At 32.2% G+C, this 144,179-nt stretch overlaps 7 protein-coding genes across 22 annotated transcripts; 2 read left to right on the top strand and 5 right to left on the bottom strand.

Annotated features, from left to right (window-relative positions):
- Nucleotides 1-48,875: 48,875 nt before the first annotated feature.
- Nucleotides 48,876-49,706, bottom strand: LOC148599699 (uncharacterized). The gene is made up of 2 exons (XM_088559826.1): nucleotides 49,612-49,706; nucleotides 48,876-49,237 (listed from the first exon to the last, which is right to left on the bottom strand). Exons 1-2 carry the CDS (start codon nucleotides 49,659-49,661, stop codon nucleotides 48,880-48,882), a joined length of 408 nt encoding a protein of 135 aa, XP_088415952.1. The 5' UTR covers nucleotides 49,662-49,706; the 3' UTR covers nucleotides 48,876-48,879.
- A 3,599-nt stretch (nucleotides 49,707-53,305) lies between these two features.
- On the top strand, nucleotides 53,306-56,294 carry LOC148599698 (uncharacterized). The gene is made up of 3 exons (XM_088559296.1): nucleotides 53,306-53,332; nucleotides 54,014-54,423; nucleotides 55,452-56,294. The coding sequence occupies exons 2-3, from the start codon at nucleotides 54,015-54,017 to the stop codon at nucleotides 55,457-55,459; spliced, it is 417 nt and encodes a 138-aa protein (XP_088415422.1). The 5' UTR covers nucleotides 53,306-53,332; nucleotide 54,014; the 3' UTR covers nucleotides 55,460-56,294.
- Nucleotides 56,295-64,502: 8,208 nt separating this feature from the next.
- On the bottom strand, nucleotides 64,503-74,134 carry LOC148599697 (uncharacterized). Of its 8 annotated transcripts, none has more exons than XM_088557278.1 (9): nucleotides 73,958-74,134; nucleotides 70,190-70,435; nucleotides 69,319-69,624; nucleotides 68,698-69,036; nucleotides 68,134-68,235; nucleotides 67,454-67,481; nucleotides 67,005-67,033; nucleotides 66,453-66,523; nucleotides 64,503-64,911 (listed from the first exon to the last, which is right to left on the bottom strand). In XM_088557278.1, exons 1-9 carry the CDS (start codon nucleotides 74,019-74,021, stop codon nucleotides 64,801-64,803), a joined length of 1,296 nt encoding a protein of 431 aa, XP_088413404.1. In that variant the 5' UTR covers nucleotides 74,022-74,134; the 3' UTR covers nucleotides 64,503-64,800. The 8 variants fall into 8 exon arrangements, 7 of the variants coding, with proteins under 7 accessions (XP_088413404.1, XP_088413407.1, XP_088413403.1 ...); XM_088557281.1 differs by having other exon boundaries at nucleotides 70,385-70,435; XM_088557277.1 differs by having other exon boundaries at nucleotides 70,172-70,435; nucleotides 73,958-74,133.
- Nucleotides 74,135-82,139: 8,005 nt separating this feature from the next.
- Nucleotides 82,140-91,087, bottom strand: LOC148599696 (uncharacterized). Its single transcript, XM_088559505.1, has 5 exons — nucleotides 87,520-91,087; nucleotides 85,956-86,056; nucleotides 85,016-85,306; nucleotides 83,116-83,207; nucleotides 82,140-82,484 (listed from the first exon to the last, which is right to left on the bottom strand). The coding sequence occupies exons 2-5, from the start codon at nucleotides 86,035-86,037 to the stop codon at nucleotides 82,374-82,376; spliced, it is 576 nt and encodes a 191-aa protein (XP_088415631.1). The 5' UTR covers nucleotides 86,038-86,056; nucleotides 87,520-91,087; the 3' UTR covers nucleotides 82,140-82,373.
- A 149-nt stretch (nucleotides 91,088-91,236) lies between these two features.
- On the bottom strand, nucleotides 91,237-94,336 carry LOC148599695 (uncharacterized). Its single transcript, XM_088559506.1, has 2 exons — nucleotides 93,949-94,336; nucleotides 91,237-91,608 (listed from the first exon to the last, which is right to left on the bottom strand). Exons 1-2 carry the CDS (start codon nucleotides 94,076-94,078, stop codon nucleotides 91,412-91,414), a joined length of 327 nt encoding a protein of 108 aa, XP_088415632.1. The 5' UTR covers nucleotides 94,079-94,336; the 3' UTR covers nucleotides 91,237-91,411.
- Nucleotides 94,337-95,612: 1,276 nt separating this feature from the next.
- On the bottom strand, nucleotides 95,613-128,521 carry LOC148599694 (glycerol-3-phosphate dehydrogenase, mitochondrial-like). 5 transcript variants are annotated; one of them, XM_088559500.1, is made up of 18 exons: nucleotides 128,357-128,510; nucleotides 126,562-126,711; nucleotides 125,407-125,578; nucleotides 124,860-124,984; nucleotides 123,616-123,713; nucleotides 122,603-122,772; nucleotides 121,573-121,734; nucleotides 120,500-120,644; nucleotides 119,349-119,434; nucleotides 117,214-117,321; nucleotides 113,364-113,498; nucleotides 112,808-112,986; nucleotides 112,198-112,329; nucleotides 110,393-110,551; nucleotides 109,445-109,630; nucleotides 108,310-108,408; nucleotides 107,367-107,464; nucleotides 95,613-100,659 (listed from the first exon to the last, which is right to left on the bottom strand). In XM_088559500.1, exons 1-17 carry the CDS (start codon nucleotides 128,480-128,482, stop codon nucleotides 107,369-107,371), a joined length of 2,328 nt encoding a protein of 775 aa, XP_088415626.1. In that variant the 5' UTR covers nucleotides 128,483-128,510; the 3' UTR covers nucleotides 95,613-100,659; nucleotides 107,367-107,368. The 5 variants fall into 5 exon arrangements, with proteins under 5 accessions (XP_088415626.1, XP_088415627.1, XP_088415625.1 ...); XM_088559501.1 differs by lacking the exon at nucleotides 107,367-107,464 and having other exon boundaries at nucleotides 128,425-128,521; XM_088559499.1 differs by lacking the exon at nucleotides 107,367-107,464 and having other exon boundaries at nucleotides 128,357-128,509.
- Nucleotides 128,522-128,779: 258 nt separating this feature from the next.
- LOC148599693 (uncharacterized) lies at nucleotides 128,780-132,544 on the top strand. Of its 5 annotated transcripts, none has more exons than XM_088559495.1 (3): nucleotides 128,780-128,853; nucleotides 129,230-129,295; nucleotides 131,597-132,544. In XM_088559495.1, exon 3 carries the CDS (start codon nucleotides 131,597-131,599, stop codon nucleotides 132,521-132,523), a length of 927 nt encoding a protein of 308 aa, XP_088415621.1. In that variant the 5' UTR covers nucleotides 128,780-128,853; nucleotides 129,230-129,295; the 3' UTR covers nucleotides 132,524-132,544. The 5 variants fall into 5 exon arrangements, with proteins under 5 accessions (XP_088415621.1, XP_088415620.1, XP_088415622.1 ...); XM_088559496.1 differs by having other exon boundaries at nucleotides 128,786-128,853; nucleotides 129,230-129,310; XM_088559494.1 differs by lacking the exon at nucleotides 129,230-129,295 and having other exon boundaries at nucleotides 128,782-128,853.
- The last annotated feature ends 11,635 nt before the right edge of the window (nucleotides 132,545-144,179 follow it).

Below are 144,179 nucleotides of genomic sequence, written 5' to 3'. Positions count from 1 at the left end.
CTCAATCCATTCACCCTTAAAAAAACTCTCCGCACCGCCCACAAACACACGTACAACTGAATACCACACAACATTTACCAGTATTTTACAAAACATTTTCTCGGAAAAGGTAGGCGACATCAATCCCAGAAACCACCACCGACGCGAGAATTATCTTGTAGATGTTTTTTTTTGCACTTTTTATGTGTATAAGATTTATAAACACTTCAACTCTACGAAAAAGAATCATGATGGATTTATTGCATTTTACTGACTGTCAAAATCGGATGTATACATTTATAAACACGTTACATAAATATTTAACTAATACAAATTCAAAAAAAAATATGCGATTCATGTTTTTCTCTCCCTCCGTTTTACTTCACACAGCTTTGTCCAGCAAAATAGAAATATAGATCTAAATTTTAAAATATTGTCCTATGTGTTCTATATGTATTGAATATATTTCTGTAAAAATGACCAAATTGAGAAAAATAATATTCCACCAATTACCTACCAAAAATGGTGATTTAATCTTGAACAATGCCTTTAACTTATATCATTTTTCAGACAAGATAAAATTGAAGACATTGATAATACTTGGTATTATTGATATATATATATATATATATATTCGAATCTGAGAGAAACAAGTGCAGGATGTGTGATCGTTATTCGATTTCTAGTTGTTTCGGTAATTTTCGATGTTTTTAGTGTTTAAACTAATTTCGCGGTAATAATTTTGCGCAGTTTTCCTGTCAACCACGAAAATACAGAACTCTGTGAAAATTAGTAGGTTTACAGTATTTATCAAGAAAACTAATTAGGAAGGGATAGAAATTAAAACTAAAACGGAAAAAGATCTAATTATTTAGACTTCAAAAGCAAAAACATATTTCGCCAGTTGAAAGCAAAAATGTAGAAGCATATTATTCCATTTATTCAGCATATTTTCATTAATGAAGAAATTGTTAACGATCTAGTAGCATTATTAAACACAATTAAATGCACGTAAAACAAATCAATTACGATATGATTTTAGCATTTACCGTTTTTACAAGCAAACATCAGTTTTAGCATAATGCATTTATTAATGCAATACTATTTCTTTGAGTTTTAATGGTCTTCATTATCAATAAATGTTTTCTTTTAGATCATATAGGGCCAATTGAAAATGTCATTTATCACACAGCCGGTGACATTGGACACCAAAACCAAAACGAGGTCGTACAGTCATTACTATTTACATATTACAAGAAAACTTGAATTAAAATTGATAACGAAAAACCCAACTAATTGGGTTATACATAGTATATGTACATGTATCTGCATTGATTTAATGTGTACGTAATAAGATGATTGATGAATAATTGTGTTATTCTGCCTGTTTCTATGCCGCCCGTGAATGCTTCTATGAAGCACAAACTTCGTATTCGAGGAATCGAAACAATTTTATCTGGCAATGTTAATTTAAGAAGGGGAAAGATACTTACAATTACATTTTTGTTTCTAAGAAATAATTCCAAATCATCTTCCAAATATCCAGAAAAAGATGTTTACAAAACGCTGGAATTTTTAATCGACAACATATTTGTCCAGTGTTGTGGACGTGTTCTTCCATAAACGGCCGTCATTCCAATGGGAACAAATTGTGCTCCTTTATTTGCCGACCTTTTCCTTCGCTCTTATGAGACTGACTTTATAGATAATCTGATCCGAAAGAAAGAATATCGTTTGGCTAGATCCTTTAATCTCAGTTTCCACTATATAGATGACGTATTATCTTTAAACAATCCTAATTTTGGGGATTTGATACATCGCATCTACCACAAAGAACTTACGATAAAGAATACCACAGACACTTTGAAGTCAGCCTCATATCCTGACCTACACTTAGAAATAGATGATAACGGAAAAAAATTGACCAGACTTTACGACAAACGTGGTGACTTTTCATTCAGAATTGTCAACTTTCCTTTCATCTGTGGCAACATCCCTTCTGCACCTGCATATGGAATGTTCGTATCACGTTATGCCAGAGCCTGCCGAAACCTATCGCGCTAGAACTCTAACAAATAGGCGTCTGGAACAGCGTTATGTTGCTACAAGATTGAAGTCATCATTACAGAAGTTTTATGCTCGTCATTATGAACTCTTGGATCGTTATGGTGTATCCATCTGCACCATGAAAACTGATTTATTCAACGGGTCATAGTTTTCCTTTCCTCGTTTCCTCGATTGTCTACCGCGGACTTGACTTTTTATGAGCAACTCGGCGGGTGTTTCTAGAAAAGCAGAGAACGCTTACGCTACTGGTGCATCTGGTCTATGCTTCCAGTTTTTAGAGGGGTCCGAGTTGCTCATTTCCTTTTGTTATTTTTATATATGATTTTAGTGCCACCCCCTTCTCTGGATCCGCCACTCTCAAACGTGCACCATAAGAACAAATGATATTGTTTATAGACGTATGGATAACTAGACAAGTTTTTCTTTTATAAGAATTTTGGCGGACAAAGAATCACTTCCGCTGTTTCGTGTGCATTACTGTACTATATTGGTTCCTTATATACGTCATTGTATAAGTATTGCTTTTTTCTTTTGGTGTATTTGTTGTGTAAACCGTCCAATTTTGCTTTGTTTCCACGCCTTGTATATATATTCTGTCTGTGACACCTTTGAATTTGAATAATATGAATAAGTCGGTATTATCATCCAATACCTAAAATATGGCATACAGTCTACATTATGTACAGTGACACCTGTTAAACTTGACCCTGAATTAACCGAAAACATGCCCATCACCAGAACATTTTTTTAAGTCTTACTGTGTCAGTTGAAATGTATTTTGAACTTGGATAAACCGTACATCAGTCCAAACCAACCAAATTCTACAGATGTAAAAGGGTTTAGTTTTGAGAGGTTTTACTGTACATAATGCAAAAGCTAAATATTAAATTGTTAATGAAACATACACGTCCTTGGTGAAGTTATTCAACCCACGTTACCTAAAATATGGCATACAGTCTACATTATGTGCAGTGAAACCTGTTAAACTGAACCCTGAATTAACCGAAAACATGCCCATCACCAGAACATTTTTTAAGTCTTACTGTGTCAGTTGAAATGTATTTTGAACTTGGATAAACCGTACATCAGTCCAAACCAACCAAATTCTACAGATGTAAAAGGGTTTAGTTTTGAGAGGTTTTACTGTACATAATGCAAAAGCTAAATATTAAATTGTTAATGAAACATACACGTCCTTGGTGAAGTTATTCAACCCACGTTACATTTGTGCTAACCTACAGTTTTGTAGGAACAAATAACCCTTAGATACCCACAATTGATAGGCAGTGAGCCGATATACACATAAATCCATCAATTTAACATGCAATTGTATGATATATGACCTCGTTATGAATATTGAATGCGACATGTCAATCGTCTTAAATGACCTTCAAGAAAAAAGTGGATAATTTAAATATGATTAATGATTTATATTTATAAATGAATGTGACATGGAATGTGTTTCCTCTTTCGTTTGCACGTCCCTTTGTCTTGTATTCTTTATTCAATATATGCATTAAACTTATTTGTCCTCAAGCACGATACATCGTCAAATGGTATCCTTAAATACAGTTTTGTTTACTATTATTAGTAAGTAAATCCCTGTCTGTCAGTTCACGCCTACGGATATTCAACATTTTAAGAAGGCAAAACAACGTAACTGTTTTGACTTTTGTACCGCACAAGAATTCTAACAATGAGGCCTGAAAAAAAATTTTACAAGATGAAAATCATGTCTATTAACAATTCGGTTTGTCATCATGAACTTGTCGTTATGATGTTTCCATCTGCTCCCGTCTGCACCATGAAAACCGATTTGTTTAGCCTGTCATAGTTTGCCTTTCTTCTTACGTCTACCCTCGATCCTGACATTGTATGCGCGACTCTGCTCGTGTCTTTAGAGAAGCTTAGAACGCTTACCCTACCTGTGTATATTATCCATGCTCCAATATTTTGGTGGAGTCCGGGTTATTACTGTGAACGTTTTTTAGTTCGTTGATACCAATTTTCGTGGATTAAAGTAGAAGCGGAACTTCGTGGATTCTTGAATTCGTGGTTTTGAGGTTTTCAGTATATACATTAAATGAAATATCCTTTTCGTTGGGAACCAAATATTGTAGTTTCGCCTACCCACGAAAACCACGAATATTGGTACCCACGAACAACAGTACTCTCACATAAATTTATTTTTGTTTATCTGTACGTGTTATTTTCGGTTATTTTTCTTAATACAAGTAATACTTAAATTACAACAATTGATAGGCAGTAATCTTTGAGACGATATACACATAAATACATCAACTTAACATGAACTTGTACTACGATATATAAACTTGTTACAAATAAAAACTGCTTTATGTCAATCTTCTGTAATGACCTTCAAGAAAAAAATGGATTAGTTAAATTTAAAAAAAATATTTATATTTATATATGTATGTCACATGTATGGGATGTGCTTCATCAATAGTTCTCAAGACTTTTCGTCGTGTATTCTTAATTCTAAGTAAAGCAACCTGTATTTAACCGATTATAAATAAAGCATGACACTCATCGTCAATGTTTTCCCTTTATTCTTTATATGTACTTGCTATTTATTTATATCATTTTCCGTCGCTATCATGTCATACAATTACTTAAAAATACTAATTAATGGAATGTTAGCTAAATCTAAAAATACCACATGACATACACAGTTATCCGTTCTATCATTCATGATTATTACTTTTATTATCATGGTTTGTATATGATATTTCTTCTACATTGTGCTAATTAAAGTATTAACTTAAATTCAACCGAATAAAAAGTGCATATACTTGTTTTGTTAAAAAGAAGCAAATATTTTCCTGCGAAAATATATGGCAATGTACATCTTATCTAAAAGCTAAACGAACAAAGACAAACATTTTATGTGGAATCATCTTGGTTGTACATAAAATTAATGCAATTTTCAATAAAAAAAATCACTATACATAGCTTTCACATAGAATTTAACCTGTAACAGTAATTTCACATCAAATTATCACATTGATAGACCGCGAAACATGTTTGTGATGTGATATTTACATATAAAGGATAATATCACATTACCGAATTTGATAAAATAGTCCACATTAAATAAATGATTTTGGTTCATTTCCTTAACATATTTCAGATAGCGAGCATCATTTTCCTTTATAAATACCAAATTACCGATAAAAAGAATAAATGATATTTTGTTTTAGATAGTGTATTCATCATGGTTAATATCAGGGCCCACCCTTGCAGGATCACCTGATATTAATCGAGATAAAGTCACTAACAAAAACAAAATGCCCTTTTCTCCCATAATAAAAATAAACTGGAATAGATGAAAACGAAGGCACTTACCAGTTAAATATGAACATACCATCACTAAACTTATTTTCAAGGATGATCTAGTTAAATGTTTAAAGACGCGTAGAGAAGCACCAACGTTTTTTTTTTTTTCATTAAGCTTCATCTTTTGTTTATGTGCTATTATGTAAAAGCTGTTCATTTCCCCTAAGAAGTTGCTAATTTACCGTTATTGTTTGTTTGTTCGTTATATTTTAGTTATTTGATATTCTTTGTTTTGTGCGTGTGTGTCTGTGCTTCACCTGACTGAAGTACACATAACCCTTAACTTACCACAGTTGATGTGCAGTTATTATTTGAGATGATATAGAATATATATATATATCAACTTTACATGCATGTGTATTAAGACATATGAACAAATTATGAAAAATAAAAAAAACAACAAAACAGTCAAAAACAAAGAAACAAAGACAAAAAACACAAAGTAAACAAAAAAAAACACAAAAAAAAATTAAACGAAAAACAAAAAAAAAAGAAAAAAACAAATATTAAAAAAAAACAAAAACAATAAAATGGAATGAAACAAAACAAAACAAAGCAGTCGAACAAACAAACATATTAACAAACATAATATGAAGCTCTGTCTGTTATGCACAATGGAGATAGAACAGAACTGCGACAGGAAAAAAATAATTTGTCCTTTCCTAAGTAGTGGATTGATATCACAAACACATTAAACTACAACTTCCTGACATTGGCCATGTTGTTTGAATCAATTGTAAAATCTTAGTATATCATCTATTTAATTGTAAAATGTTTGTATGATTATCTATTTAATTGTATGATTGTATACCTTGTATACATGTATACTTGTATACATTGTCCTTTTACCACCTCAGAATATATATATTAGACAGGAAGTAATATATCAGTAAATTCATGATTGTATATCATATCTAATTAAAATTCTTGCACATCTACAGTGCAAATAAATAACGATACAACTTACAAATAACTTCTTGGTTGTTTTTCAATAACAATTTAGTAAAATTGAATGTATTTTGTTATATATATACGCATATCCAAAATATATTTCAAGGATTTCGTATTGGTTCTGATCATCAGCCCCACTCCCACACGAGTACATAGTGAAAGTGTATTTTAATTACGTAATTACATTTATAATGTAAAAGATGCATATGCAAATAATGTATATACAGGTGATTATTTTATCTTTAGCATGATCAAATATGCTATTGAATATATTGATAGTTTAATTGTTCATGATAGACTCGTGTTATTAAGGTTTGACCAGGTTTTAAGGCTACGATAGGTGGTTGTCCAAATAGTTTTTCATTCAGGGTCATCAATTATATAAGACCAGTGCTTTCGTAACAAATACGAAATTATGTGTAATATTGGATGGCATTTTGTTACAAATGTTAATAAGTTTTATTTGTTTTATTGATGTTAAGTCGGAAAGCCCACAATCTGCTATTGGGCATAGCTAGCTGCACATTTTGCTCAATTTCAGAAGTCGAGTAGGATTGTTGGGATTATGCATTACGCATTAGACTTCTAATAAGTTCTAAGTGTCGTAAGGCTACACCTTTAATGAGACCTTTCAGGGTGGTTCCAGTTTAGTGTGCGCTTTTTCTATGCAGGTATTGTAAACTTTCAGTTTTCTAGTAGGTCGGTTGCTTTAAAACTTTCACACTTGTAAATTGTTAAATCTAAGAAATTTACAGAGGAATTATAGAATGTATAAATATTTAATTTCTTCATGTTCTTTATTTGAATTCTGTCAAAAAACAGCATTAAAGAAAATAAAGCCATCATCTCGGAACTTTTCATGCAAAATTATGTTGTGCTTGTTTGGGAACTTCATTAGTATTAAGAATCAATTCTAATATTACAAGTAAATTGTCTTTGGTAGAAAGTGGAATAGCAGCCTTCTTTTTTCAGGTCAAAGTAGACGTTTTCAGTCGCCTTACATTGTAATTACTTCATGAAATGAAATGAAAATGTCTGTAAACAGTATTGTTATATCAAAGAACCAGGAAATGTGTAGTCATTAAGAAATGTTCAGAGCTTTCGCGTATATATGTTCATTGGATGTTTACCTGTAGGTAGCAGAAAATATTCCAGAAGTCTACCGAAGTATTTTGTTAGAGAACCACACTGAGAAATTATCGGACGGCCTGGTAATCTTATCTCTGCTCTGTTGGTGTTGGTTATGATATTTTGTGGTGGAGTAATCAAGATTCTAGGGGAAATCCAGAAGCTTGATTGTACGTAATCTAGCGCGGACAAAAAGTCTGCGTAGTTACGGCAAGCTATGACATCACGCATGAGTTGTGATAAGAAAACTCCGTACGCAGATGCTGAAGGAATGTTGCCTCAAGTGAAAGGAAAGTAGACGATACGAAAAATCATCATGTTTGTAGTATAGTTTGGTCAATAGTTTTCCTTTACCGTCGATCTCTAAGTGTAGGTCAAGATACGGGGCTGACTTTATAGTGTCTGTAGTATCCTTTATCTCAGGGTCTTTGGATTAGATATGATGTTTAACTCCCCGAATCTAGGGTAGATGAGATGTATCAAATCCCCAAAATTAGGATTGTTTAAAGATAATACGTCATCTATATAGCAGAAACTGAGATCAAAGGATCTAGCTAACTGATGTTCTTTCCTTTGGATCAGATCAGCTGTAAAGAAGACCTCGTAAGAGTGACGGAACTAGGTCAGTCATTAGAGGAGCACACTTAGTTCTTGTATTTTGGTAGAAATACATTCTATCATTTTATATTCGTACACCCCTGTTAAAGCCCTGTTTTAACTTTTCGTAAATGATACAACTCATACGTTATGCCAGTGCTTACCGAAACTACGCAGACTTTTTGTATCGCGCTAGAACTTTTACAAATAGGTTTCTGGAACAGGGTTATGTTACTACAAGATTGAAGTCATCACTACAGAAGTTTTGTGGTCGTCATCATGAACTCGTCGATTGTTATGGTGTATCCATCAGCACCATGAAAACTGATTTATTCAACAGGTCATTGTTTTCCTTTCCTCGTTTGTCTACCCCGGACTTGACTTTATATGAGCAACTCGGCGAGTGTTTCTAGAAAAGCAGAGAACGCTTACGCTACCGGTGCATCTGGTCCATGCTCCCAGTTTTTAGTGGAGTCCGAGTTGCTCATTTACTTTTGTTACTTTGTATGTATGATTTTATTTACTTTATGTTCTTTGTTGTGTATGTCTGTTTTCCATGTCTAGTCTTTGTCCCTGGATTTCATTCTTATGATTACCGCTATAACCTTGGTTCTCTCGATTACTTTTTTTGGCCTTTTCTTTATTATTCTGATCTTTTGTCTAATGGGTGTTAAATTTGAGCATCCTCCTAATAGTTCATACCTCTTCATACATAGTTTAACATGTTGAATGGTAGTCAATGACACATTCACTATTTGTACACGCCATGCCATTCCTCTCCTTTTCTTTTTTTTTTTTCTTTTCTTATAATATTTTCCACCTTAACATTTTATTTTAAAGAAATCAGAATACCAAATTATTATTTTTTTAAAGCATTTTCGATTTTTCTCTCAAAAATATCCCATCCCCCATCCCATATAAAAATGATCTGTGCCTAAGAAATACTCCCAATAAGAATTATGCAAAATGTGATTCATGGATTAATATAGCCTATACGCAAAGTAGTCACGGTACTTTCGTTGAGGTTTCTACAAGGGGGAGATAACATTGCCTTCGCTTCATTTCTAGCGAGAAGAAAATTACAAAATTACGTTACAGAACGTAATGTTACGGCTTTTTCAATGTAACAACGTATGAAGTGATAGCTACAGGTAATGTCTATTAACTTTATCCGTCGATATTCTATAATTTTTGATCATACACATAAAATTTTGCCTTTCCGTGGTCCAAAAACGATGACCCGACGTTGTACACAATCTTGACATGCTTTTTAATATTCAATATCAAGGTTTGCCAATAGAGTCGAGATTGATTATAAACATGCATATCTTTGTAGTGTATAGCCAAAGTCATTTCCACCTTCGAAGTTATCACAGAAGTATAGGATAACATGTATGACACACAAATATGCATATCCATGTATCATGCTACATTCTGATCTGTTCTCTTTGACCATTACTTATGTACAATTCATCACTAATCTATAATAGTAATCTTTGACTTTGGTGTTTGGTCTGCTACTAATCTGATACATACATGGAAACATCCAGACTAAAAACTCTTTAGTATGGAAACCCTTAATCATAATTACAGGATATTGCCTGTGAAATTGAAATCACTGTACCAATATTAATAGTTTTGAAACTTTGGGAAAATTCTTACAATATTTTGCATTTGAAATGCGTATAATTTCATTCTGCACTGAACAGCAGTTTAGGTTAGACGGGGAATTTAGTATTACATGTATGTGTAGGAATTCGGGAATAAATACAATTAAGAGCAATATGTTTGCTTGATTTTTACCAAAATATAACTGTTGTGAACACAAGATAATACTATGACAACCCATTTTATACATCTCTTTGTTATTTATCAGCAATTTGTATAATCAGTTTACAAATATAAATTTTAAAGAAACACATGGGACTCAATTTGCATTTATAATTTAAGGACCCTCTCTTCTTACTACCTGAACAGTTTGAACAAGGATTATATACATACACATAAATGTATGTATGTATGTATTATCTAAGTGATGTTGAAGATGACCAAATATGAAAGACATTTTCCAATACAACCAGGTGATTTAATATATTTCATACATAAAAGTGCATTTTAAATGTACACTGACACACACCAGTGCATATGGATGATGATGAATTGTAGCACCCTCTATTAATAGTTCAATGATATCATCTTTTTAATAAATGTATCTAAGTACCAGTAATGAATGATACTACAGCTAACATGTACAATGTACATATTACCTGATGAAGAAATATGCAATGGATTTTTTCTTATTTTTTTTAGGTGTGCCTTCAATTGTTTCAGTTTTAATTTTAGCAAATCTGTAAATAATGTGATGTACTGACTACCACATTTATAATGCATGTACCCTTCTTACAAATATACAAGCACAATCACAATCATCTTGTCTGTCTAGTAATAGTGTTGCTTGTAATTTTTAAGCTACATATTTGGTCCATAGTTATAACATGATGTATTTGGTATTTTTCCGTGTTCTTAGAGAGCCCTTACATTAGGTGTATAATTATAAGCTGTATATAAGATGCCATCCCAATCAAAACAATAATCCAGTACAGTAAAAATATGGTATAGATGCATAACTATATTGTACATTTTTATATATTTCAGAATGCAACAAAGTAAATTGTTGAGATCAAGCTGATACCTCCAACCATTTATTATGTCATGACATGATGTTGGATAAATCAATAAAATAATGATTTGCTTATATTGACTCTGGAGAGCTGTATTGGCCACATGAAATAATATGGTATTAGGAATATATATGCAAACACGTACATATACAAAAATCAATGTAACAAATGATGCTAGATATTTTAAGTGTTGTTTGTTGATGAACAGGAAGTGCAATGTTCATGTTTGATAATAGAAAAAAAAAGTATGAGGGAGAATGAAGCTTAAAGAGGCACATTAATGTCTAATTATCAAAAAAAAAAAGAACAGAATGTGTGTCTTACTACTTACTATATGGCAAAGAAATATTTACTAGAGGTCAACAAGTACAGGAAAGATTTTCAGAAGTAATATGTTCATTGCATACTCATTTATCATAAACATATTCATACATTTTAGTGCTAGCTAGGGCGGGTGTTTCTAGAAAGGCAGAGGACGCTTACCCTGCCAGTGCACCTGGTCCATGCTCGTAGTTTTTAGTGGAGTCCGAGTTGCTCATTTACTTTTGTTACTCTGTATGTATGATTTTGGTTGCTTAATGTTCTTTGTTGTGTGTGTCTGTTTTCCATGTCTTGTCTTTGTCCCTGGAATGCATTCTTTTGATTGCCTCTATAACCTTGGTTCCCTTGATTACTCTTTAAACAATTAAGTAGTTAACTTTGCACTTGTGCAGAAAAAAGAAAGAAAAACAAAAACAAAAAACAAAAAAACAAAAACAAAAAAAAAAAACACAGAAGTTTTTTATTATAGTACTTTGTACTTCTTTATTAAGTTGTATAGGTATGATTCCTTTATATACATGTATAACTAATCTATAATTGTGAACTAATTTATTCTAATTTTTTATGTATGACCTTTTTTGTATACTTGTTGAATCACTATTATCACTACAAATTAATAAATCTGTTTTCTTCAAAAGTTACAAAGTTTTCTCACAAAATGTATAATTGTTAAATGTTCAAGGAAGGCATGTAATGGTAACTGGTTGGTATAATAGTTACACACATGTATGTAAATGTAAAAGGGAACAGTAGTTAGAGTAACTGTGCAAACTATAAATGTTACTAGTTAAGCGTGCCATCAGTGCCCTGCAAAAATGGGATACACAAGTTCATAATACTTCATGAATGTTTCTAATTAACTAAAGATATGGTTCATACAGATTCTGAAGAAATCAAACTTAGTCCTAATTTTTTGTTTTTTGCAGTATATGATCATGTACAGTACACATGTAACTCTTAATAGAAATATCTTAACAAATATGTACATATGAATGTGAATACATTTGTAAGTTTTTGTAGATTAAAATTCAACTATTTTGAAAAAACACCTAACCCATGAAACATATCTCTTGGAGTTGTTTTTTTTTTTTATTAATTCAGGTAGTGGTGAGTAGCTGTCAGATCTAGAACCCCACCCTTATGATAATGTTCGATTATAAAAAAATATCTCGTTTTACGAGAAAACTTTAATTTTTCGCTAAGTTTACTACAAAAGATATCTACATTGGACCCGCTCTAAAACAATATTTCAAAAATTTAACCTAAAGAACTTTTAACTGTGGCCCTACCCCCCAAAATAAAAAAAGAACCTGGATCCACCCATGGAATGGCATATTATTTGGTTTGAATTAATAAGATTTCAATTAAAAGCATTTGATGTCTCACCTCTTATCTGCACCAGTTGTTCATTTCTATCTGCATGTATTTACATGACTACATCAGTCGTTTACATTCGACATTCAAGTTGTCTACAAATGTTGGACGTATACAAAGCCATTTGATGTTTGGCTAGGCAAAGAATCCCTATTAGATTGCACAATTTCACTAGTCCTAAAGGGAAACATGGTGACTAAAGAATGATACTGTACAACAATCGAATGAGGTTTCTTCACATTTCATGCGGAAGTTTATTCAAATCTTGACAAAAAGAAGGTTGTGATCCAACAAAGACAGGGGTTTCATTTGCTCTTTTTTTTACAAAATTCTACACAAGCGTATAAATAAAAGTGTGACCCGAAGCCATCACAGTTTCTTAAATTAATAAATTAAAGACTAAATTAGTGTCATTTATGCTGAGTACCATGGTGAAATTTAATCATAATTTAAGGGTTTAATGTTAATAAATTAATACAACAAATTTGTGTTTTGGTGCGTTGATCCCTGTTTATTGTGTATATCTTATTCCCTTTTTATTCTAAAGTAAATTTTCGAACAAGCGACACGAATTCATTCATTACATGAGTACTTTGATTTCAGTAAGAACCTAATTATTACCCATTTCTGCCTTCGTGTTTTAATAAGCTTGTATTAAAAATTAGGTATTTAAAAAAATGAACATTTATTTCAACATATTGAAGAAATACGCCGGATATGCTACTATGTCGTATATCGTAGTTATTCCATATCGAGGACCGATATTAGAAACTGATCACCTGTGCGCTTGGCAAAATATGGAAGGACGACTTTGGCCACCTTGATGAATAAAAGTAAAAAGTACTGGGTAACAAGACCTACCGCTTAACTTCAACAATTCTCGATAATATGGCAATTAAAAAAGAAAACTGCTATGCCTACGGATATTAACCAAGTATAAAGTTTGCAGAGCGAATTAAACAGCGGGAGAGTCAAAATGTTAGATTTTTTCAATGAATTTTATCAAAAATAAGGTATTAAAACTTGTTAATAATCGTAGGCATAGCACTTTTCTAAAACTCCTTTTAACGCCGCATTTCTTAAGGTATTGGTTATATAGATATGTTGGGATTATCATGCAGGACTTTTCAGTTTTATGTGAAGTTCGTCCATTGGCTTTAAATGTCATTTTATATGCTAACTTTCGATTCTAAATATAGAAACAATAAATAGAGTAATTATTATCGCTTGTTTTTTTTAAATCATAACTTTTAATGAAACATATTTATCACATGGAAGAAATAAGAGAGGTTTAAAGTAATCCGTAAATTCCATTAATTTTTTTTTTCCGAATTTTTCCCGAAAATACCTTAACTACCCAGTGCATATATTTAGTTTTGATATTTTGTTTAAAATTTTATAGAAAACAGAAATTAACATGCGGCTTTTCATATAACCCTTATTCTTAGGAGCTAACAATTATATAGAATGCATAGTAGAATTAAAAATTAAGGGAGAACACACTGTAAGTGACACTAGAATACAATAGAAACTGGTTGTAATTATCAATATGAATTATATCCTAATAGCATGCGGATTGGAATGTATAAGTATCATTTCACCGAATAAACAAATAAATCTACTTAATAACAAACATAAAAATGTGTAGCCTTTTTTAGTGCATAACATATTTCAGAATTTGCTTGATTCTTACAAAGATTGCAACTTAATAAACAAAAATAAATAAATCAATAAATAAAAACAATAAAAACATTAAGACATGTTTATCATAAATAATCATGCGGAATTCATATGTATATGTTTCAATACACGTGCTTCTCATTACCGGCATCTTATAAACTGATAACATAAATCAAGTATAAAGTCGTAATGATTTATTATATACATGTACAAAAAAAAGCAGCGACCTCACATTTGCCATCCAAATCTTTCTAATATGCTGAAAAAGATAATATAAAAATAAAAGGTTGTGCCATAAAAAATATTGAGTATAACGTTTATTATCCGATAGAATCATAAACTATCACATTTATGTGATATCAATGATCTATTTAGATGTTATGAAACACTACAAAAAAATGTAGTTCTCTAAATTCTTTCTGGAATAGTCTAATAGGTTAATATATAAGTATTCATTTACCTTGGTTTCTAAATCAATAACCGCCATTTCTGCCATAACGTATCCACCACCAATAAGGGCACTACCGTCATAACCTCCGATAGCTCCACCATAACCTCCTCCAATACCTCCGCCGTATCCCCCGGCCAAAAGATCTAAGGCACCTGATAAACTATGTGTGAGACCAGGAGCAGCAACACCGTAACCCCTTGAACCGTATCCCCTGAATCCATAACCAGCACCTGCTAAACCACCAGCTCCTGCATATCCACCAGCTCTCTAACCATACCCCTTTGTCGTTGAAAGTAGGTTACTATATAAGCCTGTTTTATATCATCAAACTTAACTACTGAGAGCTACTCATATTAACATTTAAGATCGTCCTTTTAGTCATAAGGTTTCTGACTTTTGACCAAAACCCTTACTGGCTCGTTATTATTTAGGGCGTCACTTTATTATATGTCGAGTGGATTAGTAACATTGGTGTTTTATAGAATAATGTACAATAAAGGTTAACAACAGCATTAAGAAGCAAAAAAAAAAAAGCCAAGAAGAATAACAAACATCAGTTTCCATATAACAAATGGAGACATCAAGGAAACGACTGCAATGGTCCTGACATTGCATAAGCTTTTCTGATTGAAACAGTCAGTTAAACAGTTTTGTAGCGCACTAACCCATCTCCACTTTCAGTACTCTAAATTGTTTCTCGAATGATCTAATTAAAAGAAATCATGTTTGACTTACATCTCCTAATGGCAAAAAGGAAATGGTTCATTTTGTTGCTGTATTGCAGTCAACTTTCATTATGCTGTAGTCAAAATGTATTTGTACCACATCAGGGCTAATCTTTGTTTGTGATATTGAGAAACATTATATAGGTTTAAGTAAATTTACAGTATTCATTTACCTTGGTTTTTAAATCCATAACCGCCATTTCTGCCATAACGTATCCACCACCAATAAGGGCACTACCGCCATAACCTCCGATAGCTCCACCATAACCTCCTCCAATACCTCCGCCGTATCCCCCGGCCAACAGATCTAAGGCACCTGATAAACTATGTGTGAGACCAGGAGCAGCAACACCGTAACCCCTTGAACCGTATCCCCCGAATCCATAACCAGCACCTGCTAAACCACTAGCTCCTGCATATCCACCAGCTCTCTAACCATACCCCTTTTGTCATTGAAAGTAGTTATGGAGGACGTTCGCTGGAATGTATCCCGTTTTTCCATATTCGGCGGCAACGAAACCGAAAACAACGGCAATGAAAACAAGGGCGGTCTTCATACTACAATAGAGACTTCCTCATCATCATATTTGTAAAAAAAATGGTAATATGATAAGATGCGACTGATTCGGGATTTTAGGGTCGGTCAAAGCCTTAACATCACGACAGAGGAAAACGTTTTGATTGATTGCTCAATTTGACTTCAGTTTCAACTCTACACGTGAATTTTGTACAATCGCATTGCAATCAAGCAACTTCTTATATAGTATAAACAAAGAAACTATAAAAAAAAGAAGAAAAAAAAAAGAAAAAAACATATCGACAGAAACTGCAGGTATTACATCACATAATATATATATATATCAAACAGCACTTAATATTACATTGAAATATGTAGACGGCGCACGTATTTTATGGAACATTTTCGAATGCTGTAAAAGCTCTTTGTCAAAGGGAACCCAGATATTGTTTAATAAAAACAATAATAAACAAACAAACAAACATAGAGTGATTGAATTTGTGGGACATTTATAAATTGTGGGTGAGAGGACGTCCAGAAGTTTGTGTTACAGCTCTCAGTGTTATTTTTTGAAACTGTAAAGGAAGGAATCAAAAGAAAAAAATGGGGGAGTAAAATCTGGCAGATGAGTACTTGATCAAAACGCTAAAAAACACGTAACCGGGTACTATCTTTTTTGTTCGCGTTGTAAATAGAGTGTTATAATTACTTTATAACTTGCACGGTGTTAAAAGAATATATCTCTGACATATATCATTAATACTGTGTTTTTATTTTTCATAATGGCCGAGGTTAATTGTTTACCGGTTAATGCACAAAATAGTTGTTTTATTATGTAACGTAAATAAGAAGTCATATCAACAATACATTTTCATATTTCTTTAGATATATACATATATTTATATTTTTTGCTCGAAAAAAAAAATCGCTCGTATCAGTGGTGACTATTATAGTACCTGTGTATAGGTTTGTGTCGATTGTCACAATTAGTTAAATAGTAGTAATTTCAATGTTATATTTCACGATTTTTGCATTAATACAGTAAATAGTTTTGATAGGTATAAGTTCAGTGTCCAAGATTTCATATATTGAAATGGATCCTTTTGAATATATTTTATAATTCATATATGTTTAACTTCACTGTACGATTTTACAGTTTTATAGTCCCCGTTTTACTTTCATAAGTGTATTAGTAAGAATGGAATGACAATTCTTTTTTTCGAACATGCTGATGATCCGGCAATGAATATATGTTTGCATAATAACGTCTTATTCTTATTCAAACATTTTTACGTTTAAAAAACAAACAGTCAAATTTTGGTATTGGGAAAAAATATGTGTATTTGTATTTTAATTCTGTTCGACGAAATCGTGGTTGTAATATCATGATGTAACAAAAGGTTTCAAATGTTGATCTGGTTACAATTAAAGAAGTGAAATGTAACCACGGGATTGCCTTAAACCTTAAATTAAACCCATATACAGTGTTGTCCTGAAATATGTCCAAAACCCAGATATACGCGTTGTACGTGCATGAAGTTATAATTTACTACAAGAATGCATGAAAAATGTTTACATATTGGGGAATTTGTTTCCATGCTTTCAGCCAGCAGAAAAGGTAAACATTTTCAGTATCTTTTATTCAAGTCAGTTTTGATGAAAAAAATACTAGAAACGTAGTGCCATTAGAATAGTGATATTGAAATTATTATACAATGTATTCCAAGGTTGGCAATATTTTGGATCTTTCAGAAAATTTGCAATTTCTGTTTATAATAATTAAAGTATTTGAAAAAGTGGTTTGTGAGACCATAATGGTATAATCACAGCAAATCTGCATAATGCAACAGATATAGTTTATTGCATATCAAAATAAAAAACAGCAACCCGTCTTCCGTCTTTATAGTTCTAATAACCTGAAAAGAATCAAAGGAATATGACTCACTCTATAAATCTGAACATGAAATAAAAAGGACAATTTGTCAGCCAAAAGTAGTTGTGAAAACTAAAGATAACAGCAACAGATAATTCAATTTTCTTTAGCAGTCAATATACAGGACATTGTACATTTACTCAATTGATAAATTCATCTTGCTTTTGTTTTGTTTTGTTTTGTTTTGCTTGTTTGTTTGTTTGTTTTTTTTTTTTTTGTTTTTTTTTTTTTTGTTTTGTGTTTTTTTTTTGTTTTTTGTTTTTTTTGTTTTTTTTTTGTTTTGTGTTTTGTTTTGTTTTTTTTTTTGTTATGTTTTGTTATTTTTGTAATTTTGTTGTTTTTTATTTTATATTTGTCTGCGGATTTTTTCATTCCAGGTATTTAGTTCAAATATTTAGCATTGTTCTCATATTTACCTCTTAAATTACTTTTGAATATCATGGTATGTTTAAAAAATGGCCACTTACGTGATTTGTCGTATTCACCGTATCCATAACCAGCTCCGCCAACGAGAGCACTGCCACCATATCATCCAAGACCACCGGCAGCAACGCCATCACCATATCCGAGACCTCCAGCTAGTCCATATCCCCCACCTAGTCCATACCCACCACTCAATCCCTATCCTCCACCAAGCCCGTATTTACCGCCTAGTCCAAGACCATATCCTCCGAATGCTTGGCTCTCTAGCCATTTTGAAAACTGTTGTCTTTGGAAATAGTTACGGAGAACGTAGGCTGGAGTGTATCCCTGCTCTCCATACTCTGCCGCGGCAAACAACGAGGAAAATCAGTGCGGTTGAAAAATATATACATCAGAATGACGACACAAAATTACGATTAAAAATGTGCCAATCAACAAATTGTGGGTATACTTCAACAAAATTAAAAACGACATAAATGCTTAAAAATCGATACACTGTAAAAGACTAATAATGCATCTATGCCATGTGATTTATGCTTTTTTGTTTAACTTTTCATAATTAAAAAAAAAGATAAACATACTTTATCTAGGGTTGTCGTGCATTGAATTTCCCTTTAATACCCAAGACCAAATTAAAGACTGAAAGCCGCTACATAACGCAGACCTACCTATCAATAAATGAGAATATCAGTTTAAATTACGAAAGTCAATCACACTCAAATTTCAAAGAAGAAAAAAAAAACATTTTTCAGTTTGTTTAACGTTAACTGTTTCATTGTTAAACTTACTTGTTATTTTCCTTAATTAAACCTTTTGCTACAATGATTTGACATGGTTATATTTATACCAATGCATAGTATCAACATGATGGATTGGAAAGGATGCCATCAATCTTATACTCTTATGTAACAAACAAAATGAAGAAAAAAATATGATAATCCATAAAATATGTTCCATTACAAAATATTGTGATCAATTCAAACGAATTTTATAGGGCCTCCTTCAAATGAACTGTTGACTTCATGAGTTCATAAATGTTTGCGGATAATTTGGCTTTTGTATTCGCATCATCATTAGAATGATACAAGTTGTACATGAAACTTACAGAATATTCTGGTCAACTATACTATGTCGTTTGCAACAATGAAAACTTGGGTACATTTTTACAAAACAATTTTGATTTATATTTCTGTTTGGTTTTGAAATAGTAGAATTTTCATTTATATAAATGAAACAATATTTCTATTGTTGGGAGCGTGATTTTAATTTGTTTATGTTTTTTTATCTTATTTTTCTTTATACCACACATTCTAGACATGGGATTTCACTAAGGATCAACATCGATAAATCTCGCTCTCCATCGAGTGTTCACTCAACAAAGCTTCGACTAGGGAGATCCTGTTTGTTAGTTTTCATAATCATGAGTAAAAATATTTTTTTATTAATTACTATGCAATTTTCACATAATTTTCATATTGGATTTAAAGACTAGTTAATCGGTATATTGTGAGGTTATTGTATAGTTCATAATTGACATGATGGTCCTGTGGGAGACAGTGCCTTTATCAAAGGTACACATAAGCAAATGATAAGGAATCTGAATGAAAATAAGAAAGAGGGTGTTTTTTTTATAAAAAATTAAAAATGAATTAACCGTGGAAAACAATTAAGAACCGTCAGAATATAGTAGTACGGCGTATTGATGTAAAGCATGTAGTGCTGTACCAGCCTTAGACCAAGACATAAAAACGAATCATATTTCTTGTTTATTCCATCTGGAGAAGGTCATTGTTATTTTTTCATCCAAATCTTTACCAAGACATTCTTTCACATTTTGACCAGTTTTTATTATGTACTATGATCGTAAGAACAATGTTGTGGAGATCCTCCTGAGTGTGTACGGCAGATCTAAGAGGGAAGTGTGGTTTACATTTGTAGTCACTGAGATGACCATGCATGCGCCTGTTGAAAGTAATCAAAGGAACCAAGGTTATAACGGTAATCAAAAGAATGTTATCCAAGAACAAAGACCAGACATGGAAAACAGACATACACAACAAAGAACATAAAGTAACTAAAATTATACATACAAAGTAACACAAGCAAATGAGCAACTACTCCACTAAAAACTGGGAGCATGGACAACATGGACCAGATGCACGCGTAAGGTAAGCGTCCTCAGTTTTTTTCTAGAAACACCCGCCGAGTTGCCCATAAAAAAGTCAAGTCCGGTGTAGACAAACGAGGAATGGAAAAATATGACCCGTTAAATAAATCAATTTTCATGGTGCAGATGGATAAACCATAACATCATTGAAAGATTGTTATGTTTTGCCAAGATACTACATACCAAATCGGCACTGGAAAATGTATATGTTTTTTTTTTGTTTGTTTTGCAAGTCACATCGGAAAAAAATCTTTTTAAACGTTTTGGCATGCAGTATCTGGGTACAGGTCTTAGATCTTTTATCTCTACATTGTCGACACTGTCCATTGGTACTTTGTTTGGGTTGAGATGAAACCTCTGCTCTTACTAGGGCATCTCTTAGACTTGTAGGTCTACGAAATGCCAAGACCGGGCCCCAGGGAAAAGTTTGGAGAGCTTAGGCTGTTTTTGAATGGCGTCCCAATTCGAATGAGAACTACATTCCTTACTAAAAATATTCTTATGTTTTATTTACAGTCCGGTAGATGTTTCTAGAAAAGCAGAGGACGCTTACCCTACCAGAATTTCTGGTCCAGGTTTTCGTGGAGTCCTTATTAAATATGATTTATACCACAATATATAGCCTCTTTGCAAACTTTATTTGAATTGTTTCATGTAATATCAAACAAGAGGTAACTTATATGAAATTGAAAAAGATTATATTACCATGTTTAAAGATCAGTCAAGTAGTGGGCAAGAAACTCCCTAAGTGTATTCAGACCTTCAAACATGTTTATACCCAGCTACACAATGTGGAGTTTGCAATCTGAATCTTGTCAGGAGATATATACAGAGACTTAATACATGTACAAGGGTAATATGCATGTTTACAGGAAATTTCCAATCAATATCTCATTTTCAAATTGAAATCCAAGATAAACTTTAAACCATAAAATGATTGAAAAGCGCACTTTTTTTCTCCATTTCTTAGTTTGTAACTGTAAAGATGAATTATCTAGCAATAATATGTATTATTAAACAGTAAAGAATATTTCATGTGATAATTTGTATCTAAGTTCTAGTATCATTTCATATAAAATTCATACACTGTCTGTGGTAGAGGTTATTCGTGGTGTAGAAAACCCACAGAACAAACAATGCTTTTTTATTCTACGAATGCTATGTTTGAACGTACTAATAATCCTTACTGTGTTAAGATCTGTAGTTTTTAAGAAAAACTATACATTTATCTCCCACTAGAATGAACACAATTCAAGAACAGTAACCCTTGCAAATTCTAAATTTTCATTAAAAGGTACTACAATCGAATGGCATACTAAGACTGGTTATGTGGTCTGTAACTCTGTCAGGTGTAGAATTTAAAAACACTGGTTTATTTTGACACGCATAAGTCGCCTTTTGTCTTCTTTTGATATGGACCCGCATTCTTTTGTTTGTCATGTTTTGTTACTTAAGGTGATATGACCTTACTGTTTTACAGATTTGAGGCCAAAAAGAGAACAGAAATAGTTGTTTTACATTCCCTTAACTTTGTATAAATTTGTACTCCTTCCGAATTCTGTCTAATTGCAAACCAAAATTTCTTTGATTACTGTGTCCTGCATAAAAGCATAAACTATATTCAAAGCTACACCAAGCTTATGTGGTCTTCATAGTTGTCCTAGCTATTTCAACCCTAGCATGCTTTGTTAAAGCTGTATTCTGCGAAGCAGAAAATGTGGGAGGTCATGGGTTTTTTCTCCGCCAAGTTTTACTAACGACGGTTACTTTTCTTTTACCAAAACAATGTCCAAGTATGATGTTATAGATTCTTGCCGACTGTTGCTTCAAACTAACACAATAAAGCTCCGACACATCGTATATGAAAAGCACAAAGCATGGTCTATTATATTGGTCAACCAAGTTCGTCTTATAATACCTGAAATATGAACTTGCAATTGAAAGTTAATATAAAACTATTTTTACACTCATTCATCATAAGCAACGCCAGGTTTGTTGTATAATATGCATTATGGAGTATTTCAATCTTTTTTCCACTGTTTAAATTATTATGACTGAACATGCCATCTTTAAAAATACATCAATCTTATACTTGTTATAACTTTAAATCTATTCATATTTCATACTTTCATTTAGAAAAAGAAAAACAGGTCGTCATGAACATTGAATACGCTAAGAAAAAGGTCGTTGGAATCACAATTGCCAGTTTAACTATATTAAAACTGTAACAAAGTTAGTCTTTAGTTTGATTGGAATAGAGATAATGTCCTCATTTTCAAACATTCCTTCCATTCTAAACATAACAATTTTGGATCAAACTTTCAAGTGAATATAATTGCGGGTTACAAATTTTGCGGTATTTAAATTTATCAGCGCTTATATAACGTTAAAATCAATTTCGAATGCTCCACTTTATACCACCGCAAAAAAGTTTTTGGTATCACATTGTAGTCCTCGTCGGCGTCGTCGTTTACATTCGTTTCTTTGCATTAACTTAAATAAAACTAATCTGATCGTCTTCAAAATTTGAATTGACATTTGTTTTTTTATTGGATCCCTTTTGAAAATCTCTCCTAGGGACTTCCAATTAGATGTCAGATATATCATACGGTTTTCGAGTTATAAATGAAACTAAGGGTAACAACAAAATGGCTGAACACTAATCAGATCCATAATCAAAGCCAAGTCCAAATTTGATTTGACAGCATAAATATCACACCGCCGGAATAGCTGTTACCTCCATGGTCCTAACTGGGTACAAGCATTTGAAACGAAATGGTGGGTTACATTTTGGTCGCACTAACCACTTCAAATGTTTACATTACTTTACATGTTGAAAAGGTAATTTTAAAAGTTTTACTATGAATTCCCGCGACAAATTTCATCTTAAAATATATACCATTTCGAAGCATGGTTTTCCAAATCATTATACTAATGGTACGATGACCGTAGAAATTCTACACCAAATTTACTTGAATAAATAATACTGAAAATCTACATGTTATCTTTTCTGATCAATGCCAATATGGAGGCAAATTACTCACACATGTAAACAATATTCATACATTTTTGTAGTAAATTACAAATTTGATTTTAAGATACACATCTGCAGCTTCAGTTGACTACCTTTGTTTAAAAAAAAAAAAAAAAACAAATAATGCAATTGCAATGCATAGATCTATGGTACTACATAGGGGGTGGCCTTTTGACCTGGAATGGGTTAGTGGTAACCTAGGTTTTACTGTGATGACTAAATAGCATTTGCATGCTGTAGTGTCATAATCGGTAAACCAATGATCACACAAGCAAAAGGAATTATAAACAAAAGGCAATCATTTCTTATTGTCTCAAAAGATACTGGGTATTTTTCAACCAAACACGGATATCTGAAAAAGAATGTGTTACGAGATCGTTTAAGACGTTTTCCCTATTACCCCTGATTTATGATTAGTTAGTAATTGCTGTAGCGTAGCGGATCAATAGACACACCATGTACAAGGGATGGAGATATACAGCTGTACAAGTGAGGAACTTGTTTCTTTAAGACAAAATTCGTATCTTTATCAGTGCATCGCAATACTCTGATGACCTTTGTCGAGATGTAGGACCAAACAATGGACTGTTAATGGGTAATACATCATCACCATATCTGTATCAGACCAAAGAGGTCGACCTAGAAATCTTTTTGGGGTGTTTACTGTGTTCCTCAGAAATTAGTATACTGGACAAGTTTAGATATATATAATTCACCATAATTGCTCATTCATATATAACATAGATGTATACACTAAAAAAGACATTGAGTACGCAGTCGTACACAACAATTTCGTTAAGCATGCAGAGAATTCGCACAAATTTCATATATATCACGGGAATACCTTGTAATTGAAACTGTGTTTGTGTCAATGTAAGATAGATGTTCCATTCATCATTTTGTTTTGAGCTTAATATGAATTTGTTGATAACGTTTCCTGTTACGTTCTGAGTAGAGTATTATGCGTCTATCTTTGTAAAATAATACTTTCCTTAGTAACCTTGATCTTAATATTCGAAAACCTTCCTTTCTAAATGTAGATTTTGAAGACATCCTAAATATTAGGATGACTCAAAAAGTCCAATTTAAATGTAGGCCACACCTGTGTATACCAAAGCAAGCCAGGGGTTGCGTATAGACAATTGTCATTAAAGTAAATGTATTTCTTCTATAATTTAATTTCAGAAGTAAGACGGTTTCTGATTTGATCATAAATTCTGTTTATCATCTCATAGACCAAATGAGTAATCGGTAATGAATATGACATCCTTAAACTCTTTTAATTATTTTTTGTTAAATTTTGGTACTTAAATTAAATTATAAAGAATAACTGTTACATTTTAAAGCCTCATTACCCGAGGTACACACTTTTAAATAATTAATCAACTTATTTGGTGGGCAGCAAGTGATTAAGGTTATTTCTTCATAGACCGAAAAAAAAGAAAACAGTCATTTCTTAAGTAATTAAGATGATGATTGTAAACAAGCTAATAAACAAAAACATACATAAATCAATGAAAAAAGATGTCCTTGACTTATTACAGGCATTTAAAAGTAAAATAGTGAGATAAATCAGGTTGTATGGCTAGGAACCGTTTCCATGGTGACCATACAAGATCCAATGTAGATTTGTGTGGATTACGTCGAAATTAGTTAAGTATTAGTCATCTCAATTTTCGATATACGTGTAAGAACTTATGTAGAGTTAAACACAACAATATGTTGTATTGAGTAGAAAATGTTTTGATAGGTATAACTTCATTGACCGAGATTTGATTGAAAAATAAGCTTTGAAATTTATTTTCGAATTTACATACGGTAAATATCACCGTTCAAGTATAGAATTTCGCAAACCCTGTTTCACTTTCTTAGTTAAGAGGAGTGACGATTCTTTTTTTGAACACATTGATCATCTGATTGCATAATTACGTCTTTCTCATCTGGAAACTGTTCTAAGTTTTTATTAAGGACATATAGCAACCCATTTTCCGAACAAAAATATGCAATTTAAGTCATATCATTGGGAAAAAAATGTATTTGTATTTTGAATCTATTAAAAAAGTTCACTCGTGACAAAACGAAAGGTTTCAAATGATTATCTGGCTGTAAAATTAGAAGTGACGTGTCACAGTGGAATTTTGTTTTTGTTTTTTGTGTTTTTTGTTTTGTTTTGTTTTTTTGTTTTGTTTTGTTTTTTGTTTTTTTGTTTTTTGGTCTAACTTACACCTCTGTACAGTGTTATATGAAACTATACACTGAACCTAGCCATGTGCATTTTATGTTCATAGTATGTGTATATCTTGGTCTATTTAAGAAAGAAAAAATTGTGTTCAAATATCATATTGAATATGTACTACAAAAGTATATGGATATCGTTTACAAATTGAGGATTTTGCCTACATGCTCTAAGCTAGCAGAAAAGGTTAACATTTTAGTATCATTATTCCAGGTTGAAAATAAAACAAACATACTGCCATTAGAATACTCATTTTGAAATTCTTACATTCAAAGGTTTGCGATAATATTGACATTTCAGAAAATTCGAAAATTCTGGTTTTAGCATTTCAAGTAATGAAAATAAGTGGTTAATGATACCTTAATGGTACAAACGCAATAAATATTAATACTGCAACAGATATAGTTTATTACATATCAAATTAAATAACAGCAACCCGTTTTCCGTCTTTGTATGTTTAATAACCTGAAATGAATCAAAGGAATATGACTCACTGTACAAATCTGAACATGAAATGAAAAAAAGACAATTTGTCAGTTACGATTAATTGTGAAAATTAAAAATAGCAGCAACAGACATTACCGTCTTTACAAGTCAATATGTAGACATTTTACATTCACTCAATTTATAAATCCATCCGTTTTTTTTTATATATTATTTAATAACAGGAAATTATTTTGAATTAATTTTGAATATTTTGGAATGTTACAAAAATGGCTACTAACGTGATTTTCCGTATCCACCGTATCCGTAACCAGCTCCACCAACGAGAGCATCACCACCATATCCTCCAAGGCCTCCGGCGGCAACGCCATAACCATATCCGAGACCTCCACCTAGTCCATATCCTACTCCTAGTCCATATCCCCCACCAAATCCATACCCTCCACCAAGCCCGTATTTACCGCCTAATCCTAGACCTCTTCCAAGACCATATCCTCCGAACGCTTGGTTCTCTAGCCATTTGGAAAACTGTTGTCTTTGGAAATAGTTACGGAGAACGTAAGCAGGAGTGTATCCCTGCTCACCATACTCTGCCACGCTAAAACCGATTATAACAACGAGCAAAACCAGTGCGGTCTTCATACTAGAATAATACATATACTTCAGAATAAAGAAAAAACACAAAATTACGATTAAAAATGTGTCAATTAGCAAACTGTGTAGTAGTTAAACAAAAATTAAAAATGACAATGCTTTAAAGTAGATAAAAGATTCATCAATTTTGTGTGATTACGTCCTTCCTTTTTTAACCTTAAGCATACTTTATCTAGGTTTGTCGCGCATTGACTTTCATTTTAATACCCAAAACCGAATTGAAAACTGAAAACTGCTATATTCTCTGACCTACATATCAATAAAAGAGAATTTCACTTTGAAATGCAAAATACACAAGCAGTAACTCAAACACAATCAAATTTCAAAGAAGAAAAAAAAAAAAGTTTTTAAGCTTGATTAATTTTAACTGTTTAAAAACTTAAAAAAAAGACAAAAAGAGGAAAGCAATACTTACTTGTTATTTTCCTTAAGCTTGATGAACCTTTCCTCAAATGAATTGACATTGTTATATTTATACCAATGAAAAGTATCAGAATGATGGATTGAAAAGGCCGCCATCAATTTTATACCCTTACGCAACAAACAAAATGAAGAAAAAAAATTATGATCATCCATAAAATATGGTCTATAATTAAGATGTCATGATGAATTGAAACGAATTGTCCAGGACCTCCTTCATATGACCTTTTGGCCAACCAGTTTATAAATGTTAGTAAATAATTTGACTTTTGTGTTTATTTTCATAATTCAAAAGATAAAAGATTTCTATGAGTCTAAAAGTTCTCCAGATAAATTATACTATGCAGTTTGTACCTATGGAAACTTGGGTACATTTTTATCTAGAACCTTGTCTCCCTGCACGAAAAAGGCATATGTTTATTAGATATGATTTATACCATGATATATAGCCTCGTTGGCAATACTTGAGTTTCAAACTTCATTTGATTTGTTTAATGTAATATCAAACAATAGCTATCTGAAAAGAAAATGATTATATTACCATATTTAAAAAAGAGTCTGGTAAAGGTTGGGGGTAAAAAAACTCCCAATATATACTTAGGCCTTCCAATCATTTTCACATCCAGCCAGACAATGTGGTGTTTATAATCTGAATCTTGTCAGGATATCTATATAGAGACCTTATTCATGTATAACGGTAAAATACATGTTTACAGGAATTTTCCAATCAATATCTCATTTTTAAATTGAAATCCAATATAAATCTTCAACCATGAAATAATTGAAATGTACACATAATTTTTTTTCTTGATTTTTTAATTTGTAACTGTAATGGTGGATTATCTAGCAATATGATGTATTATTTTAACAGTAAAGAATATTTCATGTGATAATACGAATCTAAGTGCTAATATCAGTTTATATAAATTTCACACACACCCTGTGGCAGAGGTTATTCGTGATGTAGAAAACCCACTGAAAAAAAAACGATGCTTTTTGTTCTACGCTTGCTATGTTCCAACGTAATAATAATTCTTTCTGTGTTATGACTTATAGTTTCGAGGAAAACCATACTTTTATCTCCAAATAAAATGAACACAATTGAAGAACAGTAACCCTTGCAAATTCAAAATTTTCATTCAAACGTACAACAACCGATGACATACTAAGACTAGTAATGTAGTCTGTAACTCCTTCTGATGAAGAATTTAAAAACACTGGTTGATTTTGACACGCATAAGTCGTCTTCTGTCTGCTTTTGATATGGACATGCATTCTTTTGTTTGCATGTTTGTTAATTAAGGGGATACGATCTTACTGTTTTAAAGATTTGAGGCCAAAATAGAAATAGCTGTTGTACATTCCCTTATCTTTGTATAACTTTGTATTCTTTCCGAATCCTGTCTAATTGCAAACCAAAGTTTCTTTGATTACTGCGTCCTGTATAAAAGCATAAACTATATTCAAAGCTACACCAGACTTATGTGGTCTTCAAACCTGTCCTAGCTATTTCAGCCTTTGTTAAAGTTTATGTGGGGGGTAATGGTTTTTTTTCCGCCAAGTTATACTAACGACTTGGTTATTTTTCTTTTTCCAAAAACAATGATGTCTCCAAAACAGGTGTATATGAAATGCACAAAGCATGGTCTATTATATTGATCAACTATGTTCGTCTTGTAACACTTGAAATATGAAATTGCAATTGAAAATTAAACCGTAAGAACCAAATCAATATAAAACAATGTTTACACTCATTCATCATGAGCTCGACAGGTTTGTGGTATAACATTCACTATGGAATATTTCAATCATTTTTTTCATTATTTAAATCATTATGACTGAACATGTCTTCTTAAAAAATGCATCAAACTCATGCTTGTTATAACTTTAAATCTATTCACGTTTTATTCTTTTATTTAGAAAAAAGAAAAACAGATCATGAACATTGAATAAACTTAGAACAAGGTCGTTAGAATTACAATTGCTAGTATAACCGTACTATAACCGTAACAAAGTCTTCAGTTTGTTTGGAATACAGAAATTATTCTCATTCTCGTCGTCTTCGTTTGCCTTCGTTTCTTTGAATTAACTTAAATAAACTAGTCTGATCTCCTTCAAAATTTGAATTGAGATTTGTGTTTTTTAGATCCCTTGTGATAATCTCCCAAGCGTTTTTCAATTGAATATCAAATATATCATACGGTTTTCGAGTTATAAGTGGAACTAAGGGTAACATCAAAATGACTCAAAAAACACTAATCAGATCCATAATCAAAGGCAAGTCCAAATTTGATTTGACAACATAATTATCACACCACCAGAGTAGCTGGTACCTCAATGGTCCAAACTTGGTACAATCATTTCAAACGAAATGGTGGGTTAAATTTTGGTCTCACTAACAACTTCAAACGTTTACATTACTTTACATTTTAAAAAGGTAGTTTTAAAAGTTTTACTGTGAATTCCCGCGACAAATGGCATCTTAAAAATACATACCATTTCGACGCATGGCTTTCCAAATCATTATACTTAGGTACGATGACCGTAGAAATTCTTCACCAAATGTATTTGAATAAATAATTCTGAAAATCCACATTTTATGTTTTCTGATAACTGACAGCATGGAGGCAAATCACGCACACATGTAAACAATATTTATACACTTTTGTAGTACATTATAAATTTGATTTAAAAGTACACATCACCAGCTTTGTTTGATTACTTCTGATCACAATACACTCAAGTAATGGAATTACAATGCATAGATCTATGATCAGTGTGCTTTTGGTACTACATAGTGGGTGGCCTTTTGATGCGGTAGTGTCAAATCTGTAAACTAGTGATCACACCAGGAAAAGGAATTATTAACAAAAGGCAATCATTACTTATTGTCTCAAAAGATACTGGGTATTTTTTCAACCAAACACGGATATCTGAAAAAGAATGTGTTACGAGATCTTTTAAGACGTTTTTCCTATTACCCCTGATTTATGATTAGTTAGTACTTGCTGTAGCGTAGCGAATCGATAGACACACCATGTACAAGAGATGGAGATATACAGCTGCACAAGTAAGGAACTTTTTAAAATGAACCCAGTTCAAGAACAGTAACCCTTGCAAATTCAAAATTTTCATTCAAACGTACAACAACCGAATGACATACTAAGACTGGTTATGTGGTCTGTAACTCTTTCTGATGTAGAATTAAAAAAAAAAAACACTGGTTGATTTCGACACGCATAAGTCACCTTCAGTCTGCTTTTGATATGGACCCGCATTTTTTTTTTTTTTTTTTTTTTTGTCATGTTCTGTTCATTAATGTGACATGACCAAACTGTTTTAAAGATTTGAGGCCAACAATAGGACGGAAGAAGCTGTTGTACATTCCCGTAACTTTGTATAAATTTGTATTCCTTCCGAATCCTGTCTAAACACAATAAATCTCCGACACATCGTATATGAAACGCACAAAGCATGGTATATTATATTGGTCAACCATGTTCGACTTGTAACACCTGAAATATGAACTTGCAATTGAAAATTAAACCGTAAGAAACAAATCAATATAAAACAACGTTTACACTCATTCATCATGAGCAATGACAGGTTTGTTGTTAACATGCATTATGAAATATTTCAATCATTTTTTCCACTGTTTAAATCATTATGACTGAATATGTCTTCTTAAAAATACATCAAACTCATGCTTCTGATAACTTTAAATCTAACAGGTCATGGACATTAAATAAACTTAGAACAAGGTCGTTAGAATCACAATTGCCAGTGTAACCATATTTTACCTATAACAAAGTTATTTGTTTGATTGGAATAAAGACAATATTCTCATTTTCAAACATTCCTTCCATTCTAAAACACTGTAAAGGTAACAGGTTTGAATGAAACTTTCAAGTGAATATAATCGCGGGTTACAAATTTGGCAGTATTTAAATTTATCAGCGCTTATAAAACATTAAAAATCAATTTCGAATGTTCTACTTTATACGATCGCAAAAAAAGTTTTTGGTATCAGATTGTAGTCCTCGTTGGCGTCGTCGTTTACCTTCGTTTCTTTGCATTGACTTAAATAAAATAATCTGATCTCCTTCAAAATTTGACTTGAGATTTGTTTTTATTAGATCCCTTTTGAAAATCTCTCCAAGCGTTTTTCAATTAGATATCAGTATATCATACGGTTTTCGAGTTATAAGTGTAACTAAGGGTAACAGCAAAATGACTGAACACTAATCAGATCCATAATCAAAGCCAAGTCCAAATTTGATTTGACAACAAAAATATTACACCATCGGAGTAGTTGGTACCCCAATGGTCCAAACTTGTTACAAATATTTCAAACGAAATGGTGGGTTCAATTTAGGTCTCACTAACAACTTCAAACGTTTACATTACTTTACATTTTAAAAAAAGGTAGTTTTAGAAGTTTTACTGTGAATTCCCACGACAAATGGCATCTTACAAATACATACCATTTCGACGCATGGCTTTCCAAATCATTATACTTAGGTACGATGACCGTAGAAATTCTTCACCAAATGTACTGAAATAATAATAAATAATACTGAAAATCCTCATTTTATGTCTTCTAGTAACTGACAGTATGGAGGCAAATTACTCACACATGTAAACAATATTTATACACTTTTGTAGTAAATTACAAATTTGATTTTGAAGTACACATTATCAGTTTTGTTTTCTGATCACAATACACACAAGTAATGGAATTACAACGCATAGATCTATGATCAGTGTGCTTTTGGTACTACATAGGGGGTGGCCTTTTGATGCGGTAGTGTCAAATCTGTAAACTAGTGATCACACCAGGAAAAGGAATTATTAACAAAAGGCAATCATTACTTATTGTCTCAAAAGATACTGGGTATTTTTTCAACCAAACACGGATATCTGAAAAAGAATGTGTTACGAGATCTTTTAAGACGTTTTTCCTATTACCCCTGATTTATGATTAGTTAGTACTTGCTGTAGCGTAGCGAATCGATAGACACACCATGTACAAGAGATGGAGATATACAGCTGCACAAGTAAGGAACTTTTTAAAATGAACCCAGTTCAAGAACAGTAACCCTTGCAAATTCAAAATTTTCATTCAAACGTACAACAACCGAATGACATACTAAGACTGGTTATGTGGTCTGTAACTCTTTCTGATGTAGAATTAAAAAAAAAAACACTGGTTGATTTCGACACGCATAAGTCACCTTCAGTCTGCTTTTGATATGGACCCGCATTTTTTTTTTTTTTTTTTTTTTTTGTCATGTTCTGTTCATTAATGTGACATGACCAAACTGTTTTAAAGATTTGAGGCCAACAATAGGACGGAAGAAGCTGTTGTACATTCCCGTAACTTTGTATAAATTTGTATTCCTTCCGAATCCTGTCTAAACACAATAAATCTCCGACACATCGTATATGAAACGCACAAAGCATGGTATATTATATTGGTCAACCATGTTCGACTTGTAACACCTGAAATATGAACTTGCAATTGAAAATTAAACCGTAAGAAACAAATCAATATAAAACAACGTTTACACTCATTCATCATGAGCAATGACAGGTTTGTTGTTAACATGCATTATGAAATATTTCAATCATTTTTTCCACTGTTTAAATCATTATGACTGAATATGTCTTCTTAAAAATACATCAAACTCATGCTTCTGATAACTTTAAATCTAACAGGTCATGGACATTAAATAAACTTAGAACAAGGTCGTTAGAATCACAATTGCCAGTGTAACCATATTTTACCTATAACAAAGTTATTTGTTTGATTGGAATAAAGACAATATTCTCATTTTCAAACATTCCTTCCATTCTAAAACACTGTAAAGGTAACAGGTTTGAATGAAACTTTCAAGTGAATATAATCGCGGGTTACAAATTTGGCAGTATTTAAATTTATCAGCGCTTATAAAACATTAAAAATCAATTTCGAATGTTCTACTTTATACGATCGCAAAAAAAGTTTTTGGTATCAGATTGTAGTCCTCGTTGGCGTCGTCGTTTACCTTCGTTTCTTTGCATTGACTTAAATAAAATAATCTGATCTCCTTCAAAATTTGACTTGAGATTTGTTTTTATTAGATCCCTTTTGAAAATCTCTCCAAGCGTTTTTCAATTAGATATCAGTATATCATACGGTTTTCGAGTTATAAGTGTAACTAAGGGTAACAGCAAAATGACTGAACACTAATCAGATCCATAATCAAAGCCAAGTCCAAATTTGATTTGACAACAAAAATATTACACCATCGGAGTAGTTGGTACCCCAATGGTCCAAACTTGTTACAAATATTTCAAACGAAATGGTGGGTTCAATTTAGGTCTCACTAACAACTTCAAACGTTTACATTACTTTACATTTTAAAAAAAGGTAGTTTTAGAAGTTTTACTGTGAATTCCCACGACAAATGGCATCTTACAAATACATACCATTTCGACGCATGGCTTTCCAAATCATTATACTTAGGTACGATGACCGTAGAAATTCTTCACCAAATGTACTGAAATAATAATAAATAATACTGAAAATCCTCATTTTATGTCTTCTAGTAACTGACAGTATGGAGGCAAATTACTCACACATGTAAACAATATTTATACACTTTTGTAGTAAATTACAAATTTGATTTTGAAGTACACATTATAAGTTTTGTTTGACTTCTTCTGATCACAATACACACAAGTAATGGAATTACAATGCATAGATCTATGGTCAGTGTGCTTTTGGTACTACATAGGGGGTGGCCTTTTGATCGGTAGTGTCAAATCTGTAAACCATTGATCACACCAGGAAAAGGAATTATTAACAAAAGGCAATCATTACTTATTGTCTCAAAAGATACTGGGTATTTTTCAACCAAAAACGGATATCTGAAAAAGAATGTGTTACGAGATCTTTTAAGACGCTTTTCCTATTACCCCTGATTTATGATTAGTTAGTACTTGCTGTAGCGTAGCGATTCAAAATACACACCATGTACAAGAGATGGAGATATACAGCTGCACAAGTAAGGAACTTTGTTTTTTTTTAATTTTAAGACAAAAGTCGTATCTTTATCAGTGAATCGCAGTACTCTGATGACCTTTGTCGAGATGTAGGACCAAACAATGGCCTGTTAATGGGTAATACATCATCACCATATCTGTATCAGACCAAAAAGTTCCACCTTAAAATCTTTTTTGGGGGGTTTACTGTGTTCTTCAGAAATTAGTACAGCGAACAGGTTAAGATATATATAATTCACCATAATTGCTCATTCATATATGACATAGATGTATATACTACGAAGACATTGAGTACGCAGCCGTACACAACAACCTCTTTTAGCATGCAGACCACTCACACAAGTTTCATTTATATCACGGGAATACCTTGTAATATAACTGTGTTTGTGTCAATTTATGATAGATGTTCCATGCATCGTTTTGTTTTGAGATTAATATGTATTGTTGATAACTTTCTTGTTACATTCTGAGTAGAATATTATGCGTCTATCTTTGATAAATAGTGCTTTCCTTAAAAGCCTTGATCTCAATTTTCGAAAACCTTGCATTCTAAATGTAAATTTTGAAGACAACCTAGATTTAAGGATGACTTAAAGAGTAATCAAGGGAACCAAGGTTATAGCGATAATCGAAAGAATGTAATCCAGGGACAAAGACCAGACATGGAAAACAGACACACACAACAAAGAACATAAAGTAACTAAAATCATACATTCAAAGTAACAAAAGTAAATGAGCAACTCGGACTAAAAATTTGGACCATGGACCAGGTGCACCGGTAGGGTAAGTGTCCTCTGTTTTTTTAAAAACTTACAAAGTTTATTTTAAATGTAGGTCACACCTGTTTATACCCAACCAATGGTATAGACAAGTTTCATTGCGGTATATTCCTTTGTAATTTAATTTCAGAAGTAACATGGTTTCTGGCTGGATCAGAAATTCTGTGTATCATCTCATAGACCTAATGAGTAATTTGTAATGACTGTGATGTCATCAAATATTTAATTTTTTTTAACTAAGGTGCTAAAATTAAATTATCAGGAATGACCGTTATATTTTTTTGGTCTATTTGACATAGCCCGTGGTTTACACTTTAGAATAACAAGTTAAATACGCAAGTTATTTAGTGTGCACTACGTGATTAAAGTTTTTTTTTCGTCATAGACCGAAAAAGTATATCAGTCATTCCTTAAATTATTAAGATGATGATAACAAATAAAGCTAAAAAATAATAAACAAAAAATAATAATGACAAAGTCAAGGAAAATACAAAAAGTGTTCTTGACTTATTACAGGCATTTCAAAGTGAAATAGAGAGTTAAATCAGGTTTTATGGCTGGGAACCGTTTCCATGGTGACAATCCCAGATCAAATATAGATTTGTGTTGTTTACGCGAAAGTCGAAATTAGTTCAGCACTAGTCATCTCAGTGTTCGACATACGTGTAAGAGTTAAACACAACTAAATGTTGTATTAAGTAGAAAAGTCAGAGGTTTTGATAGGTACAACTTCAATGACCGAGATTTCATTGAAAAATGTGCTTTGAAATTGATCTTAAAATGTATATATGGTTAATATCACCGTTCATGTATACAATTTAGCAGCCACTCTTTCACGTTCTTAGTTAAGAGGAGTTACGATTCCTTTGTCGAAAATGTTGATGATTGGGCAACGTACCTCAAATTGCAAAATTGCGTCTTCTCATATGAAAACAGTTCTAATTTGAAAAGATATATAACAACCTTTTTTCCCAAAAATATGCAAGTTAAGTCGTATCATTGGAAAAAAATTATTTGTATTTCGTTAATGTTCAAAAATTCATGGCCGTTATCTCGTGAAAAAACAAAAGGTTTCAAATGTGTATCTGGCTGTAGAATAAGAAGTGATGTGTTGCAGTGGGATTGCTGTTTAGTATTTTGTTTTTTGGTTTTTTTTTTCGGTTTTGTTTTGTTTGTTTTTTTTTTTTTGTTGTTTTTGTTTTGTTTCTTTTTGTTTTTTTGGGGTTTTTTTTTTTTTTTGTATAACTTACACTTTTGTACAGTGTTTTCTAAAACTATATACGAAACCTAACTATTTGCATTTGAAATGCATTGTATGTGTATATCTTGGTCAATGAATTGTATTCGAATATCATATTGATAATGTGCTACAAAAGTATATTATCAATATGATGGATATTGTTTACAAGTGAGGAAATTGCCTCCATACTCTTAGCTAGCAGAAAAGGTAAACATTTTAGTATCATTTACCCAGGTCAATTTTGTAAAGAAAAATAATACAAACATATTGCCATAAGAATACTGATTTTGAAATTCTTATATTCAAAGGTTTGTGATAATTTGGACCTGTCAGAAAATTATAAATTTCTGGTTTTAGCATTTCAAGTAATACAAATAAGTGGTTCATGATACCTTAATGTTATAAACACAATAAATATAATTACTGCAACAGATATAGTTTATTACATATCAAAATAAATAACAGCGACCCGTTTTCCGTCTTTGTACTTCTAATAACCTGAAATGAATCAAAGGAATATGATTCACTGTACAAATCTGAACATGAAATGAAAAAAGACAATTTGTCAGTTAAGATTAATTGTGAAAATTAAAGATAACCACAACAGACATTTCTGTCTTCTTTACCAGTCAATATATAGGACATTTTACATTCACTCAATTTATCAATTCGTCTAGTTTTTTTTGTTTTGTTTTGTTTCTTCTTTTTTGTTTTTTTGCTTTTGTTTTTGTTTTTGTTTTTTTTTTTTTTCTCTTTTTTTGTTTGTTGTTTTCTAATTTATATTTGTCGAATGGTTCTTTTCAATCAAAGTACTTAAATCATTTCCCTTAGACATAATGTTATTATTTTATTTATAAACAGGGAATTTTTTTGAATTAATTTTGAATATTTTGGAATGTTACAAAAATGGCTACTAACGTGATTTCCCGTATCCACCGTATCCGTAACCAGCTCCACCAACGAGAGCACCACCACCATATCCTCCAAGACCTCCGGCGGCAACGCCATAACCATATCCGAGACCTCCACCTAGTCCATATACTGCTCCTAGTCCATATCCTCCACCCAATCCATACCCTCCACCAAGCCCGTATTTACCGCCTAATCCAAGACCTCCTCCAAGACCATATCCTCCGAATGCTTGGCTCTCTAGCCATTTAGAAAACTGTTGTCTTTGGAAATAGTTACGGAGAACGTAGGCAGGAGTGTATCCCTGCTCACCATACTCTGCCGCGGCAAAACCGATTATAACAACGAGCAAAACCAGTGCGGTCTTCATACTAGAATAAAAAATATACTTCATGAAGAGAAATAATACAAAATTAAGATTAAAAATGTGTCAATTAGCAAACTGTGTACGTAGTTCAACAAAAATTAAAAATGTTGTAATGCTTTAAAAAGACAAAATAATTCATCAATGTTTTGTGATTAATTCCTTCATGTTTAACCTTTCGTAATCTTAACAACGAATAAGCATATTTTATCTAGGGTTGTTGCGCACTGACTTTCCTTTTAATATCTACAACCGAATTGAAAACTAAAAACTTCTATATTATCAGACCTACACATCAATAAAAGGAAATATCATTTTGAAATACAAAATACACATCCAATAAGTCAATCACAATCAAATTTCAAAGAAGAAGAAAAAACGTTTTTAGGTTGGATTATTTTTAACTGCTTAAAAAATTTAGAGATAGAAAATAAAGACAAAACGAGGAAAGCAATACTTACTTGTTAATTTCCTTAAGCTTGGTGTACCTCCTCCTTAAATGAATTGACATTGTTATATTTATACCAATGCATAGTATCAAAATGATGGATTTAAAAGGCCGCCATCAATCTTATACCCTTATGCAACAAACAAAATGAAGAAAAAAATTATGATCATCCATAAAATATTGTCTATAATTAAGATGTCATGATGAATTGAAACGAATTTTCCAGGACCTCCTTCAAATGTTAGTGGATAATTTGACTTTCCTATTTGTTTTCATAATTCAAATGATGAAAGTTTTCTATGAACATAAAAAAAACTTCAGATACAGTACACTGTGTACCAATGGAAACTTGGATACATTTTAATCTAGAATTTTGGTTCCCTCCACGGAAAATGCGTATCCTTATTAGATATGATTTATAACGCTATATATAGCCTTTTTGGAAATACTTGAGTTTTAAACTTGATTTCAATTCTTTTATGTAATATCAAACAAGAGCTACATGTTAAGAAATTGAAACAGATTACATTACCATATTACCATCTTTAAAAATCAGTCTGGTAAGGTGAGAGGGGCAATAAACTCCCTAATTGTATTTAGGCCTTTCAAACATTTTTATACCCAGCCACACAATGTGGTGTTTGTAATCTGATTCTTGTCAGAATATCTATATAGAGACTTAATTCATGTATAATGGTAATATGCATGTTTTCAGGAATTTTCAAATCAATATTTCATTTTCAAATTGAAATCCAATATAAACTTTAAACCATGAAATAACTGAAAAGTACACATAGTTTTCTTTCTTGATTTCTTAATTTGTAACTGTAAAGGTGGATTATCTAGCAATATGATGTATTATTAAACAGTAAAGAATATTTCATGTGATAATGTGTATTGAAGTGCTAGTATCAGTTTATATAAAATTCACACACTGCCTGCGGTAGAGGTTATTCGTGGGCTAGAAAAGCCACAGAACAAACGATGCTTTTTTGTTCTACGAATGCTGTTTTAAGGTAATAATAATCCTTTCTGTATTAAAATAGGTAGTTTTGAGGAAAACCATACTTTTTTTCTCCCACTAAAATGAACCCAATTCAAGAACAGTAACCCTTGCAAATTCAAAATTTTCATTCAAACGTACAACAACCGAATGACATACTAAGACTGGTTATGTGGTCTGTAACTCTTTCTGATGTAGAATTAAGAAAAAACACTGGTTGATTTTGACACGCATAAGTCGCCTTCAGTCTGCGTTTGATATGGACCCGCATTTCTTTTTTTTTTTTTTTTTTTTCGTTTTTGTTTTTGTTTGTCATGTTCTGTTTATTAAGGTGATATGACCATACTGTTTAAAGATTTGAGGCCAACAATAGGACAGAAATAGCTGCTGTACATCTCCTTAACTTTGTATAAATTTGTATTCCTTCCAAATCCTGTCTAATTGCAAACCAAAATTTCTCTGATAACTGTGCCTGCATAAAAGCATAAACTATATTCAAAGCTACATCAGGCTTATGTTGTCTTCATATTTGTCCTAGCTATTTCAACGTTTGTTAAAGCTGTAGCGAAGCCGAGTATGTTGGAAGTCATGTTTTTTTTTTCTCCGCCAAGTTATACTAACGACTTGGTTATTTTTCTTTTACCAAAAACAATGATGTGTCCAAAAAGGTGTTATAGACTATTGCAGAATGTTGCTTCAAACAAACATAATAAGGCTCCGACACATCGTATATGAAAAGCGCAAAGCATGGTTTATTATATTGGTCAACCATGTTCGTCTTGTAACACCTGAAATATGTACTTGCAATTGGAAATTAAGCCGTAAGAAACAAACCAATGTAACACAATGTTTACACTCATTCATCATGAGCAACACCAGGTTTGTTGTATAACATGCATTATGGAATATTTCAATCCTTTTTTTCCACTGTTTAGATCATTATGACTGAATATGTCTTCTTAAAAAATGCATCAATCGCATGCTTGTTATAACTTTAAATATATTCATATTTCATACTTTTATTTAGAAAAACAGGTCATGAACATTGAATAAACTTCGAACAAGGTCGCTAGAATTACAATTGCCAGTGTAACCGTAGTATAACCGTAATAAAGTCGTTAGATTGATTGGAATAAAGAAAATATTCTCATTTTCAAACATTCCTTCCATTCTAAAACACTGTAAAGGTAACAGGTTTGAATGAAACTTTCAAGTGAATATAATCGCGGGTTACAAATTTGGCAGTATTTAAATTTATTAGCGCTTATATGTTAAAAATCAATTTTGAATGTTCTACTTTCAACGACCGCAAAAAAGTTTTTGCTATCACATTGTAGTCCTCGTCGGCGTCGTCGTCGTCGTCGTCGTCGTCGTCGTCGTTTACCTTTGTTTCTTTGCATTAACTTAAATAAAACTAATCTGATCTCCTTCAAAATTTGAATTGAGATTTGTTTTTATTGCATCCTTTTTGAAATCTCCCCAGCGATTTTCAATTAAATATCAGTATATCATACGGTTTTCGAGTTATAAGTGTAACTAAGGGTAACAGCAAAATGACTGAACACTAATCAGATCCATAATCAAAGTCAAGTCCGAATTTAATTTGACAACATAAATATTACACCACCGGCGTAGCTGGTATCTCAATGGTCCTAACATGGGACAAGCATTTCAAACAAAATGGTAGGTTAAATTTAGGTCTCACTAACCACTTGAAACGTTCCCATTACTTTACATATTAAAAAGGCAATTTCCAAACTTTCTGAATTCCCTTGACAAATGTCATCTTACAAATGTGTACCATTGCAAAGCATGGCTTTCCAAATCATTATGCTAATGGTACGATGACCGTAGAAATTCATGACCAAATTTACTTGAATAAATGATACTGAAAATCCACATTTTACCTTTCCTGCTAACTGACAGCATGGAATCAAATTACTCACACATGTAAACAATATTTATACACTTTTTTAGTAAAATATGATTTTAAAGTACACATTTGCAACTTTAGTTGACAACTTTTGATCAGAATATACACACAAAATGCAATTACAATGTATAGATACGTAGGTTCATTGTGCGTTTGGTACTACGAAGGGGGTGGCCTTTTGATCCGGAATTGGTTAGCGAGACGCTAGGTTTTACTGTGATGATGACTAAATTACATCTGCATGTTATAGTGTCATAATCGGCAAACCAGTGAACACATTAGCAAAAAGAATCATTTACATAACACAATCATTACTTATTGTTCTAAAAAATAATAGGTATTTTTTAACCAAAGACGTTGAAAAAAAAATAACGAGATCGTTTAAGGCGCTTTTCTTATCACCCCTGATTCAGGATTAGTTAGTACTTGCCCTAATCAATAGACACACCATGCACAAGAGATGATGATATGTAGCTGCTCTAGTAAGGAATTTTATTTTTATTATTATTATTATTATTATTATTATTATTATTATTATAGCCTGTATAGCCTCCTTCATTTCGAGTAATACAAGGAACCAAGACAGGGATTCAGTATAGACAAGTTTCATTGTAGTATATTCCTTTGTAATTTAATTTCAGAAGTAACACGGTTTCTGATTGGATCAGAAATTCTGTTTATCATCTCATATACCTAATGAGTAATTTGTAAATTAAATGAGAAGGAATGACTGTTATATTTTTTTGGTCTGTTTGAAATAGCCCGTGGCGTACACTTTAAAATTACTACGCAAGTTATTTCGTGTGCACTACGTGATTAAATGTTATTGCGTCATAGACCGAAAAAGTATAACAGTCATTCCTTACGTAATTATGATGATGAGTACAAAAAAGCTAATAAATAATAAACAAACAACATAATAGTCACAAAGTCAGGAAATATAAAAACAAATGTTCTTGACTTATTGCAGGCATGTCAAAGTGAAATAGAGAGTTAAGTCAGGTTTCATGGCTAGTAAGTGTTTCCATGTTGACCATACGAGATCAAATGTAGATCTGTGTTGTTTACGCGAAAATCGAAATTAGTTCAGCATAAGTCATCTCAGTGTGCGACATACGTGTAAGAACTTATGTAGAGTTAAACAGAACTATATGTTTTATTAAGTAGCTGTCTTTGTAAGAATCATGCAAAATCTGAAAATTGTGATACACCCCAAAAAAGGCTACATATTTTTATTTTTGTAATTAAGTTCTGTGATGGGTCTATACTATGAAATGTGTAATTATTCATTCACATCTGCCTGCTCTTAGGAGTTAATCGACATTGAAAATATAGTAAATTCCATTTATTTGAGTGCCATTTACAAAGTTATCTTCCTTATTTTTGAAATCTACAGTGCATTCTATATAATGTTTATCTCCTAAGAGCACGGGTTATATGACAAACCACATGTTTATTTCTGTTTACTATGACATTTCAAACAAAATATCAAAAACAAAAATATATAGTTTTTTTATCCGTGATTCACATTTTGCATGATCCTTAGCTTAAGTAAAAAAATCAAGGGTTTTCATAGGTACAACTTCAATGACCGAGACTGCAATGAAAATATGCTTTGAAATTTATCTTAAAATTTACATACGGTTAATAGCACCGTTCATGTATACAATATGGCAGCCACTCTTTCACGTTCTTAGTTAAGAGGAGTGACGATTCCTTTGTCGAACATGTTGATGATCGGGCAATGTACCTCAAATTGCAAAATTACGTCTTCTCATATGAAAACAGTTCTAATTTTAAAGGACACATAGAAACACTTTTTTTCCGAAAAAAAAATATGTTAAGTCATAACATTGGGAAAAAGGTTTATTTGAAGGTTATTTCTGTTAAAAAAATCACGCTCCTTCTCTCGTCACAAAACAAAAGGTTTCAAATGTTTATATGGTTGTAAAATAAGAAGTTACGTGTCACAGTGGGCTTGCCGTTGTTATGTACTACATATGTATACGCATATTGTTTACAAATTGAGAAATTTGCCCCCATGCTCTAAGCTAGCAGAAAAGGTAAACATTTTAGCATCATTTCTCCGGGTCAATTTTGAAAAAAAAAATACTACGAACACATTGCCATTAGAATGCTGACTGAAATTCTTATATTTAAAGGTTTGCAATAATTTGGACCTTTCAGAAAATTCGAAACGTCTGTTGAAGTAATGGAAATAAGTGGTTAATGAGACCTTAATGGTATAAACACAATAAATATAATTACTGCAAAAGAGTTAGTTTATTACATATCGAAATAAATAACAGCAACCCGTTGTCCGTCTTTGTAGTTTTAATGACCTGAAAGGAACCAAAGGCATATGACTCATTGTAAATGTCTGAACATGAAATGAAAAAAGACAATTTCATTTTTTTTTTTTTGATTTCCTTATATTGTTTTCTATTTAACATTTTTTTGAGGTTTTTGTTTCCAATCAAGGTTCGCCAATTTTATTTGTCATTTAAATTTTACAAATATGATTTTATTTTCCGGAGCAAATATTGATTAATATAACCTATTTCAAACATGGAATTATTTTGAATTGCTTTTAGAGTGTTTTAAAAATGGTTACTTACGTGATTTTCCGTATCCACCTTACCTGTAACCAGATCCACTAACGACAGAACTACCACCATATCCTCCAAGACCACCGGCAGCTACGCCATAAGCATATCCGAGACCTCCACTAAGTCCATATCCCCCATGTAGTCCGTATCCCCCTCCTAATCCGTAACCTCCACTAACCCCGTATTTACCACCGATCCCAAGTCCTCCCCCAAGGCCATATCCTCCGAATGCGTGGCACTCAAGCCACTTTGAAAACTGTTGTCTTTGGAAATAGTTACGGAGAACATAGGCTGGAGTGTATCCCTGCTCTCCATACTCTGCCACGGCAAAACCGATAACAACAACGAGGAAAACGAGTGCGGTCTTCATACTGGACAAAAAATGATATGTCATAGAATGGAGAAAAAACATGACAAATATTTGAATATAAAAGGGCCAATTTACAAATGCAGTACATACTTCAACAAAATAAGCATGTCACAAATGCTTTCAACAAATAAAAAAAGATAAAATAATTCATTTACTTGTTCTTTTTTTTACCTTTTTAACCTTTCAGATAACAACAAATCAGCATACTTTATCTAAAGTTGTCGTGCATTTAATTTCTTAACAATACCAGAAACCACATTAAAAAAACTGCTATATTTATGCAGACCTACTTATCAATGATAACGATTATTTGGAAATTGGAAATACTCATTCAATCACGTCAATATACAAATGTTCGTTTATTGGCTTTATCTTAAATATTTTGAAACTTTAAAGAATAGACCAAAAGAGAGAAAGAAAAAAAACTTCCTCGTTATTTTAGCTTGTTGGAACCTTTTCCTGCATTAAACTGATACGGTCATATTTATACCAACGCGTTGTATTAAAATTATTGATTAAAAAGTCTGCCATCAATCTACTACACTTATGCAACAAACAAAATCAAGAAAAAAATATGATCATCCATAAGATATGCTCTATTATTAAGATGTCACTATGAATTGAAACGTATTTTCCAGGATCTCCTTCAAATAAGTTCAAAAATGTGTGCGGATGATTTGATTTTTGTGATCGTATTAGGTAAGGGATACAACTCTTGGAATTTTTGTAATCAGAATTTGCATCAATCTTATGTAGGCATCATATTAACTTAGACTTATTTCATTTTGTTTCATATGAAAACTTGACAGGCTTTTTTTAAATTTGAATTATGATACAAACATATTACTGATTTCAAAAGTTATGTCCTTTACCATAGGTCTACCTCCTTAAAATGTGTGTGGTTTTACAGGCTTTCGAGTACTTCAAGTATTGGTTAAAACAGGTTTAACTATACCATGCAACAAGACAACTAGACAAAAACAAATTTGCAAACAAAATTTAAAGTTTATTCTTTTTTTCATGAGGTGTATACCGGATTCAATAGAAATTAATAAAAAAAATGTTCGCACTCATACCCGATCAACGTGTCTGCGGTAGAGTTATGAAGTGCAAAAGCCTTCCACCTAGCTCTACATTACATGTAATATAACACTCTGCGAATATATCAAAGAGAAGTCAGCCCCCAGCGGAATAAAAAAATGTCTGCTAAAGGCCACCTAAGGCAGACTGCAGCTGGCTCTAATACAACATTATTACACAGGTACAGCGAAATTATTGCCCTTATATAATCCAGCAACATAAAAATAAGCGAAAATGTAACAAGACATACAGAAAATCCTTACTTGAACAAGCATAACTAATGCGGTAGGGTTAAAGTACTTTGAATGACCACAGCCCTCTAATACTAGCAGTTAACTGAAATGCAATTTGAAAACGTAAAAGTTAATTACCTCGTCATTAAAATTGTACTATTAAATCGAGCAGTCTTATACAAATTTACTTGGTAAGAATTTCAAGCAGACATCTTGCCGTTCTGAACAATCATATGACCCGTGCCAATGTGTTTTATCAAAATATTTGAAAATACTAGCAACATTGTTTGGTTTTCTATTTTCATGTCCTGGTAATTTATACGCGTCTGGAAAGGCATGATCGAAAGAGTAATCAAGGGAACCAAGATTATAGCGGTAATCAAAAGAATTTAATCCAGGGACAAAGACCAGACATGGAAAACGGACATACACAACAAAGAACATAAAGTAACTAAAATCATACATACAAAGTAACAAAAATAAATGAGCAACTCGGACTCCATTAAAAACTGGGAGCATGGACCAGGTGCACCGGTAGGGTAAGCGTCCTTCCCCATTTATGTTATAACAGGCAATCTGGATCCATCTTGAATCATCTTAATGTTCTTGGTGAAATATTAAAAAAGATATAAAACACAACATTTTTCTAGAGAAAGGTCTTTGTTCTTTTTTTGAAGGAAAACAATTGTAATAACGGCAATCCACAGTCCCCTTCAGGGAATTTTCAATGAATGGAATTTATTCTCCTTTTGAACATTTGATAGTTAATCACTATTTAACCTACCAACACACTGTTAGTTCATACGTTATTGTGAACATTAATTGTTGTAATTTTGTTTGTGTGTGTTTTTTGTTTATTTTGTTTTGGTTTGGTTCTTTGTTTTGTTTTGTTTTTGTTTATGTGTTTGTTTGTTTTGTTTTCTTTTGTTTTGTTCACCGAAAATACAGTTAAAAACGCATCCCGCACTGTTCATATGGCGAGTTTTCTTTATGCGAATATAGGCCAGATGTAATAAGCAGTAAGTTTTTAATTCACAGTATTAGACTATACTTACATGGATTTATCATTGACCACGCCATATTTGTGGTATAACATACATCATAATGTTTTATGGTAAACCTTCAAAAGGCATCATTTTCATCTCATGTCATGCCGTCTATACGTTCTGACAAAAAATACTTTTATTTAGAAAAAAAACCCGGACTGTGAACTTAGTATTAACGTTTGAGTACAGTCTTTAGAAGTGATATGTTAACCCAAACCCCTTGGCCAGTGCAACCATAGTGCAATTGTGCCAAAGACAGACGACGGATTATGTCTTCAACTTTCGGAATATTGCTCTCCTTTCTAACGCATTTATCTTTAGGTAATATCGGATGGAAATTGCCAAAATATTCATTCTTACATGAAATACTACAGAGGCATTGAGACCATGCACTTCGAAAACCCTTTTGTTAAAAAATCCAATGCACCTGCAGAAATAAGAGTCTAATTAAACAAAAGACAGTGGTAGGAAAACCAAACATTTATCTCCCTCATTAAGGTAGATCATACCTGATATTTCTAGTTTGTAGATATTCCTAGTTTTTTCTCATCCAAGGTGACCATGATGAACGATCCTCAGAATTCTAAATTTAAAAAGCATAGATCATAAACTTGATTTAGAGGTAACTGAGCCTTCATAAAGGCAATTTTCCTAAACATTGTTTATGAATTCTGTAGGGAATTTTCAATATTACATGTACTATTAGAATACTGATGGAGAACATTTCTTATAGATATATAAAGAACGATAAACTGACATTATTCCATTTTTCAAAATTTTTTCGCCGAATGTTTCTTGTAATATCAAAAAAATCAAGTTCCCGTTCTAATACAACATTTTCCCCCCAATATCCTTGAAACAGCCTTTTTACAGTTTATGTTTATAATTTTACAATAGAGGTTTTTATGCAAAAAAAATCTTTGCAAAAATATTTTAGCAAATTATTTGTTCTTTACTTTCATCCTATTAGCTAATTGCAAATATATATGTCGGCATGATTTTGCAAGATGACCGAACAGAATTATGCGAGTAATAGGTATTACCTACTTTAATTAACCAAATCAAGACTTTTTATGAGCATCTCGGCGGGTGTTTCTAGAAAAGCAGAGGACGCTTAACCTACCGGTGCACCTGGTCCATGCTCCCAGTTTTTAGTGGAGTCCAAGTTGCTCATTTGTTTTTGTTACTTTGTATGTATGATTTTAGTTACTTTATGTTCTTTGTTGTGTATGTCTGTTTTCCGTGTCTGGTCTTTGTCCCTGAATTACATTTTTTTTTATTACCGCTATAACCTTGGTTCCCTTGATTACTCTTTCAAACTATTCATTTTTATCTAAAAAAAATACAACAACAGATAAATGATCTAAGTCTGGTTATGTGGCTTGTTACTGTTTTTTAGTTGTTTGTTGTTACACATTACAAACAATCACTATAAAATAAAACAAATAGGTTGAGCAGAAAACCGATAAAGATGTTGAATGTTGATATTCATATTTAAATAAAATCAATCATTAACTGTTATGTGAATGCCAACAAGTCGGTAAAACGATTTTTTGCGTATTTAACGTAGTGGAAATTGTAAAGGAACACAATTGTCACAAAAATGTGGTTTGGAAAATTAGAATAAGAAAGAACCGCACATAACAAAACAGATAAGATCCTTGAAAGCAAGTGGCATTAACAAGTGTTGCTACAAAGTATAAGTATACCCAACAATGTACTCGCTTTTCAGAAGTCGTGTGAATATAACATTTGTCCTTTGTAAAATGCCGTTATGTAAAAAAAGTCAGCATTATTACTTCCATTCCGTACGAAGTTTAATTTTGGGACATGTACCATTATATTTTTACTTGATGAAAAAAAAGAGTCCAAATGTTCATCTTAACATGTATAATGAAGTGGCAAGGAACAGTGGAATTGCCAGTATCTCGATTTGGTCTCGTCAACCACTTAAAATGACCAGACCTCTATTTAGTATTACAAAATACACACTGAATGAAGGCTAAAATTACCGAACTGATAAAATCTACGCAGTAGTTTAAAGTAACAGATTAAAAAAATGTTCGTATACCTAATGGCAGTATCAAGACTTAGAACTAAGCGAAGATGTACGATATTTGAATGTGGGTATGTTGTTAAAATATAGTCAAAAATAAAGGTATGAATATGTGATTTTATACCATATTTTAACATGAGCCGGTAATTCGCCGTTATGCTGTTACTTCCCAGAAAAGTTAAATGTGTTTAGTCAGTATCATATATTCAAATCAATTGTAATATATATGATAAATAGTTCATTAGACCTCTACGGCTTAGACACAATGTAATTAATGAAAACGATATACTTTATTACGTATCCAAAAAAAACAAAAAACAAAAAACAAAAAACAAAACAAAAAACAAAACAAACAAAAAAACAAAACAAAAAACAGCAACCCGTCTTCTGTCTTCACTTTCTTCATTCTTTTATTATTTTTGTTCATGTTGTTGTATATTATTATTTTACTGTGTCTGTTTCATTTCTTTTTCCTTTGACTTTATGCTTGTTTAAATGTTTCGTCAATCAGAGTTATCAATTATCGCCTTATTGTCCTGAACATGATATACATTTCACATAATTCAAAACATGAAATGATTTTGGAATGATGCTCTTAGATTTTTTATATTTTTCTTGAATGGCTACGTACGCGATTTTCCGTATCCGCCATATCCGTAACCAGTTCCACCAACGAGAGCACCACCGCTATATCCTCCAAGACCACCAACAGTTACACCATAACCATACCCAAGACCTCCACTTAGTCCATATCCCCAACCTAGTCCGTATCCTCCACCGAGCCCGTATTTACCGCCTAGACCAAGTCCTCCCCCGAGACCATAACCATATCCACTAAAAGCTTGGTTCTGTAGCCACTTAGAAAACTGTTGTCTTTCGAAGTAGTTACGGAGAACATAGGCAGGGGTGTATCCCTTCTCACCGTATTCTGCTGCGGCAAATCCGATTACAACAGCGAGGAAAACGAGTGCAGTTTTCATGCTTAAAATACAAATTGGAGATAAAGAAAAAAAGAACGATTGAAAATGTAGAAAAGTACACATTGAATACGTACTTCACAAACAATTAATTAATTTCGTGTGTTTTTCTCCCGTTCATTTATTTAAGCAATATTGGCATATTTCATTTCGAATTAGTGTGTATTGACTTTGCTTTCAAAGGAACCAAATTTAAAATTTAAACTTGAACTTGCCATACCATCATACCATGCAGCTACATATGAACAAATAAACATTTCAATTCACAAAAACACATTCATTCACTTTCAAAATTTCAAGAAAAAACAAATGTTTATTCGTCGACCTAACTATGACTGTTTACGATTATAAATAGAAAAAAAAAGAACCAAAACTTACTTGTTATTTTTCTTAAGGTCGGTGGAAGCTGTGCTGCAATAAAATGACATGGTCTTATTTATACAGAAGTGTAGTACCACAGTGTATGATTGAAAAGGCCGTCATCAATCTATTATACTTATGCAACAGATAAATCCAAGAATAAATATGTTAATCTATATTAAAAAAAAGTTCCGTTTTTAAGACAGCTTGATAAATTGAAAGGACTTTTCATGACCTCCGTCAAAACAAATTGTTTAATCGTTTATTGACAATTTGCTATTTGTATTCATAATTATTACACAAAGGATTAAAGTTATATGTAAAGTCTATTCATATCAATTCTACTCTGTCTTTTGTTATACTTAGAAATGTTGGTAATTTATAACAACACAATTCAAATGGCCCTAAATCCCATAATTTACATGTCTGTTGGTTTTGAAATAATACAGTGAAACCTTTCTAAACTAAACTTTACAATTAGTTCGGTTAAGACAGGTATTACCAAGGTTTCTAAAATACATTTAAACTGATATAGAGGGATTTTAAAAGATGTAGTTTTGATACGTGTTTGAATTATTCAGGTCTTTGGCTCGAGACTTTTCACCATATCATAGAAATAGAGAGAAATGAATTGGCAAATGTAATTTGAAACTTTTTTCATTTTGATTATATACCTTAACCGATTTGAAAAGCACATTTTTACAATGCTTGAAAAGAATAATAATAAGAAGAAGTTTGCACTCATATACAATCGATTTGTCTGATGTACCAATATGTAGTGTATTAGCATTCGACTATGTAAAATTTTATATCTAATTGGGGCGTATGTATGTATCAGTGCAACTACTGTTTACAGACAAATAAGATAAGAGACGCCTTTAATACATATTTATGCAGCCCGTTCTACTTTGTATTTAAAATTGTTTAGCCATGTATTTAAAGTCATTTCTCGATATCATTAACACATCTTTTTTATATCAGAAAAGAATAGTTTTGTGAAAACCCTGCTTTCATTTATCTAATTAAATGATATTTCTTATAGCTGGCGATTTTTCAATATTAATTAATTAGTTTTTTTTTGTATCATTTTTTTGTGTGTTTGTTTGCTTGTATTATTTTTGTTTTTTGTTGTTTTTGTTTTGTTTTCTTTTGTTTTGTTTGTTTTGTTTTGTTTTGTTCTTATATAACAAAATGTTGAAGATAGTGGTAAACAATATCCAAAACATACACATGTATCTTAATGTAGGGAAGGCAATTATTATCAAAATACTATATACTACTATAATATATTTTATATCAATAGTCATATTTCGAATCAAGGTGTTATGATTGCGTTTAATATTACTACTTAATTTGTATTGAAAAAGAGAAACCACACAAATATCTTCCAGGTCTACATCTGTAAGAAAACCATAAATTAATCTCCCAGTAAATTCAACCTAATCACACAAATCAAGAGCGACAAATCTTACAAAGAATCGATTTCATATGAAATTTGTCACATTTTTACCACAAGACATTGAATCTATGAGCGCTTATGTAGTTTGCAAGTGTTCCTGAATACGAATACATAATTTAAGTAACTTTTATCTAGGAATTGCAACAATTGCAACAATCGGACAACAAATAATGAGTTGACTGTTTCTGAATAAAAATTAAATGTAAATTTTATGGGTTATTTGGCATCCATGAATCACCTTCTGTCTGATTTACTTAAATGTAGTACACTTAATATAAAAAAAATGAAGATAAAATGTAAATTTTTGGAAGTCAACGGGCAAATTAAAAGAGAAAATAGCTTTCTAAGACAACCACAAAGACAACATTTCTACTACCTAAGAAATAGTTTTGAATACCAAAATAATTCATTTATTTACTTTATTATTCTTACTTTCCGATACTAATTTTTTCTTGCTGTTTGATATTGTCATTCATTTTTGTCTCTGGATTTGTTTTTCTCGTAATATATAAATTCTTTACTTAACTAGTCATGAATCAGTCTATTTGTGCAATGCGTGGTCCTTGAAAATAAATTAGAGAAGACAGTGGATATGTTTGCCTTTCCGGGAACAAGATAAGTGTCCGACTGCCTTCAACTTTTTAATACACTGTTAAAAATATCAAAATCAAAGAAATCATAAGGTTTATATACATCATTTATATTAATTCCCAAGACAAAATAAATCATCTCGTAATTATTACGTTGACGTTCTACTTTTAAAGACGAAAATACATTCGCAATACATCATGGCGTCTTATTTTATGCTAATCGTTTAGTCTAATGTTTTTCATTACATACACGCGAATAAAGTCTTTTAACAAAGACAAAACTTGTTCTATACTTGATATAGAAATATGGACTTTCGTTGGATTGGATAACTTTATAATATTGAATGTAATATTGAATATAATGTCTCATCTAATAAAACAACCATTACATTGAATACTAATTTTGTACAAATGAGATGCTACAATTAAAAAAAAATGTAAACAGTGTTTTACCATACAAAACGTGAAACTTCATTGTATGCAAAGTTGCTGAATGATATATGATGGTTTGTTTGTTTGTGTGGTTGATTATTCGTTGTGATGATTTCTATCTAATGTTTTGTTTTTAGGTGGTCGATATTTATTAAAAAAAAATATGATTACATACTTATCTGCTACTTTTTAACAACGCGGGGTAATTCAATTTCAGCGAGTGTTTTCCCGCCATTCTTCTTCAATCTATTTCTGACTTGAATTTATCTCTACTGTCATTGGTGAAATTTAGATACAATCATCTTGAGTTGGGAAATGATTTAAACCACCAATTACTGAAGAAGAATATATAACTAACCTATACAATGGCATCCACAGTCTTCAAACAGGGTTGCTAAAAAAAATAATTCAAATCTGAAAACTCCTATAAATAATTCACAACTATTTGATAACAGAGGTAACAAAGTAAACGTATATTTCTTCTACGTTTTGGTATACGGAAGCGTTTAAAGAAAATGATATGCAGCAAAGCTATTTTCTCATGTTTGTTTTTATGTTATGGTATATTTCTCTTGTTGTTTCCTTTAGTTTGTTATGTTTTATTTCTTTTTAATTATTTTCGCTTTTGTTTTGTTTGTTTGTTTGTTTGTTTTTAGTTTTAATTATTTTTACTATTGTTTTTATCTGGGTTCCCTTTGGCAAAGAGCTTTGACAGCTTTCGAAAAGATACATAAAAGATGTGCCCCGTCTATATATTTCAAAGTAATATTTAGTGCTGTTTGATATTATGATATATGTGATACCTGCAGTTTCTGTCGATAAGTATTTTTATAGTTTCTTTGTTTATACTATAATGTATATAAGAAGTTGCTTGATTGCAATGCGATTTTACAAAATTCACGGGTATATTGGGTGCAAGAAATCTAAACACAATTATTCTTCTCGCTCAGAAGTTTCTTTTTTACATTCCCTCAGTTGACGCTGACGTAAAATTAGCATCAATCAAAACCATATTTCTCTGTCATGATTTAAGGCTTTGACCGACCCTATAATTCCGAATTTGTCATTTCCTGAAATTTAGAAATCTTTGTAATGGATGAATGTTAAAGATGACAAAGTAGGCCGGTCATTTTTAAAGTGTCGTGGATTGATAAACAACCTTTTTTTGTTAACTGGATCAATCATTTTACTTTAAATTTAATATAAATACAGACAAAGTTGTGACAAGAATCAGAAAACTGACCGTGCTCAAACAAAGGTAAGTTAACAAAATAACTGTTATGAAGAAAAACATGAATTTATGTAATGTTTGCCACAGAAATTTATGTTTAACAAAGTATAGTATATCGACATTCATGTTCATGTTTCTAGAAAATCAGAAGTACTTTACCTCACCTTTACAACTGCAGTAAGTTTCACAAGAAGTCGTAAGAGTAAAAATTAATTGTATGCTGTCACGTCACAATGCTGTATTATATTATGACGTCACAATTTACGATTTATTTTACTCTTAAAAATTTCGTTGGAAAACGACCACTAATTTGTATTCTATTTTAAGTTTAATGCGTGTTCTAGTTTCTACTTTAGTTTCAGAACTAATATTTAATTAATATGTGCTGTTTATTGTGATTTGTCAGTTTTCATAATTTAGCTGTCTAACATAAGTATACCGTTAATCATTCTTTTCATTGTCCCTTTCTTTTAACTTTAAACACTTCAAGTAAAATTGGAATATGTATCATCACAAGAAGACAATGAATACGTTTTGTATCTGAGTTTATTTCAAAAGTGCCACACGCCTGTACACTTGAGCAAAAAGCCCCACAAAATCACGTTAGCGATATTGCTTTTAACTCATTTTAGGAAATGAATGAAAAATCAAAGTCGTCTTAAAAAAGAAATTACCAGAATATGATAATAAAGAACGTTTCTATTGTAGTATGAAGACCGCACTTGTGTTCCTTACCGTTATTTTCGGTTTTGTTGCCGCCGAATATGGCGAAAAGGGATACACTCCAGCTTACGTCCTCCGCAACTACTTCCAACGACAACAGTTCTCGAAGTGGTTGGAAAGTCAAGCTTTTAAGGGATATGGTTACGGAGCTGGTGGTTATGCAGGAGTCGGTGGTTTTACAGGTGCTAGCTATGGATTCGGGGGATATGGTTCAAGGAGTTACGGGGTTGCCGCTCCTGGTCTCACACATAGTTTATCAGGTGCCTTAGGTCTATTGGCCGGGGGATACGGTGGAGGTATTGGAGGAGGCTATGGTGGAGCTATTGGGGGTTATGGCGGTAGTGCCCTTATTGGTGGTCGATACGGTTATGGCGGTTATGGATTTAAAAATCAAGGTAAATTAAAACTGTAAACTTTGAAATTTTGAGAATGCGGTATTTGAAAACACTGGTATTAAATTATTATGATATCTAAACCCTATATAATAAATGTCTTTCAATATCACAAAAAAATGTTAGGCCTGATGTGGTAGAAATACATTTTAGACTACGGCATAATGAAAGTTGACCCCAACACAGCAATAAAATGAATAATTTTCGTCTTTACTCACACTAAGAAATGTAAGTCAAACATGATTTTTTTTTTTTTTTTTTTGAACATTCGGGAAACAATTTAATGCACTGGAAGTGGAGATATGTTAGCGCGTTACAAGACCGTTCAAATGACTATTTCAATCAGAAAAGCATATGCAAAGTCAAGACAATTACAGTCGTTTTATTGATATTTTTGTTACATGGACACTGATTTTTGTTATTCTTCTTGATTTTGTTCGGCTTCTTTATGCTGTTGTTAACCTTCATTGTACATTATTCTATAAAACACCAATGTCACTGATGCATATACCTTATTACTAAAAGGACGCTCTTACATGTTAATATGGGGAGCTCCGAGTAGTTTAGTCGGATGCTATAAAACAGGCTTATATACTAACCTATTAAATTATTCAATATTTCTGGGCAGAAGACAAATGTAATTTACATTTTGAATATATATATTATGAAACAATATCCTCAAATATAGCAAGCACTCCCCCTTTTTTTTTTGGTATGACAAAAACAAATACGATCAATTGAGATACTGAGACGTTTACACAGCTAAATCTATCGATGTCTTCATAGAATTTATGCTTGTAAACCATGTAGTTCAATCAGTTTCCATCTCATGAAAAGTTACTTTTTTTTTGTTTCTTTGTTATGTTTTGGTTTTTAGTTCATTTTCTTTATCAAATTTTGTAGTGTTTCATAACAACTAAATAGATCATCGATATTACATAAATGTGATAGTTAATGAATCTATCGGATAATAAACGTTTTACTCAATATTTTTCTGGTACAACCCTTTAATTTTATATTATCTTTTTCAGCATATTAGAAAGTTTTTGGATGCCAAATAAGAAGTCGCTGTTGTCGGTAATGTGACGTGTTTTGAAACATATACATGCGAATCCCGCACACTGATCTATGATAAACATGTCTGAATATTCTTATTATGTTTAGTATTTGTTTATTAAGCAGTAGTCTTTGTAAGAATTATGCAAATTCTGAAATATGTGATGCATTTAATAAAGGCTACATTTTTTTTGTTTGTTTGACATTAAGTAGTTTATGGGTTAATCCGGTAAAATGATACTTATACATTCTAAGCTGCCTGCTATTAGGAGATAATTCATATTTATAATCACAAACAGTTTCTATTGTATTTTAGTGTCATCTACGGAGTTATCTTCCTTAATTTTTAATTTTACTCTGCATTCTGTATAATTGTAAACTTATAAGAGCAAAGGTTATATGAAAAGCCGAATGTTAAATACTGTTTTCCATAACATTTTAAACAAAATATCAAAAATAAAAATATGTAGGCTGTATTCAACCATGAATAACATTTTGCCTGATTCTTTTTGGTAGTACTTAGGCACCCACCATTTTCATATTGGGGTAGGGGGGAGGGGGGGCTATGATATTTTTTTTAGAAAAGAAATCGACAATGGTAAAAACAAATAATAATGTTGTATTCTGTTTTTCTTTAAAACAATTAAGGTAGACAATAATATAAAAAGAGAAAAACGAAAAGGGGAAGAGGGGAATGGCGTGTAGACTAAAGGTTAGAATAATAAAGAAAAGGACAAAGTTTAAACAGGGTTTTAACAAGGATGTACGAATATGAAATGAGACAGACTATATTTCTACCAATAAATGCATGAACTAATTGTGCTCCTCTAATCACTGACGTAGTTCTTGCACTCTTACGTGGTCGATTTTATAGGTGATCTGATCCAAAGGAAAAAAACAGCAGTTAGCTAGATCCTTTGATCTCAGTTTCAGCTATAGAGGTGGCGTATTAATATCATTTAACAATCCTAGATTTGGGGAATTAAACATCATGTCTATGCCCAAAGAATTTGAGATAAAGGATACTACATGCACTATAAAGTCAGTTCCATATCTTGACCTACACATAGAGATCGATGGTAAAGGAAAACTATTGACCAAACTCATGTTTTATGCCAGAGCGTGTCGTAGCTACGCAGAATTTTTGTACCGCGCTAGACCTCTTACAATTAGGCTTCTGGATTTCCAGAAACTTGATTACTCCACCACTATACATTATAACCAATTTAGATTTTAACACAAACAGAGAAGAGATAAGATTACCAGGCCGTCCGATAATTTCTCATTGTGGTTCTCCAACAAAATACTTCGGTAGATTTCATGAATATTTTATGCTACCTACAGGTAAACATCCAAAGGACTAAATACGCAAAAGCTCGGAACATTTACAGTTTCTTAATGACTACAAATTTCTTTTGATATAACATGACACTTTCATTTCATTCCATGAACTAATTACAATGCAAGGCGACTGAAAACGTCTACCTTGAAATGAAAGATAAGACTATGCTATACCACTTTCGATCAAAGAAAATTTACTTCTAATATTAGAATTAGCTCTTAACACTAACAAATTTAAATTTGCTCAGTCTAATTTCATTTAGCGTATAGGATGTGCAATGGGGAGAGTCCCTAGCCCTGAAATAGGCCACAAAATAGCGTATGAACTCAATTACTTGATTGTTGAAAAAATCCCAAAAAAAGAACAACATAATTATGCATCAAAAGTTCCGAGATTATGGCTTTATTGTCTATAATGATGTCTTTTGATAAACTTTAAATAAAGAACATGAACTACTAAAATATAGTCTTACATTTCCGTTCTATAATTTCTCTGTAAACTTCTTAGATTTAACAATTAACAAGTGTGAAAGGTTTGAAGCAACCGACCTACTAGAAAACTGAAAGTTTTCAATACCTGCATAGAAAAGTGCGCATTAAAATGGAACCTTGAAAGGTTTCATTTAAGGTGTAGCCTTAAGACACTTAGGATCTATTAGAAGTCTAATACGTAATGCATAATTCCAACAACCCTACTCGACTTCTGAAATTCAGCAAAATGTGCAGCTAGCTATGCCCATTAGCAGATCGTGTGCTCTCAGACTTAACATCAATAAAACAAATAAAAACTTTTTTTAACATTTGTAACAAAATACCACTCAATATTACACATAACTTCGTATTTGTGACTAAAGCACTGGTCTTGTATTATTAATGAATGTTCTCTACTATTAAACAACCACCTATCGTAGCCTTAAAACCTTAACACACGTCTATCATGAACAATTAAACTATCAATATAAATCTACAGCATTTTTATAAATGTAATTACGAAACTAATTAATAATTCAACTATATATTTGTGGGGCGACTGGTGATCAGAACCAATACAAAATCCTTGAAATATATTTATGATAAGTGTATATATATAACAAAATACATTCAGTTTTACTAAACTATAATTGAAATACAATCAATAATTTATCTATAAGTTGTAACGTTATTTATTTGCACTATAGACGTGCAAGAATTATAGTTAGGTCTGATCTACAATCGTGAATTTACTCATATATTACTTCCTGCCTAATAGATATATTTTGGGATGCTAAATGGACAAAATACATGTACAAAAGTACAGATATACAAAGTGATCAATCTAGATTGACCATGCATAATTGATTGTGGAGTGGCCTCTGTTATGTTTTAGAAGCAGCATCGTCCAATTCTTGGCTACAGACAAAGACATGTCTTGTTTAGGATAAGTGAATTTCAATTGTGGATTTTCATCCAACATTTACAAAAAATATGGGATGGGTGGAAGAATTTTATTGTTTATTCCTTACAAGATATTTGCTGGCATAATTTTGCTCTTATTTAGATAGTTCTAAATTCACAGCAACATAAGTTTCAGAGACGAATCATTATTTAAATCTCCATAAAATGAAAGATTGTGTCTCATAGTACCTCAATACTAGAAACCGACGTGAAACGAATCCTGATTTTGAAATTTCCGTCCCAGTTTTTGTTTAGATTTTTGTCAATTATTTAGGGGCGGTAGGGGATGAGAATCTACAATTAATTCTATTTGATCTTAAAAAAGAATAACATATATCAATTGAATATGAAACTCCTATGATCATATGATGATTGTCATTTGATTATCATATGAATTGAGCAATATAGATCTCTTATATATGGTACATATCAATATTTAAAAAAAACGAAATGAGATCAATAACAAAACCAAACAAAACAAATGAAATACAATAAAGACGCACAAAAGACGCATTGCATACGCTCCGAAAATATAGTTTTGGGTATGATGAGGCACATAATTTAAGATAATAAAATCAGGGACGGATATTCAAAAGTCTATACACCGTAAATTTCTTAATATACTTTTTAATGTATTTTAAGATTTTCAGGTGTAAGTTGGGATAATGTTTCGAAGGAATGTTTTCCCGTTTACCACCCCCAAAACTGATATCTTATTCCCAATTTGCAACCACATAACAATGTGTCACGGTTACTTTACGATATTGCCAGCATAACTTGACATATAACTTAATTGAAGACAATAATTAAAAAAAGAAGGGCTTGCCATTACGATTTATAAGTATATTCAGTTCATGATCATTTCGAGATCATTAGTGAAGAGACAGTTAATGATACAATTTATGTAAAGTCTTTGAACCAACACTATTTCTAAACGGGTCTAAAATATGGAACAAATCACAGTTGTTCGTTTTTATATGCACCCTATTTTTTTCAAACAATCTTGTTTCAAGCACAACCTTTGGTGATGAAAAATGTGTTTTGAAGATGATTAACAATTTTACAATTACACCAAAAATGCAATGACCTCTGTACAATAACCGGGTTAAAATAATTTAAAAAGCATTCCAGCTAAGGATCATGCAAAATGTGATTCATGGGTAAAAAGCCTATATATTTTATTTTTGATACTTTGTTTGAAATATCATAGTAAACAGAAAAAAAACATGCGTTTTTTTCATATAACCCGTGCTCTTAAGAGATAAAAATTATATTGAATGCACTGTAGATTTCAGAATTAAGGGAGATAACTCTGTTAATGGCGCTCAAATAAAATAGAATCTACTGTATTTTCAATGTCGATTATCTCCTAAAAGCAGGCAGATTTGAACGAATAATTACACATTTCATAGTATAGACCCATAAAATAACTTAATTACAAAAATAAAAGTATGTAGCCTTTTTTGGGGTGTATCACATTTTTTTCAGATTTTGCATGACTCTTACAAAGACAGCTACTTAATTGACATTTATGGCCAAAACAAAAAGCAAAAAACATTACGTTATCAATTTTGATAGTCGTCAGAAAAAAACTTTCACCCATGTAGTTATAAGGTGAGATGATGAGAGAACAATTGAATAGATACTCGTACTAACAATTGATTCGAACTACAAGATTTCTATGGCTAATGTCAGGGAGTGGTGATTTTATGTGTTTATATCAATCCACTGCTTAATTTTGCTGTCACAGTTCTGTTTTATCGCCACCGCGCATAACAAACAAAGCTACATATTATGTTGGTAAATATGTTTGTTTATTCGTCTGGTTTGTTTTGTTTTATTCCATTTTATTATTTTTGTTGTTTTGTTTTTTTTTTAATTTATTTTGTGTTGTTGGTTTTTTTATTGTTTTTTTTTTGTGTGTGTGTCTTCTTTTTGTTTGTTTGTTTTGTTTTGTTTTGTTTGTTTTGTTTTGTTTTGTTTTTTGTCTTTACTGTTTATGTTTTTGTGTGTGTTTTTTTTCGTTTGTGATGTTCACTTTATTTAGGAAATTAAAATTAAAAGATCAAAAGCGAATAATGTGCAAAGTGCAAAACAAAAGAAAAGAAAAGTAAATCATGTCACATGTATCTATAAATAAAAATCATATATTCAGTGTTAATCCCTTTTTTTTTCTTGAAGGTCATTATAGAAGATCGACATATGTATGTAATAGTTATTATTTATATTTTTTTCATATGTCTTCTTACAACTGCATGTACAGTTGATGTCTATTATTCTATGTCATCTCAAATGATAACTGCACATCAACTGTGGTAAGTTAAGGGTTATGTGTACTTAAAACAGTCCGGGGAAGCACACACACACACACAACAATGAACACCAAATAACCAAAATATAACGAACAAACACACAATAACGGTAAATCAGCAGCTTCTTAGGGGAAATGAACAGCTTTTACATTATAGCACATAAACAAAAGATGAAGCTTAATGAAAACAGCACGCGTTTGTTTCTCCACGCGTCTTTAAACATTTAACTGAATCATCCTTGGAAATAAGTTTAGTGCTGGTATGTTCATCGTTAACTGGTAAGTACCTTTGTTTTTATTTATCTATCTATCTGTTCAAGTTTCATTATGGGAGAAAAGGGCAGTTTGTTTTTGTCAGTGACTTTATCTCGATTTATATCAAGTGATCCTGCAAGGGTGGGCCCTGATATTAACCATGATGAATACACTATCTAAAACAAAATAACATTTATTCTTTTTATCGGTAATTTGATATTTATAAAGGAAAATGATGATCATTATCTGAAATATGTTAAAGACATCAATCAAAAGCATGTATTTAATGTGGACTATTTTATCAATGACCACTGTTTGTTTTGTTTGTTTGTTGGGGTTTAACGTCCGAGCAGAAATATTTCAGCTATATTCAGACAATGAACATGAAATGGATGATAAAATGAACATGAAATGAAAAAAAAGGATGGGTCACAAGGATAATAGGGTCGACAAATTTTGATTGCCACTGGTAAAAGGAGGGATGGGTAAGGTCGGGCAATTTAGCCTCATGTGGCGGAGCGCAAAGGTTCCTACTCCTATCGAATACCACAGCAGGGTTCTTTAACGTGCGAAGAACGTGGCATCTTTCCCAACACGGTGCACCACTATGGTTTGCGGTCAGGTTTTCCGTATTATAGCCTGACAACCCCAGCATGCAACACGCCAGGGGTACCCCATTCCACCACCTGGGGCACACACACCAGTTGCTTTGTGGGCAGAGCACCTAGCCCCCGGCTAGGTTTCTGAGCACTATTTAGTCGCCTTATACGACAAGCTTAGCGCTGCTACAGGTCTGTTCTTTTAACACACGGACCTGCACGGGGCGACCACCGATCGTCATGAATTCCGATAAAGTCCAGTCAAACTTTAGCACGTGCGTCAGTTGATGAACCTATGTAACAGTTAGAGGAAGGTTGGCATGCCATAAGATTAACATCTGTTGTGTATTATTATCATGATTATTTTGAGAACTATATAATTTCTACAAATGTAAGTTACGACTGTGTCAGTTCTCTTGAAGATAAAGTCTCTCATGTGTAATAAGAATTGCTCGCAAAAGGACGAAAAAAATTGTTAGTTATATGGTTACCTTCCATTTGCTTAGTTTTATTTAAAAAAATAGTAACTAGTTTACAAGACAAGACTAACATCAGCTACATACATGTTTGTAAGACCATCATGGTTTTTCAACATAATTATTTTTTTTCTGCGCGACAGCAGACGATTTACATTTAAGAATGCAGCAAATGTTTATCGTGGCTAAAGAAAAGTGTTGATTATTATACCATTTCAGGATAAATGTTAAAGAGATTTGTGATATTGTTGTACATATACCGTATTTCCTTTTGAATTTTGAATTACATAATATTGTTTAAAGTACCGGTTAAATACAAGTACAAATTTGCCGGTGGTTGCAACGTCAAAATAAAACGTAATTTCATTGGCTTTCCCAAAAAAGGGATCTCTACGCGGAATATTAGCGCGTGCTAAATGCAAACTAATCCGATAATTTCTTGTATCAAGTCAATTTGCCGATTCATAATTTGATGTGGAATAATTGTTACAGGTTTAATGTTATGTGAAAACTATGTATAGTGACTTTTTTTTGGAAATTGAATTAATTTTATGTAAAACCAAGAAGATTCCGCATGAAATGTTTGTTTTTGCTCATTTAGATTACTTGGGGTGCTTTTAGATAAGATTTGCACTGCTTTATATTTTCGCAGGAACCTGTTTTGCCTTTTTTTTAAATGTTTATGCACTTTTTATTCGGTTGAATTTAAGCTAAATCTTGTTTTTTTTTCAAATTCAGTAATTAGCACAATGTAGAAGAAACATCTTATAAAATCATGATAATAAAAGTAATAATTAGACGAGTACCTGTGTGTGTCATGTGGTATTTTTAGATTTAGCTAAGATTCCATAAACTAGTGTTTTAAGTAATAAACCTCAATACCACGAATTCAAAAATCCACGAACTTGTGCTTCTACCATAATCCAAAAATTGGTATCAACGAATTGAAAAAAACGTTCACAGTAATTACCCGGACTCCACTAAAGTATGGGAGTATGGATCATATGCACAGGTAGGGTAAGCATTGTCTAAAGACACCAGCAGAGTTGCTCATTAAATGACAGGATCGGGGATAGACAAAAGAAGAAAGCTATGGTAGGCTAAACAAATCGGTTCTCATGTGCAGATGGGTGCAGATGGAAACACCATAACGACTAGTACATGATGACAACCCCAAACTGTTTGTAGTGATGACTTTAACCCTGTAAAACATTTGTTCAAGCCTAATTGTTAGAAGTCTTGTACGGCACAAAAGTCAATACAGTGAAGTTGTTTTGCTTTCTTAAAAATGTCTTTTTAGGGGGGATGGATGAATAAATAGCCTTTGCATTATAGCACACTGTATCTGTCATGTTGTATTTTTAGATTTAGCTAAAATTGCTTAAGGCGATTTTGAATATTCGTATGAGGCGTGAACTGACAGAGAGGGATTTACTTACTAATAATAGTAATAAAAAACTCTATTTGAGGATACCATTTGACTATATTTGTCGTGCTTGAGGACAAATTAGTTCAATGTATATAATAAATAAAGAATACGAGACAAAGGGATGTGCAAACGAAAGAGGAAACACATTCTATGTCACATTCATCTATACATATAAATCATTTATTCAGATTTACATTATCCACTTTTTTCTTGAAGGTCGTTTAAGAAGATTGACATGTCGCATTTATAACGTGGTCATATATCATACAATGTAAAATTGATGTATTCATGTATGTATCGTCTCACTGCCTATCAATTGTGGTTCTGTAAGGGTTATTTGTACTTTAACTGTAACGTGGGTTGAACAACTTCGTGTATATTTCATTAACAATTGAATGTTCTGGTGATGGGCATGTTGTCGGTTAGTTCAGGGTTCAGTATAACAGGTTTCACTGTACATAATGTAGACTGTATGCCATATTTATGGTACTGGAGGATAATACCGACTAATTCATATTATTCAAATTCAAAGATAACACAGATCAAATATACATACAAAGCGTGGAAACAAAACAAAAATGGACGGTCTACACAATGTACACAAAAGAATTAATTATTCACGTATATACACCTGGAAATAAGGAAACCAATATACTACAAAAAATAAATAAACAAACAAACAAACGGTTATGCGCACAAAACAACGGAAGTGATTCTTTTTCCGCCAAAATTCTTATAAAAAACACTGGTTCAGTTCTCCATGCGTCCATAAACATTACAATTTGTTTCTAATGCTGCACTTATGACAGTGGCGGATCCAGAGAAGAGGCAGGGGGCTGGAACTATCTTTTTTTTCAGAAACTTTGACATTTTCATGTGCAAAATGCAAAATTGACAATAAAAGGAAAATAACGTCCCAGCACCCGTATTTTCTAAGGAACTCCGGCTGGCATCCCTCCTTTTAAAACTGTCTAGACCCGCCCCTGTAGTCATATCTAGCAAACCGAAATTTAAAGTATTTAATGATTGGTATTTTTGAATATATATCATGAAAACTTTTCATTTAATACTTTTCCGCGATCATTGTGAAGCATTTGAATATATTGCACATAGATGATGTAATCATTTACATAGATTTGCGAGGAAAAATTGGCAACGAAGTCTTAGTTAAGTGAGGACACTTGTATCTTGAATACATTTATTGTTTCATATGTATAATTTTAGTATTAAATAGACATGCTAATTACATTTTTTCGCATGAAATAGATCCTAAAAAAAAAACAAATTATCATGCTACGTTAATGTTTTCTTTATACTCCATTGTGTGAATGTGTGGGCGGTAGGTGTGTTATGAAACGAAACGTTTTACTCTTTCTTGTGCAAACAACATTTTCGCCTTGTATAGATCATACAGAAGAATATCATCTGGCCAGCATATTCATTAATGTAGGAAAAGTTTGTTAACTATAGAGCAATGATTCAAGTCACAATTTCCACATATTCTGTTCTGTTATGTGCAGCTCTTGTTGCAGAAACCCGAAAGTGATGTAATGGGCAAAAGTCCAACTCTGCATACTTAAGTTCTTCGTTCTGTAAGATATGTAAAAGCCAATTTGTTTCCTTGCATAATTCCGTTTTATTTGAAGGTTTATATTCATATGTTTGTTTTAAAATGATCTGCTATTCACATGTTGGTATTCTATAGGTATACCTTTTTTTATTATTTTCCTCCAGCGAACGCTGCTATTGTCATATTATTCTAAATAAATTTTCCTTTTCACATTCAAAATATGCAAGCACTGTCATAGATGAGAGTGCATGCACTTACATATTTATGAGAGATTTAGATGTTTTGAGAAGTATTACAAAAGAGTAATCAAGGGAACCAAGGTTATAGCGGTAATCAAACGAATATAATCCAGGGACAAGGACCAGGCCGGGAAAACAGGCATACACAACAAAGACCATAAAATAACTAAAATCATACATACAAAGTAACAAAAGCAAATGAGAAACTCGGACTCCACGAAAAACTGGCAGCATGGACCAGGTGCACCGGTGGGTTAAGCGTCCCTTGCTTTTCTAGAAACAAACACCGAGTTGCTCATAAAAATTCAAGTCCTGTGTAGACAAATGAGGAAAGGGAAACTATGACCCTTTGAATAAATCAATTTTCATTGTGCAGATGGATACACCATAACGATCCACGTGTTCACGATGACGACCATTAAATTTCTGTAGTGATGACTTCAATCTTGTAGGCACATAATCTTGTTTTAGAAGCATATTTGTTAGAGTTCTAGCGCGATACAAAAAGTCTGCGTAGTTTCGGCAAGCTCTGGCATAATGTATGAGTTGTGATTTGAACACTCCATACGCAGGTGCTGAATGGATGTTGCCGCAGATGAAAGGAAAGTTGACAATTCTTAATGAAAAGTCACGTGTGTCGTAATGTTTGGTCAATATTTTTCCTTCATCATCGATTTTGTACGTGTAGGTCAAGATATGAGGCTGACTTCACAGTGCCTGTAGTATCCTTTATCTCAAGTTCTTTGGGGTAGATGAGATGTATCAAATCCCAAAATTTAGGATTGTTTAAAGATAATACGTCATCTACATAGCGGAAACTGAGATTAAAGGATCTAGCCAAACGATATTATTTCGGCTATAAAGTCAGCAGCATAAGAGTGAACGAATATGTCAGCAAGTAAAGGAGCACTATTTGTTCCCACTGGAATGCCGACCGTTTGTTGAAAAACACGTCCACCACACTGGACAAATATGTTGTCGATTGAAAATTCCAGCATTTTGTAAACATCTTCCTCTGTATATTTGGAAGATGATTTGGAATTATTTCTTACAAAAAAATGTAATTGTATATATTGTTCCCCTTCTTAAATCAACATTGCTAGATAAAATTGTTTCGATTCCTCTAAGATGGTTTGTGCTATAATGAGCGGTATAGCAACGGGCAGGAGAACACAATTATTCATTCATCAATTATTACGTACACATTTAAATCAATACAGATACATGTACATACACCAAGTATAACGCAATTTGTTGGATTTTTCGTTATTAATTTCAATTCAAATTTTCTTGTAATATGTAAATAGTAATGACTGTATGACCTCGTTTTGATTTTGGAGTCCAATGTCACCGGCTGCCTGATAAATAACGTTTTCAACTGGCCCTACATGATCTAAAAAAATATATATTGATAATGAAAATCATCAAAGCACAAAAAAATATTCTTTCATTAATGCATTATGTTAAACTGATGTTTGCTTGTAACAACGACAAATACTGAAATCATATTGTAATTGATTTGTTTTACATGCATATAATTGTGTTTAATAATGCTGCTAGATCGTTAACAATTTCTTCTTGCTGAAAATATGCTGAATAATATGCTTCTAAATTTTGGTTTTTAATTGGCGGAATATGTTTTTCTTTTGAAATCTAAGTAATTAATCTTTTTCCTAATTAGTTTTCTTGATATATACTGTAAACCTCCTAATTTTCAAAGAGTTCGGTATTTTCATGGTTGACAGAAAACCGCGCAAAATTATTCCCGCGAAATTGATTTGAACACTAAAAAACCGCGACAATTAACAAAATAACTGGAAATCGAATCCTGCACTTGTTTCTCTCAGATTCGAATATACATTAATAATACCAACCATTATCAATGTGTTCAATTTCATCTTGTCTGAAAAATGATACATGTTAGAGGCATTGTTGTTCAAGATTAATTACAAAGGAAAAGATTTTTAAATTTACCTTGAAACATCTGCGACCTAGATTAATATTTGTTGGCTGCTTATATAGAGAAAAAGTGCAAGGGAACTTTCTCGCCATTTTCAGTATTGCTTTATTTCAACTAAAATTAATGTAAAGGTATATATGTTCACCTGATTAAGATCTGTGTTTCTATTTTGCGGTACAAAGGCTATGTGAAGTAAAACGGAGAGAGGAAAAAATCGCAGTTTTTAGAATTTTTATCCGGTATCTGCAATATTTATACTGGGATATTTCTGAAACGTACCCTCCCGTATTCGTAGACAGATTTGTGCCAAATACATATCAGTCAAGTTTTCAAAGACAAACATCTACATAAAAACCTACTTACTGATTACTTTCATGGCATCTCCGTTTACCTGAAACAAAATTGATCAATACTTATGCAACGGCATATGAGACATGTATATACGTAATTCTGATGTTATGTGTCTCTTAATTCTAAATCGTACAGTCGTATGGTATATTCTATAAGTTTTGAAAAGGACTGCTCTTGAAAATAGGGGATTTCAAGAAAATTATTTGCACCTGTTTAAGATTAGAACAAGTAAGGCATGGCCCTGAACTAAAACACCATAAAAATGTTAATAGATAATTCCTCTCAAGTGACTTGACATAAAACATATACAAAGTTCAAACTGTGAGCAGCAGAACAATTCGAAATACTGTCGAGAACTTTCATCGGTTCATACCAATTATTGTACATCCAAAATTTATCAAGTCAATGCATCGTTAATATTCAAGGAAAAATCTATAAAACAACGGCTTTCAACATTTCATGACATCACTGAATAGTCAAACCTAAAAAACACTTTTAATGCACAATAAATATCAAATATACATTCTACTACTCAAATAGAACGTTTGCAGGCTGCTGTTAAAATATACATATATATATATATTTTCGCGCTTGTTTGAAAGTTGTCTAACTCAACATAAAAATCGGAGGCTCCCTCGAATAGAAAACGATTTATGCCTTAGTTATTGTTTATTGTACCACCTCATACTTACTTATAATAAGACTGATAAAACCAAGGACCCCTAATACAGCACCAACAACGGATCCCACAACGACAATAATAAGATTTCTTCCATTGGTCCACGTAGAATATTCTGCAAAGGATCAAAGTTAGCATACATTGCTCTGTTGTTAGGAAGAAAAAAAGGGTTGACATATGTAGGGGTAAAATTATTTCCATACTCCTTTATAGATATATAAGTTTGATTTGGAAGATATTTAGAAGTATAAACAATCAGGGCCCTAAACAATTGATATATTCGTTTACAACACATTTATGTAATGGTAAGGAAATATTTAAAATGCATAGAAAATTATTTGAAGTGATCTGTCGAATTTTCTATCCCTCACTGTCCTACATCGTCAGGCTAAACGTTCGTCTGTTCATCTTACTATATCGCATGCGCAGGTGTGTCACTTCCGTTAGCTTCTTACATTGATTTTGTAAATAGAAATATTACAAACGTATGTGGGAAATAAAGTTAACACCGACGTCGGTAAATTCAATACACAAAATGCATAAAATAAGAGAATTAAAAATTCAGTATATGACTTACTCTTGTACATTGATGACTGGATTTCGATGTAACTGCTATTGCCAAATTCATTACAGACTGTTATCATATACTGCTGAACATCGTCGTTGAATACTTTACGTAAATCCGTAATTGTTTCGAAAATTGATACAGTTACCATTTCCCCATGGAAGAGGTCTCTGTAATTTGTACGCTGGACCTCTATATCATGCTTGAAAGCCATTGATGATGACATATTTGTGATTTCAGCAAAACTGCATGATAAAGGGCTGTTTGTGTATACCCGAAGCTTTAACTGCCTAGTCGGGCTTAAATGGCCATGCCTCCTTGGTTGATTTGATGCGATGAATATAGGAGGGCCTGAAATTTAAAATCAAGCAAAGAATATATGGTACTAATTCAAAAGATTAGCATAGGTTGCTTTGAAATATCCTTTTGATATTGGATGTTAAACTGTTCCATCATGCGCACTAATATATAAAAGTAATACAGACTTAGTGACAGAAACACAAAACCTGGAATCTTGAATTTCTATCAAACGATAGAAGTAATCGAATCTTTCTTTTTTAAAGATACTTGGTCAAATTAAGTCATTTTTAACACGCCATTATATTCTAGAATTTATACATTGTACAAATGTACCTGTTGATTTTACTATAATTTCATCACGTGGAAAATAAATGCTCTCATTCTTCTGGTTATCTACAACACAACATACATAAAGCCCATCATCTTGGTATCGTTCTGATTCTGCAGGTATATATGGTAACGTGATTGTTCCTATTTTATCGTGTATAGAAGCACGGAGGTATCGAATGTGTTCACCGACGAATGATTGATGTTCCCACGTTTTAATGGCGAGACTGGTATTCTTGCAGCTGCATGTCAGTGTTCTATTGGACTGGTTCAAGGGGAAATGTATTCGGTTATTAAACATTGGTTTGGGATCTAAAATAAACAAAAACAACATACATTAATTCTAACTATTTTAATACAAGTCTTTGAAATAATCAGAACAAAATAAGGATAAGATTAAACTTCTGATTTAAAGTACAGATTGTAGACGTTTTGTGTTATTTTTCTTTAAAAATGACCCGTTGTTGATAAAAATGTAGCCAAAATAACATAATTTCAATATTCATCCCACATGTGAATTCAATAATGTCTCTTTAGATACGAGTTTGACGAGTGTTGCGGAGCTGTATTATAGTTTATTTTTACAGGATTATACTCACTTGCAATATGACGCACGCTGATAGCGGAGTAGGACATGCTTACTGTTTTAATCGGTTCGCAACATTGTGTATAGATCGTCTCCGTTTCATGTATTCATGTAACGCTTTTGTATTTTATTGGCGATATTTATGTTTATGCATATACAAACTTCCAAAACATTTTTTTTCAGAAATGTCTTGTCTACAAAGCAGGTATAAATTCCAGTATAATGAGAAGTGTATAGTCTTTTTGTATTGGAGTTTTATGTATATGTACTTGCCAATAACTACTAAAACACCTTTCTCATATTGCAGTCCCCGATATGTAGTGTTTCCAAAACAAGTGTAATTTCCAGCATCTTTAGACGTCACCTTTTTAATTGTGTAACAGGATTTTAATTTGTTGCAAGTCAATAAAACCGTTCTATTCTCGTGCAAAATCCACATTTGAAACAGCGGGACAAGAGAAGTACAACATATTTGATTTGATGTACCTTCTTCAAAGATGAATTCTCCAGAGAAATTTAAGTAAGATCGTCCGGAAGCTAAAAAGTATTATTCAGTTCATTAGAGCATGTCTCGTTTATTTCTGCATATTCTCAATGATACCAACAGGGGCAACCCATGTAATTCCCCCCCCCCCCCGAAAAGCTCCATTACAACATTCAAAACTACACAAAAACATGCTTATTGTATTTACAGTATGATCAAGGAAATTTGATAACTCACATATCCATTACCGAAAGAAATATGTTTTGTTTCTAAATTTATTTTGATCAGTTCAAGCAGCGCTGCGTTGTTTTTTTTTTTTTTTTTTTTTGTTTTTTTTTTTTTTGTTTTTTTTTTTTTTTTTTTTTTTTTGTTTTGTTTTGTTTTGTTTTTTTTTTTTTTGTTAAATCTGTAACTACATGACAAAAACTCATTTTTTGGTCTACCATTTTTTGTCATCTCCCTATTGTAAAATAAGTGTTTGGTTAATTTGAATATGAAAATGTGACAAAAACATTATATGCGGATCAAAAAGGGGGTGAGGGGTGCCCCTTGCGCTCGAACATTTTGGTTGACACTTATGGGCCCCTTAATATGCAAATCAGTGTCCCGCCTCCTTTTCAGAATTTCATGAAATGTAACTGTATATGTGTAACTCATTTCATATTAAGCCCGAAACACTTATGGTCCGAAATTGACCTATTCCAATAATATTTATTGTAGTTTGTTTCGGTCCCTTACTCTTGTAATCACCTAACTTGCTGAATATATTTTGTACGCCAAACTTGCCTTGTTATTCCAGTAAAAGGAACAAAATGCAAGTATTGAGAAACTGTCTGTAAAGTAAACATGATACATGACTCCGATTATGGTAGCGACAAAAGCGAAGGCGAAATTTTGCACATTTCAACAGTGAAAAGTGACAGTTCACATTCTTCGAAAAAGTGGCTTGTGGATTTGGAAATCTACAAGAATCCGATTAAGTTCGGGATCGATACTGGTGACAAATGTAGCATTATTTCGAAAGACACTTTGACGCTTTACTACTTAGTGCGAAACACAAAGTAACGGTGAGATCGTACACCGGTCATACAATAAAACAGTAGGGCAAAATCGAACTTTCAGTTAATACAGAGATTGTAAAACCGAAGAGACATTCGAAATTTCGAACAGGATAATATAATCAGTGGTGACTTTGCAGAAACACTCGAGTTGCTTGGTGAAAAGAATTCACGCGATCGACGATGTCTCGCCTATCAGCGAAATTGACACTCAGAATGACTGGTCACATGACTTTCCGGAATTGATCAAGACGTCAGGCACACTTCCGGGCGAATACCGAATCAAGATGGCGGAAAACGCGAAAGGTGTAGTTCACCCGCCGAGACGATTGCCCGCAGCGATCAAGGATAAAGCGATAGCAGAACATAATTACATGGCAGACAACGGTTATATTACGAAAGTATTGGAACCGACCGGATGGGTTAGCTCTATGGTTGTAGCCGTCAGTAACGATAAAGTCAGAATCTGCATAGATCCAAAATATCTTAACAAAGTGGTACAACGTGAAAACTATCCGTTTAAGACTATTGATGACGTGGTAACGACACTCTCAAACCCAAAAGTATTCTCAACGCTAGACGCGAAATCAGAATTTCTCCAATTCAAACTTGACGAACCGTCATCATATCTGACAACTTTAAACACTCCGATAAGCCGTTTTAGGTGGCTCCGTTTACCTTTCGGAATCAAGTGCGGTCCGGAAATGTATCAACGGATCATGGATTAGATGTTAAAAGGTATTATTGGCACGACCGAATATGAAAGTATTCTGAAACGCACAACCGAACACAACCACCGTCTGAATTTCCAGAAATGTTACGTCAGGAAGTCAAGTACATGGGCCATGTTATAACCGATAAAAGTTTGAGTCTCGACCCGTCGAAAGTTGCATCAATAGTCAATATGCCTACTCCGACGAATAAAGAGGGTGTTGGTAGACTCCTAGGAGGCTCCACTTCGACAACCTCTGATACTGTTATTCGTATAGGAAACGAACAGGATAATATTTTTCAGGAGCACAAGAGAGTGTGTAATACTTCTCCAGTTCTAGCATATTTCGATGTATCAAAACCAGTAGAAATTGAGTGTGACGAGTCAAAATGGACTAGGTGCCGTCATTATGCAGGAAGGACGTGCAAACGCTTATGCGTCCCGATTTTTGTCCGAGTCTGAAAAACGATACGCACACATTGAGAAGAAAATGCTCTCTACTGTGTTCAGCACTAGAAAATTTCATTGTTATATATTGGAAAACATACAGTTGTGTACAATGATCAGAAACCATTGGAACACATCTTCAAGAAATCGTTATTGTCAGCACCACTGCGAATTCAGAAGATGATGCTTAACTTTCAGTGGTACGACCTTCAAGTGTGTTACAAGAAAGGTAAAGACATGAAAATATCCGACACATTGTCGAAAGCATTCTTACTGGCAAGTCCACACAACAGTGACGAAGGGAACATCGTTCAGAATATCATTTGCATGATTGCGATTAGCAAGAACAAATACTCTGAAATCAAAGAAGCGACAAAGTCTGAATTACACGTGTTACATGAAACCATTTTCAAAGGATGGCCTGATACGAAATCCGAAAATCCGTTCTAAGTTCGACAGTACTGGTACTCGAGGGATCAATTGTCCGTATTAGATGGCATTATCTAAAAAGGACTCAGAATCGTTATTACGCGCGACGAAACGATGAAACTCGTACACAAGTCTCATCTTTGAATGACTAAATGCAAGAAACGTGCACGTGAAGTGATTTATTGGCCTTGCATGAACTCAGATATCGAGAATTGTGTACAAGATTGCTCACTATGTGCTTCGTATCAAAATCAGCGACCTTCAGAACCGTTTCAAACCAACTATGACTCTGGATCTTGCATTCAGCTTGGTAGAATGAATACGACTTTCGGAGTAAAACTTGCATTCTAACTTTGGATTACTATTCTAAGTACAATGATGTGCTACCTTAAAATCATCAAATACAATAACTATCGTCAATGCTCTTAAGTCAATCTTTGCTATGCTCGGAATACCCACTAGACTTCGATCTGAAAATTGACCACAATTTAGTTCGTCCGAGTTCATGGGAATCGACCACAAAACGTCTAGTCCCCACTTTCAAAGTGCGAACGGAGAAAACGAGCGAGCAATTCATACCGTCAAAACCTCTGGATGAAATCTGATGACAATCATTTGTATTTATTGGACTACAGAACTACTCCATTGGAAGGTATTGACTTATCGCCTTCACAACTTCTAATGGGTAGACGACCAAGAAACACCTTACCTGCATCGAAAGATGTGTTGAAACCGCTTACCGCAAACAGACACTTCGATCATGATTATTCCAATAATGTCTATTGTAATTCATATCGGTCTCTTACTTTTGTAATTCCCTAACTTGCTGCATATAGTTTATACGTCAAACTTGTCTTGTTTTACAATATGTATATATACACTGTGTCCAATCGATCGTCTTCTTACACAATATAACAAATTTTACTTACCAGTTGTACATGTTAATTGAACAAAAAATATCACAATACCAATTTGCTGTCCATATCTACGCATTGTGTCTTAATTAGGATACTGCTAGAAAGTATTGTGTTAATACTTCTTGCTTGGGACTGACCAACCAAATTATATAAGTAATAACTTATATTCTATGAATGGAATAAACGGCGAGGTTATTTCATCAAGTATTTGAATTGCCTATCCTTATTAAAATCATGTCAAGTGTGGGTGGAGTCAAATATTTCCATTAACTAAATCTAATAACTTCCTTATATATTAACAAAAGTATAATGATAATTGTTGTGTGTATAACTGGAAGGGAAGGTAGTTATGAAATTCCAATTTATCATTCTCCCTTTTTTTTTTTGTCAAAATATTAATATTTCAGTCCTATGAAAGCGTATAATAGACATCAAGTTTACGTAAAATAGCAAATCTATATATTTTTCACGGCAACAGTAAGTAAGCGTGGTCTGCGCATGTCTGCCTATCGTTTGTTAAAGTAAATATTTTGCAATGTTGGAAGTACGTATATTTCAGCATCATACTTTCATATTGCGGTATCATGTATCTTATATTATTTTGACACTGATATTGTTAGTAGAAACATGTAATGTAAAATATTGGAATTTGATTTTTATGTGTTTTTTCCTTTACATAGAAAGACGACTCTAGAAATTGTATATTGATAATTGTCGACGGTTCGAATATGAATATGGGACTGAGATCTGTATTTTTGTCATACAAGAAATGAAATAAAGGGTGAACGTCATTGAGGACGACAATTAAGACCAAACTCAATTTAAAATCAATAATAATGTACATTATGAAGTGACTCAGTTAAGCGTAAATAAGAATAAAAAATAAGTCAACAAACTCAATTGAAGTGATTTGCCGTGTCATGCGTGAGGTTTCGTGTTGTTTCACACCAGGCTAAGTTTAGAATGTTCTAATGTTTATTTTAGCTGACTGAACCGATTATTGATCGAGAGTGTAAATTGTACTCAACTTTAAATGCAAGATATATACTCATGGTACAAGTATGTACACTTGAATTTAGAAATTGTTTTTTTATCCCAAATTCTGTACTTTGCCAAAGATAAATGAAAGGATGTTTTTTCTTCGTTCATTTTTTTAAAGATAGATGAAGCATTTAAGAAACAACAAAAAAACTTTGTTAGGTTTAACAGTTGTTGTTTTCACGCCATTTGATTACGTTTATTTAAGTAACACGTCTTCTATTAATTAAAAAAAACAATCAATCAGTCAAATAACTTCTTTTCTATTCTATATCCTATAACATTAAAGTCAGATTTCAAAGTGTGTATACCTAAATGCTCATATATAAAAAGTATATGTACCGTCAACGGAAACTATGTTGAATCTGAGAATAAATGCGACGTGTTAGACTTTAGCTATACTTAATTAAAATTTGTCTGTGTATAATATTATTGATATTGTCTCGAGGTGTTATTTGTTTAGTTATTGTATGACACGAGGGCGGGCGGACATCGGAATACTTTAGTCCACTCAAGTACTGAATAAATGAGAGGACACTGACTATGTATGTCATGTTAAGATACAATCAGCAATCGGTTGTATACAGATGGCTGGATATAGAATACAAGAAGAGAGATGAAAACGAAAAAGGAAACATATCCCGTGTCACATTCATCTATACATTTTATCCAGATTTACCTTATCCATTTTTTCATGAAGGTCATTCTATAAAATTTACATGGTGCAGTTAATAATGTTAATATCATTAACGAGATCATTTATCAACTGCATGTTCAGATAACTAATTCAAAGTTTACATTGTCTCAATGGTAACTGCCTATCAAATATGGTTATGTAAGGGTTATTTGTACATAGACATTTGAATAAATAACAGCTTCAACGACTAGGAAATTTAAATCAAAATTGAATGCAACTAATCTAAACATATAAACAACAGAAATTACCGGGTATTTGAAATACTGTATTAAAATGATGATTTTTCGTTCCTTTTTTTATTGTTGTTTGTTTGTTTTTGTTTCTGTTTTTTTCTTGTAAATATGTTTGCGCTGAGTTCTTAATACATAATATATGCCTTTTCTTCGTTTTTGATTGATGATTGCTCATCCTCAGCTGCGTTATGTGTTATATTATACTGAAAATCATCAAGGTCGTATTCGGATAAATTCTTAAGAATTTGTTCGGATGTATTTTTGGAGTCATATACCCCACTTTCTTTCTCCCGTTTTTGGTGTCAACAAGGCGAAAAAAAACTCGTACCAACGGTATTATATAATCTGCATTTTGGGTTATTTTAGTGGAGAAATAATGCTCGATAATTTCCATGTATTATATATATATTTATTTAAAAGTTACCGGAAACTATTTTAAAAAGGCGATAACATTAAGAAAAAAGGCAACCTCCCAAGGTATTGATCTATATTACCTGACCAACAACGAACAAGAATACCATCAAAGTAATGACGGTGACCTAACACGCTGCATAATTATTTGGGTTTTATATATGTAATATTCCTAAACCACCCATTTCCATAAACCTACCTTTTTTCACTCGATATTTGTATTCAATCAGGCCCATGCATATTCAGATATAATAATTAAATTTGATTTTTACACTTTGTATCCAATAGCAAATTAGCGTATACAATTTAAGCACGCTTATAGAATTTCGAAGCATGTTTGGACAAACATGTACTACATTCATCATTGTGTTGTAGCATGATATTGCTAGGTTTGTGCCTACAATTAGAGATGAATTTACTTCAAACATCAGTAAATGATACATGCATTTTTTTTTTTTTCAAATCATAATTTTATCTTGTTTGTACGTGCAGGAACAATACCAGTGCCATGAATCTATGTCTGTCCTATCGTTTAAACATTAGCCCTATAAGACCCTATATCAATTTGAACCGGGATTTCCGGGTTTGGACACTCCCTTTTATCAGAAATGTTTCTCCAATCCTTCCCGGTCTGTTGCATTTGGTTCTGTAAGTGTGAATTTGTTAACGTGAGTTGTGTCAAATTAGTGGAAATTTTAACTGAGTTATCAAACAGGGCTGTACTGTGTTATTTCTTTAATTAAACATGTACAAACAATCCAAGAATACGAGTTTTAGTGAAATACTGTTTTCGGTCTACCATTGTTTTAGCTTTTTCAGTGTATAGTTGGTTTGAATATATACAATACGTGACTCAATAGCATTATAGCTGGATCGAAACAATACGGGTTGGAGTGAAAGGTGCGCACCACACATATCGAATATATATTGTTGATTATATAGGAAAGCACTAAAGTATACATCTTAGTGCTTCCACCTCCTTTTTGGAATTTTTGCATTTATAACTGTACATATCTATGCGCTGCAGCAGAATCTTTTTGTGATTTTTTCTTAAATAATACAACTTATTTGACCAGTTGTACATATAAAAAATTGTATCATCAAAATTCCAATCTTCTGTCCATATATAGAAGCATTGTGTCTAAGAAGAGTGAAAAGTCTGTAATTATGATACCATTTCTTGATTACTACAAATGAAAAGGTCTGTTCTACCAACTAGCATGATATAGGAAAGGAAATCGAGGACATTTTTTTAATTATAAACTTATTAACCCCTATCAAAATCATTTCATATAATATTTTCCTGGAATATTACTGACAAAAGTACAATGTTACTATTAAAATTGAAATATAATAATTTCCTTTTAAATCATTTCACAAAAGTATATTATTTCTGTATCTATAAATAGTCTTTCTTGAAAGTTGGATAATATGCCAAATAAGGGAAGGGATGTGTGAAATTCCAATTACTCACAGTTCCTGCAATATTACTTGTTTTGTAGAAATAAATTTTACATTTAAAGTTAATGTAAGCCTATTATTAGCATAAATATTAACTAATGGTTGATAAAGTGTCTTCTGACCATGACATATCAGCGATATTTGCTTCCGTGTGTCCGTTTTTCGAAAAGATTTCTCCTGATACTGGTTTTCGGATGTGTCGAATTCAAACTTCCTACTTAATATAATATCACATCGGCAATAAGAAAGTGAATTATATAAGTTGGACTTTGATTTCTTTGTGAGTTTTTATATTTAACAAGAAATCAGTTTGGTTAGAATCTTTATTGCAGAATAACAGATTTACTTTTTTTGCTTGATTATTGTTGAAATTTCGGACATGAACATGTGACCGATTTTTGTATCTTTTCTCAAAAGAAAAGAAAAATATGGACGGAATATGCGTAGCGACAATTAAAGCTATCCTAAGGTGAAGAATCTTGACATTTGCAAAGTTTACTTTTTGGGTAACGTGTCTAAGTCCTAACATTTTATTTTGATTATTTTTGTTACTTTGATCCATATCCTTCTTTTCTTTTGTTATAACTGTCGCATGAACTACAGCGTGTGTACATCCGAGTATGGTTAAACTACACCAAAGCTGATCGAGTAATCAAAAATGCTCAACGTTTCTTCTTTGTAAATATATGTACATATGAAGTAATTTCTTTTCAAAATGGATTTTAAGGTTTTGAATAGTTGTACTAAAAGTTTCCTATTGTCGCTGAAATTATTTCGTACTGATCTTTGGAACTAATCAGGCTTTGGTAATCAAGTAGTAATATTTAGGAATCCAAACATGGAACCTGTTTTTAGAAGTCGAAAAATTATAAAACACATGATAAACGCAATCAAATATATCCCACTTTGTATACCTGATTGCATAGAACTGGAAATTAATTATGATTTAGTCGATTCTTGCACCAGCGCAGAAGTTATTGCATATGCTGCGCTTGTATGTATTTTCCTGGAAATACCGACAACTGTAGTCAAGTGGATTAATGGAAATCTCATATATCAGAGATAGAAGATAAGAAAAGAAACTGTTCAATTTTAATTATGTATTACTATAATTGTACTTTCTTTAAAATGTCCATTTATTTAGTTACAGTAGTGTAGGGTTCATTGACTCGTATTCAAAGCTTCAATGACTTTTTATGAGCAACTCGGCGGGTGTTTCTAGAAAAGCAGAGGACGCTTACCCTACCGTTGCCCCTGGTCCATGCTCCCAGTCTTTAGTGGAGTCCGAGTTGCTCATTTGCTTTTGTTACTTTGTATGTATGATTTTAGTTACTTTATGTTCTTTGTTGTGTATATCTGTTTTCCATGTCTGGTCTTTGTCCCTGGATTACATTCTTTTGATTACCGCTATAACCTTGGTTCCCTTGATTACTCTTCCAAGTGCTCATACATCAGCTTTCAGATTCCTGTACTGGATTCCTAAACTCTACAAGAATCCATACAGACAACGTTTATAGCTGGATCTGCAAAATGTACCACCAAACCTCTTTCAAAACGTTTAACTTCTATACTCACAACTGTCAAAGAGGGTCTCCAGTCCGACCACAACACTTGTGACTCCCGTAGTGGTATTAATTTGGATCCTGAAAAATTCGAAAGATCTTTTTGATCGAGAGATCAAATAGTTGAAGACTATTATCTGAGTATAATAGCATTAAAACTTATGATTTTTCAACACTGTATACTTCTATTTGCCCAGTGGGGTGGACGTGTCTTTCAACAAACGGTCGGCATTCCAATGGGAACAAATTGTGCTCCTTTACTTGCTGACCTATTCCTTCACTCTTAAGAGGCTGACTTTATAGCTGATCTGATCAGAAAGAAAGACTATCGTTTGGTTAGATCCTTCAATCTCAGTTTCCGCTATATGGATGACGTATTATCTTTAACCAATCCTAATTTCGGGGATTTGATACATCGCATCTACCCAAAAGAACTTGAGATAAGGTTACTACAGACACTGTGAAGTCAGCCTCATATCTTTACCTACGCTTAGAAATTGATGGTAAAGGAAAACTATTGACCAAACTTTACGACAAACGTGATGACTTTTCATTCAGAATTGTCACCTTTCCTTCCATCTGTGGCAACATCCCTTCAGCACCTGCGTATGGAGTGTTCATATCACAACTCATACATTATGCCAGAGCTTGCCGAAACTCGGCGGGTGTTTCTAGAAACCTTATTCTACCGGCGCTAATGGCAACATTTACAATTAACATTAGGACGCTTACCCTACCGGTGCACCTGGTCCATGCTCCCAGTTTTTAGTGGAGTCCGAGTTGCTCATTTGCTTTTGTTACTTTGTATGTATGATTTTAGTTACTTTATGTTCTTTGTTGTGTTTGTCTGTTTTCCGTGTCTTGTCTTTGTCCCTGGATTACATTTTGTTTACTACCGCTATACCTTGGTTCCTTTGATTACTCGAGATATTGGTAAATATAGCTATAGACAGATCTTATATCAGGAGCTATAACGTTAATAAATATGTCTTTTGAGACTAGTTCTGTTTAAGATCAACTTTGAACTAAAGTGCCTTTCATAGACTTTTTACCAGAAAAGGTTATGAAAAAAGGAAGTGCGAACTGCTCTTGTTTAAGTACGAAGTAAATTAGTAGATCTAAATTGGTTTTTTTTTTAGGTTAAACCTCAAAAACTGTAAACGTACAAACTGTTTTGGTGCTCTATTTTTCACAATTTTCGCGTTGAACAGAAAGCAACGACAAATAGTAGCCGCAAAATTTATTTTTCATACTTTATAACGCTAATCAGTATTTGGAACGGCGAATGTGTTCACCTGACAGAATCCACGAAAATTGATACGTTTACAGTAATGCAAAAACAGTTGAGCTTCACTCGCTCGAACTCGGATGGCTCAAACACTCGAACTGTTATCAAAGTACGCATTTTTCTTCCCATATAGCCAATGATAATTACCTCCGATTTCTCGAACACCGATTTATCAAATACTCGAACAGAATGTTTGCTCCCGACAATAAAATTATGCAAATGATCCCTGGAAAATCGAACTCGTTAGAATGACGGCATCAGTGTGACATGGTGTGAACGATCAAAGCCATTCATTTAATCTAATGACATAATCATAATCTTTATTGCTTTGATGTAATACCAGTGGAATGATATGGCTTTGATACAAGGTATTTACCGGGTCGGTCTTTGACGCTTTATAAAAGTAAGTTTGGTAAGCCAGATTTGGCTTCAAATATGAAAAACGATGTGCTGTTCATCAGATTAAAATGGTAGACGACGTAAGTTGTACGAGTATCTGGCTTCCGATCAATCTAGGACAGGACCCGGTAATTGGGGAAATGGCCAGCAAAGCTGAGCAATCCAGAGAAGGACACGCAACGACGGATATTTCGATTAGCAAAAAGGGGCGTGAAAACAAAGTTAGATTAAAAAAATGTTAGAGGAAATAAATAAAGCTATTTTAGAAGTTGAAAACGGTAAAACATCAAACACTAAAATTGAAAAATGGTAAAATGTACCAAAGAACACTTTATTCAGGTTGGGCTATTAAAGCTGAGTCAATCTAGGTAGGTTCGAAAAGTTCGGCCCAAAACGTAGAGATATGGAAACTGGTGATTTAAACGAGTTTTACGAAGTTCTTTAAAAAGAGTCACTCAAACAAGGGATAGAGGTATTCCAATTTCAGGTCTATAATTACTGGAAAAGGCTAAATATTTTGCAGACAGTTTAGACATTGAAAATTTTATAATGTAATGTCAACGTTGTTGATTTAACCATTTATGATATGTTCAAGCGCGTTTCAACTTGTACACCCGTAAAAATGTAGTATACTAGCACTATAGTATAAATGTTTGGCAAAAATATAATTTTAAACTACGATCCAGGATTATTGCATAAATATTCATGGATATTCATACAACAACCCTATATTATACAGCTATACTTTTTTCAAGTGTTCCTTGAGTATATATATATAGCTGAGGTGTGATTTTAAACACTGTTCCAATATTTCAAATAGGTACAATATATAGTAATATAAGCAGTAGTTCAATATGACTGTAGTTTTCTTTTGACAATGTAAATATTCCTATCTTATCAGCATATATTATTTTCGCGCATTATGATTGGTTGTTCACCTTTTTCATCATAAATAAGATGGCTACCAACGCTTCGACAAAAGATAGAGCCGTTCAGAGGCTTAAAACGGTGCCATCTGCTCTATTCCATTCATTTTCGGCATAATATATTCAAAACAACAGTTTTGAAAGAAATAACTACAAATTCCGGTCATATTATCATGTTCGAAATTTCAACAATAATCAAAATTAAAAATGTGAATCTGTCATTCTGCACTCAGGTTTCCGACATTTAATTTTGTTTACAAAGCAGCAGGTGTACAATAAACATCGACATCTGGAACTATTACGTATTTTTGTTAAAATACATAAAAAAGTGAGAAGCGGTAAAATACCGACAAATATTGCACTTTTTATTTCTATCATATTAAATAGGCAAACAATAATAACTATATGATAATTCACAATACAACTTCTGCATATTCTGTTCTCTCTTGACCAGTTCGCGTGGAAGGAACACTGTATTGTCGCATCGATTGAAAGTCCAACTCTACATAGTTTAACTGTCCGTCCTGTATAAACAAAATTCCTTTGTTGGTATTGTATCATAGAGAGGACCCATAACGGTGTCATTCGTCTCTCAACCGTATGCTAAATTACCACAATAATTTATCTTTAATGCAATCCATTGTAACTCTCGTCTCCTGTATTCATGGAGTTGCGTACAAAATGTTATTAAGGATTGTTTTCAATTGTTTGTTAGACCCTACGTCGTTTATATCCCATAATTAAACCAACTATTGCGAACAGTTCTCTATTTTAAGACAAAAACATCGGGCAAAATATTTTTGTATAATATGAAATCATAACTTTTTTTTCTAATGTGGATCAATAGTGTCAACTGCGATCTATTGCGTCATTTGTACTTTACATGTATGCTTTAAGTATACTCGGATATCCAATTGAAGTAGTTTTGTACTTAGGTGTGGCAAAATACCAAGATATTTTATACGAAATGGACAGTTTTGCTCGATAACGCTGAACTATTCAGAATTTCACAAAAATTTAATGTTAAAAAATAATTAAAAGGATCTTTTTCTCTAGTTATATAACGATAAAGGTATAACTGTCACAATGGTACGGTCACTGTTATCTATGATTGTTTGAAAAAAATTATCTTTAAATGTTATATTTTTAGCTTACCCTCAGGAAGTTATTTTCACTGGCCCTATTGTTTTGAAGACCAATGTCGCCAATTGATTGGTACATTAAACTATCAACTGCAACTGTTTGGTCTGATAAAGGTATAATCTTTTCATATAAGGAGTTGGTTTAAAAGATAAACATATCATTACACTTTTTTTAAACTATAAAGTAAAACGGTAAAAAAAATCGTCTTATGGTGCAGATGCATATACCGTAACTATCAACGAGTTCGTGATGATGACAACAATAAAACTTTTGTAGTGATGGTTTCATTCTTGTAGCAACACAACTTTGTTCCAGAAGAACTGCATTGTACGAAACGAAGTTACGGCAAGCCCTTACATAATGTATGAGTTGTACAATAGAACTACCCTATGCAAGTGATATAGAGATGATGTCCCTTGTTGAGGGTTTAACGTCTTGATTATTTTAACACAGAAGGAAAATTCCATAAAAAGGCATATATTGAAACATTCATCTTTAATTTTCATTTTAATGCATTAATATTTCTTACGCACACAAATCAGCAAATTTCCTGTATGTTAACTTTATACATACACATGATTACGCCGGTAATTGTAATGGTTCCTACACATAAGACGGAAATAACAATAAATTTAGAAAATGTTTTTGCTTTGGTTGGTATTGCATCATCTGCAATTAAATTTCAAAATTAGTTATTGTAATTTAATCCTGCAATTTCATGTATATTGATATACGCCAAAAATAAAATAGAAAGGTCTGAAAAATTCACAACGATGTTTTCTCCATTACTTATATTGATTTACTAGAGAACAAACCAACTAAAACAAAAGTACAAATATAGCACGATTCCTACGCGTAGCCATATGTCTGCTGCCCTCAAAAAAAAGTTTTAGTGCGAAAGTCCTATAACTGCAGTAAAGTTTGTTGAATAAAAATGCAGCAAACGATGATCAATTGCATGTGTTGACTAACGATCTCTCAAATTTGAACAAAATCCGTTAAGTAGTTTCCGAATAATCGAGTTAATAAAGTGATTCCAAAGTGTGGAAATAAAACTATATGGAGACACATTAACAAGAAAATCTAAAATTTGTTCCCGGTAAAAAGTATATATTTTTCAAAACCATAAATTATAGAGATCCATGAAAAAAAGATAGATGCTCTTTTCAATTTTGTCATGAAAATCTGTAGCCATGATTACATAATAAAATATATATCAGTTTCCATAACAAATTTTGGGTGCCTTCCCAAAATTTATTGTAAAAAGCAGGTTTTCTAAAATTTCAGTCATTTTAAAAATGCCAGAAAAAGTAAGCAGACATGGTATTAGTGTAAACAATAACAAATAAAATATCTACGTTTTTCCGCTTATTTGTTCATGATTTTAATCATTTAAGGTCGAATGAAATTTTGCATTTAACAAAAAAACCGCCAGTTAGTGCAGGGAAGAGAACCAAATCCGGCAAGCGTCTGAATCTTTCAGGATAGCTTAAAGCATGCATTTTACACATCTTTTTTTTTCACAAGTATTGTATCTATTAAATGTACGAATACTCAATTACCCACAATTAATATTTCCACCAAGTTTCACCTTTTATCATTAAGTTAAGCATAATTTGCCAGGTTAATTTTTGAGTACTAAACAGTGCACCTCAATCCCATCTGTTTTGTGCAACCTTACTGTAGAATTTACAAATTCAACTAAGTCACACGCATGAGTGGATGGACAGACGCACGGACACCGGTATTCGCCCGGCGGCGGGGGACAATAATGAGGAATAATTCAATATGTTAAAATAAATTATGGAACCATGCATGGTAAGAAAAACAATCCTTCAAACATGACGTTCTTTTTGTTTTCGTAGACATTTGCAATCGTTAATGCATTAGTTCTTTTATTAAGTTAACTTACTAGTGACAACCACGACACTGCTTTCTTTATCGACTATGTCAGGTATGCTGTTAACTATGTCAGGTATGCTGTGAACAAAGCAGGTATAATTCCCTGCATCTACAAATGTGAAAGCTTTAATAGTATAACAAAAACTTGATTTATTCATGTTCTCAGAGACTCCTTTCATTTCATGAAATATCCACATCTCTTTCGCTGGTTTGTCATAGCTACAGCATATGCTCTTTGACGTCCCTTCTTCAAAGATGAATTTGCTTTGAAAACTGATGTGCGAGGACGACACAGCGTTGACTATAAGTAAAAATAGCACAATATTTTATACAGACTCTAATTCATGGGCAATTTTTATTGTATTTTTCCCAATTTTAGTTTATTTGTTTTATTTTATTTTATTTATTTATTTATTTATTTAGTTTTGGAGACAGTTTCTATATTCCAACAAAATAAGCATTTGAAAAAGTAGCATTCACAATTACACCTGCTATATTAATAGAGGATACTAAAACAATACCCTCGCAGATTTGTTGCAAAAATTTACTTCTGATTTATGGCAATGACGAGATAATTTCGGATTCGTCTGGATGTCATACACATCGTCCAATATTTGTCCATTCTTTGTTTTTATACGAATAATATAGTATTATTGCGTAAGCTTTTTTGTATTGGCTTAGTTATTGGATGGCCATGCAACAACTCGTCCAATATGGAAAACATTACGCAATCATACCCTAAATGACTAACTAGCCCAATGTGTCATATTGGCCTGGATAAAAGCCGCAATGGGCGACTAAATCCCGTATTGGCGCTCTTTTGAATTTTGTATTGTATTGACAGTTTTGATCTTATTTAGGCTAATAGCCGAACTTTAGTCGATAGTATATACTATTTGTACTACTTGTAATATAAATTGTTATATGTTTTATGCTAATTTCGCGCTTACTTGGTATGCATAGTACTAGTACTGGAACAACTAGTAACATCGCAAGATTGCAGTGGTCGAGTCGACGAGGAAGCAGTTTCATACTATATTAAGTTTTTTCTCTGAAAAAGGAATGTAAAATAATTATGTTAACGATCAATTTAAAACTTTGACGCTATACCTAGATTCGTAGGTAGTAATACAAGCATATTTTTATGAATACAATCATATGTCGAAGAGTCCTAGACTGCCGAATCAAAGTTGTGTATTTACTGAAACTTTTAATGATGTGTGAATTAGATAGGAACGCCATTACTGAAACATTTCCATTCTTTAATGGCCTGACAAATTTAGAAAGAAACTGTCAAATGTCCTAGCGTGCAAAGAAGTAACATTGTTTCAAGCTTGTGCCAAAACCTGCAAACTGATTTTACGTATAGGCGAAAACGATTTTTTAACCACTAGTTAGATTAATTCAATATTCTTTATTTATGTTGTTTTAACTTGTTCACCTCTTTTTTATCATAATATTTTAATATCTACTATTTTTTTTAACTAGAGACCTTTTAAAGTTAGTAAAGTTTCTGATTATGATTTTAAGGATCTTCTTAATTTTAAATAGATATGTTTAAAGAGTTCAATTCAAGACTCATAATTCTTTTAAGAATGACATTAATATATTTTATTGTATCATAATATTTGTACATTTTATGTTATACTGATTATACGTTAATAAAAACTGTTCCCTCTGTGATTGAATAATTTATTTAACTCTACGAATTAAGTACCATTCTGTGTAAGAATGAGGCAATGGGTAGCGCATTATAATTTTCAGTTAGATCTTTTTTGCCTTAAATACATTCACTACATCTAGAAAACAACTGAACAAGTAATTAAGTTTATCCTTTACAAACACTTTGACAGTAATTTCCTGGGGTTTTGAGGTGTAAATACTTGGGTAATGCAATAAAATCTCTGTGTATTTTTTCTTCAAGTGCCACACCTTATATACATTTTGCCTGATTCTTAGACAGAGGAGTGCTTAAATAATGATCATTTGACAAGCTGCATGCACATTCTCAGCTGTATGTTTAGAAACTCTGTTAACATGCGACTTTTTAAATGTTGGTCACCGGACTATAATGGGCAATGACTTCTCAATGGTTTGTTAAATATATATCAAATTCTGTCCTAATAATACACTTGACCAAATTGGTATTGATATTGCATAATATTTAGTATAATGTGTGCATATCTTGCAAATCAAAACCTATTTTTTGCAGTTCATTCAAGCAAAACATAAAAACCTCGGTGCAAAATTAGGCCACAATGTGTAAATGCTGACAAAATTGGAGACAAAAAATGTTATAAATTCATTCCCTAGCAGTAGGTGTAGTCACATGCTTCAACAACTTCAATATTTCTTCGTTAAAAACATTTTTTTGACAAAAATGCACGTTCTACTGTCATAATTAAAAAGTATCATCGCAAATTACATAGTCATAAATACACGAGAGATCAAGCATTATCTACGAAAACGTATCTACTTTTGTAGAAGGACATAATTCCGATTATCTTACTGTACCTGCTACATCTACCTGCATGAGGAAAAACATAATTGTTGGCAAATTGTTACTATTAATACATAATTCCCGTCAAAGCTAATGTCATGTAAAGTATCATTTCCTTTTTAATTTGATTTCGAGGGTCAGCTTCCTTTGTCATAAATTGATACAATTGCAGGATGTTAAATGAAAATTGTCAACAAATGTCCAACAAATTAAATTGAATACTTTCAAGTGACCGTGCCAGGTACTGTTGAAATAACATATCTATTCCATATAAAAACAGTTTTGCATATGAAAATAAGTCAGGTGCCGAGCATTGAATACTCACTCACCTCTTGTGCATTTTATTTTAATTGAGATAATTAGGTCAAGCTCCTGACGGGGACTGTCCTGATTCTGTTTCCACTTAGTTTTACGGTACGGGTATTCTGTTGTTGCTGTTGCTGTTGTTGTTTTTGTTTTTGTTAATGTTAATGTGTTTGTAGTTAATGTTGTTTTTTTTTTTGTTTTTGTTTTTTTTTTTGTTTTTTTTGTCGTTTTTTTTTGTTTTGTTTTGTTTTTGTTTTTGTTTTGTTTTTGTTTTGAATTAGCATATATGTTGTTTTTTATTGTTTTTTGTTATTCTTTTTGTTTTGTTTGTTTGTTTGTTTGTTTTGTTTTCTGGTTTTTTTTGTATTTTTGGAGATAACTTTGCAAGTTCAACGTAAAATTTCATAACTTAATCTGGAAAAAGTCTTATCTCAGCTCTTTTGGAGACCCTCCCCGGGCCCCCTCCTCTAAAGCATACAGGAAACCCAAAAGTTATTCGGGTATACAAAATACAAAAAGAAAGCACTGGATATTGATATGTGAATTTAGAGCAGACAGATTGGAATGAATTATCCATTACAATACATTACAACATATAGGCCTATATAGCAACGTTATATCAAACATAAAGGTTTTCATCCTTTTTTGGGGTGAAAAGGGAACTCAAGTGACTTACTTTTTTTCCATTGGAGTTGTCTCGCTTTGGTCATGTTTCCATTTTGGCGCTATCTTCTTCAACCCGTAAGCCCAGAAACGCGTAAATTTTGGCGAACTTTTATTCTTTTAGACCAGGCGCGTATTCAAGGACACTACCCCCCTAAATAAGACAAAAATGTCTGCATGAAATCTTAACTTTGCACCACAAGTTTCATCCTATGATATATTTTGCCTTGCTTTGCACCGCATTTATTTCATTTATTTATTAATCCAACTCAAATCCTGGATCCGCCCCTGAAGAACATGTTTAACGGAGAATAATTACATTTGCAACATTTTTATGTTATTTTTTTTTACTAGATTAATAGTTTATTAGTACACAACATTTTCACGTCTTTTTTAAGTACAGCAATGTTTTTATAAATATATTAAATAAACAACATAAGATTATTCTCAATTATTCTAAAGCATCAAAACTGCGGTTAACGGAGATATCACTCCTTAAAAAAAATCTAGCAAAGGTACATATGTGTCGATTTTAAACATGAATTTCGAAGTTAACAAACCGTAACTCAATAGGTGGTTACTTTTAACATAACTGATATTTTGAATCGTCTAATTGAAATAATTACTGTGACAGTTTTCTCTGGTGTTCAGTCGATTTTTTTTTATTTTCGGTATAGCAAAACATTAATACTTCGATTATACAAAATTAATTTCAACTTACGATAAATTTTAAAGATCGAGGCTTTTTGTCAGGAAATATCAAAATTGATAGGTAAGTTATTTACTCGTCAGGGTATGAAAAAATGATTCTAATTTTGAAGTCTAAATTTTTCTCGTTGATAACATATTTGTAACATTTGGATGAGCTATTTTTCAACAAGTTGGCATTCCAATGATCACTAACTGTGCTCTCTCCTAGCTGATTTGTTTTTATCTTCATACGAGACTGAATTTCTCCAGAACCTCGTAAATAAAGAATAAAAAAATTAAAAGATGTTAAATCCTTCAACTTTATATACAGATATATTATGATGTGTCGTCCTTCAACAACCCTTCTTTTGGTAAATGGTTACCGTCAATATATCCACCAGAGATCGAGATAAAGGAGACTACAATAACAGCATGTTCCGCGTCATATTCTCATATGTAATACGTCATCCAATATTAAAACCTGAATTATGGATTCAATCCATTTCAATTGATTTACTTTCTTTGACTTATATATTGCATAAAGTTCAAAATGGTAAAAATAGAAGAATTTTCTCCACTTTATCCTAACATATGTAAGTCTGAATTTTTGAGAGACGGTGAAAAATACAGTGCAATGACAGAAAAATGAGGGAAAGTTCACCATTATAATTAACCTACCATGTATGGATCAGTATAATAAAAATGAAATGTATGTTAACCCCATTCCATTAATTCATACATGAGACGGAGAAATGTAAGAAATGAATCATTGTCCAATACAGATGTAAAAGAGTAATCAAGGGAATCAAATTTCTAGTGGAAATTGAAAGAATGTAATCCATGCAGGGGTAAAGATCAGACGTAAAACAGACAAACACTACAAAGAACATAAAGTAACTAAAATAATACATACAATGTAAAAAAATGTAAATGAGCAACTCGGGCTCCACTTAAAACTGGGAGCATAGACCAGGTGCACTGGTAGGGTAAGTCCGGGGTAGACGAACGAATAAAGTAAAACTATGACACGTTGAACAAATCAGTTTTCATGTACAGATTGATACGCCGTAACGATCCATAAGTTCATGATGACGACATTAAAACTTCTGTAGTGATTACTTCAATCTTGTACGTATGAGATAAAGATATTTATTACATGAAAGATGTATGTTTGTTTCGTAGCATCTTCGAGTCACGTTCTCGGCTTCGCTGGCGTACAAATGTATGTCAACAGGCCAGTTGCATTTACTTTGTTTACGCCTGTACCATGACAGGATTGTGTGGTCCCTCTGTTGGTGTTTTTTGTCTACTAATATCTATTTTGATGTTGCTAATAAAGTCTGAAAATGCAATATAGTACAATTTATTTTGCTGGGCCTGTATGCAATGCTATCCTTTGTCGTGAGCTAGGCTTTCCTCGGTGGAGCCGCCGTTCATTGAAGACACATCATGTTTCTTGCCGTGGGTTAATATTTTTCACCCTGGTTGTTCGCAGTTACAGGCTATCCATGGGTAAAAACAGGGATATATGAAAAATTAAAAATTCTCATTGGAGACTCCTGATAAAGATAGTCAAAATCATTGAAATTAAGCGCATCGACAAGACAACATTTAAAGTTCAGTCAGAGCCTTAATATACTCATATATCCGTCAAAATTCAAACTGAGTCTCATGAAATATATTTTTCTAATAGCAATTGAAGTGCCAGAAAATGGTGATCGGCCCCAGACCCCTGTCGTAATGCCACTTCTCCGAGGTAGGCACGATCCTAATGATTTGTTTTGAATACACATCATTTACATGTAGACATAGCTACGCCCTTGACTTCAAATAGCATATGGCATGTCTTGCTCATGCTCACTAAAAACTCTATTGAATAATACAAACAACAAACTCTATTTATAACACACAAGCAGAAACTCTCATTTCCAAGTTAAGGGAAAATCGTTCGTCGCGGTTTTTCTATATGGGCGATTTACCGGAGAAGTAATGATTAGGTATATATCTACTTGTACCTGTAATCATCGGAAGTTCTAATCCAAGGACTTCGACACATATAAAATAGTCTAGAATGTGTTTGAATGTATGTATATTTCACCTTTAATATAACAATAAAAAAAATTATTAATAAATATGCTTCCGAAATACAAGCACGGGGACCTGTCCTTAGATATGAAGTTTTTCCGAAAACATATATTATGCAAATTTATTTACACTTCTTTTATTCCGGCATGGAACACATATAACTCATTCTCTTGCCATCATTTGCCCTATTAAAGGATCTCGGATTTCTATCGCTTCTTGCACCAATGCACAAAATGGACAGAATAAAACAGTTAGTAAGTCACTGCATGTGCTGCCCTCTATACTTTTCTCTGTTCGAATTTTCCCGCGGATACTGACTGCAGCCACCAGGTGGATGATTGGAAACATGTACGTCAGTGCTGAAATATGATAAAAAAAATAATTATAATTATTCAAATGTATGTGCGTATGCGTCCCTCTCCCACCCTGCCCCTAAAAAGGAAACCACATTTGAGAGTAAAATATAGTTATTTAATTTAGTGTCAAACCAGACATGTACCACCCGACCTCTATGCATGTCTGCCTCTGTTCCTAAATAGCCTTATTCCAGCAATGCTAGAGGTTGTCTGGCAAGCTATTTTCTGACTTGGTGCCATCCTAACTTCTAGCATCTGACACGTTGAAAGCCACCGCAAATGTGAATTAGCTAAATATGTGTTTTAAAATATTTTAACATGCCGGAAATCGAGCGATAAAAATCCAAAATGTGAGATAAATACCTAGAAAACATTTGTAATGAAAACAGTTGTCAAAATGACCAGCAATTTTGAGTATATTTTTAGCAAAACGAACTATAAGTTGGTAAAGGCAATTCGTTGGTTAATTTGATATGTTCGTTTCGATAATTTTAAAATCCGTAACTTTATCAACTGGAATTACGCATTCAAAAGCTAAAAACCAAATATGAAGTTCATTTTAACTGCATTTACAAAGGATTTCCAGGATTGCTAGATTTTCTCACCACGTAGGTCATTTCTTATTTCAGTTTAGTCACCTTCTCCCGTATAATATTAAAGAAACTGTATAAAACGTTTTAAACGGTAAATAGCTTACTATAATTCTGCCGATTTCAAAGAACGGCGGAACGAGCGCTATGCAATATGGCGCTAGGAAGTAAGAGGTTGGGGTATAGAGGAACGGAATTCCAACCTCTTACGTTGTAGGAGTGAAATAGCCTTACATAATCATACACGAGGAAAAAGAAAGGAAAAAGAAAGGTAACTCCATCTCTGTAAAGTCTCGGTAGGTATCCAGTTATACATGTAGCTGGTTCGAATTCGGTTATTTTTTTTTGTTTTACTATCAATAACACTATGAATGTGCGGATATTTATTCCAAAGATCGTTCATAATTCCGATTTCATTTTGTTAGTGTCTATTTTTGTCATCACTCATGTCTACGTCTGCCCTTGATTTTTGTCACTTGACCCCGTTTATAACAGTCACGTGATTACCCCCTTATTTTCATGTATGCATTCTAAAAATCAAATAAATTGTGTGTTTTTTTTTTTTTTTTTTTTTTTATAAATTACATTAAAAGATGGCAAAACCAATGGAATTTATGCATACATGTTATGCGTACTAACAGATTGCATTTAAGGAGGTAGACCTACAGTGAGGGACACAACTCTTACAAATCATTAATGGAACGTTTGTATTCAGCACTTGACATCAATCTCATGTAAGCATCATAGTAACTTTGATTTCTTCCTTTCTCAAATGAAAGCTTGAATTAAAGCCTTTGGTGATGTTGAATATGATACAAACATATCACTGATTTCAAGAGGCTTTCCCCTTACCCTAGGTCTACCTCCTCAAACACGTGAAAGATGAGTTCCAACTTTTTGTCAAAGTACATCAATAAACATCTGTACTTAAATTGTTTATCACGAGATCTTTCAAAGTCCAAGTTCATGTGTAGAATTAACAATTGGCTCAAATGGATAAAATTTCCGTTTAAAGCAAGAGCATATGTTTGGTTAAAATAAACATACAATGGTACTTCTAATCTCAAAGACGAGGCTAATGGTACATGTACATGTAATAGTGTAAGCTATAAGGCTTAGAAATTTTAATCAGCTTTCTGGTTACAATTCTGTTTCCAGCTACTAGTCTGAAGTATTGGGGCAATAAACAATGGAGGGACTGGCTTTTATATTCATGTAAAATTGTGTATGGGTGTAATGGGTGTAATGAAGGATATCTTGTTTACATGGATTTCAATCTTACCATTTTTCTTGAAAAGGGGGGTCTAAGTTTTGATGAATCAATGAGTGATTTTAAAACATTGCATAAAAAGTCATTGCATTGCAAGATAAATATCAAATTGTTATGTAAAGTGCTTATAAACGTATAAATCCGATTTCGATAGTCAGTGAAATGCCAGAAAGGTTCATCTTGATTCTTTTTTGTCGAGTTGAAGTGTTTATACATTTTATACATCTGAAAAAAAGAGCAAACAACATCTGCAAGTTAATTCTCGCGTCGGTGGTGGTTTCTAGGATTGGCGCCTCCCACCTTTTACGAGAAAATATTTTGCAAAATACTGATAAATTTTGTGTGTTATTCGGTTATACATATGTCTGTGGGTGGTGGGGGAGTTTTTTTAAAGGGTCGGGGGATAAAGTGATTACAATATTGCGATTCAGTGCACATGAAAGTTTTTTTAGAGTGAGGTGCTGTACATATACAAGTACTTACCACAACAAATGCAGCTATCACCCATCGCTTCGGCATTCTTTCCAAAAGTGTAACATGGTATTAAATAAGTTATTATACACAATCCTAGGTCATCGAAACACCCAAATAAACTACTTTTCCACATAGACATGATAGTAAAGTTACACTCTAGGTTTATTTACTTCCTCTTGTAATATTAAAAAATAAAACAACACGTCGCGAGAGGTTTGAGAATGTACAACTTACTACAAATGTATTTAAAAGTTTACTTCCTTTTTTAGAATATCTGAATGAACTATCACGGGGATATAATAATGTTCATAGTCATGTGAGACTATACGGGAAAGTCCTTGTTACGAGTATCGCCCGCTATCTCATTGATAACTTTACCGAACCTACAAATGAACTAATTGGCACTTGTCCAGATTGAAATGTATCAGATTAACTGAAATTAAGGCAGACTAAATCAAAACAGGTTTTCAACTTACATAAATATTATTCTTAACCATAACGTGTAGTTTAATGGCTTGCCAATTCCCTACGTATACATGTAGTTATATGCATGTGTACCGATAACAACACTGAAATAATGTTGCTGATACATGTACAATCATATACCTATACAGATGAAATAGGCGATGTTATACCATTTAGTCAGGAATCAACTCCCAACAGCAAGAAAACGGTACAATACACCGAATTTGTATTCAGTAATGACTTCGCCTTGTGGATCAATTTACATCCAGGAGAGAAGAGCTAATATCCTTACTGAGTGATCAGACAGTTACACATGTACCATAGCTATGTGAAAGAGTTGAGCTCATGCTAGAAAAACATCAAGGACCATAACACATAAATTACAAGTATTAGATATTCGCCATTACTGGTTTTAGAAGTGAAACATTGGGTAAAACCACATGTCAGTTATTTACATTAAATTTTCTGTAAATTAGAAACCGAAACAACCTCAAATAACGCATAAAACATTTTGGAGGACGATGGATATATATATAGTTGACGTTTTAATCAGAAATTCTTATGTGCCTTACTGTATATATATAATTAAATCATGTCATTACTTTTAGTTAGATGAATTAAACAGATATATTGATTTTCTTCGCATGACAAGTCTTTCTTAACCATAACCTGTTCGTTACAAAGAGCAGTACGTGTTAAATAGATAATTGGATTGGCTCATATCTGTTGTCTTATTCAAAATGTTCGATAATTATTGTATATAATACAAAAGATGTCACAGCTGTGAAATGCGTGCATTTATATATTGTTTGAAGTCAATACCTATAAATAGTCACGTGAATATCAATCAATCGTTTAATCCATCTTGTCATCAAGACCCAAACCATTTATTTAAGATTCAAAACATGATAGATGCGTGGTTGGATAAGGATCAACATCCCCTTATAATTACAAATACATTTCATGTGAGACCTATATGGTTTCTTCTAAGTGGAAAAGGCAAATGTATCTCCCCTATGATATTGGAAAAATATATAACCCTTGGCAATAGGTCTTAGTAGTTCACAAACTATTCTCCAAATAACATTTGTACCTTTCCCTATCCAGTAATCGATTATTTTTACAATCACAATCACCTGAAATACTAAGTCAGTCTGAGAATGACATTTTTTACATACTACAACCCTCCCTGATATTAAAATAAGATGCTATATTTCATATTTATTAAAATAAGATATTCAATAACATTTAAACAAGAAAGACATCAACAAAAGTACAGTGAACAAAAAAGTAACTTCTTTTTTTCTAAGACCCTCTTGTTTACCTCACTGCCCCTCTTTATTTTTGACTTCCATAGAATGAAAATATTTATCTGGCTGTGTCCACAATGTGAAAAGCACCTTTGCCAATTTTGAGGGCAATAAAGAAAACAGAAATGACCCTGTCCCTCATCATTCCTTATAAAACACTGCATGTTAAAAAAGAAATTAACTTTAAATGCCTTATCTATTTGGAAATGCTTTATATAGTAACATGAGTAAAGTCATCAGCACTAAGTTTTCCTTAATAAAACAAGACTTTGAATGAAACAAATCTAAACCAATATGAATATCTCAGTTTAAATAATGATACTACTAAAACAAAATTATAAAAAGAATAGCAGCAAAATTTATATAATTATCAAGCTAACATATTTTATGAAAGCCGAGTTCAATTGTCATCATCCCGGAATGAATCCAGCTCTTTAAAACAATTCCACAGAAATGCTAACTAAATATCAAAAATGAAAATCTGTGAATTTTGCAATTAAAACTTTGTGATTTCAAACATTTTTTTTAATAAATTCAATGGATTAATGAAATAAAGTAGAGTATTTAAATGACCCTGGTTATTCCTGAAAGAATGAAATAATTAAACTTCACTTAAAAGAAATATAAACAAATATTCTAAAACATATGTCAATATGTAAATTTGGTATAATAATTTGATTCAATAAAGTTTTTAGAAAGTTGTCTTTACATGCAATTAAATTTTCATCTTGTGTGATTTTGTAAAATATCCTTTTCTACAAGTATATATGAAGGTTATTACAGTTACAAGTAATTTGATATATTCCTTAGTAGATACATGATCTGTTTAAGGTAAATCAATTTAAAACAAGGTATTGTTTGAATTTGGAATTATTTTGGAATTTAGAAAATGACAAAAAAAAAAAGATAATTTGTAAAACCAACCCTTACTAAGAAGGTCAGTCATGCTGGCATGGCTAAGGGATAAGATTAGTTGGATAACAAAAGGCATGGAAAGAATACTACCCACCCAAGTCATGATGGTATGACTAACCTCCTTAGTAGGGGTAAGATATATAAATCATTTTTTACAAATTTCCTTAAATCCAAAATAATTCCAATTTCATGTAGTACCTTGTTTTAATGCTAAATTAAACATTTGTACTAGATTACTCCTGTGAGAAATTTACCTCATTTCATTTGTTCTTCAGTGACAACAGTGTTTGGTCATAAAAAAAAAAAAAAAAAAAAAAATTCAATTTGTGGAGAAAAAAAAAGAAGTTAAGTTTATTAACCCGGGAATGTATGGTTGATCAACAATAAATTGGACCAGTGAGTGTGGGAGTGGGAGTATGGCATGTATAGTGGACTCTTCCCTATACAAAGAGGCAACCTGTAATAAAACGTGTATTGGTAAAGTCAAGGGGAGGAATGTGGGATGTGCTACCTCCTGTTTGGCCAATTGCAAGATGTTCCTTTAATACCATTTGTTGTTGCTCAATTCCATAAAAGCTAATAAAATGTAATATTTAAGCAAGCAATATCTCATGCCTCTTGGTATTCTTAAGACTTAACCAAATGTTATTGATTCTGAGAAAAAGACAAAAAGAAAAATAATAAATTTTTACACATCAGATATCCTTGACATTCATGTAAATGCAGAAAATAAAACACAAGAAGGAATTTAAGGATGACTGCTGCTCATTATCAGTCATTTTTGGTCAGATTTGTTTACTCCTAGAGTTTTATCTATTTCAAAACACTAATATTTATTATTCAGTGACCCCCACTTTTCTTTTCATAATTGCAATAACACACCTTAAAATGTTATTTGGGAAGTTTGTTTTTTTTTAAATTCTTTTTATTTCTTCAGGGTTTCAATAAATAAAACCAACTAAGATAAAACCTATGAAAAGTCAAGGGAAATTCCTTCCCCACCAAAATTTCAAAAGATTACATGTATATCTCAAAAACGAGCACACTGACACAGCCACTTTTTTTTCTTATATGGTTCTAGCATGAAAGATCTTATAGGATTTCACAACCCTTTGAAATCATTGCCGTTTTTAAACAGAGCAGCAAACCTCCCTAGGTCAAAATGTCTAATATCAGTCGTCTTAAGGAAGAAATTTAAGAAAAAAAATAAAATCAATAATGTATATCATAACACGGTCTTCAACATTGTATTGCAGTGCATAAATCAAATTCAGCGTTTTAAATAAGTGGTGAACAAAAAAAAATGTGTTCCAAGGAAGACATAATAAATATCATTATATATGTATAATATATTAAATATTCCAAGAATTTATCTACACTACAGGACAATTTTTTTTTTACATTTCCACTTGTTATGGTGTAAAAAGACCAAATCTAGCTAACGGACATATTTCTGTTTTTGTCAGCCATTATAGAAGATTTTGTATTTTATGTTTTTTTATACTGAAAGACTGTTGATGTCATAAGTCAAAAGATCATTCTGGCATTAAAAGAAAAAAAAATGCAAATAATTGGAAGTTTGACAGCAGTCAGTCTCAAGGATTCAACTAACAAAAATAAACATTATAACATAGTTCATTTTTCTGTCTGACAATATTTAGCAAGGGACTAACATACATGTACAGTAAATAAAAACTTTATTTAATAACAATGGAAGTCAAGGAATATTTAACATTTGATCCTCAACAGTAAATAATGCACATAACGTTAAGAGTAAAACCTAGAAATAAGTGCTGTATATTCTAGCATAAAAATTAAAGACTAACAGACAAGTTTAAAAACACAACAAAGAAAACGAAAGTTCAACAAGTATAAAAACACTCCTTTTAAAACAATCACAAAGTTTCTCAATCTGACGGAAATTTAAGTACAAGAAACAACATTATTTTGATCTCTGCCTCACTTGATCTGCTCAGAATTTTTTCAATAGAATGTGAGAAAAAAGAGGTTGTTGGCAGAGTTATCTGCCCTTGAAATGTTCATTTTAAGTGCATTTCAATGAAATTATAACTCATTTTAAAAACTTGTTTTTTTTCCTTGATTCTGATGGTGCAAATAGTCAAACTAAAATTTCGAAATGGTGGGTTTTCTTATCATCATATTGGACTGCTTAAAATCCATATTGGCACAGCATATTGGACTAGTTAGTCAATAAAGGTATAATTGCATAAGATCTTCCATACTGGCTGAGTTATTGGTCCTCGGCTACAAATATTGGACTTTGACTATGCCTCAGTCCAATATGGCTAGGCTCAGACCAATAACTAAGACAATATGAAAAACCTTGCGCATTAATTCTATAATATTGCTACCACGTTAATCTTTTCAATGGCAGAAGATAAATCAATACATAGTCCCACTATTGGTCATTTCCAGTAAAAATACTTTGGTAGGTAAACAATTCCCTTATTTTCTGACCAATGTCTTGTATAAAATAGAAAGTTTGGCAGACTTGGTGTGGTTGATGAAGAGTTGAGGGCTGCATTAATCATGTACAAGTATTTATATCAGATTTCTCTACATATATTAAGTGAATCCTGATTTTTGTAACACAGATATTATAACATGTATGAATATAAGTACATGTACATGTATATCTTCATGTCACACAATACCTATTGAGATCGTAATAAAAGCATAAATAAGTATCTGAACCTCACAGAAACAAAACTCTATATTTAACAGACAATATGGTACCTACATATCTTTTTTTTTTTAAATATAATATTTTTTTCTCAGATCTGGTATGAAATTTACAGGAAAAGGATAGAAGTTCATTCAATTTTCAATAGTTCAAATAAGTATAATTTTATTCTTTATTCTTTTAGATATTATACGACATTTATAAAGATTTTCATACTTATCGGTCCTTGGGTCATTTTTAATGGAAAAATCAATACTATTAAGCACAATATAAAGAAGAATATAATGAAAATTTCTTCTTAGAGATAATTTTTTTTTTCCCACAATTTCAACTGAACTTGTTTAAAAGGAGTAACTGTAAGTTAAAATATATAATGTTGAATGATATTTTTTAACAGGAAACAATTACAAAATGGACTTTGTGACTATTACATCTTTAAAGTTTTTTTTTTTTCAATTTAAAGCATCACATCAATACATCATACCTTTACATATATAAATATACAGTGTATTGCAAGCTCAGAGTTAGAAAAAGTACCTTGCCAACCAGCCCAAGACTGGCTATTTTTTTGGCAGAGCTGGCTAATTTTAGCAAACATTTATACAGTCATATAGTAAATATATTGAAAAATTGTATTCAGGACTGGCTAGAATTTGAGTGAGTTTCCAACCCTGACAAGCTACAAAATGTACATATAACTATGGTAACATATATAAATGTTATGCATTGTCAACCAACCAAAATTCATAATAACTCCTCCCTCAACAGTAAAAAAACAAAACAAAACAAGAGAGTTGGTTAAAATGGCAAGACTCATCATGGTTTTATAACAACAATTTCTTCTCCCATCCAATGTGATAATGAATATTCTTTTCCAAAAATTAGTAACACAAAGTATTATGAAAATAACTGATGAACACAAATTAACTCAACATTTAACATTGGAAGCACTTATTGCAAATGTATTAAATTTGAGTTTAAAACCAGGGCCAGATGGTAAAAAAGCTATTAAAATCGAAAAATCACCAAAAAAGTAGGAAACAAGTTCTTCAATGCTGTAAAACTAAGATACACAATAGCTATCACACAATATAAAAAAATATCCAAGTGTTTCTTCTTGATAATGTAAACCATATGCAGATGACTCTGATATCAGGTGGTCAATAAAATAAATAAATGATATAAAAGTCACAGATCATGCCCTCTGATCCCTTAGACTCCTCCTCCACTTCTTTCTACAGGAATCTTTTCTAATTCTGATCCTCGTTCAACTGCCTTGGCAAATCTAGAATTGGACACTGTGCCACTCTTCAAAGCACTCATTAACTGAAAAAATAAATACACAAAGCAATATTAATCATTATTTTTATTACAAATATATAGTGCTACAGATCTGGAAAAAAGCATCCAGATAAGGTTAACAAATATCTGTGATTTTTTACAGAAAGTTGAAGAGGTGAATTAAGTAACACTCCAGATAATAATCATGCAAAATGTGATTCATGGTTGGAAAGCCTACATATCTTTATTTTTGATATTTTGTTTAAAATGTTATAGTAAACAGAAAGTAACATGTGGCTCCTCATATAACTCTTGTTCTCATGAGATAAATATTACATAGAATGTATTAAAGAGTTCAAAAATAAGGAAAACTCTGTCAGTAACACTAAAATACAATAGAAATTGTTGGATTTTCAATGTTGATTATAAACCAAGTGCAGACAGAATGATATGAACAATTATAAATTTCATCATATAGACCTATAAAGCAACTTAATAGCATAGCCTTTTTTGGGGTGTATCGCATACTACAGAATTTGCATGATTCTTAAAAAGACCACTACTTAAATCTCTAAGAAGAACAAAGAATACCATTACAAGATCAATGAAAAAAACATAAACTGTTACAGACACAAATAACAGCAGACTAAATAGGAAAACACTATTCCACATTTTTTATTAATCAAACTAAGTGGTATGGTTAGAAATTAGGGAGATCTAAAAGTGCACCTCTGTCATTGAAAAATCTTATATAGTTGTCAAACTATGGTACTATTAGAAATGGTCAAGATCATCAGATGATTCCATCTTCCTAGATAGTATCATTTTGTGTTAATTTCTTTATAGTTTCTTTTCTTTAATAACTATCAGAGATTAATTAGACTGTTAATGAAATGCTTTAAGTATACTGGCCTGTAGATAAAAACAAAACAACTCTTACATGTTAAGTAAAATTACATAATATGTGAAAAAGGCTTATAAAAAGCTATTCCAACATGCAAATAATATAATGAAATTGGTCGTTACTATTCATAATAAAAGAACAAATCTTCAAATAAAATAGAATGTGAGACAATAGCTAGATTTTAACACATATTAGGTACTCCTGATACTATACCAAAATGATCAATGGGACGAAGGTTATGAACATTGTGACATTTAAAATTGAGAGCCTCATTGAAGACCAGGTGGAGACCTGAAGAAGTTTAACTGTTCATTGCTAGGCTATGGTCCATGACTGTCTCATTGACAATCATACCACATCTCCTATTCAAATATTCAGGAACTGCTCTCTTCATTGGTTATAAAGATAAAAATTTGCTTCTATTTGTATAAAATAGTTTACATAAATTGTTTTATAGGAACTTCATGCCTATTAAGGAAAATGTAAAGCAAATGGTATTAAACTGTTATATATTTATAAAAAATGCAGAGAGAAAAACTAAGGAAGGAAAATTAATGGAACAAGGATTCAAATTATAATGAAAAAAACATTATCCAGAGATAATGACTAGACGAAAAAAAACAGAAGAAATGGTGAAGAGAAATAATAATTAACAGGTAATATAGAAAAAAAAAGATGGTGGTAAAATTTAGAAGTGGAACTCAAAAAGATAAAATATTTCTTCACCATCCTAAATGTGCACTTTAAAGTGTCTATGGATTATTTTTGAGAAGCACTGACTTTATTTCAATGATACAAAGTTCCACAAAATTAAATATTAAGGTGTCTACAGATCCTGCCTGACTCCTGCATTGATTTGTAGTTATCAAAAAAAATGAGGTGAACTGTCATTCATCCCCTAAATAATATTACTAGTTACATAGAAATAGGGCATTAATGAAATATTGAGTGAACCAATAAAATGGTGGACGGCAAAATGTTCAAAATGCCCCAACTCAATACTACATTTTGGATTTTGCTGATAGTTTAACTTAACCTGTACTCTATGGCACTAAAATAAAAAAAAAATCATTGCTCTGTCCTCAAGTTATCATCTGGAAACTGTCGGGGAGATGCACAGACCAACAGACAGACAGAGAGACAGACAGACGCTTTACTTAAAAAGTATAAATTACTGTGAAAATACTACTATTCGTGGGGTACCAATTTTTGTGGTTTTCGTGGTTATACCATGACACAACATCTGTGAGCAATGGCTCATTAGTGATACACCACTTTCAATCGTGATATATAGAAAATAAACAAGTCCTAGGTAAGTTGTTGTAAAATTGTTGCAAAAATGGATCCCACCATATGGTATACCTACACGAAGACTGTTTAAATTACAAGCTGCTGTGATGAGTACTTGTTGAGAAAACAGTGATAGAAAAAAAAGGTTCGGAAACATTGACAAATGAAATGGACGCATGGTAACACAGACACATGAAAAACAGTAAAACAGTACTTTCTCCTTCAGAGCAGGGGTATAATAAGGTGCAGAAATATCATTCATTAAATTATCCTACAAAAATCCATCATTTCATATCACTTTTGAAATGGATGGTTATATGCTATACAAAAACCTAAAAAGCAAACTAGTAACAAATATGTTTTAACCTATGAAACTGGATATTTTAAAAGGATGAAACAGAAGAAAGGAAATGTGACTTAAAACACAATATGATTAAAAAAATCCCTACATATTTTTTTCTAATGTGCATAAATTATATTATTATTTATGATTCAATACTAAACCATAAGCTTTGTAATGATATGGAATACAAGTACATCAATTATATATACATGAAAAAGAAATTGTTCAAGCTTTGAATTTAAGCAGTACGTGCACCAGGTACCTCGAAGGAGAATAGACGATGTAGATGATATTGACCTTCTTCATCGGCCAATTTCTGAAGTTCCTTAAGTAATTTTTCTACATACATCAACTAATAAAAATATGTAAAATTAATAAAAGAATCTGTAATTAAAAAAAAAAGAGTGAAGTAGTGCTAAAAAATAAGGCATTAATGGAACATCAAGTGATAACCTATCATGTTATGGTGAAAAAAAGGGGGATGGTTAAATGTTCGAAATGGCCCTACTCGAAAATTATAACTTTGATTTTACTCAAAATTGGACTTTACCTGTACTTCATTGTAGTAAACAACTGTCCAAAGTTTTAGAAAAAAATAGTAGATCCATTATTATTAGGAACAGTCAGGGGATGAACAGGTGGACACACAACTTTTCAGGGGGTATCACTTAATATCTCCGCACTTACTGTGGTGAGGTATGATAAAAATCATTTCTTGAATCTTAGGTCCTCTCTAACCAGAAGGTGCCTCAATACCCATATTACACTCCTTGAAACGTTTATGTTTCCCATTTCAGCGTTCGTTTAAACACACGACAAACGCACGATAGGAGTGTTTGTTTAAACGCATGATACAAGTAAATGTTTAAATGCACGACAGAAGCATCCGTTTATTTTTGTACTTTGATTATTTCCTTGATTCAACTGTTATTTTTATATTTTTAGCTATTTATTAATTTATATAATTTCATTAATTTTATTTTCTATTTTTTCTTTCTTCATTATTTGCTAATATTATTATTTTTCATCATTTGTCTATCATGCATTTAAACGCACAATATGAGCATTTGTCCATCGTGCTGTTAAATGCAAGTTAGGAGTGTTCATTTATCGTATGTTTGGTAAGCATTTAACGTGTTTGGATATGGTGTGTGTGGGGAAACCTAAACGTCTTAAGAAGTGTAAAAGAAATGTGATCAAAATTTAAAAAAACTAAGAAACAAAACAAAACAAAGATGAAAAAAAAAATACAAATTGAACTCATAACTAAAGGCTCTGAGAAGCCTGAATCTCACCTGGTTCAGTAAGCATGATACACAGCATACTATTTTTGTTAAATTGGCTACATTTTTTCTAGGATAAAAATTCCCAAACACTCACACCTAAGGATCAATCATATCAATTTTCGTTAAATTCTGTCCAGTAGTTCCTGAGGAGTAATTAAATTTAAAATAGTGAAAGAAAGCTGAAAAAGGGCAATAACTCCAACATGGCTTAACAAATTAACACAAAAATTTGACCACAGACAGATCTCATCACGCTGAAAACATTTCACTGTTTTTTTTTCATGCAAAGGTAAAATATGGTACAGGGGACAGAAAAGTGTCATATGCCGATCCAAAACTGAAAATCAATAATGAACTGACAAAATCACTGAACTACTATTACTTAAATGACATTGAGACCAATGAACATTCCAAGGATTTCTTTTCTGATGCAGCTGATTTAGTTATGCCTTTTAACCTAAAACACAAGGCACCTGATCCTAATTTTGTTTCCAGATTGGCCAAATCCTGATAACTTAGTGGTGTTAAAAGAACTGTATTGAAAACTCATGGGCTATTGTTTTTTTATGATATACAGAAACTTTAAATAATAGGTACAATTTTTTGTTGAAAGATAGTACTTGTTTGAAGTTCCTGCACCAAGATCATAGTTTCAATCCATGGGTTGTTTATTCTTTACACCTATATTCGTGCAATGATCTCAGGAAACAGTGAAAAGAGAAAAAAACACACTACATACAAAACAATACATGTAAGATTTCTCATTTATATAGTATCTCTGGTCCAAGAAAAAAATAACCAATTTCATTTTGCAGATTATTAAGCAGTTAATGGTCGTGAAAACTAATCTGGTCAGAATAATTTAAACATGAAGAAACTACTTTGATGGGTTTGTATTAGCCTTTATGATGACAAAAAATTTGTATGACTTTAATTATATCACTGAGAGATTGTCATTGTTAAAAAAAGTAGAAAATTAGGAGAAAAAATCGGGGGGGGGGGGGGGGGGTATGGTTATGAAAAAAAAAAATAACACTGTTAACTGCCTGATAAGACAAAAATCTGTATTTTTATCCTAAAATTTTAGAAAAAAAAGTAGGAATTTTTATTTAAGAAGGAACAAAAATCATGTCTGATCTCTTCAACTAAAATTCTGTGAAATTTTGCACACAACTTCTTTTGCTTTACAACACTCAAGAAAACTTTTATCCTGCAATCATTGACTTCATACACTAATGTACACAGGCATACATGGTGTCCATTCATTGTAGGAAAAGTCAGCATTAATGTATCAATGAAAAAAAAAGCAACCTGTATGTGTATTTGGCACAGGACAAGTAAAATTAAAGTTTGTTTTTCCCTAAAAAAAGGAATGACTCCCCCTCATTCAAAAGTTCAAATGAATATAGATGCTCTTTTGATTTATCTCAGGGAATGCTTCCCTGCTTAAGTCCTGTACACTATCTGGCTATAGCAGACGAAGCTTCTCTGTTCACACACTCTATTGTGCTACTGTATGGGAAGGATTACCTGCAGTTCCCAAATAATTCAGCGTATCATCAATTCCTTTTAATAAGCAAAGCTGCAAATCATGCCCAAATTACCTACACAGTTTCACGAAACTCAGTCGAGAAAGGATAGGTGAAACAGTTGTACATTTAAAAAAAAATAATAATTAAGTGTACCTGACGGAGATACTGTACATAATTCTTTATTTTTTTGGGGTTTTTGAATATACATTCAAAATTTAAAGGCTACTCTCTTATCCCACAGTTTTTTTAACATGTTGTAAGTCACTTAAAAAAAGGACAATAGTTGAAAGGGATGAAAAGGATAGGTAAAACAGTTGTACATTAAAAAAAAATAATAATTAACTGCACCTGATTAAGATACTGTAAATAATTCTTGTTATTTTTTCTTGGTTTTTTGCATATACATTTAAATTTAAAGGCTACTCTCACTTTGAATTCATTTCCCTGACCCATTTCTGCAGGCCTGTCTGATACCTATTCTGGTTTGACTGAACATTTATCATTAGTCTTGCTTGGAGATACTCGGTATTAAAGAAAGGAAAAGGACAAAAACACTTAGAAAATTTCATTAGTCAGGTGCAAAGGTGCAAGACAGCCATTTAAAGATACGACATACATTGTAGTACTACACTCAAATTAATCAAAGCAAATTACAGGTATTTATGCCAAAGCTTTACTAGGAAACTGGAACTTGAGCTACAGAACTCTTTTTGAGTCTCATTAATTATTTGGTAATTTCAGCATGTAATGTAAGAAATTTGATAAAAAATGTCCATCTAAAGTAATAAGAAAATTACTTGGAATAAAATTTAATTAGTGACCATAAAAAAGGTGAAATATGGAAAGAAAACCCAAACTAAAAAATGTATGGATAGTTAAATTGATGGTTCTTCAGTTAAATCTAGATTACTCATTTCATCTAAATGCTTAATTGACAGCAACTTTATCTTATGAAATCAAAGCAAAATACTTTAATATCAATTCAACTGATCTTAAATTCACACACATAAAAACAAAAAAAAATTTTTAAAAATAAAAAATAAAAAAAAAAAACACTCTAAGGGAGATAATCCAAAATCAAACTGAAAATTAGATTTATTGAAAACACATATATTCTTGTTTCTTAACATTTTTATATTAACCAATCCATGTGTTTATGGAACTAAAAAGCCAATTTACCTATTTTCATAATAGACTGAATATGCAGTTTGATTTTTCACAATCAATTAGTTGTTAACCATCAAAATATTTACAAAAGTAAAAGATTAAGGTTGATGTTCGTCTTCAATCAGCTCAAGCCCATGTTTAACTGATGTTCTTCTAGGAATGTTAATGGACAAATAACTATGATCTTAGTAAAGCCAGGAATATAGAAAAGAAACCAAGCACAATCTTACTCTTAATCTCGATCACTCAGTAATGATTTCATCTTATGAATTGAGGACTTTATACCATAAACTGGATTTTCTTTGTGAGATCTCAAAACACTCATTAACTGCAGAGACAAGATAGCATATGGTAAGAATTGAAACAAAAGCAAATCTCAAAATAAATCTCAATTCATACATGTACATGTAACAGGCCATTCTGCCAAGTGAAACATGAAGTTGAATGCAATGTTGTAATAGGTAACTCCCCCTCCCCACAATTTATACAAAAAATTGATACTAAACAGCAAGTTGTAACCAAAATAACTTACAACATATGCTCTACAAGATGATTCAAACATTGGTGGTATTAATCATGATACTATCGTCTGCCAAGCATAAGTTGGATTAATTTTTATGCTAGTGCAAGGCAATCTGCCAAGACAAAATTTACTTCAAATGACCATAGCAAGGCTTTTAGCCAAGCAAAAATCAAGATTACATGTGAGTTTCATATTTAAGCATGGTATACACCCAAGCAGAATTTAAACTGCAAAGTTTTAGGTAAGCTTAAAGTACCAAAATTAATAGACAAACAAATACTTATTTCCCTCTTACCTAAAATAAGAGGAAAATATATTTTTATTTCCAGTCCAATTTACAGTAGGTATATACTCAAACTTTAGGTAATTTTCTTTTTAAAAAATCCGTTACAAAATACATGTAGCACCAATAGAGGTCAATTTTGATACAACAACATTAGCTTTTTCTGGGTCTTTAATAGATCTCTCTGCTAGACATACAAATTAAAAAATACATAAATTAGAAGAAAAGCATGAGATACTATTTTCCCAAATGCCTAACATTAACTCTTGAATGCCACTAATACAAAATGTCTCAAATAAATAATTCATGCAAAATTTTCTTAGAAATAAAATTCATGTTTAAACCAACAGCCATACATGATACTAACCTGTAAAAATTCTCCTATTTCAACCTGAGCATTCTTATTGACATCAACTTCATTGAGTATATCGTGAAGCTGGTCTTCTGTAACCCTTTCACCAATTTTCTACAATATAGAATGCAAGGATATAAATGTATTTGAAGTACTGGTAAGGACCATTAAAAGTTGGTTTCTTCTTTTCGGGTTATTTTTCATAAAACAAAATTGTTAATGATATTGGTTTCATACTTTTTGATTGTCACATTACAGTTTCAGACTTTTTCAGTCACTGCTTGCACAAAGTAATTACTCTTTAATTGGCAGGGACAGAAAGAGTCAAGTGGCTTAAGCTACTAGACCTGTTCCAACTACTGATGATGCAGGTACAAACAGAAAAGGGAGGAAAGGATTACTTTTTACAACTTTGGAGTTCCAAAAATTGATGAGCGTGCTCAACTTTATAGCCCCTGCTCTCCTGAAATGGCAAGGCGCAAAACATAGTAACAAAATCTGAGTCTGTCTTTAACAAATTCTTGACTAAATACAAACCAGTGTTAACAAAATTTTTGTTTAAATGAAAGAAATCTACTTACTGACTGACAGCCTTGAGAGGTTTTACCAGAATGAAAACAAGAAAAACTGTAAGCAATGCTCACTACATGTACCTTGATACTCCCACCTCCCAAATGATAACATGAACTTTGTGACCTTCAAATTGATTCAGATCACAATCTAATGGGCATAAAGGGAATTTGTTATAAAGATTCTGTGAAAGTTTCATTACATTCTATTTAATAGTACTGGAAGAGTAATGGATAAGAGTTGGAGACTCCTCTTTTGTAATGGAAGAAAGGGAGTGCAGAAAGGACGGACACCCCTATAACTATATACTCCCAACTTTGCAAGTGGGGGTATAATAAGGGACACCTTGGCTTCAAACTACCTCAGAAAGAAAATTGGCATAGACCTTTTGCTCCCTAAAACTTGCATACAAATTGTCATTTGGACAGACAGACTTGGAGACTTTGCCCAACTGATATTACAAAACAATATGACTTTGGACTAACACTGAAAGAAAATTTGCAGGGATCTTTATTCAAGATGTGAAGATAGGGCAGGATAAATATACTTAAAGCATGATACTACATGTACATTAACTTACCTTAAAGTATCTTCTGAGATCATTAACTGTGATAAAACCTTTATTCTCATAATCCAGTGATTTAAATCTCTTCACATATATATTGATTTCATCCTTAGTAAAGTTTATAGGTATATTAGATGTACCAGAGCCAAGTTGTAGTCCCATTTCTCTTCGTAAAAACAGTTTGGCATGTTCAACCTCAGCCTGATGAAATCCATAGAAATAAAATGTAAGAAAAAAGTCATGGATGTTTCAGGAATGATTCTTATTTTTGAACAGATTCTACGAAAAAACCTGGTTTGTGACAGTTTACACATATAAATTGTGAATTTAAGGAATTGTTAACTGGCTCAAACCAGGTTGTTGAGTACATCTTGTTAAAAAAAAAGTCAGAAATATTTCTTTTATTTTAAATTCTATTGATTGACAACCCAAATACATGTATTTATAATTGCTTCTTAATCATAATGTTATCTTGATATCGATTATTTGAATCGTGGAGTGCAGACCAATCACTCTTACTGACGTCAGAGCACCAAGCTAAGTTATACAAAATAACTTGGTTCGCTCAAAAAGACCTAACCAATGAGAGAGCTTGTTATAGATCATATTAAACTATTACAGTAATAGAACTAGAAGGTAACCATGAAGCTAAAAGCTAACTTGAACTTTAAGAAACATAATGATATTTAAATTATTATTTTTGAATATTTTCATATTAAATATCCAGTAATAAAATAATCCAATGATTGAATTGTATTTTAATGTGTTTGAAATATAAAGTAAGAGAAACTGAAATTTAGATATTTCCTAATTTTTCGGTTTTCAGTACTGCCTCCCGAATTTTTTACAAAATTAACACTTCATAGCAGATTTAATTTGTGATTTGAACAAACCATGAAAATCATGAAAAAACTGCTACCAATGAAACAGTAATTCTTCCACATTATACACTAAATATTAAACCTTTTGTCTAGCCTTATCCCATTTTAACTCTTCTGACATAATTTCTACAATCCTTGGTAACGCTTCCTCAGCAGCATGTACATTACAGAATGCTAACCGCGTTCTCCTGGCTAGAATATCAACAGCTCTGCAGGCATATTCTCTAACTGCATATCTAACCTATAAAAACAACATTATTAAGATTGAGAAGTCAATTACAACTTTATAGCTATGCAGTTATTAAGGTCATATAAAATTTGTAGATTTTAACCTTTAATCACCTCGTCTCAGAAGGTCCTGCCTGAAATTTTTCATTTTTGAGTATGTACTGCAGTTCAAATTTCAAGAATTGTTTGTGTTCATACCCATTATGGCACTAATGACTATAAATGGCCTATGACTTTTGGCTATAAAAAGTTAGATATTTAAAAGCATGGTGTATGTAATACGAATTTTGTCGACAGATATAAATAGTCTTAATCCATGTATAATAGAAGTATGAATGTTCAAAAGCATATGCTAGGTAACTCTGACATGCTATAAATTAAAGAACCTTAGTGAGCGCGCTCACATACCCCATGCGTCCCAATGTTGGATACTCAAGTAAATTTGTTCGTAAGAGAAATAAATGTTGCAGGACTCCAATAATAGGAGGAATAAGAGTGTTTTTTCAGGCTTTAGACCTTTATCTTCTAACTAAATTCTGTTAGAATTCTACTCAGAATTGTAGTTTCAAACTCCAGACTATAATTTGTTTGAGTTTTAGTTAATCCAATGTAAATATCATCGTAGCGGAACAAAATCTACACTTGACCTGTAACTTATCATGGTGAAATTATATACCAAAAACATGCCATAATCTGCAAACGTTTTTTTTCTTTGAATTTTGCTAAGTTCAAGGCCCGTAATTTCTGTAAAAATCATCAGAGCAAAACAAAATTACAGTTGACTTGTAACTTAACATGGTGAACTTATATACTAAAAATCATGTCATAATCTGCAAGCATTTAGAAAAAAAGACCAAAAAACAGTTATTTCTCTGAATTAACCTAAGTTCAAGGCCCGTAATATCAGTAAAAATCATCAGAGCAGAACGAAACATAAACTTGAAATGTAACTTATCATGGTGAACTTACATAGCAAAAAATCATGTCAATATCTGGAAGCATTTAGAAAAAAATCTGGAAAACGTTTTTTTCTTTGAATTTTGCTAAGTAAAAATCATTAGAGCAAAACAAAAATAACACTTCACCTTAACTTATCATGGTGAACTTATATACCAAAAATAATGTCAATATCTGAAAGCATTTAGAAAAAAAGTTCGGAAAAGTGTTATTTCTGTGAATTTTGCTAAGTTCAAGATCCATAAATTCGGTAAAAATCGTCGGAGTGGAACGAAAGTCAAACTTGACCTGTAACTTATCATGGTGAACTTACATACCAAAAATCATCAGAGCGGAACGAAAGTTAATCTTGACCTGTAACTTACCAAAAATCATGAAAATATCTGCAAGCGTTTAAAAAAAAAGTCCGGAAAACTGAAGTTGGACTGACGGACAGATGGATGGGTCAAAAACATTATACCCTTTGCAATTTCATTGCATGGGGTATAATAACCATACAAAAAAATCAAATCCACAAATAACTTCAAATGTAATTAACTTTCTAAAATGGACCTATTTCAATTAAACTGATGTGCATTATCAAGTTTATATGGATTGTTTTTGACAATGTAAATTGGCACTGATGTTATAGGCACATTATGAAGCTTTCAGTGAATTAAGTCCATAGTTTCTTGTGAGTATGAATAAGACATTTGTTTATACCTCAGCCTCTAAGTATGGGAATTCCTCATGGAGTCTTTTTCCAGTCACAGGCCATCTTTTACCAGTCAAGGTTGCCAATTTGGCCACTTTAAACGCTTTGTCTCCATATGTGCTGGCTAAATGTTTAGCCACCTATAAGTACATTATGTGCACTATATTAAAAGTATGTGTAGCAAATTCACAAAAATCCATTTTCATCTTAAGGCAGTAAAAAATGTGCACTTGAAGAGTGACAGATGAGAATAACCGTACATCAATTTACATACACATTCAATCATGACAAAGTCAAGGTAAGGAAATTTGGATGGCAAAAGTTAATTTTCTTATCTCAAGCTACTGCCGTGATAGTAGAAAGTATCAGCTATTTCCTAACAACTGTAACGTCCCTGATGAACAGAACAACATCAGTTTTGAGCATCTTGACAGAACATCAAATCTCATCTTGTCATGTTCCCTGTGATATTTTCTGTCTTGACTTCAAAACTGCCATTTTTTTGTATGTAACTTTTTGAAGTTTAGTAGTTTATAATTTTTGGTAAATGTTGTGATGCCTGAACAGCTAACATTTCTTTTTTTCTTTTATTCTGTGTATTTTCATTATGATCTATACCTCATTTTCAAGACCAAAATCTTGCACAAGTCGAATGAATAATGTAGGAGTCCACCCATGAGCACCATCTAACAAAAGACCCTTGGTCCGACAGCCAGATTTGGGCTGAAGTCCACAGACCTCCACAGCTTTATCTATTGTCTCTTCTGCCATGTGTCTGTATGTGGTCCACTTTCCTCCTAAAATGCAAAAAAATTTCTTTCATAAGTGTGGTGTGGAATATCAAAGGGTTTCATATAAGACTTGACTTAGATTATCATTTTAAAATAAAAGAACATAGTCAATGGGCCATAACAATGATAATTACCAAATACAGAATTCATAACTTCAAAATGAGTTACCAATGAGGAAATATTGGGTAATTTGAAAAAAGGTAGCTTCGTTAATACAAAAATAACTTTTCATTCAGTTTGGTTTTGAAGACAATCTCAATTTACATTTTTTTTCTTTAATCTCTAACTTTAATAGAAAATACAGCAAAGCAATTTTGAAAATTTTTGTTTTTCCTAAATCAAAATAGTACTGTGAAAGTACTACAAGTAATTTTTCACTTTACCAGCAATAGTGATGAGATTATCTCGTGAAACTTCTATGATATGGTTCCTAGCTATAGATTGTGTATCTTTCTTGTTTGGGTCCATGACTAAAGGACGGATTCCACACCATGCTGACAATACATCACCTCTTCTTACTGAAAAAAAAATACAATGTTTAAAAAGTCATACTTTTTATTCAAAAGTCTTGATTTTTATAATGTCAACAGAGTCAAGCAACCACTCATCTTCTCTAATAAAACCTATATGCATGAAAAAACTTATTCAACTACAATTTCCAGAAAAGAAAAAGATTACACAAACATCAGTCTCCAGTGGCAGATCCTGAGATTTTGAAAAAGGGAGGTTCAAGATTAATTTCAGAAAATAAAGGGTTTTTTAGGCTCTCATTTGATAACTTTTGCCAAAACTGCACACAAAATTTTCAATAAATTTCCAACAAAAGTGGGGCTTTGACCCCCAGAGCCCTCATCCTGGATCCACCACTAATCTCATAAAGTTAACAACTAATATGCTCTCTATCAGCATTTTTTTTAAATACTAGCACTCTAAGTGTTAATTATTATACAGCCTGAATTTCACTATAATATTATCATATGTGTAAAATGCATTGAGAAATAGAAATGAGATAATATTGAATAGATTCACAAATTGAAGACCAATTAATGTATTAACTTAAAAATACATAAAGCTTAGATGTTTCTAAGGGCAAAACTCGCAAACTGAAAAAGGTATAGGAGACTTAGACAACTACATGTATATGATGATTCCTATTCAGAATCTTGCAAATAAGAAAGAATAGCTTGGTTAAGCCTATGAAATAATAAAAAAAGGTTTAAAATCTAATAAAATACCTTCTAGTAATGTTCAAATAATTAATCTGGCAAATTATTTTTTTTTTACCATTTCTTGTTTAAGATGTCCTTTGATCATGTTGATAGTACTGTTGAGACCAGTGTTTGATTTTGGTGATTGATTGATTTCACACAATTTGCATAGAATTATATGTTACATTGGTTTATGTCCCTTTAAAAAAGCTTACTCTTAAATGAAAACAATGAAGGTCACATATCTATTTCGATGAAGAATTATCAGAATGATCACTTTTGAGGGTTTATTGAGTCTACCAATACGGTATGTACATTTATGTTTCTTGAAAACCCATTTGATATGTGTATTTTATATATGCATAATGTTTTTGATATATTGTTCTAGATATTGACTTGTGGCTATATTTATCCGAGGTGTCCTTTTCCATGTAAATGTTTAAATGTCCAGAGACAATAACAACACCAAACTTATATTTTGTCATTCCCCACAAATAATACATATTTATTTCTAAAGTTACTCTCTCTTAAACGGGTCACGTTCGATTTTTCCATTTTTCACTGTCCACAAAGTGCTACTCGATATTTCCACTTTTCCCACTATGTATCTAGTACGAATCGGATTTTGTATTTTTGCATTACTATTTATGTGAATTGTAACATTTGTATCTTTGTGAAAGTATTTTGACAAATGCTTATGAATGTTATTCTTTCATATTTTGTAGTTAATCGTTCTCATATTGATACTGAATAAACTTGAATGAGATGAATTAGTATATGACTTCAAGCTCACCATTAGAAGTACATAAATTAATATTGCATTATTTTTTTATATGCCAAAATTCTATGATTAACACATACATCATTTATAAAATTGCAATGACAAGTGTTAAAAAATTTTCTCCAATTCATTTTTCTACTTCTAAATATTTTGAAGAACACCAGAAATTGTTTCTTTTATTTTTGGGTTTATTAGGCCATTTTACCACTGGTACATGTATATCAACTGTTCACCTTGATATAATCATTTTTATTAATCATTCCATAATATTCTGCACATAATCAATGAGGAAATATTTTTTCTCTGGCATTTAAATTCTAATTGTTTATTGCAAATACTTGCAACTACCATTTCAAAATATCTATCTTTTAATTGCATGGCAGGTAAAATAAAATACAGTTCTTAAATAAAAAGTTGCAACAAACAATGTCAAAACATAATAAATTCCAATAAATACCAAAATAAAACAACATTGTTGGCTAATTAATTATGCTGTACATAACAGTTTGTAAATTTAATGCTTGGTTAAATGCAGTAATTGTAGCCTAATTAAAGAGTTTTTTATGACTGCTGAGTGTTCCTGGCATTTAGAGTAGTGACAAACTGAGTTTTGATTTTATTTAAATAAATCTTGACCTGCAGGATTAGATAACCCAAAAATTAGAACCAAAGGAAGAGCAAGGTAAGAAAACGTTTAATATATAGAACCAAAGGAAGAGCAAGGTAAGAAAACATTTAATATAATTCCTTGTTTTTTTCCCTTAAAATGTATTTTCTCTATTCATTGAGGTCTAAGAAAGTTGTATAATTTTTTTAGATTTTTGTTTGAATTAATTAAAACCTTTCTTTAATCTTTTACCAAGTCTTTTACCTACCAATTAGAAAATGAAAATTCTTTACAGTTTTACAGCAACTTTCATAATACTTCCTATCATTTTTTTTTCATATTTATGTTTTTGTTTTTTTTTTTACTTCATAACAGCACTCAACTATTTGATGGAAAAGATGGAAAACGTTTTAAGTTTTATTCAAGCTTTTCATAATTTTAATCCTAACTCTTACATTTCATGATATAAAATACATTTTACTACATTGTTACTATGAATCTAAAACCAAAGATTAACATCATTCTAAGCCCACAACATGAAGACCACATCTTATGTATCGTTGAACTTATTTGCTTATTGATAGTTTTGAAACAAATGATATTGTTTGGCACATTTTTGGACAGGCTTAAAGTCAGTTCCCTGTACAATAGTGTGCCTTTCAATATAATCTTGACAGTCAACATTTAACAGTCATGTGTTAGTTCTTTTCCCAATTTTATCTACTGATTATGGCTTCTACATACTCTACTCATTTCTGAATAGTAAAAATTAAGAGTTTAGCACTACTCATTTGCATCTAGTTGACACTTAAAAAAATAATTACACGGCTGTGACAAATAATTTTAAGAAAACAATGCTATGAAAGGAGAACTAAAGTCGGACTGACAAAATAGTTTGCCTCCTCTTGCAGACAAAAGGTAAAATTCGAATGTTCATAAATACGGTAGAAGTCACACACACAAAATTTGCCTGATGCGTTTTGGCACATGTTATGCACCGTCCTCAAATTGCTATGACAGTGCTTAAGAGTGTCACTACATAGTGGGCCAAAGTTCATCAAGAAAGCAGTTAGACTTCATAGCTGAATGGAATATTAACCAATGAAGTTTGTGAGGGATGGATATGAAGAAGAGTACAAACCAGAAAAACACAGAGCGTCTTGACACAGACTGTGTGCAGTCGTTAATGCTAAGCCTGCACCACACTGTGTTGAATCATTCTGTTAATTATTCATCACTTAGAGTTCCTTTACCACAAAGAATTTTAGAGAATAAAACTTGATAGAATGATACAGGAAAGGTGAGTCTAGAAAGTGTACAAAGGACCTCCTGTAGCTTAGAATTTTACAGGACTTCATTCCCTCACAATCAATACCTGACCATTATGTAAAACCAGAATTGGCAAGTAGCAGTCCATGTTAAAATGCTTTTCTCGGCATTTGTTGTAAGGAAATATCTAATCTTTTCAATTTACCTCACCAAATGCAGTTGTATTATTAACTCTAAAAAAAGTATTAAACATTTGGAACAGATCTTTGAGATTATTCCAAACCACAGTATTTTTGACTGGAAATAACAGACAGTCCAACATGTTTCACATGGTCAGAAGTAAGGTCCTAAAAAATACCCATTCTTACCATCAACATCATCATGAAGGTAATTCCTAACTTCTGACAATATAAACTGTATTTCTGCCTCTGATGGTGATGGCTTGTCTGTAACTTCACATGCAACATCGGTGGTTCCTGGAACAGTTAGAAAAATGGTTCAGTCTTCGTACACTGTTACCTTACTATTATTTCAATAATTTGATGCTTCTTTTTTTTAACTGTCAATTTTTCTTTAAGTGACCATAAACTATGTGCCCACATTGTCAAAGGAGAAGGGGATAAATGGTCTTATTGGCCTAAAAATCGACTGAAAATTAATCATTAAGTGTTGAATGATTTGATAGTGAACTTGAATCCATCAGAAAGACTTCTGATAATTTTTGCATTGAAAGGACAAAAAAAATTGCTTGTTCACAATATTCAGATATTTTTAATATCTGATATACAAGTTTTGTACTTTTTGGGCTCTTTCTGGTCATATATTTGGCAAGGAAATGGTGTCCACACCCAAGAAACAACGACATATTTAGTGAATACATGCACTATTACATCATTAATCATTTATATGTGAAAATATTAAGTTCAGGGATAAAAATTGGCAGTTGCTCAGTGGCCCTTATCTACTATATTTCAACCAAACCTTTGAGTAAAAATTACTTGAATATAAAGAAAATATTAAACCAAAATATCGTCTGGCTTCAAGGTTGTATTTCCTAATCTTTACCTCAAAGTTGTTTCTTGTGGTGTGAACATAGTTTTCTGGATATAGATATGTTCAGGAAAAAAAAATAATAAGAAAAATAATAATACTGTGAAAGTACTAATGTTTGGGATGTACAAAATTTCGTTGTTTTCGTGAGTAGGCCAAACCATGAAATTTGCTTCCCAACAAAATGAGATTTCCATTGATGTGTATACTGAAAAAATTGTGTTTCTTTCCTTATCCATGAAAGCTGGTGCCCACAAATTTAAGTACTTTCACAGTAACCAACAAAATTTACAATTATCAACAGTTTTTGCCAAATGACATATAAAACTGTGGCACCATTATGATTTCATTAGGAAAAAATGAAAACATATGTCTGTTTAGGGTTACATTCCTCCCAAAAATAGGGTAGGTAGATAGGCATTTTCATTTTATTTCTTCGCGACTAAAGTTGAGCCTATATTTGTAAAATAGCATCATGTTTAAGTCATGAAAGTGTATGGTTTTAAGTAGAAAGTCTAATTTTTAACATACACACCAATTAATCATGTACACTCTTGGTTTCCATTGTGCTCATCATCAGTAATACGCTTGGATTTATATGATATAAATCAGTCTCCTATTCAAACACTATTGTGACCTGGTTTCAAACGTACTTTCGGTTTTATCGGAAATGATCCGTATTATACAAGAAATTGGCAGAAATTACCGATTTTGTTAATTTTGGAGAAAAAATGTATTAGGGTTGAGAGAAAAAATTTGGGTCGGTAGGGAAACCCAAAACAGACATATTTTTTTTTTTGCCTTACAATCAGATAATGCCACAAAATATTGTTTTTCCTTATATTTATATATTTTACTATGACATGATCAACTTTTATGTCATTACAAACAAGATATTTTTAGGCAATGTTCATAGCTTAATGCACCTATACCTTTGTGAGTTTTCTTTCTGAGCATGATTCATTATATTTCAATTTTGCCTGGTTCTCATGATTCCAGTACTTAATTCATGGCTTACAAACCTTAATTGTACTGTCATCTAGTTCTGATTCTTGGAAGTTACTCTACTTTAAATGATACCTGATTTTACAATTTAAGGAGGTAGACCCAGGGTAAGGAACTCAACTCTTACAAATCATCAGAAAATTTGTATTCAGCATTTTACATCAATGTCATGAAAGCATCAAAGTAACGAAGATTAATTTCATTCTGTCTCAAATGAAAGCTTGATAGTCTTTGGTGAAATTGAATATGATTCAAACATATCACTGACTTCATGAGTTATGTCCCTTACCCTAGGTCTACCTCCTTAAATAATGCCTGACTTTACAATTGTTAACCAATATTTTAGATAAACATGCTTAAGCTGACAATTTCAACCTGGTGGGGTTGCTGTCTCTTTGACATTTACACCAAACCTATTCTTGTTAAATGTAGAAGGCAACATTCAAACCTGCTAATGTTGTTTTTTGCCATGGCAAAAAGAAAATGACTCGTCCATCACTTGTTGAAGGGTCTAGAAGTCCCATATTGTCTGGACTGTAAAACAAAATAATAACGTTTCATAATGATTTGAGTCAATAGTTTCAACATTTGCAATTCAAAATGTTAAATCCGTAAACTGACAGATAATTCTTGTATTTATACCAAGATTATAATTAATGCTTAGTTTTCCTCATGTACCATGCTCTTCAATACATTCAATATGTGATATTTGTTGAGATGTAGCTGAAATAATTAATGCATGTACATATAATATTATACAGATAATGACTTCGATATATGTTGCTATTATGTCTTATCTACCCACAAAAATGATGTATTAACCAAGCCATGGGTGAGATAAATATAACATTTTTGGGTTGATAAAACATGATGGTGACTTATATCAAAGTCATTAAGTGTTTTATTAAATGAATCAATGTGCTTGTGAGAATCTCATTTGGTATTCTATTTTTAGGTTAAAATCTTAGGCTATCAAATTCAGGTTGACCGCTACTGACTTATCTTTTGCATAACTTTGCAAGCAGAAAGAATTAATTGTATTTGGGTGAATTTTAAATACTCTCAAGATATATTTTGACCTGGAAGTTGTTTTTAGACCAATCAGAAAACAGAATAAATCTATTCACATAATAATATCACTTCATTACATATATATATGAGTAACTTTTTAGTTAATATGGTATCACAATTACATTGTTACATACAAAGATGCAGACTACTGTAAGTACGTGTAAAAAATCTTTTTTCTGACTTAAATCATATTATTTCTTTTTTTTTTTTAATACTGAAGAAGACAACAGATCATAGCAATGCTTGAATTAGCTTGTTTTAAATCATATTGGTGCAGCATAGTTTTTTTTTAAATACTTCATCTTGCAATAATCAAGTTGCATATACAAGTACGATGTATATGAAAATCAGTTGAAGTTAAGTATAAACCCCTAAAATTGTGCTTTATGTGTAAAAAAGATAATATTTAACAATCACCTGTTATTTTCCACTATAGAAATTAGGTACAAACAAGTACATGTATAAAACACCTGCATTTTAACTTGTAGTAATCCAGTACATACAAATATAAAACACCTGTATTTTTACCTGTAGTAATCAGGTAAGACTATATGAACACCTTGACTGGGCTGACAGATCTTTTTTTCATCTTTGTTAGCCATACATCTGATTGTGTCAGTATAGGGACCTGTAGCATTTATCACACATTTGGCTTTTATGTTGAACTCTTTCTCTGTGAAGAAAAATAAAACTTCTTTCATGAAAATTGAATTTGTGGTACACCATATTTCCTTTTTGTCAGTTTGTTATATGTAATCTATTTTATTCAGTTTGCTAAATTGTGTATGAAAAATGTCTTTGTTTCCTGTTTTCATGTCAACCCATTGTTCAAGCTTGGTTTTTTTGGCAGAAAATTAGACATTAAAAGGAAAAATTCATACTCATAGTCATTCTCAATAAGTACTTATACCATATTTGGAAGTGATATGGATGCTTGCTCCTTTAATGATGCCTGATGTTACAAGCACATATCAGTCAGATGGACTGTTGTCAATAGTAATGTCATCTGTGAGAATGTAACATTCTGATTATAAATGAAAAACTTATTTACAAATATTAAATCTACATTCAAATATGACTTAAAATAGTTTTGTTTTTTTGGTAATGGTTTAAACATATGATAAAAGCAGTATGGTATGGCATTAATCCATATCCTCTCTTGATAAACCTTCGATCCATATCTGCTCTCAAGCCACAAGCAGAGGTATTGGGCTAGATAAAGCAATCTCGTATTGATACACGCTGATATAGAAAATGTAATATAATATAATATATAACTACATGTATATAACCATACAAAATACCCTGTAGTGTTCTAAGGTTACCCACTGGTTTAAATATATAATGGATTTATGATGTACTGAAATAGTTATACATGTATCATAAAATTAAATCTTTTCTACATGATCTACTTAAAAAAAAATAGAAAGCTGGCTCTAGCATAGAATTGTGACTTGGTCGGTTAATGATTTCCCCACTCAGATATGTAAGGTCTTTCAAGCTTTTTTTATATAGGTAAAGAGCATTCTGAGAGGTAATAAACTTAAAACTCTGCAAAAGCATGGTCATCAACCACTTACAAGACTTTGCATTTTAAATACCTGTCATCCTGTCCTTAACTCTTGCCCCTGATACTACTTCCTTTCCATTTTGATCAGTAGATTTATGTATTTCTAATACTTCTATGTAATTAGCAACAGAACCTCCCATCCTAGCTGTTGACACTGCTATAGACAGATTCATTCTGGCATCATCGTGTTGACCTGTCAAAGAAATATGTTGATTTCCTGTTCAATACATCTATAGACAGAGACAAGAATGGTTTCTTTCTTTCTTTTCTTTGATAGAAACCTTATTCATTTGAGCTGAATAGAAAACTGGTCTATCACAAACATTGTTTTCTCACTTTTGATTTTCGGCTGGACTTGTTTTTCTTCTTTGTATAATTAAAGTCAGCAATGAGGCAGACATGCTAATTTTTTTTAAGATTCTACACCTAACATTTATCATCTCAGCAAACAATTGCTGTATTCATAAAGTGACAGTTTACATCTCTTAATTTTTAATTAGTAGTCTTTCTAAAAATCAAACAGAAGATGTTTGTTAAAAACCCACTGAATTCAGTTTTATTTCTTGTTCAGAGACATTTATTGATCACATAACCAGTTTTAGTTTTTCATTTGGCTGTTGCGCTTTTGAGATAAAAATTATATAGATTGTACATGAAATTTGCATTTGACAAGAGTTATTGTTCTTGATTTGGCTTCATTTGGTTGATTTTAGTGGGAGATGAATGTATGATTTTTTAAAAAGTGCAGATTTGAATGCTGAAAAGATTATCATTATGTGAAAGTATAACATAAGTAGACTGAAAACACATTGTTTGTTTGTTTGGTGGGTTTTTCTTAACCATGAATCACTTTACCACTGGCAGTGTCTGAATTTCATATGGACTGGTACTTAATGTATCTTAATACATGTAGTTAGGACAGTTCCGAAATAACACACAATAAATTCTGGAACAATCCTAAGTTTTAAAACAAATCGCAAGCTATTATTACATAGACAATACTTTTTAAATGTTGTTATTAATTTTCTCTCTAATAAATGCATGTATTATAATTTCCATACCATCATAATAAACTAGAGCTCCTTTTAATTGGTCCTTCTTCAACATTGGAAACTTTTCTAAAGCCTTCTTCTTTGACAAATAATAACTACTTTTTAGTTTCTGTTTCCCAGCTACTACATCATACATTTTTATACCAAGCCAGAAGTATATAATTTGGAATATAGATTTTCTGAAACAAAAAGCATTATACTAAATAACATAAATTTTAAGAAAATGAAAATAACAGTGTATCAAAGAACATGTTTTAAAAATGCAATGCTATTTAATTAAGGAATGACTGACCTTGGACCTTTGCAGTTCCTGAACTTTTCACACCTTTAATTGAGGACTTCTGCTTTTGCTCAAGAGCACCAGCAATTTGAAATTTTCTAATCTTAAAAGTCAATTTGAACTCCTGATGAAACAATTTACATATATACAGTGACACAATTTTACTGTTAGAAATAATGGAAAATTCTGGTAACAAATATTGTTGTACTCTGTATACATATTTATACAACCATTCTACATGTTGATCTATTTCTGCAGTCAAAATTCATTCACTTAATCAGGGATGATTTTACGAAGTCTATAAGCAAAGCGGAAATCGGTAACACCGGAAGTAAATATGCAGTAAAAAAAGGATTGTAACGGTGAAATCTGGATTTTAAATAGCAGAATTTCACTAAAATGCGAAAAAAATTATCCCTGCTGAATACTTACAAGTGATATACCGGAACTGTAACTAACTGAATATAACTTTTTCCTGCACCATCACAAACATTTACATTATTTTGAAAATCCCAAGACGTTGTATGTTTCTGATCAAAAACACTGTATTTCTATCTTTAAACATTATTTGCTTTAAGTTTTATTTCTTGCCATAAAACAACAGCAACATTCCAGTGCTTTGACAGAAACTTTGATGTCAGGCTTTGGTAAAAGCTCAGCACAGTCTTATTTCATTTGGCAGTTCTACACTCATCTTTATAAATGTGTCAAATTGGTCAACTGTTAAAGTTAAAATACTTACGCGTAAATGGGTAACATAATTGGGAATGGATAAGCTAAGTGAGGTGCTATATCAATCAAGTTGGCTCTTTCCTGCAATGCTTCTTTAACCATTCTGTACTAAAATTGATAAATTGGTATAATTAAAACAATTCAATTTATATCTTTATATACAAGGGCAGTTTAGAACTAATTAATTAAATGAATTAAAATTGACTTATCAACTGCATGTAGAATCTAACAACACTCCATTCTACTTTCTGTACTGACAACCTTTCTGATTAGCCAATCAGATTTCATCTTTCATGATTTTGAAAGCATGATTCAAAGGACAAAAAATGAGGATTTTAAAAAGGTCATCTGAACCTGAACAGAAAGTAGAATGGACTGTTGTTAGATCCTATACATGCAGTGACTGGATGGACTTGCACAAAACCTGTCAAAATTTTGTTTGTGTTTTTTTTTTCTAGTTTTTTGCCTTTCACATGAAATTTGGTATCAAGTAACTATCGACCTGTAACATTAGCAAAGTACGACTCCAATGCACTCCCATTACCTACAGCAAGTTAAATTTAGTGGAGGAAATATTACATTTGTTTAAATCTTGGATGGAAACAAATATTTGATATTCATATAAAACAATGCCAAAAATGACTTAAAATTATGTCTTCTTTTTTTTTTTACCAAATCCGTAATCAAAATAGTAAAAGGTAGAAATGACAACTGTAACTTTAAATTGTATGTAAAATTAATGTTTTTATTGCCAAAATAATTCCTCCAAATACAGGCTGTAACTATTGCAGAATCATTTATTCTAATATGACAGGCTTCAAAACTCTTTACACCACAGCCATGGTAAAAATAGTGATTAATACATGACCAACATTTTGTGCAACACATTTGCTGTGTCTATTCAAAAACATGAAGAAACTAACCCTATTAAAATCTAAATAAATCAGGGAAACTCCATTTTTTTAATTGTTTTACCATGGGCTAACCATTTACATTGTTATTTAACCCCTTGGCCTTGCTATTGCTCAGGGTTAAACAATGCAACATAAATAGCCAGCCCATGGTAAAACAATGATAACATGGAATTTCAGAGATTTATTTCTTCAGTTCATCATACAATATATTAAAAAACACAGCTTCCAGTGGACATTTTGAAACTTATAAACTTTGATACTTGGCCCTTTGGAAGTAAAGTGACAAAAACATTTGTATTATTGACCCATCCAATACCTTTACTCCAAGAAATAATCTTACTTGTTCTAAATCAGCATTCCAGACTGCCTTTTCCAGGTATCTGACACCACCATGGATCAATTTTGTACTTCTGCTGCTTGTTCCAGAGGAAAAGTCATACTTCTCTACCATAGCAGTTTTCAACCCTATGATGAAAATTTTTAAAAAATCACGAAAAACTTGATGAACACTATAATTTTGCCCACATTGCAATTCACATTTATTCTGAAACAAAGCCTTTCAGGAAAAAAAAATCTGATGCCTTTTTTTTATCATGAAATGTTTACTAAGATTTTATTTTCTAAGTTTAATTTCATAAAATATTTACAGAATTGGAATAATTTATTTTTTTCAGTCTAGATCAGTGCCTATGTTGTGAGTTTTTTTATGTTATATTATTTTGTTCTGAAGTCAAATATTATAAACAAAGTGATGTGCATTTAATATTCACGCTATAATTTCTCCACCTCAAATTGTTATGAGATATTTCAAGCTATTACAAAAAATATTTTCCTTAACTTCAGTATTTGTCAAACATTAACAAAAGAAACCTCAAAACAAAATCCACCTCTACTTGTTGAATCAAGAGCAACTCCTGCACCAGTTGCTCCACCACCAATGACAAGGACATCAAACTGTTCTGTCTGTAAAGATTTCAGCATATCATCTCTGGTGGGTAACGGTGACCAGGCATACTGCTGGTCATTATCTGCTGAGGCAGCAGTAACTGTTGATGGAAGCTGCAAAAGTAAAATGATGATGACGTTGTCATTGACATTCTTGATATTATCAACATTATCAATTTGGTTTCACTATACTGTATGGATGTTTAAAAATAATATCATGTAAAATTGATTTTATATACTGTTAAATGTGATTGAACACTAATATGTGGCACCGGAATAGAAAAAACGCAGAAATTTTATTGCATAAACCAATTAATTATACCTGATAAACAAAAGAAATAACCATCAAAGTGTTTGTAATATGTGTCTTTTTAAGATATTTATTGGTCAAATTCACTTGAAATGCAGTATGGAAAAATGGCGAGAAAATTTTCCGCACTCTTTCCCTATATAAGCAGTCAAGAAATATCTATGTCACAGATGCTTCAGGATGAACGTAAATAGCTTTTTAGATGTTTTCTAGATGTACTGAATATATTTTAGACAAAAATGACTAAATTGGGGAAAATGATGTGCCACCCATTGCCTGAATCCTCTGAAAACATTTGTAAGCCTTGATCATTTAATACAAAAATGGAACCATTGCTTATTTTGTCAATACATACATGTACATGTACATGGTCAAAAAGTCAACAGATAGTTTACAAAAATGATGTTACCAGTCTAATTTATAATTTCTGATGAGTGCAACAACACATTTCTAACTAAAATGCTAAAATGGAGATCAAAACAATGTTTTCTCAGGAGCATTTCAGATTTTACCTGCCTCATACCAAACCCTCTTGTCACTTTAAGTACATTGCTGTTGTTGGTCTAGCATTGCTTCACCATGCATTTCCCTCAAGAATGTTGACACATTCTATTATAATGCACATATTATGTAAATGAAATTAGACATTTAAATACTTCCCACAGACTGTAGAAAGGAACAATGAAAATGAGCTAGCATTATAAAACTTTATCAGGACTTTAAAAAAACTCCTCAAAAACAGATATTTGTGTAGTCAGAGCAGTATTATTTTCTATTTAAACTGTACCTGATTGGACTTTGAAAGCTTTGGATATGCGTAAGCCAGAATACACACTCCACCACCAATAACCAAACCACTCTTCGGCAATCTCTTTAAAGACCTTAATACAGTCTTTAAATTTCTCATCTTCCCTGGTGTTCCTAATCCCTTACAGTTCTGAAATTAAACAATCATGAGATGAACAATCAAAATATATTTGTACATATACGAATGCAAGAAAATAACTCCACATCAAAAGCACTCTTTTGAAAAGACATCCATGCAAGTTGGCACCTTCGGAAATGTTGTAAGGCCAAAAAAAAATATGTGTGTTTCCGGTCACCTGACTGACCTTGAAATAATGGCGCCGACCTGAAACATTTTTTCACCAAAAAAAACCCCAAATTTTTAATTTTTGGTACGTTTTGTCTCCTTGCGGTCATAATTACGTCGTGGTTATTTGATGAATCTTAAAACGTAATCCCAAAAGCGCTTATAGAAGCAGACTTGATATCATTATTGTAAAGCATAAGAGCGATCCTGATTTACTCGGAACAATTTTTACCTCATTGGTAAAGTCAAGAGAATCTCGGTGTTTGTCTTTTATTGAAGACTTTACTTAAACATATAAAATTGTATCAAGATGTCTTCGGACACTGCAGATCATTTGCTTTCCAAACATGAGGATCTGGGAACTTAAACCATTAAAAAAACATTGCACAAGGAAAAAAATGTTTTTTTGTGAAATGAAAACTATTTCTGACCTACCTATCGGCAGTCAAAATTTGTAGGTGATAGGAAACACACATATTTTTTTTTTGGCCTCAATTAAATCAAGAAGGATTGCATATTCAGAGGAAAATCTGCTGGCACTTGCCTCATAATATTGTAGTTTCAATGTATTTTTCATATCATGACATTTATATAAATACAGGAATATAAATGTCAAAACACAAAATGTCCCTGGGCCGCAACTACAATTCTCATTTTTGCTATGATGTCATATTTTAATTTGACAGGTTAATTGAAGGAATTCAACTGAACAAAAGCCAATCAGAACCACTAAGTCCAATTGTTGAGATGTAAAAAATCTTTATTTTTCAATCGTAATCATCTTAATTTGAATATAGAAATTAACATTTGAATTGCTCTTGAATATCAGTTCAAAAGATTTTTAAAAAAATTCTCATTTGGTTTTGATTGGTCAATTGAAGGAATTTAAACTGACCAGAAGCCATTTGAATCTACTAAGTCTATCTGCCTGTGCCGAGATGGAAAATTCCTTATTTTTTTGTTGTAAACTATCTTCCTATGTTAACATAAATATTCAAATGTTTTGGATTGTCTATTCAAAAAATCGTTAAAAGAAGTTTTTATTGCTTGCCTGGATGTCAGGAAGAGAAAAATTTCAATAATGAAGATACATGTAGCTGCAAAAATTTTGAACTAGCCCTGAGAGTTCAATGTAAGTTAATAAAATAAATCCAAGTAGCATATTCTCCTAAATATCAAAGTGCATGTATGCTCGGAAAAGAGAATGCATAATCATAATGTCTTAAATGTTAGGGCTGGACTGGTCATATAAAAGCCTTAGCCACTACCGGCACTAGCCCTTGAAACGTGGAAAGTTGTGAGACGACCTACCAGCGTTGAAGACAGGAGAAAATTTTCAAAAGTAAGTTAATCGACTTAACATAAGGTTTTGTACTTATATTTAAGTCTTGTGTCAGTTGTGAATCTATTTTTATAAACGGTGAGATCCGGCAAAGTCATTCGGAGACTGAGTCTGAGGTGAACGTCTCTGAACAGAGTTATTAGACACCTTTCTTGTACAAAATATATGATGCTTTGGAAAATTAAAGATGAGACTGGCAACAATCAATATATTACAGTTCTTATTCAAGGCGATTAGATGTTTTTCGCTTGGTCGGCTGCTGATCAGGATCATCGAAACATTTTTTGAAAGACGTAAAATTCTGATGAGTACCGAACGAATTTCCTTCGTTTCGTCCCTAGTATCTTCTCGGTCTAGAAAACTACAACATGTATGTACGCCAAAAATATATCCATTCCGGCATTTATCGGCAATTTTGCGGAAGAGAATAACATTTGGGGTATACCGGTAATTAATTATCTTTACAAATAAGTCATTTTCGAAATATCTATGAGAAATATCAGAAATAGAGACAATAGGTAGTGGTACGTTTGTTATAATCTCTGCTTGCACTGAACAAGGCCAATCGGTGTTTCTCAGGAGTTATCGACTCTGTTACTACGCATAATGGTCCAATTCGTGTCGCAGTTCAACTGGTTTTAAATGTAATTTAAATTGTAATCAAATCAGCTAAACATTCACAAAATTAGTTAAAGTCAAAATAGTCACATATACTATGGCCGTTGATTCTCAAACATAGTTGTGAAGGATTCCTACTGTAATTTGTAAACCACAAGTGTTTAAGCTTCTTTTAAGTCTATATGAGCTTTTGTCATTACTTAGCGGCCATTTTCCTTGTCGTTTATAGTTAACTTTTCTTTAAAAAATCTTCTCTGAAACTACAGAATAGAATTTGATAAAACTTGGTGCCAATTAATTATTCTTGGCAAGTTGCCCAATAAATAGGGGCTTGTCTATTATGCATACGACTACAACATGTTATGTTTACCATGATAACAGTTTTTTTTTTTGTTTTTTAAGGCAGTGGCTGCTCATCCACTCATTCGAGGACGAGGAGCCTCTAGAGACTAATCGTCTACACATCCGGTTTGTGCCAATAATGTACGGAATCGTGACGGAAACGCCTCATTTACAGAATTAATATTGATACTGCAAGCCTCATTTACGGAATAAATATTGAAATTGCAAGAAATTCATTTCTTTATTGCAAAAATATACAACTACATATAAAATGATGCAAATACAATAAAAGTTATAAAATCATATCAGATGTAACATATATCAATTAAAAATCATTAAGAATTAAAGTCAGATATTAGAAATGGTAAATCTGAACTAAAAGCTAAATATAGGAGAGTATTTTACAAAATGTATTTTACTTTTTAACTAAACTAATAATAAAATAATATACATGAGAGACTATTTTGAACAAAATTTCACACTGTACCATTTTCCTGTTAGCCTTTAATTTAAGCATCCTTTTCTCACATCCTTTTTTGTGTCATCATCAAGCCTCAATGAATACATGAATATGTAAGTCATACATATTTTAAGTGTTTGTCAATATTTTTCTCTGCTGTACGTTTGATAGCAATTTCAATAGTTTTAGAGTTTCTTATTCATAGTTGTATGTAGTTCTTTCCTTCATAGTCTTTGACAAAGTTTTCCAAATTATCAAAAGTATTAAAAGTCTGACAAACATAAAATCTGTTCAACAGAAACAATATGTAAAATGTAAAAAAAAATTAATTCATTAGAAAACTGTTCAGTAAACAAGTAAACATTGTCCAGAAGTCATAAATAAATATTTCCGTAGCTGTCACGATTCTGTATATTATTGACGCAAACCAGATGTGTGGAGATTAGCCTCTAGAGGCTCCTCGTCCTTGAATGCATAGACGGGCAGCACTGCCTTTTTTTTAATAATTTTTATCAATATTCGACTACAGACACAAGATGATCAATTTTCCCCGTTATTGAACGCCTTGTGCCTGTGAATTGACCTATCATGTTGGTGTTATTTTCTGAGCAGACCCAGTTAGATTGTCAGCTTCCCAAAATAAATTCTACACATACTCATAAAAACTCTTTGCAGTTCTCTACCAAATTTTCATTTACAATTATCTGAATGTCCCTTTGTAACTACACTGTGGCTCATTATAATAAATTACCCCAAGCGACACTGTCCATTCACACATTGTCCCACCTTCATTTTCAAAAGTTGGCAGGTATATATGCGATAAGAATACAATCGTACAAAAAAAAAATAAAAATGAAGGAAGATATTTCTGACTTAATGCAAACAACAATCAAAAAAAAAGTCAGATCAATGTCCCTTTTTGGTCGAAGAAAACAAAAAAACATGAATGTGTTAAAGTGCCCTCTTTCCTGCACACCTCTATTTTCAAATCCTAGCTAGAACACTTAAAATGTATTAATCTATTTTTTTTTTATATCTGCTCTTCTCAGTGTTTAATGTATGTGCATTAGCTGAATATTAATTAAGTATAACACTTCTAACTTCCAAATTCTAATATTAGGAATTTCTGAAAAGTATATATCTAATCCAAAGACAGTTTTGAAGTTTGCATAAGTGCAAAATTTACTGGTAGTATCAGAGTAGTTTGAATTGAAATAAGGCTTAGCAAAGAAAAGGAGGGCTTACTCCCAAAAGGTTTTGTACTAAATGTAGTTTCCAATTTATAAAGTGAGTGATTCAAGCAATTTAGAACTCACAGTAAAATTTGGTAAGTTGGTGTATTTGTGAATTATTTAAACCTGTTTGTAGTTGTTTTTTTTTTATTTTGTATTTTATGCTGGTAGGAGTCAATTAGTCAAATTTGCTACATGTATATATTCGTGTAAAAATCTTCATATTTATTGCACTTGCAGATTGCAATTCCCTACTCCTACTTTCTGACTTACATGTATATGCAGTGGTTTCCCCAAGCTCATATAGTATCACAATGCCCTGATGCTATATTTTTTTACCAGAATGTTATCCCAAAAGAACTTCCCATAGCATGCATAGGGTCCAATACAAATGGGATGCTATAATTTTTAGATGTAAGATGCCATATTGAAATTCAGGGGTAACCGTGATGCTATAGGTAAATTTTACGGAGAACACTGATGTGTACTTTGCACCATGTCTAAGTGACAATAAATAATGCAAAATAGTACAGTGTTCTTGAATTCCCATTTCCTCTTACCGATGGGTAGTGAACTTTGAAGCAGGAAAAGTGAAATTGACAGCTCTTTCATTCAATTACCCGGTACGTTGTGGGAAAATGATTAAATGAGAAAGGGAGTTTGAAAATTTTAAAAAAAGTCAAGAACACTGCAAAACTTCAACTTTCTTTATTCATATACATTTTTTCTTTGTAGATGGACAGTCAAAGTCCTCTATCCCCAACTGCTTACAGCAAAAGACTATTTTACATATGTTCTGGGGAAGGGATATTGAACCACAACTCTGAGCCTGATCGAGAAGGCTTGATCTTAGAAGAACAACGACAACTACTCAACATGAATGCTGACCCTAATTATAAACATAAAGGCAGTTGTCCTTTGTGCGAAGCTTGTAGAAAAGGATATGAAAGAGTAGTTAATGAATTCTTAAGACGGAATGTTGATGTTAATGTTTTGGATCGTTGGCAATGTACGCCATTATACCTTGCAGCTTCACATGGTCATCTTAACATTTGTAAAATGCTACTAGAAAAGGGTGCTGATGTAAATGTCAAGAATCATTATGGATATACTCCATTATGGACATCTATTGAACACAATAATGTTGAAATTGCTAAACTATTGTGCAAAGAGGGTGCTGATGTTAATGTCATGAGACCAAATTCTCATGGCCTTGAGATGAAAATGCTAACGTACGTGCTTTTAGCCAAAGGTGATATAAGTCTTGCAGAAAGCATTGTTGCTGCCAACTGTGTTCCATACAAGATAGAAAACCCCCTGAGTTATATGATTTTGAGCTTCAGTGATGCCTGTCGTAATTTCATAAAGAAACTTATTAAATGTGGGTTTGAGGTTGAATACCAGCATTGGGTGTCAAGCGTGAAACACAAAATTAATACTCAGTCAAATGATGTCACAGAAAGTGAAATTAATTTTATTCGTTTTGTTACTACTGAAAGAAGGACACCTGGCGAGTTACAGCATTTATGTAGACTTGTTGTGCGTAAAAGTCTCCTGAATGTAAACCCTCACCATTCCTTGAAAGACACTGTTCAGAAAGTGCAACTGCCCAAACGGTTGGAGGAGTTAATTTGTCTACATGACATAATAAATATTGAATGATAAATATATGAGGATTTTCAATTCATTGTTTTTAATTGATTACCAATGCTTAATGAGTCATGGTCATATTGTCCATCTGTCTGTCTTTTTATTCTTTAGACTTCACTTAATTTTGGTTTCCCAATGTTCAGTGGGCAGAGTCTTTTTATCCTTTTTACCACTTATTTTTGGTTTCTCGATGTTCAGTGAGTCATTGTCATATTTTCTCATAGACTCTGTCTGTCTTTTTGTATGTTTTTCTGTTGGTCATTTTTGGTTTTAAATGAAAAGTGAATTCTAATGCGTTCAGTTTTAGCTCAACTGGCCATAGACCATGTGAGCTATTGCCATCACTTAGTGTCTTTCCTCGTCGAATTCAACGAAAGTTGGTATTCTTGTTTTTTTAGGGTATCCTAAATAAAATGATCATTTGATTTATTTTTATCAGTTGAAAAACATGATCATTGTTACTAAAATAGAACGTAGGGGTCAGACAGGAGTTTTGTACATAGATGTTCAAAACCTTTAGGTTTAGTTAATATCTTTTAATTGCTGAAATGATCCTTATTATAAGGCCTACACAAGTCTCCAAGGGATTAAAGTTGTCTGACGACTCCATGTATGAGTTATTGCACTTGAAAGGCAACAAATTATGTTTTTAGCAGTTTTCGGCCAATATTTTGAAAACTATAATTATAGATTAAATGAAACTTCCAGTAGATGAATTGATCCTTATGATAAGTTCTGCCAAAGTTTTTATGGAGTTAAAATTTTCAGAAAACTCCTTGTTAGAGTTATTGCCCTTGAAAGGCAAAAATTTAACCAGGTGAGTGATTCAGGCTCCTGGGAGCCTGTTGTTTATACACAGCTTTGATCATTAGAACACAGGTCAAATTTAATATGGTGTACATAGATGTAGATTTGACATTCTGGAGTCTCTGTTCTCTTAGTCTGTAGATTAGGAATGAGAGGTGTCCATACCTGGTAACACTCCCACATTAGAAAAAAAATCTTCCACATCAGACAGTGTCAATGGGGAGAATATCCAACATGAACTGTTTCAAGGGTTAACAGGTATGGATGTCTATGATCACTAATTCAGCTTTCCTAATGTATAAAAGTGTAGGTGAGAGTATTAATATATTCTTTGGATAAACTAAAACCTGTATTAACAACCTGTTTTCTGAAATGACATGCCTTATCAATCTCCTGTATCCAGAAATGACATGCCTTATCAATCTCCTGTATCCAGGAACAACATGCCTTATCAATCTCCTGTATCCAGAAATAACATGCCTTATCAATTTCCTGTATCCAGAAATGACATGTCCTAACAGCTACCTGTATTCAGAAGTAACCTGTCTTGACAACCACCTGTATTAAAAAAAAACCCTGCCTTGCCAACCACCTGTAATCAGAAAAAAAACTTAAAAGCTCCAGAAATACATATCTTCACAATCACCTGTAACCTGTCTTAACAACCACCTGTACCCCCAAATAACTAACTGTATTCAGAAATAACTTTTTGTAACTACCATCTGTATCAGGAAATAACCTGTCATGACAACTACCTATATTCCCAAATAACCTGTCTTAAAAACACCTGTATTCAGTAATAGCATGTCTTAACAACCGCCTGTACTCAGAAATAACCTGTGTTAACAACCACCTGTACTCAGAAATAACCTGCCTTAACAACCACTTGTATTCAGTAATAAACTTGCCATGACAAGTTGAAGTTGATTCTGAAAGGCGTAGCTGCCGTTAGGCAATATAGGCATTTGTCCACACATTATTTTGACAATTTTTTAATGTAGACGAGAGAGACTAAGTGTCAGTGCCAATATAACAGGGTCTTTATATTGCAGTCGTATACACTCCTTTCATATACAAGTCATATCTGTCTCATTTTTGTATCAATCGATAATAATGTTCTTGAATAAAAGCATGATAATCAAGACCTATGATTTTCAACCCTTTATACTATTCTTCCCCATACTCAGTTGGAATTCCGATTCATAAATGGTATACGTCATTCTTACTCCACAAAAGACGGAACACCTAAATGCAAATACATTGTATTGGGTATATAGTCTCTATACATTGTAAAAAGATAAAACCCAAATCATCTTCTCAATACACCGGAAAAGAAGATGTAAAAATGCTGGAATTCCAATCGACAGCATATTTGTCAAGTGTGGTGGACGTGTTTTTCAACAGACGGTCGGCATTCCAACAGGAAAAATTTGTGCTCCGCAACTCGCCGACCTAATTCCTTCACTTCTATGAAACTGACTATATAGCTGGTCTGATCCAAAAGGGAACATCGTTTAGCATGAACCTTTGATCTCAATGTTCGCTACACAGATGACATATTGTCTTTAAAAATCCTAGTTTCGTGAGGGGATTACTAAAACATACATCTCATCTACCCAAAAGTGTGAGCCTTATTTTGATTTAGCACTGAAGACGGTTACATGTTTTGCTTTCCTTTGTAGGGTCACTTAAGACGTATTTGACTGTAGTTTCATGACGTAATAATTCTGTGTGACTGTTGCATTGTTGCATGAAGTGAGCTGCGCAGACGTTGAAACAGACAGCGTACATTAGTAGAGTCCGAGTTGTTCATTTACTTGTGTTATTTTGTATATATGAAATTTTGGTCATTTAATGTTCCTTGTTGTGTTTGTCTGTTTACATGTCTTGTCTTTGTCCCTGGATAACATTCTTTTGATTTCCGCTAGATTCTTGGTTCCCTTGATTGATCTTTCATTTGCTGCCTGTCCAATATTTAAGTTGGATCTTATGACTCTAAATAACCTATCCTGTTGTAATAAAGTTTTAATTTTCAGGCAACAGTGTTCAGCTATGTTTAGTTCAAGGTTAGAGAGGTAAAAATGTAACCAATACCCATCTGAAAAAAAAAGTACTGACACGAATTTCTCAGTTCAAGCGATGAATGGAACAGCTATCAATAATAAAAAAATACCCTGCATGATCACAGAGCTGAACATTCATTTCAGAGATGTTTTAGTTGAGTAATAACTTGTAGAGTCGAATTTATTTGACTTTTGACCGAAAACTCGAAAATCTCATTTTTGCATTTTTGATAAAATCGGACAACGAAAATCTCCAAAATTCATCAAAAGAACCCCAGATGTATAATTTGTGGTAATACTAAATAGAAAATACCAAATAAGCCATTTTTTACTGAAGCATTAACACTTAAGTGGTTTTGACATAGAAAAATGTATCAATCTAAGCGATTTTTTGGCGGTTAGGGGTAATTTCTTTTCATTTTATCGCAAAATCCAGTGTTACCGCAACTTTCATGGTACCATTGTAAAGCTGAGACATTGGGCTATACGATGATACCTCTATGTGTTCAGTTTGTTCACACATGCTATCCAGGAAAGCTTAGAGGCTCAAACAATTTAGTCATAAAAATCTTGGCTTTTTGACCCAGTGGGGTACAAATATAGGCTTAAACTGAAAAAAAAAGAATCCAAAGATATTCTTTGGCGACAAATTGATTCGGCAATGGGAGGTATAAATGTACCTCAATATCACCATGAAGTTGATGAGTTGGGGGGGGGGGGGGTGGAAGCACGGTTGATCCTCCTAGCCCATGGACTACTTCGACATTATTGACGAAGATGACCAACAAGGCGAGCAAGCAATGTATAAATCTCCTGCTGAACTAATGCTAGGTAAGCTTGAGGTAGAAATATGCTTTGGTCTGTTCTCCATTTCGTTTTTTTTTTTATTTTTCTTCATTTTACTTGTTTCAAGTGTTTTGAAACAACAGCAGTGATAGCCGACTCAAAAATACTTTGAATATTACATGCAGGAGATAAATAAAAAGATAAATGTCACATACTGTAATGTTAATACATGTATGTAATTTTGTATCTCCCAGGTTTACCCTGTATGTCTTGTATGCACAAAAAGGCATGACAGGAGGTATGGCATGGACAAGTAAGTAAAGTTGAAATATCAAATTCGGTGACTTTTTACGTATATTTTCAGTATAAGGTCACCACTTGTAGAGCTGAACTTGACAGCGCCCAAAGTTATGCAGATAAACTTAAGTACAAATATGCAAACCATTTGAAAGAAATAGACCCCCACTCACCCACTCACCCTCATGTTGGTCACTAGCTATACAACAGTTGGCTCCCTCAAGGAATTTCTACGAAAATCAAAGCAATTGAGCTGTCATTATTAACAATTTCTTTTAAAAACTTTAATGAAATCCAACAATAATAAAGGTTTTCTCTGGGGTGAGGCTACAAGCCTAAGTCTGTGATTTTACTTGACTGAAACCTTTTTTCGAAAAAGAAACCCTATCAATGGTATTTTGAGGAAATCAATCCATCTGATGATTAATCCCATTTTCACATTGAGAGTGCTTTAGTTGTGTGTGTGTTTATGTGTGTGTGTGTGCGCGCGCGCTATCTTGTTTTAACTTCAGTTTTTTTTTATTTTACTACTACATGTATTTGTATTTTATTCGGTTATCATTTTGTGTATGGCGATCAACCATGTCAAGCCTCGAACCGCGTTTGACGTTCGAAATTCACCCTAGACGTTGCAGCCATCCCTCTCAAAAAATATAAAAAAAATCTTGCAAAGTCGGAAAAAAGTGAATGATTTTACGCGACGCTATCCGATTGTCTTACGACGCATTTTTTAATAAAGCCCGATAATTGTGAAAGATCTGTGCGTAACCTTGAAGCCCGGGTATTATTATCGTTCCACGAGTTTCTCTCACATATAAGGGTCGCTTATGATATTGACCAGGGAACCAGATAAGACCTGTGTGCAGCGATTAGTAAGAGAGAAAACGCTGCATGGAGCTTACATTATGTTTCTTGACGGATTTCACATTTTTACCATGCACTTGGATTTTGATGTCTGTCCTCCTACTTGTACATAGTAAAATGCAAAGGAAAGTTTCAGTTACGAACGAATTCTTGGTTCACGCTGACAAAACATGTATTCCCAATGTTTATTTATAATTCACAATTGGAATCATTATAATATTATTGCTGTTTGATAATTAATATATTAATTAATTCAATTATTATTCTCAGCTGGCGTCAGTGAGAGTAACAACTGGTTGATGACGGGTATGTTCTCACATTTATAATCCAAGTTATCTTTATCACACGCGTTTTCTTGCCGTTATTTTTCATCATTATTATTTTTTACAATGTATAGATTTAGTCTGAGTTTTGTTGTGTGTATCGCCGTAGTGTTGTTTAAGTTTGGAACGACTTCAGTAGGTAAGTAATAGGTTTTTAGGGAGGATGGTGTACACCGATGAACGGTATATCCATTGTTCCAACAAGTCCTGTCGTGTATAAAAAAGACCAGCACTGCAATGAAGGGATTATATGTACTCACAAGGAATATATTCCAAAAGGTTGTAAATGGTGTATACTCTATATATTTAAAAAAAAAACAAAAAAAAAAAAACGTATGCATGCAAATAATGTTCATAGCATTTTGCGCTTCTCTTGCAGATTTGGTTTGTTTGACGAGACTTGAAATCTGAACTAACTCTTATACATTAAAAAAGAGGAATCTTATCCAACGCAGATAAAATACTCTCGCTTCAAGCTGTCATCCTATATTCAAGTAAATCTTTCATTTTATGAACGAGAATGACATTCAATTTCTAATTATTTGAAATGGCACGACTAAGAAAGGATCACATGCACAGCACGAAAAATTCGTATCCACCTTTCAGAAAAATGTGATTAATAAATTGATAATGACACAATAAGATCTTATAAATCATGTACCGATATACACATTTCACCGGAGTTCTAAAGTAGGTATATGAAATGGATGGCATGTGATGCATGTTCCTGTCCGAATCAATCCTCATAGCTGATGAGTCGGGTTAGCATGTCCAAGCGATCCAATTAAGTTTCTTGTAAGACGGCATAATTAGGGAAGAGGACGCAAATATGGCGTCAAAATGTGGCCTCGGTTTTCAACGAGAAGATTTATTCACGTTTGGTGCTTTTTGGAAGCCAAACTTTGACCATATATACTACCCTTGACGGAGACTATTGTAAATCGTAGAAAATTCTGATAAGAACAAGGTTGCCCGTTTTTTTTTTATTGTTACAATTTATATTTTGAATCTGCATATAATCTTTGTTTTTATTTCTCAGAAAGATGTGCCGAAAAAGATGGCAGGTGTAAGTATTCTATTCATAATATATATTAGTCGATGGCGAAACAGATAAAATAAATTAAGACTCGTTTAAGTCAAGGTTATACCGGTATTCATTTACCATTCAATATATTTTAAGATATTCTATGAATATATCATGACAAGTTCTATAAGTAAGGACCAACCATTTGCCTAGAAACTTCTCCGAGTGATTAAATTTTAATTGTGTTCGCTATTTTTGTTTTTTTTTGTTTTTTAGTTTTTGTTTTTTTGTTTTTGTTTTTGTTTTTTGTTTTGTTTTTTTTTTTTGTTTATTTCTGACCGAAAAGTTACATTTTAGACAAATGCCCAGACATCAAAGTGAACTGTACACAGAGAATCGATGACTGCACAGTCAACCCTTGCAACGAAATCACGTCATGTGACGAGACTCGATACGACGGACCAATGTGCTGGTATGTCAACAAATATTAACCTACAAGATGAACAAAAATTATTCTGACACTATGTAATGTTTACATTTGCAAAAAAAACGATTTCAAACCCAATTTAAAGAAAAAAGAAACAAACATACAAAAATATCAAAACAAAACAAAACAAAACAAAAAACGTGGGTGTGAATTATCATTTACATGTAAGACAGGAATATTGAAATGTAGAAAGTCCACATTTTCACATTTACATCTCATTGCGAAGGGTATAACTAGTGCCAATAAATTGTTATTTGCTTTCTAATTACTTTGCATACCGTACCGTTGTACCTGGTCCATGCTCCCAGTTTTTAGTGGAGTCCGAGTTGCTCATTTGCTTTTGTTACTCTGTACGTATGATTTTAGTTACTTTGTGTTCTTTGTTGTGTATGTCTGTTTTCCATGTCTGGTCTTTTTTCCTTGATTACATTCTTTTGATTACCGCGAGAACTTGGTTTCCTTGAGTTCAGTTTTATTTTTATTTATTTATTATTATTATTATTATTATTTTGCTATCAACATTCAAACATACATTATTTTGATGTTCACATTATTCCTTGAAATCAAATATAGTAATTTAAATTATGGTTATTTTGTTTAAAATCCCTTTGAGCTTGCTATACGCAATACGATAATTTTCAATCTCACGCCAGTCGAGTTAGAATAAAAATTATTGCAAGGCTGCTGAACACCCGCGAGTAACGTAGAACTCCGCCGAAAAATAGTCCCGAAAAGAATCTTTGCAGCGCTTATAAAACTAACATATGTAAGGTAGGAAAAGTGAAAATAAAAGAAAACTAATACCTTACACTTCAGTAAAACAGCGATAAACATCATATTTAATCATTTAAATAATAACTATCGATATTAGTTTAATGATTGATTCATAAATTTAGTTGTAGTGGTAGTGTTTAAATAAGGAAAAAAAAAAAAAAAAAAAAAAAAAAAAAACCAAAGACAAAGACAAAACAAAAACAATATTTGTGTACGTATATTTTGATACATACATTTAGTTATTCTATACATTTAAAAACTAATTCAAACTCCATTCCATTAGTTGTTGGCAGTTTTTATAATTTAACAAAACCGATTAATGCCCTAAACTCGTCAACGTATTTTTTTATTTTATTTATTTTTTTGTTGCAGTGTGGAATATATTAATTGCGGAAACTGTATGGCTGTATTTTATTGTAACAACAAAGAAGTTGACTGCTTTGGAGGGAAATAATACACTTCCATTTTCTATTGATTTCGAGGTGTTAACGCATGCTTTTACAAAGAGTTATTTCGATTTAAATGTCAATTTTTTTGTACGATGTGATGTAGAAGTTGTGACTAGTGATTACCTGTCCCCATGAATATTGGCCAACTGACCATTGATCAGGTTAAATTAGTTACGACATTCTGCTTTTAATGTGCATAATCTTATCAAAGCTTTTAGGGAAGAATTAAAACTGTTGACACCTTGAAATGTTGGTTCATCTGCATGAAGTATGACAACCGATTGTAGCGTGTAGTGCCGTTAACGTCAGGTAATAAAATTTGTTTTGTTTTAAATGACACTTGATAAACTACTGGAAATTGAAATTAAAGTCTTTATAAAATTAGATATCAATACCGTTACAATAAGTTATTTCCCTTTAAATGTCCTTTTTTTTTCTCTTTCGATATGTGATAGAGGCTGTGGCCATGCATTGACTGCCTTAACTCATGATATTGTTGCCATTGTCAGTGAAAGAAAATAAAACTGTCAAACCCGGCGTTAAATTAAAATAATGTTATTTTGAAAATATGAGAGCATTTATTTGAAATTGAGAAGTCTGTATACTTTTCTAAATGACACAGTGATACCGATGAAGTGATCGAAAGTTTAATTCTTCTTGTTAATTGCCAAAATGTCTACCTAAGTTCACTGGCATCACTAATTCATTGAGTGCTACGGTGTGATTTCCTCTACTACGTTATCAGTTAACAAAAAACAGTTTTCTTTTTTAGTTTTACCCGGATTTGAAATCTACAAATAGGCAAGACCCCTTGACAAGCCGAGAAGGCTTAACTTACCCGTTTAAAATCCCCCTTTACTATCCTCATTCCTCATCTCAATTTCTCCATTCCCATTATACTAGTACTATTTAATGGGAATTTGTTTTCCACAGAAATACTTTATTTGACAGATCTGTCTCTACCTTCAATCAAAACCAACAAATTGAAAAAAAGACGACAGAATGCACATGCTGTAAACGGTAAAGAGAACGAATCATTAAAAAGGAAACATTTAAATGTTAATCAATTATGTTGTATTAGATAAGAACCACACTAATTATGATAAAATCAAATCACTTACACCAAATTCGGAGTTTATCCCAATTTATAACCGCTTCTGTAACCACCCAAACCATAACCATAACCACCTTCATATGTAGGCTTTCCAACCATGAATCACATTTTACATGATTCTTACATGGAACACTACTTAAGTTCATATTCTATAGGTCAATAAGTAAAGTAAGTTCGCAGCTTTAAGATAAGTTACATTGTCTTGTATGTACTTAAAAGGCGCTTCTCTAAGAAGTATTACAGGGTTCAGTACATTTTATACATACAACAAAGTTAAATGATTCAAAACTGAGGCAAAATGTCTTGAGGAAACAGCACCTTTAGCAAAAGGAAATAAGACACAGACATACAAATATAGGACACTGTCTTCAGTAAAGGTTTGAGATTTAATTATTTAAAGGCTTGTGCAGTCCTTGGGTCAGGTAATCAGTGGTATATTGGGGGATGGGGAAAGGGAATTTTTTCGAATATGGAAATCTGTTCAGAAGAAAATTGCCCCAAAGTATACTAAATTCAATATTTAAAGATTACTACATGGCACCCTCCAGATCGCCCTGTGTACTAGCCCAAGACGTAGTCAAGTTTTATGTGTGAGCGATATGGAAAATTGCCATATATTAACCTGTTTTATAAATAATGTTCAACTATAACAATAATTCATTATCAATTTAATAAACAAAAAGTGTAATTATCGAAAAATGGAAAAGAAAGAACAGTAGTTCGAATAGGTAAATATGAAATTAAGAATAAGAATAAGAAACTATATATATATATGTGTGTTACCAAAATTGTCACGTCATTTTACTAATCTTATCAATAAAAAAGTAATAATCTCATTTCCAACAAAAACATCTGGAGAAAAGGAAAATTGAGACCTAAGACAGTTTGCAGCATCTATATACAGGTATGTCATTATATGTTGATTATTATTTCAGTTTCTTCATAACGTATACTGATTTCCTCTGCAAGTCCGATAATGTTTTTATGCACAACGCTATGATAATGCATAAATAACCGGAACTAAAAAACCGGGGCTGATAGCTAGTTATTGCCTTGAACGGATAACCTACTTTAACATCCGGTTTTATCAAGTAAAATAAAATGTATGTACCAAGATACTAGCATGTGATAAATAATAATAATTTAAAAAAAAGAATATGAATTCAAACATTTGTACATTTTTTCTTTATAACGTATAAATAACGATCTTAAAAATGACATAGTGATTCTGTGGATGCATTTCTTCGTGGTAATTGAGGAGGATTCTGTGGAACATGGTATTCATTGGACGTTTATACCAGCGAAGATTTGTGTTAGTCCTGAACCGAAAGTGATGAAAACTGATTTTTCCATTACAACGGCCATACAAAAACCCATGATATTACACTCAAAATGACAAAAATGACAAGGAAAATTAAATACATCCATGTAAATCCCTGACTCCAAATATTTGTATAGATAAAATAATTTTAAAGTGTTTGAAAACCAGAAAAAAACCTTTTATTGCGCTAGATATACTTACTTTATCGTTGTAACGGTTGCCTGTGTGACCTTATAAAGCTGGTGAGCATTGGACTTTTATTGTTTATATATAATCGAATATTTAGTTTATATGATTGATTGTGCTGGGTTGTAAATGACTATGAACAAGATGCAGATGATACAACAACCTATCAAAGTAAGATAAAAACTTAAATAAATTAAAATGAAGTTGATAGATTATCAATGAATTACATGCATACACGCATGCATCAACGTCAAAACGCATGTTACAAGTATGATTTCTGTTTTTATTTATTATTTATATAAAGATATCTGGACAGAAAAAATATATAATCTGTGCCCATACTTGTAGTTCTACGGTTTAATGGGGATCATCACAAAGACTTAAAATTTTGTATTTGAAGAAACTGTAACTTGATATTTGTGCTAGCTTCAAGGATCGCCGTTTCGAGTAATCTAGATGCATATACTGTTTTTAATTTAGGTGCTTGCAGTTAGTCATGTGTGTTTAAGAAGCTAAAAATAAATAAATAAATAACAGTTGCAACATAATATGTGGAACTACTTATATGCATGACGGAATATTAATTTTATATTTATAAGTTGCTAGACATGGTCAGGTTTCGGCAGTCTATTGACATGAAGGTAGATCATGCAGTATACACGTTTTATTTATAAGTTGACAGACATGGTCAGGTTTGGACAGTCTATTGACATGAAGGTAGATCATGCACTATACACGTACTGTTTTGATTGGAAATTTTCTTTGAGTCAAGATGTCTGATGGATAAACTTTTTCAAATTTTCTACTCGAAACATATACAGTAGGTAACATGACTTCAACTAATGGAAATTTGTGTTATTCAATTTTATTTACGGAGGTAGACCTAGGGAAAGGGATATAACTTTTGAAATCAGTGATATATTTGTATCATATTCAATTTCAACAAATCTATCAAGGTTTCATTTGAAACAGAACAAAATCTGTCCAAATTAATTTGATGCTTGTGTCCCTTATCCTAGGTCACCTCCTTAAATTAAAAATATGTGTTGTGAAGTTTCTCAAATTAAACGTAAATAAGACTAATGCATTAGTGAAAAATAATTACGTTTAAAAGTTAAAAGGAACTAAATACAAATATAATATGAATAAGTATATTTTTACTTTTTAGTCATT

The sequence above is a fragment of the Perna viridis genome, chromosome 13 (assembly GCF_037379345.1).
Source record: "Perna viridis isolate PV_CMFRI_1.1 ecotype Kerala chromosome 13, ASM3737934v1, whole genome shotgun sequence".
In the NCBI taxonomy this organism is placed as follows: domain Eukaryota; kingdom Metazoa; phylum Mollusca; class Bivalvia; order Mytilida; family Mytilidae; genus Perna; species Perna viridis.
Note: the sequence above shows the minus strand (reverse complement) of the source record. Positions and strands in the feature narration are given on the sequence as shown.

Excerpts from the sequence above, each read along its gene's own strand:
- LOC148599699 (XM_088559826.1), bottom strand. The coding sequence starts at position 49,661 with ATGTCATTTTATTGCAGCACAGCTTCCACCGACCTTAAGAAAAATAAC. Across the intron at positions 49,238-49,611 it reads GACCTTAAGAAAAATAACAA|CATGAAAACTGCACTCGTTT; the intron begins GTAAGTTTTGGT and ends TTGTATTTTAAG.
- LOC148599698 (XM_088559296.1), top strand. The coding sequence starts at position 54,015 with ATGAAGACCGCACTTGTGTTCCTTACCGTTATTTTCGGTTTTGTTGCC.
- LOC148599697 (XM_088557277.1), bottom strand. The coding sequence starts at position 74,021 with ATGCGTAGATATGGACAGCAAATTGGTATTGTGATATTTTTTGTTCAA. Across the intron at positions 69,037-69,318 it reads AATTATAGTAAAATCAACAG|GCCCTCCTATATTCATCGCA; the intron begins GTACATTTGTAC and ends TTTAAATTTCAG. Across the intron at positions 64,912-66,452 it reads GACTCCAAAATCAAAACGAG|AACGAAGAACTTAAGTATGC; the intron begins GTCATACAGTCA and ends CATATCTTACAG.
- LOC148599696 (XM_088559505.1), bottom strand. The coding sequence starts at position 86,037 with ATGAAACTGCTTCCTCGTCGACTCGACCACTGCAATCTTGCGATGTTA. Across the intron at positions 85,307-85,955 it reads ACTAGTACTATGCATACCAA|TCAACGCTGTGTCGTCCTCG; the intron begins GTAAGCGCGAAA and ends TTTTACTTATAG. Across the intron at positions 82,485-83,115 it reads GTGAAAATAACTTCCTGAGG|GACGGACAGTTAAACTATGT; the intron begins GTAAGCTAAAAA and ends TTGTTTATACAG.
- LOC148599695 (XM_088559506.1), bottom strand. The coding sequence starts at position 94,078 with ATGTCTATGTGGAAAAGTAGTTTATTTGGGTGTTTCGATGACCTAGGA. Across the intron at positions 91,609-93,948 it reads TGATAGCTGCATTTGTTGTG|CACTGACGTACATGTTTCCA; the intron begins GTAAGTACTTGT and ends ATCATATTTCAG.
- LOC148599694 (XM_088559499.1), bottom strand. The coding sequence starts at position 128,482 with ATGATCCTGATCAGCAGCCGACCAAGCGAAAAACATCTAATCGCCTTG. Across the intron at positions 125,579-126,561 it reads AGCTTTCAAAGTCCAATCAG|CTTCCATCAACAGTTACTGC; the intron begins GTACAGTTTAAA and ends TTACTTTTGCAG. Across the intron at positions 109,631-110,392 it reads GGGATAAGGCTAGACAAAAG|GCTGAGGTTGAACATGCCAA; the intron begins GTTTAATATTTA and ends GGATTTCATCAG.
- LOC148599693 (XM_088559495.1), top strand. The coding sequence starts at position 131,597 with ATGGACAGTCAAAGTCCTCTATCCCCAACTGCTTACAGCAAAAGACTA.